Below are 144,179 nucleotides of genomic sequence, written 5' to 3'. Positions count from 1 at the left end.
TGAGGATGTTCTTCGGACTTTATGTACATTTCTCGCTTAGGGCTCTGTTGCTTTGTTTTCTTTGCAGCTTTACAGGTGTATGCATTGCCTTCAGCGCAATAACCACGACTGTTGGTAATTAGCGTTGCATCCTTCTCTTCTCGCCTGTCCTGCTTTATGCAAGTTCAAACTTTGCGAAAAGACGAGGACAAAGACATCACGTGCAAGGAGGAACTGCGCTGGATATATACGCACACCGCTGGTGCGGTATGCATATATATTTGTCCTCGTCTTCCCACGCTGTTTATATTTTCAGGGACTCACCCAACTTGCCCAAACTAAAGAACTTCTGTTTATCCTACTGCTTTTTTTAGGACCCTAACACCCTTTATAAGTGGCACACGGTTGGGGCAAGCGCTGCAGTAATGGCCCAGTCGGTAGGACGTCTAACTCTGCTGCGGGAGGTGCGGGGTTCAATTTTGGAAGGCTGTAAAGGGAAACATGTGATCAATTTCAAACCAATAAAGCAGAGGGGTGACGGGAAAGAAATCGAGAAAGATCACCTTACCACTTTTCGTTCAAGTGTGCTGCCCGAGACACCCAAGGCAGGCCGTGTAAAGATCCGGGTCAGACCATAGGTCCCAAACCATGTGCGATGCTTTAAATGCCAGTGATTTGGCCAGAGTTCACACAACTGCCCAGGTCGCCCAACAAACGCGAAATTCAGGGTTCGGGAACACTCCTCTGAAAACTCTCTCAATTGGGTGAGCTGTGATGGGGAGCATGCCACATACTCGCGGTGATGCCCATCATGGAAAAGAGAAAAAGAAAGTATGATGATCAAAGTAAAGGAAAACCTTAATTCAGGGAAGCACGCAGGTCGGTTTTGTACCTGCAGAAGAACAGCTTTGCCGATGTGGCCCGCCAGGGGGCAGCTGCACTAAGGGTTCTGGCAGCTGTCCGCTCCACACGCAGTGAGCCGCCCGTGACGTCATTCGCGCCCTTGGCGGCTGCAGCTAGCGCTCCTCCTCCAACCCAGCCAAAGATAATAATAATATTTGGGGTTTTACGTGCCAAAACCAGTTTCTGATTATGAGGCACGCCGTAGTGGAGGACTCCGGAAATTTTGACCACCTGGGGTTCTTTAACGTGCACCTAAATCTAAGCACACGGGTGCTTTCGCATTTCGCCCCCATCGAAATGCGGCCGCCGTGGCCGGGATTCGATCCCGCGACCTCGTGCTCAGCAGCCCAACACCACAGCCACTGAGCAACCACGGCGAGTCCAGCCTTCACATCAGTCCAGTCCAGGCCTTCACATCAAACACAGCGCTAGCAAGAGGCTATGGACACAAAGGCTACCCAGATGCCGCCGACAGCGCCTAAGGAGCGTCGAGAATCTTTAGACTGTTGAAAAAGAGAGATACCCTGTATCGCAGTGCCCACGAAGGGCTCTGTGAGCGAACTTTCCTTCGAAATCACACGGCGCAAAACTCTTCTTAATATGGGCACCCAAATAATGCGATGGAACGTTATAGGTCACTTTCACAATCTTAATGACGTTAAAGGGCTTCCTAAAAAAATTAAAAGAATTACTCCCAGGGTGCTGTGTGTTCAAGAAACTGACCTCAAACATACGCAAAGAAATTCTCTTCCACAGTATGCTATTGTTCATGAAGACCATGATGACGCCACTGTGTCATCTGATGATGTGGTTATCGTAGTTGACAGAGGTGTCGCCTGCGGGGAACTAGAAAAGTCCGTACGCCCCAAGAACCAGTTGCGGTCCGAGGGTTCTTGTTTCACAAGGTAGGCACTATCAGCTATATATACACCCCTCCCAATTATCAACTTAAGACGAATTTCAGTACAACATAGATGAACTTGCGGTGCCATACATTGTCAGAGGTGTAAACGCGCATCACATGTTGCGGGGAGACTGTTGTTGCGACGGGAGGGGCCGCCTAATTGAAAAGATTCTCTTTTCCTAAGAAACATGTATACTGATGAGATAGAGCCGACGTACTGAAGTGTGCCCATATTACATACCCCTTCATAGATTTATGCGTGGTGTAGAATACACTATAATACCGTACACTTAGTGGTCCGTTCTCAAGAACCCCCTTGGGAGCAACCACTTCTCAATTATGCTAAGCTTAACAAAATAAAATACATGCTCGCCACACGTTCCCCGTTGGAAGGTTGACTCAGCTAATTGGGAACTTTTCCGAGAGCTGACATATTTAAGTCGGGATGATACTGCCTCTTTTAATATAGACGATGCTGTGGCGTATATAACAGGCCTTATAATTTAGGCTGCAACAAAATGCATCCATCAAACTAACGGATGGCGAATTAGCGTCCTAGCGCATGATGGAATAAAGAGTGTAAAAAAGCTCGGGAAAACAAAAACAATGCTTGGGGACGACTTCGCTGCTCTCCAGCTGCCGGAAACATTATTAGTCTTAAACAAATAAAGTCCCAGGGTAAAAGAACACGTCAAAATTCTAAAAGTTAGTTGGAAAAGTACATGTTTGTTTAAAAATTTCAATCGAAGGATAAGAAAGTTAGGAATAGGTTAAATACATTAGTAGGCAAGCAGACACATCCCCTGCCCTTAGTAGGTAGCCAAGCTGATTGCCTGGAAGATCAGGCGAATTGTCTAGGCGAACACTTTTAATATGTCTCGAGTGTATCGCACTATACAGAAACTTTCCTGAGGTTCAAAGAACGCGAAGACCAGTAGCCCTTTAACCGCAAAGGTTCATCGAGTGATGCTCACAATCTTCCATTTAGCTTAGCTCAACTTAAGGGGTCAATCACTAGTTGCAACAACTCGGCGACAAGTAGTGATCACATTATGTATGAAATGATCAGCTACAACCTGAAGCACAGGAAACACTCCTGTCTCTTTTCAATGTCATATGGGCAGCTGGGTATATTCCACCCTGGTGGAAAGAAAGCCATAGTAATCCTGATACTTAAAGAACATTAAGCAAAGGCCCATACAAGCTGTCTGTACAAACTGCACGAAAAAATGATGAACTAGCTCTTAATCTGTTTCTTAGAAAACGCATAATACTAGACCCATTCCAGTGCGGCTTGCCAGAAGCTAGGTCGAAAATAGACAACCTTGTTCGAATCGAAGCAAACAACAGACATGAATTCTTAGGGTACGTAGTTTTTACTTTCGGTATTTAGAGATTTATAGAAAGCATATGACTTCCCTCGCCTTTCATTACGCACCAGCCTGTTCTTCTCCGACCCTAGTGAGTGAAAGCGACTGTGAGCTACATAAACATAAAGTCCGCTGAGAAAAGAAGTTGCTTCCCTAAGGAAGACAAGTCTCTGTGTCAAAACGTTCGCCCCAGAACATTCATTGTTCAAGCCATATTGACCCCAGCAAATATTGTGTGTCACTTAAAGTCGAAAACGCAGTTTGTTCCGATAAAGGTTAATTTAGGTATGATAGAGCTCAGCATGAGAGGTAGCTGCGTCAAGACTCCACGAAGAAAGCCTCCCCTATTGTGAAAACATGAACTGTTAGAGCTTACTACGTAGTAAGTACTCCTGCTGCGACCAATAAGGCACCCGGATATATCAGATCGCGACGCACGATACACTTGCAGTTTAAACGTCCCGGGCTTAATCTTAAAGCTTGGCAAAAATTTTTGTTTTTGCTCTGGTGTTTATCCGAGTGCATTGAATTTGCAGCCTAAATATTTTACGAACCAGGCGCCCCCGTGTCACCCTTGCCGGTGGTCCAGCTTCGCAAAACACCAGCTCATCTCCAAAGCATCAACACAGTTTCAAAACTGCAACGTCTTTTACCCTTTGAGGGGGCTTTTTAATCAGTTCCGCGTGGTTTTTAATATGCTTCTTCACAATGACAAAAAATTGCCTGTCAAATTCCCTTGCTTTTTTAAAGGCTTCTTCACCTTCAAAACGGAGTTCCCTATCATAGTTCCTAACATTGAAAAAGAACTGCGACAGGTTTCGCTTTTGAGACAGAGCAAGAGGTAATGACTATAACAAGAAAAGCAGTACTTTCTATGATTGTTACATTTACTCAAGCATCTGACAATCCATTTACGTCTACAACGTGTTGTCTATGTACTAGAGCGCTTATTTGGTGACAGTCCCAGTGACAAGTATTTCAGGCCTCCATGAGTCCTAACCACATAAAACTTCCGGTGGCACCTAGTGTTTTCACGGATTATTGATGCTTCCAGTATCGGCCTATCGTGTGTCATACTTCTAATGAAGCTGCAGAAATATCTTACTGCGTCCATGTCTTACACGTGAAAACTTCAATTCACTAAATACATTCTAGATGACGCAATAATACCGCGCCAAAACAAACAAGCTGCGTGAAGACGTCTAGCACCTGGTTTTAATGCTACCAGTATTTGTACCTTGTTATCGCAAGCGGCATTGGATGAAAGGTTTATGCAAATAAGTTTTTGTTAGTTCATTACAGCAGCAACGTAGCTGAACATACAAAAACAGTATCGGCATTTTAGCTGTCATTCATAACGCAAGAGCTCCAGAAACGTCATTTGATGTCTTCCGCAAACACACGCAGAGTAAAGCATATAATTGTTTCGCTGCACATACTCCACATTTTTCTTTCACTGCAGCCAAGCCACTGCGGTGCAGTATTGCCGTGGTGCTGGTAGGTTTCACCATATCTGGCTTATTTCGCTGCCATATACATACACTTTTTCCGCAATAAACAATTTACAAAAGAAAATCTTAGTTTATATTGTAGTCACAAGCGTCGGGAGTCCGACGCGTTCATACTTATTAATGTCTATGACTAGAAACGAAACGCGGATCTCAAAAGGACAGACATAAGGGCGGAGGAAAGGATAGGACAGTGCTAAGCTTGCCCTTTTGTCTGTCATTCTGTCCGCCTTCTATTCCGTTCTTTTTCATTCCAGGTATGTAGTGTAGTGCATGAAACATCTGGCCCGCTGCCGTAAAGTAAATCAGTCAATTCAAATTGTTTTAATGAAATAATTATTGTAGGAAAAATTATGCGATAATCGTTGAGTGATCGCTGTGATTGCTATTAGTTTCTAAATTGAGCGATAGCACTCATTTTTATAGGCTGCCTTCCATAGAAGAAAAATCAGAGGCAACTTGACTGTACGACTGTAACTGTCGTGAACATTCCTATCTACCTTGTCCTCAAGTATTGAATGCCGGCACGGCCTTCGTTAACCCTTTACTATTTCATTCTTGCCCTCTCTCTCCCTTCTAGATCCTTGCCTCAGTTTGAGAACCTGCATATCTCTTCCGTTTGATTTTACTTTTACAACTTGTCATGACGAAACGTCATGCTTGTTGTGACACAGCATACATGAAGCTCCCAAGTGTTCGTAGCTGTACTGTGACCTCATTTTTCTGACGCAATAAATAGACCTACTCCCCGCAAGGGCGTCCCTGTGAGCTGGCGTTTGGTATTTTGCGACACCACATACCCGAGCACAGGAGGGTTGGACCATCCCGCGTGTAGCCGTGGGCGGCTTAGCCGTGTCTGGGGAAAGGGGATCCTGGGGGTTGAGCAGATGCGGGGTGTTTGGACCGTTAAGGCCCCTCGGTGGAGGCAACACACCTCATTGGCCTCGGCTTCACATAGACGTCACCTCCAGATTGACCCGCCTGGAGGAAATCGGCAGTCGCCTTTTCCTGTCCTCTCCAGTCTTCTTTCTCTCTAACTTTTAATCTTTTCTGTCCTCACTTCACTTCTCACTTCCGAGTTTCGGGGCGGCAAGGGTTAACCTTGTCTGGCTAACCAGTTTTGGTTATGCTGTATTTGGTTATAGCAGCGATGTACGGCTGGCATAGGCAGGAATTCCCTTGAAGGAACTTCTGTCACGTCCACCTGTTGGGCTCCATGGTGGGTGGTTGGCATCGCTGCCGAAAACCTCATCAATACTTAGGGAGAATGCTTTTCCTAAACTCCCTCATCGCCCTCAGAAACGAGGGCGCACCGTAGATGTATTTAATTTTTTTCAGACGCCAAGTCCGCAACTTTCCTCCTTTCCATGTAATTCACTAGGAAAAACCCGACATAGCAGTGCAAACCATTTCACCGTTCATGGTTTCAAAGTTTTTGACTGATGTTTTTGGTCCAGGTTATAAGGCGACAGGGATGCCAAGCGGTGATCTCCTCTTGCAGCTCCGCGATGAGAAGCAATGTGACAAACAGTCGAAAATAGTCTCAGTTGGGGAGCACCAAGTAACCATAACTCCGCACAGTACTATGAATACCAGCTGTGGCATAGTCTTGGAGCTGTCTGAAGTGCAGCTCCTGGAAGGCTTTAGTGAGCAGATCATCCTCAACATTAAATGAATTAAGATGAGGTGTGACAATAAAAAAATCCAGACCAAGCACCTGATACTTACTTTGGGCAGAAGTGTTCTGCCCAAGTACATCGAGGGCCAGGTACATAAAGTTTCGCGTTGGGACATGCGTGCCAAATCCCCTGCGATGTTTCATATGACAGCGTTTCGGTCACAGTTCAAAGAGCTGCCCAGGCCGCCAAGCCTGTGCGAAATGCAGTGCCCATGAAGATACCTCTGCATATTGTGAGAACCCTCTCCACTGTGTAAACTGTGGTGGGGAGCGCACTGCATACTCGCCAGCGTGCCTATCTTGAAAAAAAGAAGGAAATTGTAAAAATCAAAGAGGCACGAAGGCGGTTATTCTACATTCACCAAAGAACACATATGCCGATGTGATACGTCAGGGGGCAGTGACACAGCGGCTTCCGGCAGCCCCGCAGGGGCGTCTGCGTAAGCAGGCGTTTGGTGTGTTGCGACACCACGTACCCGAGCACACGAGGGTTGGACCCTCCCGCGTGTAGCCGTGCGCGGCTTAGCCGTGTCCGGGGAAAAGGGGATCCTGGGGGTTGAGCCAATGCCGGGTGTTTGGACCTTTACGGCCCCTCGGCGGCGGCAACACACCCCTTTGGCCTCGGCTTCAAGTAGACGGCACCCCCGGACTGACCCACCCAGGGGAAATCGGCAGTCGCCTCTTCCTATCTCTTCCTCTCGAATCTTCGTCTTTATCTCCTACTTTTACATCTTTCCTGTCTTCTCTTCACTTCTAATTACTTCCGTATTTCTTGGCGGCAAGGGTTAACCGTGTGTAATATATCCTGACTTGGGTATATATATTAGGTTATAGCGGCGATGCATGGCTGGCGTCTGCAGGTTCTCTTCCAACCTTGTAGCGTCCCCTTGTTGGGCTCGGTGGTGGGTGGCCAGCATCGCCGCCGAATTTTCCAGTGTTTACATGGCAAACGCTTTTCCCCCCCTCCAAGATCGCCCTCCAAAACGAGGGCGCACCGAAGCAACATTTCAGTTCCTATTAAAACCAAACTATGACACCTTCCCAAAGTTCCATGTCCTTCACAGTGAAGGCAACACAACTATTAGAAAACTATCACCTTTCATAGTATCCAAATGCCTATCAAACGCGATCGGATCAGGCTACAATGCATCAAAGATGGCAAGTGGAGACCTCCTCCTCGAACTGACAAAGAAAGAACAAGTCGAAAAAATCAGTGAACTCAAAAGCATCGGTGACACTAATGTCACAATTTCCCCACATCGCTCGCTCAACACCAGCAGAGGAGTAATATCAGAAGAAGATTTCATGAACCTCAGTGACGAAGAGCTCCTTGAGGGATTCCAGGAGCAACATGTAATCAAGGTACAAAGGATAACACTTCGACGAAACGACCAACAGATCCCCACAAAACACGTAATACTTACATTTGGCTCCAGTACTGTGCCAAGTTCACTCGACGCAGGCTACCTGAAAATCAACGTCCGACCATACATACCGAACCCGAGGCGGTGCTTCAAGTGCCAAAGGTTCGGACATGCATCACAATCGTGCAGAGGAAAGGAGACATGTGCAAAGTGTAGCGCCAACGACCATCCATCTGACAACTGCAATGCTCCCGCACAATGTGTCAATTGCAAGGGCGACCATCCAGCTTACTCGTGGAGCTGCCCTTGCTGGAAAAGAGAAAAAGAAATAATTGCAATAACTGTAAAGGAAAAGATTTCATTTCATGAAGCGAGGAAAAGGTTAGCGCACTTACCTCAAGTAAGCTATGCCAGTGTGACGCGGCAGGGGGCAGCGCCACACCGGTCTCAGGAATCTACAGGGTCCACTTCCGGTACTCCTGTAGAAACCCCAACCGCCCCCTTGGTGGCTGCAGCCAGTGCTGCTCCACCAGCAACGAATACGGGCCCGCAGACAACAGTGCCGCAGGGCCCGAAGTTGAAGCGTACAGTCGCGATCAATTTGAAGGTGATCGCTCGAGCTGCGACCGGCGGGCCTTCCAAGCAGCATAGCGGCTATTTCGGAACTGCGAAGATAAAAATTGCGCTATCTTCTTCCCCTTTTACGCTCGTCCAGGCTGCAACCGTCACCCCCAAGACTAACTCGTCACATTTTTGTGCATGTTATCCTTTCATGGCAATGATGTGTGTGCGTCCCTGGCGCATGCATATATTGGCTAACAATGACGCCTCTTTGCAATAGCTGATAAGGCAGTCGAAATGAATTCGCAGGTTATCTCCTGAAGGGTGACGAAAAGCTGCGAGCTGCCAGACGGGAGTGACAGCTGCTCAGCGAACAGCAAAAGAGAGAGAGGGAAGCTATCTGATGGTTCCCTCTTGACTGACGGTGATGACGTAACGTGGCGCTGCTCCTACTTTCGGTCGCCGCTCGAGCGATCGCCTTCAAATTGATCGCGACTGTACCCCACGGCCCGAGACGCGCGTCTCGGCGCCTGGCTCTCGATCGTCCAGTGCCTCGGAAAAGGCGATGGACGTCGATCCAAAAATCCCGGCGTCATTGACGCCAAAAGACCCGCGCTCCTTGGAGCGCACACAGAAGGAGAAACATATTTTAACTTCTGTGAGAAAGGGAAAGGTAACCTGAGCGGTTACCGCCCTTCATAAGAGTAACCAGGTTTTAAATAGATGCCACCTACGATTTGTAAGCTCACACACATAAGTATTTTTTCCCGATTGCAATAAGATGGCTTTTATCATTCATTGGAACTGCAGAGGTCTAATTCACAATCTAGGTGACATCAAAGATATCATAAATAAGTTATCACCAGTGGCATTCTGCCTTCAAGAAACGTATCTAGGACCAAAGCATACAAATTTCCTTAAAGGCTTTACAGTTATAAGAAATGACCGCGAACACTCCAGTCGTCTATCAGGAGGTGTCGCTATTGTCGTTCAAGGCGGCACCCCTACACGGAACGTTTCATTAAATACTCCGCACGAGGCAGTAGCTGTCACCGTTTTGTCATTTAAGACTGTAACCATCTGTTCATTATACATTCCTCCCCATAGCCATTTCACAACTCGAGATTTGGAAGATTTAATTGACCAGCTGCCGGAGCCTTTTGTTTTAGTTGGTGATTTTAATGCTCACTGCACTCTTTGGGGTAGCGATAAGAATGACCAAAGAGGACAACTTATCGAAGATTTTATTTTGACTAATAACATCTGTCTTTTAAATTCAGGTGCGCCAACTCATTTTTCACCCAGTTCACGTACTTTTAGCTGCATTGATTCAGCATTCTGCTCTCCCGACATTTTTACCGATTTTAAATGGGATGTACTGAAGAAATCATATGGCAGTGATCATCTACCTGCTATAATCAACCTCACATCAACACTACCCATTATATCTCACAAACCCCGCCATTGGAAACTACAAATGGCAGACTGGTCTGTTTTCAGAGAAAGTGTCAGGCTGGAGGAGCTTACTTTAACAGATTTAAGCATTGACGAAATTAATGAACAATTTACTAACTGTATTATTTCTGCAGCCGAAAAGGCCATTCCGCAATCTTCTGGCGTTGTTTCGAAAAAGCTTAATCCTTGGTGGACACATGAATGCATCATAGCAAAAAAGCAGCAAAATAAGGCCTGGGGAATCTTACGCAGGTACCCAACACATAACAACCTTCTAAATTTTAAACAAGCCAAAGCGAAAGCTCGATATATCCGGAGACAGGCAGAAAAATGTTCTTGGCAAAAATATGTATCTACGATTAATAGCACCGTTACATCCAAAAGGATGTGGGACCAGGTCAGAAAGTTTAAGGGGGACTACTCACCATACACGATACCCATACTTACACCTTCAGGCACTCAGACAACACTACAAGAACAAGCGAATATACTTGGGGAACATTTCTATAACATCTCTAGCTCGGCTAATTATTCAAACAGGTTCTTAAAATACAAACTGTCGGCAGAAAAAGAGAAGCTACCAACTGCGTGTATGTCAAGGGACGAAAACAACGCTCCATTTACGCTACAAGAGCTTAACAGGGTTCTCTCTGCTGGCAAGAAAACTGCAGTAGGTCCTGACCGGATTCATTATTCCATGCTTGCACACCTGTCCCCAGCATCCGTAAATGCTCTCCTTAAATTTTTTAACAAAGTATTTGAATCTGGAAGCATGCCAACAAGTTGGAAAAACGCAATAGTTGTGCCTTTTTTAAAAACAGGTAAATCCCCCACATCCCCAAGTAGCTTTCAACCCATTGCCCTCACAAGCTGTTTGGCGAAATCATACGAAAGTGTCGTAAATGCGAGATTAACTTTCACGCTTGATACACGTAACTCCATCGATTTTCACCAGTGCGGCTATAAAAAAAAGGGTGTTCAACGACAGACCACCTTGTCCGACTTGAACACGAAATACCCCGCAGGGGCGTCTGCGTCAGCAGGCGTTTGGTGTGTTGCGGCACCACGTACCCGAGCACACGAGGGTTGGACCCTCCCGCGTGTAACCGTGCGCGGCTTAGCCGTGTCTGGGGAAAGGGGGATCCTGGGGGTTGAGCCGATGCCGGGTGTTTGGACCTTTAAGGCCCCCCGGCGGAGGCAACACACCTCTTCGGCCTCTGCTTCACATAGACGGCACCCCCGGACTGACCCACCCGGGGGAAATCGGTAGTTGCCTTTTCCTTTCTCTCTCTCCCTGAAATATTCGTCTTTCTCTCCCACTTTTACATCTTTCCTGTCTTCTCCTCACTTCTCATTACTTCCTTTCTTCACGGCGGCAAGGGTGAACCTTGTGTATCTGCCCTCCCTTGGGTAAAATATATTAGGTTATAGTGGCAATGTACGGTTGGCGCTTGCAGCCTTACGCGTTAAGACCTGCAGCGTCCCCATGTTGGGCTCCGTGGTGGGTGGCCGCCATTGCTGCCGAAAACGAACCGAAATACCATGGGAACACCCGCATTTCCCCGCCTACTTGATCGTCACCCTCAGAAGAGGGGACGCACCGAAGACTTCAGCACATGTTTGACCCGCATAAAAGAGAACTACCCGAAGTACCATGTTGTCCATAGTGAAAATCCTGAGAAGCAAGCCAGATTCATTTCGCCTTTCACCGTAGCAAAATCTTTGACCGAAGCCTTAGGGTCAGGTTATAAGGTAACGAAAATGGCTAGCGGCGACCTTCTCCTTGAGATCCCTCAGAAACATCAGTACGAGAAGCTTGGCAGTCTCGTGACATTTGGTAACATTCCTATTTCTGTTACACAACACCGAACAATGAATAGCTCACGGGGAGTCGTGTCAGAGGCAGACCTCCTAGACTTGACAGAAACTGAACTCCTGGAAGGGTGGAGAGAACAAAATGTTACTGACGTAAAACGTATTACAATTAGACGAGACAACAAGGACATCCCCACTAAACATCTTATCCTAACATTTTCATCCAGCGTGCTGCCAGACACCATTGAAACAGGATACATCAGGTTAAATGTTCGACCATTCATCCCCAACCCTAGACGGTGTTTCAAATGTCAGAGGTTCGGCCATGGCTCGCAGAGCTGCCGTGGTCAAATAACTTGTGCAAAGTGTGGAGTCCAGGGCCACCCCTCAGATAACTGCAGTGGCACACCTCACTGTGTGAACTGCAGTGGTGACCATGCAGCTTACTCACGCTCCTTTCCGAACTGGAAGAAAGAAAAAGATATAATCACCCTTAAAATCAAGGAAAACATTTCGTTTAAGGAAGCCCGTAAACGGTGCTCACCTTTCCACAGCACACCTTATGCTGATGCGGCGCGTCGGGGGGCAGCGTCGCAGCGGCCATTGCCAAGTACCCAGCCCGCGTACAGCGAGCAGGTACCTTTGGCTCCTGCCCCCAGGGTGGAAGTAGGTAAGCCTACTCCATCCAACCAGCAACCAGGCCAGGCTACCCTTGGGTTGCCGGCCCCACAAGAGTCATCTGCGGCAACCTGCGCTACGCGCAGCGATCCCGCAGGGCCGATAGCGGCCACGAAGGTAGGCGCAGCCGAGGCTGCCTCGACCTCCCCGGCCCCTCCCAGCGCTGGCAACAGCCGGCGCAGCCAAATTCCACAGGGAGCCCCATCGACCTCCGGGCTGGTGGGCGCAGGGGTCTTGCCCTCCAAGGCGGGACCCTCACTGGTAATTTCCCGCTCGCAAGAGCACGTGTCCGGCGCCTCACAAGAGGCAATGGACACAACACCTATACCTACGGCGCAGCAAGCGCCTAAGGAGCGGCGAGGCTCCCTCGAGCGCTCCAAAAAAGGCAAAACCCCGGTTACAGGGCCTCGTAAGAGCTCTGTAATCTAATTCAACATTTCTGTTTCCGTATACACAGCACCAATTTACATTAAACATGGATACACAAATCATACAATGGAACGTCAGAGGTCTCCTTAGAAACCTTGATGATGTGCAGGAAATCATCCACCAACACAATCCAAAAGGGCTGTGTTTACAGGAAACACATTTAAAACACAAACACACAAACTTTCTCTGTACTTATGTTACGTTTCGTAAAGATCGCGATGATGCCGTCGCATCATCGGGTGGTGTTGCGATTCTCACTCATAAAAGTATAGCATGTCAACCTTTACAGCTTCGAACGCCCCTTGAAGCAGTGGCGGTGCGAGTTGTTCTTCTAAACAAACTCATCACTATTTGCTCGCTTTATGTACCCCCACATTACAAATTAACTAAACATGAATTTCAGTCCTTTATAGATGAATTGCCAGAACCCTATGTTGTTCTTGGCGACTTCAATGCACACAGCGACCTGTGGGGCGACCCTCGTATAGATGCGCGAGGTCGTCTTATTGAACAGTTTCTTTTCTCTTCTGGTGCTTGTCTTCTGAATAAGAAGGAAGCGACATACTATTCTCTTGCAAACAGAACATTTTCTTCAATAGATCTTAGCCTAATCTCCCCGTCACTACTGTCTGAAGTTGAATGGGAAGTTAACGACAATCCTTACGGGAGCGACCACTTCCCTATACTACTAAGAACATATAAAGAAAACGAATGTCTACCGCAGGCTCCCAGGTGGAAAATCGATACAGCCGACTGGGAGAAATTCCGAACTCTCACCAGGATCTCATGGAATGACATGTCCTCTTTAGAAATTGATGCTGCCGTTCGGTATCTTACAGCCTTCATTATAGATGCCGCATCTAAATGCATATCTGAAGTGAGCGGTTTCGCATGCAAACGGCGCGTCCCGTGGTGGAACGACGAATGTAGGACCGCCCGTAAGAAACAAAACAAAGCGTGGGGGTTGCTACGCGCCTCTCCCACTGCGGAGAATCTTATTAATTTTAAAAAAGCAAAATCCGAAGGAAGGAGAACGCGCCGACAGGCCAGAAGAGAGAGTTGGCAGAAGTTTTTATCGGGTATCAACTCTTATACAGAGGAGGGGAAAGTCTGGAACAGGGTTAACAGGATAAAAGAACGACAAACTTATTCACTCCCCCTGGTAAACACTCAAGGCGATACCCTGCTTGAACAAGCAGACTCACTTGCGGAGCACTTTCAGAGCGTGTCAAGTTCAAACAATTACTCAAAACCCTTTCTCAAATATAAACAAATAGAAGAACGCAAGCCACTCATAAGAAAGTGTCGGCAGAATGAACCGTACAACCGCCCCTTTAGTATTGCAGAGTTGAGAGCTGCCTTGAGCGCATGCAAGAGCTCTGCACCGGGATCTGACAGAATCATGTATGAAATGCTGAAAAACTTACACAATGACACGCAACTGACACTACTTACACTTTTCAACACTATCTGGGACGCAGGGTACCTTCCGACCGCATGGAAAGAAGCCATTGTGGTCCCTGTTTTAAAACAAGGCAAAGATCCTTCCTCAGTGGCAAGCTACCGCCCGATAGCCCTCACAAGTTGCATGTGTAAGGTACTTGAAAAAATGATAAATCGACGACTCATCCATTTCCTTGAACAGAACAAAATGCTTGATCCCTATCAGTGTGGTTTCCGAGAAGGGCGCTCCACAACCGACCATCTTGTACGTATTGAAGGAAATATCCGGGACGCATTTATACATAAACAGTTCTTCCTCTCGATATTTCTCGATATGGAAAAGGCGTATGACACAACGTGGCGATACGGGATCTTGCGAGACTTATCGGAAATGGGCATTCATGGTAATATGCTAAACATAATAAAAAACTACTTGTCCAATCGTACCTTCCGGGTGAAAGTCGGCAATGTGCTGTCACGTCCTTTTACACAAGAAACTGGTGTACCCCAGGGAGGCGTGCTCAGTTGCACACTTTTTATTGTTAAAATGACAACGCTTCGGGCTTCCTTACCACCAGCCATTTTGTATTCCGTCTATGTGGACGACATTCAAATAGGCTTCAAATCCTGTAACCTCACAGTATGCGAGAGACAGGTACAGCATGGTTTGAACAAGGTGTCACGGTGGGCAGAGGAAAATGGTTTTAAAATCAATCCTCAAAAGAGTTCTTGTGTGCTGTTTACAAGGAAGAGAGGCCTTGTTCCGTATCCTTGCTTACAAATGTGTGGACAACAGATACCTGTAAAAAAGAGCACAAATTTCTAGGTGTTATACTTGACAATAGACTCACTTTCGTCCCACACATTAAACAACTCAAAGAAAAGTGTCTCAAAACAATGAACTTAATGAAACTTCTATCCCAGACTACGTGGGGTAGTGACAGGAAGTGCCTAATGAATCTGTATAAGAGCCTCATCCGGTCACGATTAGATTATGGTGCCGTGGTATATAACTCTGCCGCCCCGAGTGCGCTAAAGATGCTAGACGCTGTTCACCATCTAGGTATCCGCTTAGCCACGGGCGCTTTCAGAACAAGCCCAATTGAAAGCTTATATGCCGAATCCAATGATTGGTCTCTCCACCTACAGAGATCATACATCAGCGTTACATATTTCCTTAAAGTACGCTCCAATCCTGAACATCCATGTTTTGATACCGTCACCGATATGACGTGCGCTACACTTTTCAGCAACCGTCCCTCCATAAGAAAGCCTTTTTCGCTGCGTGTGAAGCAGCTTAGCAATGAAATGCATGTCCCACTCCTCGAGCATCGCTTAATGCACACAATCAAGCTCTTACCTCCCTGGGAGTGGCAGGTGATACAATGTGACATATCCTTTATAAAAGTTACAAAGCACGCTCCTGAGGCCGAAATCAGAATGCATTTCCGGGAACTTCAGTACAAACACTCCTGCGCAGATTTCTACACAGACGCTTCGAAGTCAAATGGCGGGGTATCCTATGCAGCAGTCGGCCCATCCTTCTCGGAATCCGATGTACTGCATCCGGAAACAAGCATCTTTACGGCCGAGGCCTACGCATTACTCTCTGCCGTGAAGCATATAAGAAGATCAAAACTTTCAAAAGCAGCGATCTATACAGACTCTCTAAGCGTCGTGAAGGCCTTAAAGTCACTCTACAAACATAAAAATCCCGTATTCAATGAACTGTATTCGGCATTATGTCAAGCGTACTCATCTAACCAGAATATCATAATATGCTGGGTCCCTGGCCATAGGGGAATCGAAGGTAACGTTCTCGCGGACGAGATGGCCACGTCAATCACATCGCAAGCTGTTAACCCTACCGCTGATGTGCCTGTCACAGACCTGAGGCCTTTCGTACGAAATAAACTGCGAAGTCACTGGCAGTGCACGTGGGACGCGCAAACAAATAACAAACTGCACGTTATAAAGCCCCGGTTAGGTTTTTGGCCCTCCCCAACAAAATCTCGGCGAACAGAAGTCCTATTCTGTCGCCTCAGAATAGGACACACATTTGGGACCCACAACTTTTTACTGACGGGAAACGATCCTCCAACCTGTGGTAGATGCGGTGAGAGGCTGACCGTCCTCCATGTCCTCTTGGAGTGTCGGAAAGCCGAACCTGAAAGAAAGAAACATTTTCCGCTAGCATACCGTTATTACATCCCTCTGCACCCGGCTATGTTTCTTGGTCATGAACCGCTTTTTAACACCAAGGCAGTCCTCGACTTCTTAAAAGATGTAGTTCTACACGTCATAAGCCCATTAAATTCGTAGAGCATCCTCGCTCCAGAGGATGCTGCTGCGATAATTGTTTTAAATAGCACATGCCTCCAGGCCCTTGTGTTTCAAGGGCTCTAAGGAGGCATTAGTGCTCTAGCATATTTTATATAACCTGATATATCTTTAGACATCATATCATTCTTTTTAATTGTCTTATTGTTCATAGTGCACTTCATAAGCCATCGCCATAATCTTATTATACAGATTTTACGCACTTTAGCGCTACAATTTTTAAGGCCCCTCTACAGCCACGGCACACCAACTTCATAGTACTCATGATTTCACTGCAAACAAATTAACACGGACATGGCGCTCTTTGGCCATATCTGGCCCTTGCGCCACTAAACCACACACATCATCATCATTGAACACGATATACGTGAAGCATTTCTACAAAAACAGCACTGCCTGGCAGTGTTCTTCGACCTTGAAAAAGCGTACGACACCACGTGGAGATTTGGTATCTTACGTGATCTCGCCGCGTTAGGAATCCGTGGCAAAATGCTAAACTGTCTCGCTGATTTTATGTCCAACAGAACTTTCCAAATCCGTCTAGGCACTGTGCTCTCGCGCACATTTATCCAAGAAAACGGCGTGCCACAAGGTTGCGTACTTAGCACAACACTCTTTATAGTAAAAATGAACTCTGTCAACAAAGTTATTCCCACCTCCGTTATGCACTCCATATATGTCGATGATCTGCAAATAGCATGCCGCGCCTCAAACTTACGAACATGTGAAAGACAGCTCCAGATAACAATAAATAAACTAATGGAATGGGCTGAGCAAAATGGCTTCCGCTTCTCTACTCAGAAAACTGTTACAGTGCTTTTTTCGCAAAAACGAGGGTTGTACTTAGACCCGGATGTAAAATTGAATGATCTCGCGCTGCCGGTAAAACAAGAATATAAATTCTTGGGAGTAATTTTTGACAAAAAACTAAACTTCCTATCCCACATTAAAACACTAAAGATTAAGGCAAATAAAGCATTGAATATCCTGATAGTTTTATCTCATAAGCACTGGGGTTCCGACCGAACGTGTCTTTTACGTATTTACCGCTCTCTTGTTCGCAGCCTTTTAGACTACGGCTCTATTGTTTACGGCTCAGCCAGACAGTCCTACATCCAACGACTTGATCCAGTACATAACCTTGGATTGCGACTGGCAAGTGGTGCCTACAAAACTTCACCTATTCAAAGTTTATATGTTGAGTGTAATGAACCCTCCTTACACCAGCGCAGAGCATTACTCACTTTTTCCTACGTACTAAGAATTCAGTCGTCACCACAACACATATGCTACAACATCCTCACACAATGCAACTCACGCCTACACTATACAAATAAACCGAACATGATCAAACCGCTTGTCCTGCGATATGAGGAATATGTCCGGGATTATGACATTCCTTGCGAAGTCCTTGAGGTTGCCAGAAAGCCACAGCGTTTGCCCCCATGGTACGATTTTGAACCGTGATGTGACTGGACATTGACACATTTAAAGAAGAAAGACACCCCACGCGAACACATTACACAAGAATTCCGTGAACTTCAGGACAAATATCAAAATAACGTGCAATATTACACTGATGGCTCCAAAACGAAAGAACACGTGGGTGTGGGGGTCATAACGGAAAATTGGGAAAAAAGTATCCGATTGCCACAACACGCCTCCGTTTTCACGGCCGAAGTTTTCGCTATATGGGTTGTTGTGAAAAAAATTATCGCTGATAAACACACAAATGCAGTCATATACACAGATTCTTTAAGCACACTGAAGGCACTACATCTGAAATCTGAGTGTGAACCCCTGATTGGAGACATTTTAAACATGGTGGCTTTTAGCGAATACGGGAGGACAATTCGTTTCTGCTGGGTCCCAAGCCACGTTGGGATACCGGGTAACGAAGCAGCTGATACATATGCATTGATGGCAGCACACAAAGACATTACAAACACAACACTCCCATATAAAGATAGCATCCGCGCAATTAAAAAAGCCTTAACGGTAAAATGGCAACGCGAATGGGACCGCTGTTCCGACAACAAGCTACATCTCACGAAACCCATAGTTGGGGAGTGGAAGTCATGCTATCATCAGGAGCGGTTCATCGAAGTAGTTTTATGCCGACTGCGCATTGGACACACACACATCACACACAATTACTTACTTAGGAAAGAAGACACACCAACATGCGAGAAATGTCAACAGCCACTAACAGTTATACACATATTACTCACATGTACGCAGATTGAAACACACAGACGAGCACTTTTGCACAAATTATATCAACTACACATACCATTACACCCTGCTCTAATTTTAGGCGATGATCCACTAGTCCCATTAGGTGACGTGCGTAAATTTTTAGACGACACTGGATTTTTTTTACATAACATATAGATTATTAACATAGTCTTTCACTTTATAAACTGTATTTTAGAACACCTCGTGTTTGGCGCAGCATCCCCGCAGGGGCGTCTGCGTGAGCAGGCGTTTGGTGTGTTGCGACACCACGTACCCGAGCACACGAGGGTTGGACCCTCCCGCGTGTAGCCGTGCGCGGCTTAGCCGTGTCTGGGGAAAAGGGGATCCTGGAGGTTGAGCCGATGCCGGGTGTTTGGACCTTTAAGGCCCCCCGGCGGAGGCAACACACCTCTTTGGCCTCTGCTTCACATAGTCGGCACCCCCGGACTGACCCGCCCGGGGGAAATCGGTAGTTGCCTTTTCCTGTCTCTCACTCTCCCTCCAACCTTCGTCTTTCCCTTACTTTCCATCTTTCCTGTCTTCTCCTAACTTCCAATTTTCCAGGCAGCAAGGGTTAACCTTGTGTGAGTAACCAACCTAGGTTATCTCATATCTGGTTATAGTGATAACGTACAGCTGGCGTTTGCAGGACTTGTTCTTACAGTCCCTGTAGCGCCCCCTTGTAGGACTCCACGGTGGGTGGCTGGCGTTATTGCCGAAAATTCAATCCCTTTATGGCAACCTCTTTCCCTCCGCTTCCTGATCGCCCTCAGAAAAGAGGGCGCACCAATGATGTATTCCAGTTTTTTGGCCAGCAAAAAGAATCCTTCCCTCGTTTTCACGTGATCCACTCTGAAAAACCAGCTAAGCAAGTGCGAACAATCTCCCCGTTCCTTGTATCTAAGTCTCTTACCGAAGTTTTTGGTCCAGGATATAAGGTGTCGAGGATGACTAGCGGAGACCTCCTCTTGGAGCTCCGCGATCAGAAGCAATTTGAGAAACTGCCTCAGCTAGTATCATTTGGGGAGACCGAAGTAGTAGTAACCCCGCACCGCACGATGAATACCTCCCGCGGCGTTGTCTCGGACGATGATTTGCTGGAGCTCACTGAGGCTGAGCTCTTGGAGGGCTTCAGCGAACAGAATGTCATAAATGTCAAAAGAATCAAGATAAGGCGAGACGGTTAAGAAATTCCGACCAAACACCTAATACTCACCTTCAATTCAAGTGTCCTGCCCGAGTCAGTCGAGGCAGGGTACATCAAGCTTCGTGTAAGACAGTATGTGCCAAATCCGTTGAGATGTTTCAAATGCCAACATTTTGGCCACAGCTCGCAGAGCTGCCGAGGCCGCCAAACATGTGCCAAATGCAGTGCCCTTGAACACGCCACTGAAGCATGTAAGAACTCTCTACACTGTGTAAACTGTGATGGGGATCACGCCGCGTACTCGCGGTCGTGCCCCTCCTGGAAGAAGGAAAAAGAAATTGTAACCATAAAAGTAGAAGAGAATATATCGTTCAAAGAGGCACGAAGGCGGGTAGCATACCTGCCAAAGAAAAGCTTTGCCGAAGTGGCGCGTCAGGGGGCAGCGTCACAACGGCCTCCGGCGGCTGTCCGACCCACAAGCAGTGAGTCGGCAGTCACGCCATCTGCCCCCGCGGCGGTTGCAGCTAGCGCTGCTCCGTCAACCGAGGAGAAGAGACCATCCACCCCGAAGGTGGGTGCAGCCGAGGCTGCCCCAACCTCCGAGGCCCCTTCCAGCGCTGGCAACGGCCAGCGCAGCCAAATCCCTCAGGGAGCCCCATCGACCTCCGGGCTGGTGGGCGCAGGGGTCTTGCCCTCCAAGGCGGGACTCCCTCTGAAAACCTCTCGCTCGCAAGAGCTCTTGTCCGGCGTCACACACGAGGCAATGGACACTACACCTGTCCCCAAGGCGCACCAAACGCCTAAGGAGCGTCGAGAATCGCTTGAACGCTTCAAAAAGAACAAAACACCTATTACGGGGCCCCGAAAGGGCTCTGTAATCTAAGGCATCTATCCGTTTCCGCACACACAGCACTAATTTACATTAAATATGGATACACAAATCATACAATGGAACGTCAGAGGTCTCCTTAGAAACCTTGATGATTTGCAAGAACTCATCCACAAACATAATCCAAAAGTGCTGTGTTTACAGGAAACACACTTAAAATCAAAATACACAAACTTTCTTCGACAATATGTTACTGTTCGGAAAGATCGCGATGATGCTGTCGCATCATCGGGCGGTGTCGCAATTATAATTCAAAAAAGCGTAGCCTGCCAACGTTTACGGCTACGAACGGCCCTTGAGGCAGTGGCGGTTCGAGCTGTTTTCCTTAATAAGCTCGTCACCATTTGCTCGCTTTACGTACCCCCACACTACAAATTAAACAAACATGAATTTCAGTCATTTATAGACGAATTGCCAGAACCTTATGTTGTTCTTGGCGATTTCAATGCGCACAGCTGCCTGTGGGGCGACTCTCGTACAGATGCGAGAGGTCGTCTTGTTGAACAGTTCCTTTTCTCTTCCGGAGCGTGCCTTCTCAATAAGAAAGAACCCACATATTACTCTCTTGCAAACCGATCCTTTTCGTCAATAGATCTTACTATAGTCTCCCCGTCTGTACTGCCTGAACTTGAATGGGAAGTTACCGACAACACTTACGGTAGCGACCACTTCCCTATACTGCTAAGATCACATAAAGAAAACGAATATCCACCACACGCTCCTAGGTGGAAGACTGAGACAGCTGATTGGGAGAAATTTCGATCTCTAACTAGTATCCCATGGGCTGACCTGTCTTCGTTAGGAATTGACGCTGCAGTCGAGTTTTTTACAGTATTCATAATAGATGTCGCATTTAAATGCATATCAGAAGTAAAAGGCTTGGCCTGCAAACGGCGTGTCCCATGGTGGAACGACGATTGTAGGATCGCTCGCAAAAAACAGAACAGGGCGTGGGGGTTGCTACGCGCTTCTCCCACTGCAGAGAATCTAGTCAACTTTAAAAAAGTAAAATCCGAAGGTAGGCGAACCGGCCGACAGGCCAGACGAGAAAGTTGGCAGAAGTTTCTATCGAGTATTAACTCGTTCAGAGATGAGGCGAAAGCCTGGAACAGGGTCAATAGGATAAGAGGGCGACAAGCACATGCACTCCCTTTGGTAAACACAGAAGGCGATACCCTACAAGATCAGGCGGACTCACTTGGGGAGCACTTTGAGACCGTGTCAAGTGCCAACCATTACTCGCAATCCTTTCTGAAATATAAACAAATAGAAGAAAGTAAACCACTCATGAGAAAATGTCAACAGAATGAACCATACAACTGTCCTTTTAGCATTGCCGAGTTGAGCGCTGCCTTGAGCGCATGCAAGAGCTCTGCACCGGGATCTGACAGAATCATGTATGAAATGATCAAAAACTTACACAATGACACGCAGGTTACACTACTCACACTTTTCAACACCATTTGGGATGCAGGGTACCTTCCAACCGCGTGGAAGGAAGCCATTGTAATCCCTCCTCAGTGGCAAGTTACCGCCCGATAGCCCTGACAAGTTGCCTTTGTAAGGTATTCGAAAAAATGATTAATCGGCGACTCGTTCATTTCCTTGAACAGAGCAAATTGCTTGATCCTTATCAGTGTGGCTTCCGAGAAGGGCGCTCCACAACTGACCATCTCGTACGTGTAGAAGCAACTATCCGAGACGCATTTGTTCACAAAGAGTTTTTCTTATCCATATTCCTTGATATGGAGAAGGCGTACGATACGACGTGGCGTTACGGAATCCTAAGAGACTTGTCAGAAATGGGCATCCATGGTAATATGCTAAACCTAATAGAAAGCTATCTGTCCAGTCGTACCTTCCGGGTAAAAGTAGGAAATGTACTTTCGCGTCCTTTTACGCAAGAAACGGGTGTACCGCAAGGAGGCGTGCTCAGCTGCACACTCTTCATCGTGAAGATGAACACGCTTCGCGCTTCATTACCACCGGCAATCTTTTATTCTGTCTACGTGGACGACATACAAATAGCTTTCAAATCCTATAACCTCGCAGTGTGCGAGAGACAGGTACAGCACGGCCTGAACAAAGTCTCAATGTGGGCAGACAAGAATGGATTCAAGATCAATCCTAACAAAAGCTCTTGTGTTCTTTTTACAAGAAAGAGAGGCCTGGTTCCGGATCCTTCCTTAGAACTGTGTGGACAACGAATACCTACCAGCAAACAGCACAAATTCCTAGGTATCATACTTGACCACAGACTCACTTTCATTCCGCACATTAAATATCTGAAAGAAAAATGTCTAAAAACAATGAACTTAATGAAACTTCTATCCCAGACTACATGGGGTAGTGATAGGAAGTGTTTAATGAACCTATACAAGAGCCTAATTCGGTCTCGATTGGATTATGGTGCCGTTGTGTATAACTCTGCCGCCCCGAGCGCACTAAAGATCCTAGATCCTGTCCACCATCTAGGAATCCGACTGGCCACTGGCGCTTTCAGAACGAGTCCCATACAAAGTCTTTATGTAGAATCAAATGAATGGTCTCTCCACCTACAGAGATCATACATTAGCTTTACATATTTTTTTAAAGTACGCTCTAATCCTGAACATCCATGTTTTGATACCGTTACTGATATGACGTGCGCTACACTTTTCAGCAATCGTCCCTCCATAAGACAGCCTTTCTCGCTGCGTGTGAAGGAGCTTAGCGATGAAATGCATGTCCCACTCCTCGAGCATCGCTTAATGCACCTAACCAAGCTCTTACCTCCTTGGGAGTGGCAGGTAATACAATGTGACATATCCTTTATAAAAGTTACAAAGCACGCTCCTGAGGCCGAAATCCGAATGCATTTCCTAGAACTCCAGCACAAGCACTCCTGCGCAGAGTTCTACACAGACGCTTCGAAGTCAAATGCCGGGGTATCCTATGCAGCCGTCGGCCCATCGTTTTCGGAATCCGATGTACTGCATCCGGAAACAAGTATTTTTACGGCCGAGGCCTACGCATTACTCTCTGCTGTAAAGCACATAAGAAAATCGAAACTTCCAAAAGCAGCGATCTATACAGACTCTCTCAGCGTCGTGAAGGCCTTAATGTCACTCAGCAAACATAAAAATCCCGTATTTAATGAACTATATTCGGTCTTGTGCAAAGCGTACTCATCTAACCAGAATATCATAATATGCTGGGTCCCTGGCCATAGGGGAATCGAAGGTAACGTTCTGGCGGACGAGATGGCCACGTCAATCACATTGCAAGCTGTTAACCCTACCGCTGCGGTGCCTGTCACAGATCTGAGGCCTTTCTTGCGAAGGACGCTGCGAGATCACTGGCAACACATGTGGGATGCGGAAACGGATAATAAGCTCCACCTGATAAAACCACAGTTAGGATTCTGGCCCTCTACTACAAAATCGCCCCGAACAGATGTCCTATTCTGTCGTCTCAGAATAGGACACACGTTTGGCACCCATAATTTTCTACTCACCGGAAGTGAGCCTCCAACTTGTGGTAGATGCGGGGAGAGGCTGACCGTACTCCACGTCCTCCTGGAGTGTCGGGAAGCCGAATCTGAGAGAAAGAGATATTTTTCCTTAGCATAACGCCGACACATCCCTCTTCTTCCTCTAATGTTTCTCGGTCCAGAACCGCTTTTTACTACAAACAGTGTCCTAGGTTTCCTCAGAGATGTCGTCTTACACGTTATTAGTCCCATGAATTCGTAGCGCCTCCTCTCTCGAGAGGATTCCACTGCGATAATTGTTTTGCGTAGCACATGCCTCCAGGCCCTTGTGCTTCAAGGGCTCTAAGGAGGCAGTAGTGCTCTGGCATTTCTTAAAATCGTGATATATTTTTCCTATCGTATCATTCTTTTTATATGCATCTAAATTTTCATAGTACAAGTCATACGTCATCGCCATAATTTTATCATACAGATTTTACGCACTTTAGAGCGTATATTTTAAGGCCTCTTTACAGCCACCTCACACCAACTTCATAGCAATCATAATTACACCGCAAACTCATTACCACTGACATGGCGCTCTTTGGCCACACCTGGCCCTTGCGCCATAAAACTCCACACATCATCATTGGCGCAGCATAGCCTTAGCCGCTTTTGCGCCATTAAACCCACATTTAACTAACTAACTAACACGCCCCGCCGTTCCCGTTGGCAGTAAAATCTGTTGCGGAAAACCTCGGAGTACTTTTCACAGATCTACAGGAAAATGACAATGCTGAACCTATACTGCCTTGGGAGCAATGTACAGTTACCTGTGACTTGTCCTTTAGAGAAATGAACAAAAAGAGTTGTCCAAGTGCCCTCATCCAGCAACATTTCTTCGCCCTTGAAGACAAGTATAGATCGATGGCATTTTTCACTGATGCGTCGAAGTCGGCAACTTCGGTATCATGTGCAGCGCATGGCCCAAACTTCTCCAACACTAAAACCTTACATAACCATAGCAGCATTTTTACAGCCGAAGCGTACGGTATCCTGATCACTGTTGAATACATAGTGCAGCACAAGATACAAAAGTTCATAATATACACAGATTCCTTAAGCGTTGTCACAGCCCTGTCCTGTGGCAAAGCAAGCCGAAACCCTGTATTAAACATGCTCCTTAAACACATTCATGTAGCATATAAACACAACCTTGCTCTTGTTGTATGCTGGCTGCCAGGACACTCTGGCATAGCAGGCAATGAAATGGCAGACAAAAATGCTGGACAAGCGGCTCATCGGAATATTATTGATGTGAGCTGGGTACCTGGTCTAGATATGAAACCTGCGGTACGAAAGGTGCTTCATAACCATTGGCAAGATGAGTCGGACACGCAAGTGTAAAATAAGCTGCACCTGCTTAAACCGCGATTAACCAAACCTTTCCCACTGAAGCTTGATAGGCACACCGAAGTCACCCTAGCACGACTCAAAATAGGACACACTTATGGCACACTGGCACACACAAACACCTCTTGACTGCAACTGACCCACCGACGTGCACACGCTGCGGTGAGAACTTAACCGTCCTACATGTCCTCATTCAATGTCCCGAACTTCACCGAGAGCGAGTAGCTCTCCCCCCCCCCCCATTTTAAGGAACTCTACACACACCCTATACCACCTCATCCCTCGATGTTCTTATCAGAGGAGGCTCTTTTTAACTTTAAAAGAGTGCTTAATTATCTTGCTCAAGCTAACTTTCTGGGTACCATCTCATTCCATGCTAATCATCAGATTGTGCCTCACAGGAGAAGTACAATCTGATGCACAAAAGTATGTCTGAGCTCTCTTGCACTTCTTGCATGAGCAAGAATTGTATAGCAAGGGACTCGGTCAATCCGCAACAATTTACCATGTGTGCCTGTAACCAATGCATTTAAGACTTTGTATTTCTCTTCATAATTTTAGAATTCATTCACTAGTGTTTATAGATTTGTCTTACGTGTAGGCCTCTATACAGCCTCTACATTAAGTCGTAGCACTAAACCCACAATTTTACTATCCAAAAACACATGTCCTGGCGCTCTTTAGCCTTAGATGCCCTTGCGCCATTAAACATCGATCATCATCATCATCGTGATGGCGATGGTCATTGTTCCATAGAGTGGTGCATAGCCATAACAGGATATTTGCCTAAAGCTGGGCCATACAAGAAAAAAGGCAGGACGCAGAAGAAGCTTAAATATTAAATATTAAAGCAATAATGTTAAATAATATACACAGAATGTTAGAGCTACTATAAAGTTAGAACAACTAATATGCAAAGACCACTAAGCTTTTCCCGCGTACGCACTTATCCGCACTTTCTTGTCTATACATATTTTGAATAATCCTATTTAGTGCGAAAGCATTATATGCCACAATGCGCGAAATACCGGCGTTGTCCGCTGTGGTGGCGTGACCGAAATATGGTGCCAAATATGGCCGACGTCGCGAAGAGTAAAATCCCTTTAAAATTCTCGGATTGACGACAAATTTGTCAGGCATATTTCTGTCGACAATATCAAATGACATATATTCAGTAGAAAATTTGGTACATTTCGGTCTGGGTAGGAATCGAACCCGCGCCTCCGGGGCGCAAGTCTAGCACGCTTCCCAATACCACGGTGGCTCCATAGTTACGGTCGACTGAAGTTGTGCCTAGAGCGTGCGTCGTTGCACGCGTCACGTCGCTGCCTCCCACGTGTTACTTGGTCTTCGGATTTCATCAGCGCTATGTCTACTGCAATGTACTCTCAACGCCAAATCACGAGTGCATAAAATGTGAGGTGCCTAGTGTGTGCGTCATTACGCACGTCACCTGGCTGCCTCCTGCGCGTCACTTGCTCTTAGAATTTCATCGGTGCTCTTGCTACTGAGATGCGCGCCGAAGCGTCAACCTCAGCGGCAGCTGTGAATGTGCTGCAAAATGGTAGAAATTTTCCCGCCCTGTGACCAGCGCATACGCAAACACACACAATGATTCAGCAGAAACAGCTTTCATGCATGCCGAAACCAACAATCGAATACATTTCACTAAGCGATTATAAGCTTTCGCATTCCCACACGTATTTAGTCTTAAGAGTCTCTTGTGAATTCTTTTATCCATCGAACCACTTGCGTGTTGAGCGCATCAACGCGACAGAAACGTCACAGAGACCGTCCCCGTGATTAGCGCGTCACCTTTCATTGCCTGCGACCGATCGAGTCCTATTATCTTTCACACACGTCAGCACGTGGCCTTTATAGGTCGTCTTAGGGCAGTGTCTGCGGCCATTTAGGAAGAACCTGACCTCAGTTGACTTTCGAGAGTCTATTGCACTTGCTACTGCGCGAGCTCTTCCGGGCCATCCAAGGCGTTGTCCTCCTAGACGACAATGGTGGGTACTAAAGAATGGTGTGTTTTTAAGCGGCAAAATCACGACCCGATTATGAGGCAAACCGTAGTGGAGGACTCCTGGTTAACTTTGACCATCCGGCGTTCATTAGCGTGCACCAAATGCACGGTACATGGGCTTCTTTCGATTTGGTCCCCACGTAAATGCGGCCGCCAAAGCCAAGATTCAATTCCGCGACAACGTGCTTAGCAGCGCAATGTCATAGCCACTAAGCCGCCACGGCGGGGGATGGCGCAAACCAACTCGGTATGTTCATAGCGCGGTTTGTAGCTACGTATGAACGTTCCCTTCGGGTAAATGGCAGATGCGGACGCTGCTTTCAAAAGGCGTCCAAGTTCACATTACAGCATTGTTACACTTGGTTGTCCTGCTGTGCAATGAGGAAAGGACGTAAGAAAAGCAGTCGAACTCGTGATGAAAACCTCAATCTAAATTTGTCAAAACTGCAAAAACCAACCTACAACAGCGCAGTAGCCTAAGGGACATGACATCAGACACAGAGTAGGCTAGAACAACTAAGGTTGCCGTAGGTACAAGAAACAAACAGTTCAACAAAGCTCACGGTACGGCAGATGGGAGACGAGAGCTTGCCGAAGTGAGGTGCGATGACATCACGACGCAGAACATGCTCGATGTTCGACGGGGAGGAGCAGATGGCTCTTGACAAAGCGGGGACGACCACTCAGCAGTTAGCCTGCATCTGAGCCGCAGTGCCTGTTGTATGAATCCCTATCCTACCCATCGGACTGCTTGCGCGCGAACTGGAGTGCTGGGCGATTATGCGGCCATTAGCCACACCATTAACGGTGCTTCGCCGAACAGCTGACCGAGGAAACGCCTCGCCCGAGATCCCCAATGCTCACGGCAATGGGTTGCACAGCAGGCCAAGCCGTGCTCCGAGATGCAGTACTAGTGCTGGCGAATGCCTTCGCCAAGGGCAACTGTCGAGCAGGCAGCTCCATGGGCGGCCGCGTTCCGTGTAGCCTTGATAGCCGGCATCCGACAATCCCACACTTCGACCTGCTGTCTTCTGTCTCTCGCAGACAAGGCACGTGTTTCGCCACAAAGCATTTCGCCACGTGCTCACCATAGGTGGCCCAATAGTGGCGCGGCGTATCTTCGGAATAACAAGGGGTCATCGCGGTTTCGGTGAGATTACGCATATGTGTGTTCAATGGCGAAAGAACCCGTGCGCACTTCGTCATCGTTGGCATCGTTTTCATTCACTCAGCATGGTATAAAAGTCGAAGGCATGCATGCCACGTGATCCGCTCGCGGACGAAGCGTTTTCTGTGTTGCTGTTTGTGTATTTATTTATATTTACGTATTTATTTATGTATTTATTCCTTTAATTATTTTCCTTTTATGATTAATAATGTTGTTGTTGCCACCACCACCTTGTTGGTGTTCGTGTCTATTTCTTCATATTGATCTTAAATTATTAAAACATAGCCAACATGTCACGCGCCACCTATCGACATTGCAGCAAAGCCATATCCGCCATCTTGGTTACAAGCAGGCAAAATAAAACTGCTCGCTCGTTGGCAAAACTGCAAACATAGGAGCCACTTTCATTCTTTTCTGGTGTGTCCTGCCTCTGTTGTTCGTTGCTATAAACGAATCAAGGGGTTCGTGGCAAAGCCGGGAACAGGCTAGACTTATTAAATAATTTTTCCCCGCCACGGGCGAAATGAGAAAATCAGGGAATAAAATCAAGCGTGGCCGACACAACCTTCGTTGTGGACAGGGTAGTGCTGCTGGCACGTAATAGTAATATTTACCTTCAACTTTGGTCGTCGAAAAATGAAAAATGGGCGAGTTGGTAGTGAAGCATGGCTTAATTCAAAGCGCGAACTACTAGGACAAGCTAAGGCACAACAAAAGACAGGACACGGCGCTTCTTGTAACTGAAAGTTTATTCGAAAAGTTACAGACTTTAAAGAACCCGACACGTCTTATGTAGCCAAATGTCTTCAAAACCCGCCGTGGTTGCTCAGTGGCTATGGTGTTGGGCTGCTCAGCACGAGGTCGCGGGATCGAATCCCGGCCACGGCGGCCGCATTTCGATGGGGGCGAAATGCGAAAACACCCGTGTGCTTAGATTTAGGTGCACGTTAAAGAACCCCAGGTGGTCAAAATTTCCGGAGTCCTCCACTACGGCGTGCCTCATAATCAGAAAGTGGTTTTGGCACGTAAAACCCCAAATATTATTATTAAATGTCTTCAAACGTCATAAGAAGAGCAAGAGAAAACAAAACGCTGAATATTAATCGGTGTCAGCACGCCAACAAGCTACCACGTGTTAAGTCGCATATAGAAAAGATATTTCAATGTCATGACGCGTTATAGAAGCATGACTGACACATCCTGCTCCTTTTTCTTTATTTCATGTGCTTGTACAACTTCTCTTGTTGGATATGGGCGCTTAAAAGGACTGTTGTATATTAAAACTGAGGTGTGCATTTATCTTGTGAATTACAGACTCTTACGTGCATTTTAAGATGTGTGTGCACAATCCCGTTTCTGGAATTCGAATGTTCCTTCAGCCTAGCGTCAAGACATCGGCAAGTTTAGCCCACATATGTCTTCCCGCACGAGAAAGGCACAGGATATAACACTGAAGTTGAGCACGAACCAAAATTATATGTACCGCACCATGTGCGCATGCGTAGGCGCGCGAGCGCGAACTTTGGCGTGATGGCAAGCGTACGTGTTCTTTAAGTACGCGTTTTTAAGTACGTATTTTTAAAGTGCGGACCAATACAACCTGTAGCGCAGTTCACAGTCCGACGCGCTTCGGGCTCCTCCAACGCGAGCGCTGTCACGATTGTGACTTCGCCTTTAGCACGGGGAGATGCACTATATCACGCTCGCGTCGTTAGAATTTCGATGCGTCGGGGGCTGCATAGAATTGGACCGGCAGTCGCTCGCTAGTGGTCTTCACATTGCAATGCCGCGCCCGAAGAAATTGCTTACCTTGAGGAGAGGAAGAACGAACGTGCAGAAAGTTCTAGGCGTCTCTACGCACGCACTAAAAAAATTGAAGGCGATTGAACCTTTATATCTTTCCTCGATGAAACGTCGTCTCTCCAGCACCGCTCTCGTAATAAATTGCAGGATTCACACACCCCATTTTTCTCCCCAGCTCGCCCAGGAAGCACGGCGGTCACATTTCGATGGGGGCGAAATGCGAGAACATCCGTGTGCTCAGATTTAGGGGCACGTTAAGGAACCCCAGGTGGTCTAAATTTGCAGGGTCTCCCACTACGGCGTGCCTCATAATGAGGAAGTCATTTCGGCACTTAATACCTCAGAATTTAATTTTTTGATTTTTTTCGCCCAGGAAGACCGCTATCTTTTCATCGACTTGGAATGCTCTTTTTTTTGTTTGCGCCTACTATGTACGGAAAATGAAAAACAGCATTAAATACGACAATGAAGGTGCGCAGCAATGGATACGTCGTTGCACCCTTACCGCGTGCCGCCCGCTGTAGCGATGTTATTGCTTAAGATGCTTGTATTTGTGCATATGCCTGTTCTTGCTGTATAGCATGAAACTTCATCAACTGTCGATCATGTAAATCATCAATTCTTGCTCCTGTGTAGGAAGGTGTTCTTTTCTGCTTCCTCCTGACAAAACTAGCGGTGAAAATTGATTAGTGAGGTAAAGAATTTGACCATGACGCCAGAAATTGGACTTCGCCGAACCACTTTAGTTTCAATTTATGCAGGCCGGTCAGTGGAGTGTACATTGGTATTGGAATATCCAAGAGCAGGCTCCAGAGTATAGAACTGTAGGGAGATGGCGCCGTATATCGCATGTACTTAAGTTGGCATAGTATGACAAGAGTGTACGATAAACATAAATGATAGCTCATGACATGAGTGCCATGACATGCCTGTCTTGTAGGTTATAAAACAGCCGCCTAGGTCTTGGTGCTTTCATGGTCGTTTCTTTACCTTGGTAGGTTCTCCGCACAATATTTCGCATAACATCGACTCCACAGGGCGTGGGATCTGCCGGCTTTTTTATGTAAATCAAGAATAATAAAGGCCAAGTATTTAGCCCTGAGGCAGTGCTTTGCAAGTTGTAATGAATTCGAAATGCTTCGATAAATGTAAATGACTTCTTATCTGTTTGATCATCATCAGCTTATTTTTATGTCCACTGCGGTATGGGTGACTCTTCCTGCGACCTCTAATTACCCCTGCCTAGCGCTAGCTGATTACAATTTGCACCTGCAAACTTCCTAGTAGCACCACACCACCTCGTTTTCTGCCGTCCTCGACTGCGCTTCCCTTTTCTTGGCACCCTTTTTATAACACTAATGGTCCACCGGTTAGCCACCCTATGGGCTACTTGGCCGGCCCAGCTGCATTTCTTGCTCTTAATGTCAATTAGAATATGGGCTATCCTCGTTTGCTCTCTGATCCACGCCGCTCTGTTCTTGTCTCACAAAGTTACGCCTAACAGTTTACAGCGTCAGCTGTTGTGCGCTCATTCCAATACCCGTTTCGGTTGTGTATGCCGCGGCCACCACCTCCGCCTGGAATGAGAAAAAATGCCCAGTTCCCTCCGGGATTGAATCCCGGCCGTGAGAGTCAGCTTCTCTAGCACTGAGCCACGCCAGCGCTTGATAGCATTCGGGGGTGGCGCTGCAGCGCTCGGAGTGAACGGACGCATTTCATATGCTCTCCGTTTTTTTTTTTCGGGCAATTTCTCTTTTTACCGGCCACTTACTTTCACTTTTGTTGCCGTGGACTTGCTACCACCGCTTCGGACCCGGTGTTGCGCTTTCCATACCAAGGCAAGCAAGTTTTCATGTTTTTTCGACCTTTTTCTTTTGGCCAAACCTGCTGCGGCAGCTAAGCCTAAGAGCTGCCACGACCTCGACGCGTTCGCGCGCAGCTGCGGTGGTGACGCCGCACCCTGCCGTGCCCAACGCCGCATGGAAGATGCCTTACACCGTAGAAGGCTCCGATGTCACCGCCGAGGAGTTATCCGACGGCACATGGACGGCGTTCGAGATGCAACGCCGCTACCGACGCCCATCTCCGCCTGAACAACAACCTGCCGGAGCCCAGACGCCGGCCACGACGCTGTCTGCCCCGAATGCACGGCAACGCGGCCGCCCTCCACCGCCGACCAGGAAGCGCCCGCTTCCCCGCCTGCCCTCGGACGACCTCAAGATAGTCCTTCGCCCGCAGGGCACACTCAACCTCCACACCGTCGGCCCCGCCCGGTTGGCTGTTGCCATTTACGCAGCAGCCAACGTTGACCAACGCCTGACAGTTACTGCCGACCAGGTTAGAATCCACCCTACTAACAACACAGTGACAGTGAGCACGCCTGACAGTGCTCGTGCAGTGTCTTACGCCAAGGTCCGCGCCATCACCATCGACACCACAGAAGTCCCGGTTGCCGCCTACGCCCCAGCCCCAGACAACTCCGTGCGGGGGATTCTGTACCGGGCTTACAGCTATGAAAGCGACGCCGAAATCTTCGCCGAGCTTCGGGCTCGCAATCCCGACATCGCTATCGTTGCTGTGCGGCGTATGGGCCAGACACGACACTTTGTCGTCACGTTTGCCAACACCAAGCTGCCCCGATACATGCGGTATTTGGGCTTCGCTTTCGAGGTCTTCCCTTACAAGGGGCGCCCGGAGGCTTGTTTCAACTGTCGCAAGCTAGGTCACAGAACAGATGTGTGCCCACAACCGCGCCAACCCACTTGCCGCCGCTGCGGTGTGGCCCACGAACCTCAACCAGTCGGCCAACCACCCACTTGTCAAGCCACGTGCATCGTATGCAAAGGCCCACATCCCACTGGCAGTAGAAGCTGTAAATACCGTTTCGTGCCAACCAGCCGAGCTAAATCTTCCAAATCCTCCACGGACACTGAAACTGACCCCGGCACCTTGTCACGTGGCCATCAGTCTCGCTCTCTGAGCCGCGACCGCCAACAACGACCCCCAGGAAATGACGCTTTCCCACCACTGCGAAGCAGCGGCTCCAGTCACAACAGCCCTAGCCGCTCCCCATCGCACTCTCGGAACTTCCGGGCAACCTCCCAGGACGGGCCGGATACCAAGTCCACCAAACAGGTCGCGTGGAAGAGCCCTCCACCAGCCACAAGCCAAGTGCCCAACCCCCAGGTAAGGGAACTGGCAGAAATTGTTAAGCAACTACAGCTACAGTTAGCACAGGCAAATGCTAAAATTCATAGCCTTGAGTCTGCACAGGCGCACCCACAACCGCGGCCGCAGCAGTTGTCTCGCGCTCCCACCTCCGACCCCACCAATGACCCCTACATGGACACCGACCAGCCCAAGTGTAATACGCGCAAGGCACCTCCCCCCTCCTCTACCTCTGACCTTGACGCAAAATTCGAAACTTTTGACGCCCGCTTATCTAAAATAGAGGACGTCCTAAAACGGCTGACCCCCACTATCGACCAGCTCATTGAAGGATGCACTAAAATGGCAACCAATATTCACACCCTAACCACACGCCTCGACCGCCTCACGGGCCCTCCGCAAACTGACGCCCTCACTACATCAAAGCCCACTCAGTCGCCTGGTGCGCTTCCCTCTACCGAGAGTGCAGCCGCGCGTGCGTCTGCTGGCGGTATTATCAAAACCGACGTAGCGTTTCCGCAGCGTCCCGAACCTTACAGGAAACGCGATGGCTAGCGCGCCCATCACAGTATGGCAGTGGAACTGCAGGGGCTTCAAGGCAAAGCGGAGAGCCTTGGAGTATACCCTGCAGGCCCAGCCATTTACACCCCACATTATAGCCCTCCAGGAAACATACACCGACACAAAACTCGCCAGCTATACCGCTTACAACCAATCGGTGGCGCCGGATCTCCGCCCGAGCACCGCCATCCTTGTACACCGCAACCTCACCGCCAATCAACTCGATCTTGACTACTCCGAAGTCCCACACACTTTCGTGCAGGTCCTTCCAAACAGCCGAACCGAATCCCCACTCAACATCTTAAACGTGTACAGCCCCCCAAGTGACAAGAGCACTCATGTAGCCACTCTCCTCCGCAAGGCGTGTGCGATCGCGCGGAACGAGATGCTACTTATAGTGGGTGACTTTAACGCACCACACGCCGAGTGGGGCTACCCCAGCAGAGCCTGCGGTCGTAAAGGAGCCAAGGTTTGGGACACTGCCCAGACACTGGCTCTGACGCTCCTCCTCGACCCCGAACGGCCCACCCGTTTCGGTAACAGCATCACGAAAGACAGCTGCCCCGACCTCACTTTCGCCCGCAACATCCCAGATGCGCGCTGGGACAATCTCGGTATGAACATAGGTAGCGATCACTGTGTTCTCAGCACTACCTTCACAGCCACACACAGCAAGGGCCCCCGCCGCACATTCAAACACACCAACTGGGACGCTTTCCGGTACGTACGAACTCAGCGTCCGCAAAGCCCCATAGACGACCTCGACGCATGGACAGATACTCTGCTCCGCGACGCAGCCAACGCCACCTCCACAGTCACCCAGGAGGAGGGTGGCCCCACCCCAGATGCTAAACTCATGCATATGTGGGAGGCCCAGCGCAGCCTCCACGCTCGCTGGCTCCGACGCAAACACAACCACCCTCTCAAGCTTCGCTTCGCTCGCCTCGAACAAGAGATCGAAGCCTACTCCGCCAAACTTAGTCAGGAACAATGGTATCAGACTTGCGACCGACTCGATGGGCAGTTGGGATGCAAGAACACATGGTTTCTGCTCAAGCACTTGCTTGATCCGACCCACACCAAGTCAGCATCACACAAGAATCTCAACCGCGTCATACACGCGTTTCCAGGCACGAACCAGGAACTCCTCGCTACCTTGAAAGACAAATACATAAACACCTCCACCGACATTCCCACCCCCTTAAATTACAAAGGCTCCCAGAACCCAGACATGGACAGAGACATCATGGCGTCGGAAGTCCGCGCTGCTCTCAACCGCATCAAGACCACCGCGGCCGCCGGCGATGACCATATTACCAACAAAATGCTCCGCAACCTGGACGACCAGTCGGTCGCAGCACTTGCGGACCTTTTCAACCACCACTGGCATGAAGGTCGCCTTCCAGACTCCTGGAAGCATGCCAAGGTAATCTTCATACCCAAACCAGGCAAACGACTCGATCTGGGCGACCTGCGGCCCATCTCGCTCACGTCTTGCCTGGGGAAGGTTATGGAGCACGTAGTTCTGAACAGACTCCACACTCACGCAGACAAGGAGAATCTCCTCCCCCCCACGATGTTTGGGTTCCGGGCTGGACTCTCTGCCCAAGACATCATGTGGCAGATACAACACGACATACTCGACCCGGGTCCCATCCGGGCGACACGCACCATTCTCGGCCTCGACGTCAGTAAAGCGTTCGACAACGTGTCGCACGCTTCTATACTGACCAACCTCTCGCAGATGAATGTAGGCACTCGCACCTACAACTACATTGCCAACTTTCTTTACAACCGCACTGCTGAACTCCACATTGGAGACTTCTGCAGTGACAAAGTCACCATGGGCACCCGGGGAACACCACAGGGAGCTGTTTTGTCCCCGTTCCTATTCAACATTACTATGCGGGGCCTTCCCACACTTCTCGACACCATACCCCACATTAAGCATTCAATATACGCCGACGATATTACCCTCTGGACAAACACTGGCTCGGACGGGGAGATACAAGATTCACTTCAACAGGCAATCGACACCGTCCACACTTACGTACAGGCAAACGGTCTCATTTGTTCGCCCACGAAGTCTGAACTGTTAGTTATACGAGACAGACGTGTTCGCCGACCCGTCACCGACCCTCAAGAGCCAATCACGCTTCAAATTGCCACCCACCCCATAGACCCCGTACAGACCATCCGCGTGTTAGGCATGCTGGTTCAGAACAACACGCAGAACTCGGACGCCATCCAACGCCTCCGAACCACAGCCCACCAAATCAACGGCCTAATCCACCGCATTGCCACTCGCCGCAGGGGAATGCGGGAGACCGACCTCTGCCGCCTCACACAAGCCTACCTCATTAGTAGGATTGTCTACACATACTCTTATTACCACCTCCGCCGCAAAGACGAAGAAGCGGTAAATAGCATCATCCGCTCGGCGTACAAGGCGGCAATGGGACTGCCCCAGTCCGCCAGCACACAGCGTCTCCTTCAGCTTGGAGTATACAACACACTCACAGAGCTGATAGAGGCACACAAGACTGCACAGGTACACCGTCTTTCTCACACCGAACACGGTCGTTACATTCTTAATCTTCTTAATATCAACCCTACAGGTGACATCCACCCCACTGCTCCCCTCCCGACTGGAGTCTTCAGTAGGCTAGTCATCAGACCCATGGCCAAGAATATGCTACCCGGCCGTCACGATAGGCGCCGCCAACTGAAGGCTACACCGCCGACGAACATGCCATGTACGTGGACGCGGCGAAATGCGACTGTAACACATACGTAGCCTGCGTAGCGGCGCCAACCACCACTCTCATCAGTGCCGCTACAGTGTGCACACACTCCTCCACCGCTGCCGAAGAGGTTGCGATCGCGCTAGCCATCGCGGATCCCCGCACAAGCACGGTTCTCAGTGACTCTAAACAAGCCATCCAAAATTTCTCAAAAAACTCACTCTGTCTCCCCGCCGCACACGTCCTCCGCGGTTGCACTCTCGACAGAACTATAAGCTTAGTGTGGGTACCTGCTCACGCGGGGAACTCTGGGAACGAAGGGGTCGACCGTTTAGCCCGAGGCCTAACTAACCGGGAGGCCGGCCCCTCGAACCCAGATGCGCTCGCAGAGGCCCCCAAATCCTATGCCGAAATTACAAACTTCTATAAGGAGACGAGACGCGTGTACCCGCCTCCCCACCCCGACCTCGAACGAGCGCAAGCTACCATGCTTCGCAGACTGCAGACCGATTCAATACTCAGTCAATCTAGACTTTATTTGATCACTGGAGGGGATTACGACCCCGTCTGCACTAAGTGCGACCATGGAGTGTTCGCCACTCGGGCACACATTCTCTGGGGATGCGAGGGTAACCCTCCCCCACGATCATTACTGCCAGTTCCCTCCGAGGAGGGTTGGAACCAGCTGCTGACGAGAGCAGACAAGAAAACGCAACTCGCACTCGTCTCGTGGGCCCTGGACGTCGCCCCCACCTGGGAGCCACACTAGGCCTACCTGCCCTAACTTCCTACCCTGCAGTGGTAAAATAAAGTTGTTTCTCTCTCTCTCTCTCTTCATAGCATTCCGCGAAAAAAGCGTCCTATAAACGCGTCCTAGCGCGTTAGGAGACACGCTATGTCACATCCGCGCCACGTAGCGTCCATGCGTGCACATTTTGCATCGCAGTTTCGTGTTAGTACACCAGGTAGAATGCCATGTAACAGATGCCCAGGTAGCGGTATAGGGCAGTTCGGAAGGTTTAAAGAAGAAGTTTAAAGGCCAACCGCAATGAAATTTTACTTGGGGTAAATTCGTAGCTATTAAATGGCGCCTATGCAGACGACGCATGCACCTGACGGCAAAGCGGTAGCGATGCGGATATGGCAAATATTGAAGAACCGTACGCAACTGTTGATCTCTTAATTGTGCCATGTTGCGCCTAGGCTGCCAGTCGCATTGCTCGCTCATCATTTGCTAATTGATGGGCGTCTCTCTTGGCATGCGTTCTCCCTGTTTCGCCCGTGATTTGAGCTGTTGCATGAATGTCCATGCTTTGAGTTGTCGTCGGTCGCTCGAGTACGTACTCGAGCACAAACAATGACTCTGCATTACACAACCCTGAGTAGAGGAAGGCCGAACACTTCTTTCCTGCCCCACCTTTCAGAGCGAAAGCGTGCACCGCGGCGGAGCAGGCAAGTGCGACGCGGACCAGCCAAAGGGCACAAAGCATGTAAAGTGCAGTTGACGAAGCTGGGGCGATATTCTCGAGCGATCATTTCGGGTAGTGCACCATCCTAAGGATATTTCGTGCGTCTCTACATCGTGCGCGTCGAAGCAGACGAACGACGTCCTTGCTGACACAGCAGGAACCGCATGCTAGCTGCTTTTCTTACGAAGGAGACTGCGACGCAGCGGCCATGGTGTAGATTTGGCGGCAAGCCATGCAGAAATGCAATGCCGCCAGAGCGAAATGCGCGAAGATTTATCACGGCCGCTGTCTGTCTGGTGTGTGTCTGGCCGTGAATATACGCTAAGCACCGAACCCCACTAGCTCGGCCATTCCAAGCCTCAACTGCTTGTCATCCTTTTCTATAGATGGCGGTAGTTGCCTGATCGATCTTATCCGTCGATGAGTCCAGGCGCTTCCAGCGTGCCAAGCAGCGGCCGGTGAATTCGGATACATCATGTCTGAGATGCTAAGATATGCTAAGATCGCGAAAATTGCACCCTGCACTTTAAACGTGACCCGGAGCGCCGTGGCGACCACTTGTTGCCGCAGCGCCAGCGGACAAGTGCGCGGCGAGCGAGTGCTTCTTTGTTTCTCGAAGGTGCAAACGCAACACGCTCGCTTCGCTGATCCCAAACAGCATGCTTCTGGTCAGCCGAGCTAGCGCGCGATGCATCCTGTTCCAGCTTCCCCGGCGTGCGATAGGACATGTTCTATTCCCGCGCCAGCCACACTAGATTGTAGAGCGTCCAATTTTCGCCGATGTACCATAACCCCAATGCTAAGCTAGACAACCAGATGAAGAAAACCGGCTGGACTCGGGGAATACATTGCATTAAAAGAGCTTTTTACGTGCTCAAAAAATTTCATTGCAGTTGGCGTTTAAGGCGAGGTATACCAGAATGATAGAAAATATATTATGTACTTGATTAAATCAAGCTGGCTGGGTGACTATGCCGCCGCCGTGTTTCAAAGGGAATGCCAATAAATCATCATCATCATTATCATCATTATCGTATTGTGCCACTTGCCTTGCAATGCGAGATACGCGCTGCGTAGCGTCTATACGTGCGCTCTTTGCATTTCAGTTGCATCTTATAACACCAGCAGGCACCTCATGTAGCAATTGCATAGGTAGCGTGCAAGGAAGATAGGGAAGTCTTGAGAAAGAAAAAGAAGATTCTACAGATGTATAAATATTGATGTATTGGAAAACATGTGTGGTATACCTAATTAATTCAAGGAGGCTGGGTGACTGTTTTACATCGTCCCGTTTCAAAGGGAATGGCATTAAATAATTATCATCATCATTAGCATCGTATCGTGCCATTTGACACGCTATCTGACGGACCCGCCGCGTAGCATCGATACGCACAAAGTTTGCATTCATTGTAGTTCCGTTACATTCCACCAGGCGTCCTGAGATGTAGCACTTGCATGCAGCACGGAAATGCTCTATGTAACTGGACCTGGGTAACTCAAAAGTATTTGTCCCCACCCGGTTTCGAAGAGGATGGCAATAAACCATTATTATCATCAACGCCATCAACAGCAACGAACCATGCCACGGGTCAGGAGATGTGACCTGTGCTCCACGTTGTCTGGATATCTGTGCTTACTCTTCGTTACACTTTATGACGCGTTCTCGCAAGGCACGAATCGCTGCTCAAGAAACGAATAGTAGATCCGCGCGCACGCCTTCGACCAAGCAACATTTGACTCAGCAGACCGCTGTGCAGAGAGCAGGACAAGCCGCATCTCGCCGTCGATGCCGGGTTGACAGTTGAGAACTCTCTCGTGAAAACGACGTGAAGAGATTTCGCCGCGAAGACACTAGTGCGGGGTGCCGGAAATGGAGCTCTTATGGATCCGCTCCTCCAGCTTACGCGTGACTGTGTTGCGTGTGCCACGCAGGCATGGGACTTTTTTTCTGTGTCATTTATACAGAATTCTGAATATACTGGTTTACACAATGCAGCCTTATCGCCTGCTCTACATGATCTCCTATAGAATTGAACCAGCCGATCACCTGCCGAGCGACCACAGTCTACCGGTGTCGTTGAAGAGGTCAAACCGCCGTAAGCAGCAAAACGACCCACCGAAAAAATTTCTTTTGTGTGACCTGCCCCCGAAGACATTTTTTTATATTCCATATGTCAAGTGCGGCACCTGTTTTTTTTTCCTGCCGAAATGTACTCCTGTGACCGTTTGTCCACTGTTTCGCTAGTCGTTGGTCTACAAGGAATATAAAGGAACATTTATCAGAACTTGGGCTGCACAATCGTTTGCGGTGTCTCAGCGGCGTCCAATGGAAGGGATCCTCGTCGCGTTTCTTCTGTACACCACCGTCATCTGTAACTACTTTCTCTTCTACATATTTATTTTGTCTAACCAGTGCAAAGAGGCAGACAATGAGCCATCCTGCAAAATACGTGCTTTTTTCGCTCAGTTTTGTCCTAGTGTTTTCTTCACCCATCTTTTCTGTTCGCCCGCTCACATGACAGCGGATTACGTAGGTGCTTTCTTCGATGCTTCGAGATGTTCTTGTTTGCTTTGGTTCTAAAGGTGTCGATAAAAAGCACTGAGAAATTTGGTCCCTGACTGCAGCTCATACGGGTGAAACTGGCTATTGAGAGACCTCTGGTGGATGGCTACGCTGTCGCAGTTTGCCATAGGCAGCAGGAAAGTTCGGACACAAAATCGTGATAGGTCGCACTGATTCAGCGCGAAAACAGCGAAAAGTGTCCGCGCGACCGTTAAAGATGTCCGCATGCCGGGTGCGTAAAGGAAGTCTGCAGCATTCCTTTCACGTAACTCATAAAACTACCATGAAGTTGATGCCAGTGCGTAGACACGGAGCAGGAGCAGGATGCGATCTGTCCTGCTTGTTGGCGTTGCAGCCTTTTTAAGGTATTGACCGCGGCATGTAGAGCTTAGGACGCCAAAGCACCCAGTGTCTGTGTCAAACTTGAGTTTTTTTCCTTACGCAAAGCACCCTGAATCATCTGTGCTGCAGTGTAGGGAGCTTCTTTCGGTGGCGGGTAAATTTATGCTACGATCAAGTGGCGACTTCCTGAGCAAATTCCCTGAGGCGATTGTATTGCCGGAGCTGAGCAACGCAGCGCATCGAAGATAACTATATCGGAGGTCGGAATAGACGGTGATGTTTGGTCTTCAGCTATGAAATCAGATTAAAGGGACGGGTTCGGTATGTCTTGTGTAAAAGGCAGTCTACGCTGGTGAGTCCCCGAGCTTATACATACATAAAGGTCTGCATTGCATTAGCGGGGGGAGGGGAGAGGCAGCATGACTTGAAAGTTTGCTGAATAACGATGGTTGCCAAAAATAGATTCCAAACATTTACTAGTTTGTCGACGCAGCAGCTGGACCGACGTAGGCAGCAAGCTCAAACGGGAAACTCATGTCTGCGTTGTCTTTTATAGTGCCTCGACTGAAGCCGATGAGGTCATTTTGTCAGCCCGCACATCCATTGGCTCAAGGATAAGTGAGCATAGAGGCGTGCCTATGAGAAATCAATTCTGGTACTGTCAGTGAGGAATGTGTGGTTTCAGATACCAATGCAGACTTCGAAACCTGCAGCCAGAAAAAAAGCTTGCGCTTGGGAACTTGAGCAACACAGCGTGCATCTACATCTGTTGAGTATCTGATTTTCACAGTTGAAGCGGAAATATGGGGCTGGCCTTGGCAGAGGCGAGTTTTTCTAAAACAGCAGTCAGCAGAGAGCGGCTGAGCAGTCCAGCCATGACCGGTGCACGTATGATTCTTACTTGTTTCATGCTTCGGTAACGCCTTGAAGCCTACCCTTGACAAACTATCTTTGACGAAACTTAACAGCTACCCAAGCCATCGGTGGCCTGCAGGCACCGTGCAGGACGTCTCAAAACTCATCGAATCCCGGCAGTACCGCATCAGGCAGCAGCGGCAGCTCACTGGGCTCGATGACGGACGTTAGAGCTTGAGGGGACATTGAAGACGCTCTGGCGTTGCTGAGACGGCCCGAGCAACTTCAGCTACGCTTTCCGCTGGGAATCCGGCCGAAAAGTCGTGCATGGCATTCTCGCACACACACTAGTGCTATCTATGGACGCGAGATCCATGAATGGAGTGCGCAGCACTTTTTCAAGCGGGCGCCGCAACAGCTGATGAGGTGGCGCAGTGGCGTTGCGCGACTGCCCAAGCACAGCCGTAAAGGCCAGATAACCATAATTGCTCAACTATGCCTTTCTAAATAAGCAGAGTTTCTTTCTCACTTACCCTTCCTCATTCTTTCTTTCCCGGTATTCACATGCCGGACACTTCTTTGGTTGCTTTTTGAAGTGCAGGAATATTTTTGTTGGTTAGTCTTAGTATGCCATTTTAATTTGCTATCGAATGTACTCAGCGGAACATAACAGATAAAGATAATTAAAACTGGGAATGTTTTACTTGGAGCTATATTTCTGTAATTGTCAGATGAAATTTATTTAGACAGAACCAATTTCTCTTTGCTCTGAAAAGTTCCTAACTCCCCCCCCCCCCCCCCCGCTTCCTTTGACGTTCCCGATGACACTAATCTGACTAAGAATTAATATTGCAAGCATGCCTAACTAGGCGGAAACATTTTAGAGACATCATTACACCATGGAGGAAGTACCGGAAGCGGTACTTTAGGGTGACTTCCTAGAAAGCTTCGCTCTATGAATTGAAAGTTGGACACAAACTGAAATATTTTTCTTCTAACCTGCATTCAGCTATTACCAGCCAGGCAACTGTTCAACATGGTACTGTAGTCTACCCTGAAGTTTATGAAGAGCGGGGAGAAGATTCCGAAAAATTCTTATCAATTCATGAAGGCTACACTTTACGCTTAAGAAAAGCATCAGTGCTTGCTCCTAGAGTATTCCATCGAGATGAAACTGAAGATGGCGCTATCGATAGATACGTAAGTAAATTAACTCTGTATTTTATATATTTGTTAGTTTTCGAGAAAGATACAGAAAGAACGATTGTAGTTGGCATTCCTGATATTTCTACACTTGAATTATTTCTAGGTCGACGGAAATTCCTATGAGAAGCACCTGTATACAGACACGGCAAACCAAGCTTCTTTGCTCGTTAAGCCCCAAGCTAATGGAAATTATTACGAAATAGTAAGTGCGCTATATATATTTTAGCACTTTTACATGCAAGTTGTTTACCATTTCCATCATCTTCTGACTTCTGTCGTAATAGATGGGCCTGATAAATTTCACACATATAATCCACCCTCTCACAAGCATGGAGAGGTCTTTGTCAGGGAGAGCAGCACATCGGATATCAAAGATCGCACTGGAAGATGGAATTTATGGCGTCGATGAAATAGCCGGTGAGTTTCTTCAGACAGTACCTTAGGCAGCATACTTAGCATTGCTTCGGTTCTGAAGTCATTTGCTGTGACAGCGGCATTTACGCGCAGTGAAAGTCGGCATCTTGTTTTGTTTGCTTGTTTGCTTGTTTCTTTGTTTGTTCCTATAATAATTGTGATCAACCACTACGGGGAAATAGTCAAAAAGCCAGTGATTATACGGTGCTTATCTCTGGGCTGGGAAAGGAGGACGTGCAGAAACAATGAAAAAAGTGAAAACATAAAAAACGTGCAGTAACTTATCTGAGAGTTCTCTAAGTATTCGTAAGCTTTGTACGACTTGTTCATCTCCACACAACCCGGTGTCATTATCATTGCTATGAAACTGGATCTGGCCAGTACAAACGACAGTGCTGCGGCGACACCCACCGCTACGAACGGCGGTGCAAGGACCATTAATGACGCAAGCAAAGAACTGCAGGTGTGGCTCCAGGTGCGCTGATGACGTTCCGATCATTATAAGCTGTTATCGCTCTTAGGCGCCTTACCCGTCCACGTAGAACCATTATCAACCTTTGACCAAACGTACTCAGGCGGTGGCTTCGTATGGCACCACCGTACGGGTCCTACCTTGGAAGCGATATGCGATGCTGACGAAGAATGCTGACTGCTGATAGCTGCGCTAGCTGCGTTCTCGCCGCATACTTAGCGTAGAGGAGAGAGTGTGAGTGCTGTGTTGGGGGGCTACTTCGTGAGTGCTGTGTTATCGCCGCTTGGTTGGCGTTGAAGGGAGAGGCAGCACGAAGGAGAATTCTCTCGCTGCTGAGGGCGCTATCTTGAAAGCGGTCGTCTTACGGGACGGACAATTTTCTCGCTAGCCAAGCATAGAAATGTTTCCCCAATTAAAATCAACGAAAGATTGGTTTAAATGGCAGCGATTCAGTGATATTATAGAAAGTGTTGTTTAAAGAAGATATTTGCGACTTTAACTTCTTGGTAATGAACTCTACTTCTTGCATGGTATCGTAATGCATTTTGTTGAATTCGATATACACGCACAGACGTTTCCTTTCTTAGGCTCCCTAAACTTCAGTAGACTAGATTAGCATGAGGTATAGCGACAGTGAGCCATTCCGACGAGCAGCCCCCGCAGGGGCGTCTGCGTCAGCAGGCGTTTGGTGCGTTGCGACACCACGTACCCGAGCACACGAGGGTTGGATCCTCCCGCGTGTAGCCGTGCGCGGCTTAGCCGTGTCCGGGGAAAGGGGGATCCTGGGGGTTGAGCCGATGCCGGGTGTTCGGACCTTTAAGGCCGCCCGGCGGAGGCAACACACATTTTTGGCCTCTGCTTCACGTAGATGGCACCTCCAGATTGACCCATCTGGAGGAAATCGGCAGTCACCTTTTCCTGTCCTCCTCCGCAAACTTCGCCTTTGTCTCTCACTTTTAATTTTTCCTGTCTTCTCTCCACTTCTTCTCATTTCCTAGTTTCCCGGCGGCAAGGGTTAACCTTGTGTGGCTAGCCAGTCATGGTTATGCAGCATTTATAGTTATTATAGCAGCGATGTATGGCTGGCGTCGGCGGGGCTTCGCTTGCAGGAACTTCTGTCATGTCACCTTCTTGGGCTCCACGGTGGGTGGTTGGCATCGCTGCCGAAAACCTCATCTATACTTATGGAGAATGCTTTTCCTCAAATGCCTGATCGTCCTCAGACGCGAGGGCGCATCGAAGATGTTTTCCAGTTTTTCGGCCGCCAAAACGCTTCCTTTCCCTGTTCCCATGTCATTCATTCTGAAAAAGCCGACAAATCAGTGCAAACAACTTCACCATTCCTTGTCTCGAAGTCCCTTGCCGAGGTCACTTGTGCAAGTTATAAACCATCGACAACGGCAAGCGGTGATCTCCTCTTCGAGCTCCGCGACCAGAAACGCTATGAAAAATGGCCCAATCTAGTGTCATTTGGGGATGCCCAAGTAACAGTAACCCCGCCCCGTACTATGAATACCTCCCATGGCGTTGTCTCAGATGATGATCTGTAGGAGCTCACTGAAGCTGAACACCTGGAGGGCTTCAATGGGCGCAACGTCATCACCATTAAATGAATTAAGATGAGGCGTGATAGCAAGGAAATCCAGACCAAGAACCTGATACGTACATTCGGTTCCACTGTTCTGCCCGAGTCTATCGAGGCCGGGATACATCAAGCTCCGGATTAGGTCATACGTACCAAATCCTCTCAAATGTTTCGAATGCCAGGGTTACGGCTACACTTCACAGAGCTGCCGAGGCCGCCAAACTTTCGCGAAATGCAGTGCCAATGAACATACCTCTGAATCTTGCGAGAACACTCTCCACTGTGTAAAATGTGATGGAGAGCACACTGAATACTCGCGGTCGTGCCCATCACGGAAAAAAGGAAAAGGAAATAGTAACAATTGAAGGAAAAGATAACTTTCAAGGAAGCACGTAGGCGGGTATCCTACCTGCCCGAGAACATCTTTGCCGATGGGACGTGCCAGGGGGTGCCGGCACAACGGCTTTTGGCGGCTGTTCGGCCCACACGCAATGAGCCGGAGGTGACGCCATCCGGCCTTCTGGCGGCTACAGTCAGCGGTGTTCTGCCACCTCAGAAAAAGGGACCATCGACTTCCGGGCCGGTGGCCGCAAAGGTCTCGTCCGACATGTTGAGGCCTTCACGTCAAACGCCGCGCTCGGAAGAGCGTGTGTCCAGTGCCTCGCAGGAAACGATGGACACATAATCTAGCCAGATGGCGCCGGCAGCGCCTAAGGAACGGCGAGACTATCGCGATTGGTCTAAAAAAAGACAAACCTCACGTCACGGTGCCTGGAGAGGACCCATGAGCTAATCCCATTTTCTTACACATGCAGCGCAAAACACATTTATCACCATGGAGACCCAAGTAATACAATGGAATGTTAGAGGACTTTATAACCTAGACGACATTACAGAACATCTACACAAGCATAATACAAAGTAATTGTGTGTTAAAGAGACACATCATAGCTTTCTTGAACGATGTAGACTTGCAAGTTTTTAGCCCCATAAATTCATACCACATCCTCTTTTTAGAGGATGCCGCTGTGATGGTTGTCTTGCAGAGCACGTGCCTGCAGGCCCTTGCGTCCCAAGGGCTTTGCTAAGGCAGTAGTGCTTATTGCAAAACCTTATCTGCGAGATATGTCACTATCTGATAATTATCATTCGTGTTCATTGTACAGCCCATTAATCATTGGCGTAATTTTATTTTCTATATGTTTTATGCACTTTAGAGCAACTGTTTTAGTCCCATATACAGCCACCGTAACATCTGCCCTTCGTTAATCATAGCTCCATTGCGAACACATTAGCATTGGCCTGGCACTCTTTGGCCACACTTGGCCATTGCACCACAAAACATCACATTCATTCATTCAAAGAGGCACATCTGAAACCTACTGACGTAAGCTTTCTTCGTCAGTACACCATCTACCGTAGAGATGGCAACGAGGCGAACACCTCGTCTGGCGGTGTAGTAATAGTGCCGACAAGTCTGTAGCTAGTCATCATGTCGCCCCTTTAGGCAATGTCAGTTCGGGCAATTCTTTTTATTAAACTAATCACTGTATCTTGCATACACATACCCCAAATTACCGTCTCGGAAAAAGCGAGTTTTATAACCTAATCAATAAACTCCCGGACCCCTACATACTCCTAGGCGACTTTCATGCCCACAACGCCATGTGGGGAGAATCGCGATGCGACGCGAGAGGTCATCTTATTGATTTTTTTTAACTCCGATGCGCGCCTCTTCAATAAGCCGGACCAACGTATTCTAATATTCAGCATAATTAATATTCATCAGTAGACCTATCGATTGGCACTGCTTCAATTTTCTCTGACTTGCAATGGCATGTAACCAAAAATTCTTATGGAAACGACCACTTCCCTGTAATTTTAGATTTATTACTTATAGACGAACGTCCTCCACATGCCCCCCCGTGGAAACTAGCCTCCGCTGAATAAAATCGTTTTAAGGAATCCACTTATCACGACATCTTATCAGCGATTTTAGCATAAATGAAGCAGTAGCGTATTTTATTTGTTTTATACTGGACGCAGCTAAAAAAATTTCCACAAACACAAGGTCTCTCATATAGAAGACGGGTCCTCTGGTCGAATGAGCAGCGCAGACTAGCACGAAGGAAACAAAGCGAAGCGTGGAGTTTGCTGCGTCCCGCCCCGACTACAGAAAATCTCATGGAATTTAAACTGGTAAAATCACAGGGTAGGAGCACGCGGAGACAGGCAAGGAGGGCTAGCTCGGAGAGATTTGTCTCGGGTATCACATCTTACACTCAAGGGTCTAAAGTATGGAATAGCCTTCGAAAGCTAAAGCGGCAGCAATTCAACCATTCCCCTTAGTTGACAACCAAGGGAAGAGCAAGCCAATGCTCTGGGCGAACACTTCGAGCATTTATCAAGCCCCACACATTACACAAAATCATTCCTTAAATATAAACAAGTAGCTTAACTGGTCACTGGATCGTAAGTGCCGTCCAAATGAACCGTACAATCATCCTTTTAATATTGCCGATCTCAAAGCTGCCTTGAGCACATGCAGAAGCTTTGCACCGGGAGCTCATAGAATCATGTATGACATGCTTAAAATCTTACACACCGATGATACTTCTGGCACTTTTCAACTCTATCTGGGCTACCGGATACTTCCCATCCTAATGGAAGGAAGCTATTGTTATTCATGTCTTGAAGCTGACCTTTCCTTAGCTGCAATTTATCGGCCCATGGTTCTTACAAGTTGCCTGTGTAAGCTTTAAAAAATGGTCAATCATCCACTCATACATTTGCTTGAACTGAACAATATGGTTGATTCCTATTTGTGTGGGTTCACAGAAGGGTGGCCTACAACGGATCATCTTGTGCCCATTGAAGGACATATCCCTGATGGACATAAACAGTTTTTCTCGAAAAAGAGAGGTATACTGCCTGAACTGCGCTACGCCTAGTGCTTGGAAGATGATAGATCCCGTTCACCACTTGGGTGTACGCCTATCTACAGGTGTTTTCAAGACTAGTCCCGTAGAAAGCCTGTGTGTGCAATCTATGGTATGGTCACTACATCTGCAAAGGACATATCTAAGTTTTCCGTACGCTTTCAAGGTCAAATCAAATGTGGAGCATCTATATCACTCTTCTATATGTGAAATGTCAACTGCTCGGCTATTTCGTAACCGCCCAGCTATTCAGGCTCTATCGAACCTTCGTTTGATAGCACTGGCCGATGAAACAGGTGTCTTAGTCCCAGATAATGTCCTCATGGCACCCACTCGCATGCGCCCACCATAGGAATGGCAGACCATTGAATGCAATGTCTCTTTCGTAAAAATTTCTAAGAGTGCACCAGAAGCACATATACAATTCCATTTTCGTGAACTTCAGGAGAAGTACTCCTGCACAGAATACTATACAGATGCTTCCAAGTCTTCTACTGGTGTTTCTTGCGCAGCTTTCCGACTTTCATTTTCAACATCCGGATCGCTAAACCCACACACAAGTATCTTTACAGCGAAAGCGTGCGCTAGGCCCTCGGTTATTCAATACTTCAGGCTCACAAATCTCACTAGGGCGATTGGGTTTACAGAGTCATTCCGTGTAGTCAGAGCCCTAATCGGTCTGCGAAAGCATAAGAACTCCGTTTTCCGTGAGCTGTACAGTTTGCTATGCTCCGCATATATTTGCAATCAAGTGATTATCATAAGCTGTATAACTGGCCACAAAGGTATCAAAGGCAATGTAGCTGCTGATGAAAACGCTACGCCAGTAATTTCTGGCGATACAGATCCCATATTCCCATCCCTGCTTCAGACCTAAAGATTTTTCTATAGCGTATGCAGAGGAAGCATTGTCAAGGACTGCATAATACCGATGTATTGAATAAGCTACACACAAAAAACTAAAACTAGGGAACTGGATAAGTGAGACAACTGCATAGTACAAGGAAATACTTGTTTGCCGATTAAGAATAGGACACACAGTACTAACTCTTACCTCTTGACTGGCAGCGATCCTGCGACTTGTAGTAAGTACGGCGATAATCTCACTGCTCTGCATGTTCTAATTCAATGACCTTCAATAGAAGCAAAGAGGAAAAAGTACTTTCCTTCTGCATATCGCAGGGACATACCTCTGCAGCCGGCATTTTTTCTTATCAATGAACCGCTTTTTAATCTGCAAATCATCTTAGAATTTTTAGCTGAAGCAGACACTCTGAAAATCATTTGGTCAGGAAATTTTAGCACGTTATTACAGCCCCTGTATGCAAGAGCTCTTTTGAAGCTCTTCTGTGACTCTTATTTTTTGTTGCATCATGTTTTTAACGAAACCCTTTTGCCATAACCCACATCACTAACTTATCAGTGTCATTATTTTAGTACCTATATGTTTTACGCAAATTACAGCCCGTTTTTAGGCCATTTTAAAGCCATGTGACATCCACCATTAGGGATTCATTGTACGTACCATCCGCCACACATCGTTAACCTTACCATATGCCATGGCGCTCTTTTGTCCTAACTGGCCCTTGCGTCTTAGGACATCACACATCACCAAAAGCAGTTGTTGCAGACTATCTGTAATAGCACATCTTCCCATTCGTGTTTCCATGGGCTGACAATTTTATCACGGACAGTGATTGCTTTGTAAATATTATTTTGTCATTTCTTTGAGACCTGTTGGCAAAAGACACGAAAGCAAGAAAGTGTTTCTTGACGCCGCGCAATAGCATAGTGCTGGTCATGGCAAGGTCCTTGGTTTGACTCCCGTGTTCGATAACCTTATTCTTCATTCTTTTAACACGAAAGTGCTTTATGCCAGGGTCCACGATCAACTTCCCATAAACGATGTGAAGTCGGCGCGAACTAGTAAAATAAGCTCTCTTAACGGGGATGGCGCCACCATGTCGGAGTGGTGAAGCGAAGTACTGTAGCTGCATACTAATGAGCGCGGACAGTGAGCGCTTCCATAGTCTCAGCGCAGCTGAGGCAGCCTGGTGCAGGCGGTGTAGGCCTGCTGCTAAGATGATGATGAAGTTTTCGTCCATAGTTCGTATTTCGCGTTCGATTAGACTGTGACGTCTCGTCGCCTAGGAAGTATAGCTTCATCATGCATCAGCGGTGCTTACATGCCGCCTACTGCTTCACTTGTGATGATCACAACTAAAAAAACTCAGTGTCTTCCTTTCTGTGGAGAAGGATGACCAACGAAGCTGTGTATCTTACTGGCGAACTGCACCACCGCCACCAGTCAGCCCGGCATTGCACTATCTTCGGGCTTAGCCCACCTATTGGCAGTGCTTAACGACGTACTTCACCTCCGCCGCGGGTTGGCACGGCATTGCACTCTCTTCGGGATCGGCCCAGGTGTAGGGAGTTTTGCCTACACACCGTCACAATCCTGGGGGAACTAGTTTTAACAGCTTCGCTGTATAATTGGTTACGTCATTGTGTTTTTCAATTAATCAAATAATGCCGACGGCGAACGCGGGAGCAGGGGCATGAGCACGTTCGCGCGGTAGCGCCGATGGGCGCCAGCGAGCCAGCTCTGAAAGAACAGGACGACGCTGGAGCAAACCAAAATTATGATAGTTTCGTGTTTGCACACAGACACGATCCTGGGTGAAGTACCGCTTAACAGCTTCGCTGTAAAAACTGCTGCGCTCAGTGGCGCCGAAAGGCAAAGACGTTGACGGGCGAATCTTTCTTTGATCCGCGATAAACACTCAGGCGTGAAGCAGAACGCCTTCGCGCATTCGAGGCGCACGCTGCCAACCCTGTCACTCGCATTCCTGAAGCTGAGCGCGTCGCCACTTGCAGCCCAAGACGCTGTGGAGCCACACGAAAATGCTCGTACCTTCGCCGAAGCGGCTCGGAAGCCGGACGCCGCTTGCCAACATGACGCCGCGCGCCAGGCAAACCAGCAAGACGGTCGCCGACCCTCAAATTGTACGCCTTTCGCTGCAGTGGGCCGTCAGTTCAGGAAGCAAACATGCTACAGCTTCTGTTAAGACACGTTTCGTCTTTGTGTTCTACCGATTCCTATGAAAGAGGGATTAACCATTTATTTTCAGAATGTTGCTGCATAGTACAATTGCCTCTGTGTTTGCACTTCTTCAGGTGTGCGGAGCTATATATCTGTTTTCACACCTGTTGCCGACGACCTGGCATTGACAGTAGTGGCGCTGGCAAATTAGTGAGACCATAAAGCACAACGTGTAGCCGCAAACCTTATGCTGCGTGCGCCCAATTGACACGGGTCCCAATTGCTTACTAGCGCAGCTCTGTGCATGTAACTTGCAATAGAATAAAGAATGGCCTCCTTCATTTTAGCCATTTAGGCTGTTATGACAGGGCCTCTCGCCGTTGTGGCTGCCTAAAGAGGACGCAGTTTCGACCGGTAGGCGAGGCTCTGATTGCGATAGCAAATTAGTAGATAGCTGTACGAGATAAGGATAGTAGTTTTATCGGCCGTGTAAACTTGTAAACATTCGCTTACTAGGTTAACAAGCACGGTGTCTCGCGCTCCTAGGTAAAGATAAACAGTTCGCTCGATGACCGCGGAAACGCGCTGTCAAAACGCCGGAGTCCGCAATCACGGCAGCAGAGGCGAGCGAATTGACCTTCGTGCGTCTCTCGCTCTAACGCGAACGAAACGTCGAAAGCACAGTGCATACGAAGCTAGCGGTACTACGCGCACTCGACAAACATTGCAGCTTGCTTTGAAGATGAGGGCCGCGTGAGCGCGCACTTTCGCCACGTCGCAGACCGCTTTGAAAATAGGGTGCCCGCACGGCCGCGCCGTAAGCAGCAGCAGCCTAGGGTGCTCGATGTAGCGCGCCGCCACACAGGGTGGTGGCACTATTTGGCCTGCGCCGCGCCGCCATTTTGTTCCTCTGTCGCCATATTGGTGCCAGTCGCTTTCTGCGGCCGTTCCTTCCAAGGTTGGTAAAGCAGCATTGTTGGGGAGTTTGCGAAGCTGCTGTGTTGTGCGCCGGGTGCTCGCCGATTGAACTGTGTTCCGTCGCAAAAACCAGCATGCCAGGGTGTTTTGTACCGCTGTGTGTGCCGGCTTGACAACGAAAGACATGCACAGTTTTCGCTTTCCGCGGGATAAGGAATGGAGAAAAGTATGGGAGGCGAAAGTGAGGCGCAAAGACTGGAGTGCGCATGATAACTCGAACATGTGCGAGGTAAGCCATAACATCTATGCTGCTTTTTATAAGAGTAGTTGCACCTGTCCGCTTTTAGGTACCAGGGGCCGAATCTTCTAACTGTTCGGAATACGAACCGTTCACTTCGCTGTTTACGCCACTAAATGTGCCATTCCCAAGCCGGTGGTGGAAGAAGGGAAGGACGCGACCAATAGATGAGAAGGTGCCACCTCTGAAGTCTACGTCATTATATGACGAGCTAATCGATAATAATAATATTTGAGGTTTTACGTGCCAAAACCACTTGCTCATTATGAGGCACGCCGTAGCGGAAAACTCCGGAAATTTTGACCACCTGGGGTTCTTTAACGTGCACCTAAATCTAAGCACACGGGTCTTTTCGCATTTCGCCCCCATCGAAATGCGGCCGCCGTGGCCGGGATTCGATCCCGCGACCTCGTGCTCAGCAGCCCAACACCATAGCCACTGAGCAACCACGGCGGGTGACGAGCTAATCGAGAAATTGCAGAATGTTTCTGCTTGCTAAATAAATGTAAAATATAAATTAAATATTATACGCCAAGTTCTGAAGTACAAACGTGTGGTGCCGGACGTTTACACAATGCAGAAGTAATTTATTAATTTCATTATTTTTCATTCTCAGCCGACAGGCGGTATCGCATGCGTAAATGAGCTGGCAGAGCGCAGCGCTATGTCGTCTGCTACCAGGGACTTGCACGATGCACGCAACAGGAACGCACTGCCAGCACTTCTTAAGTAGTAAGCGTGACAAACCGTGAACTGGTTCTTAGGGACACCTTTACCAACCGACTATATCAATTTTCCTTCTTTTTTCGCCCTTTGTCATCGACTTCGACATGACTTGCTAGCCGCCACGCTGCCGCTATCCCTGCGATCTGCCCCACGGCGCATCGCGTGATAGAAGCAATACAACTTGAAATCAAACATCACGATATACGGGCCCTGCATTGCGTGCGCGAAGTAAAATTGAGGAGCGTGGTGTTGACGGTGCGCGCTGTGCTGTGAAATTGTGGAACAAAGTGCGGCACTCCAAAACTAGAGAAAAAAATGTAGCCAAATAAGAGATCTCCACAATATCTTCCCGTCCTGACTGTATAGTTTTATCAGCGGAACTGAGAAAGCGCTGAACCAGCCTAGGTTGAACCCTTCTGATTGCTGAACGGCGATCTGCGAGCTATTCACGCTGGCGATTAACACTGAGAATTCGATCTTGCCATGCAAACAGCTCCTTGGTATTGGCTTTGAAGCGGAGGTCACGGTAAAGCTGACCCAGCCCTTCTACAGGCCAACACAGCGAGAGCAACCTTGCGGACAGTGTCGGCAGCAGAGATCTAGGCCATTCCGATGAATGCTTCGTGTCCGACCGAACTCTGGGAGCTACGGGCCGGTTGCGATGAACCACAGCGCGCAATATTCCTTCCTCTGCGTGGAATGACCACTGGTACGCTTGCACCAGAGTCTCCTTCATTTGATAGCGTAGCCTGCGAAAGGTCTACTTCGAAAGCCGGCAAGGGCGGTGCAACTCGTTATCCGTCATTTCTTCGAACGCGTATCGCACTTCCAGCCATGGTCGCCAAGCAGACGACGAAGGCAAGTAATAGCCTCCGAAGGAACCAGCGCACGCGCGCGTGACCGGCGCGCGCGGCCAGGGTCACAAGCCAGCAGCCAAGCCACAGCAACGGAACCCAAAGCCGACTACCCCTTCGCTGGTTCTGCTCTTAGCCAAAGACCGGTTCGCTTTGCAAACGATTGACAGATGCATGACATGATCGTAATTTGCGGTGCCGCTCCGCTGTCTCTGACAACCTCTGACGCAAGCAAACTTTTCACCAATCAGATGAGGCCAAGTGAACCGGTTTCATTCCGAACCATTATAAATTTCGACCCCAGCATTCTGTGGTTAGAATAATGCCGCAAAGCTTGTTTGATCTTTCATAAAACGGCCGGCACGCCGCATTATCAGGTTTTCTGTGATGCGAGAGGCGAACATGGAGATTTATCTCGATTGATCCGAGCCCCGCGCGACTATGTCTGGCTCCAGAATTTTGTCGTTGTCTTTAGTATGTTATCTCGAAGTTTCCTTACCGGCTTTAAATTGAGCTCGCCCGAAAGTGCGGGCATTCTGTTTAATTGAAAATGGCGTATGTGAATTAGCATTAACGGTTACAAATTATATTTTTGCAAGTTACCGAAAGGTGTTCCTTTATAAAGCAGTCAATCTAGTCATGTAAAGCATCGGTTTGAGCATTCCAGTTGGCCACCGCGGACCTAGCTGCACAGTAGTCATTTCCTCTGAGACCTATGCATGCAAGCAACGCTATTTTATTGCTTTGTGCAAGAAGCGCTTAGGATTGCGAGTAAATGTGCAAGACCTTTATACATCGGAATTTGCTGGCACAAGCGCATGCTAAACAAGAATATGGGCCCACGCTCCACTGTCCGCCGTGTCTGCGCTCGCTCCAATATGGCGGTCACGAAGGCAATGGCTCCACCCTGTACGGCAGCGCGCTACATCGGGGCACCCTAAAGCCGCCGGAGAAGGACGCCCCCTCCTTCGCCTGGCACGCGACAGAAGGGGGCCCACTTTTCCGCCCGCCTTCCTCACTTGCATAACGAGATTGAGCCGCGTTCGCCGGATCACCGTCGCAAGCTTTCCCTCGCCCATATAGCACACGGCGCGAGGCGACGATTTCATCACCCTTGGACTTCATACGGAACCTGACGCCGACGGCGACGGCAGAAATGCGCCTGGAATGTCCATATAATTGCTATCGCAATGAAAAACCAAACAAGACAGCCGTCCACAGGAAGACCCAAACTTGAAATCATGAGCAACAGCCGAACAAGTAACGCCGCTTTAAGCAAACGTTTGACAAGGGCACTTGTCATTGTCAGGGCAGGCACTCACAGTCGCTGTCATGACGAAGACAACTGCCTGTGTCGAAACGGTGGATTAAAGCGAAATTCCTTGCTTGAATGCTGCTCACCATGCCTCAAAAATGATAGTGCCACTCAATCTTGGAATCTGAATAATGTGAAGCTTCTTCGAGTTAGTGACGTAGTTGCAGTGACTGATTGCAAGTGCATGACCGCGTCACTCTTAGCCGTTAGCTCTATGTAGTACAGCGACAAAGGCCATGTACTTGCTGCCGAGGGAAGATTGTGTATGTCACGTGAATGGTGTACGCACCGGGAACAGTTCGACGCACTTTCAATGAAGACAAGACCTTCATATCCGTTGTGCTGGACTTCTATTCTGAAAGACTGCCCAAAAATGTAGTTTAAATGGACATGTCGACAAAACCGGCTTTTTGCCAGACGCATAAGGCCACATAAGGCTCGTAAACAAATGGTCGAGAGTAATGTGTGAGGGCACACCGAGGTCGTGTTTAAGCAACGATTACTCGATTCAGACGTGTCGATATGTAGCAAGTAATTTTCCAGTTGAACATCTATAGTGTCATTAAACCAGCTTATGTGTGGCATATGTGTTTAGCCACTGCAGCCTAGTCAAAGTGACTTCTGTTTCCCCGTTCATATCGATACAGAGAGTAACCTATCACGCTAGTACGCCATCAATTACAAATTTACAACTGCCTTTCTTAGGCACATGATTTACCTTAATTCGACTTATTTTGAGATAAACACGCTCATTCATCTCATGATTACTCTAATCCTATATATGGACCTCTTCTTGCGACTTAGCCAAATACTTCAACTTAGAAAGGTGTTGCTTTATCTAAATTATCGGAAGCAGGTCCAAGCAAACGCTCACTAGACGTACACCCGTGAGCAAAAGTATACGGACCACAGGAGCGCGTGCCAAACTGCATCGACGCGCCGTCTACCGACGCGGCGCCTGCTGTCGAGAGGGCTGCTAGAGCAGCGGTGCGCATGCGCGTCCCATCATATCAGTTGGCCTGACATGTAGCTTTGCCTGACGTCGCTGCGGTGCTCGTAGACTAAACGTCCACTGGGCGTCGTTGTCGCTGCTCCGTCGCATCTGGGCCATTGTTTTACGCAGCGGCTGCGGCTGGGCTGGCACGCGCGTCCGCCGCGCTTCGCTTTCATTCTTTCTTCGGGCGAATTATCGCACGCCGCACTGCCTTCTCTGACGCCTTTAGATTACTCGCACAAAGTGGCCTTCTGCGGCTTTGTTTTGTGTTGTCTCGAACTGTTCCAATGCTTGCTGCCGCAGGTAGAAGCAAGCTTTTGCAATCGGTGTCCGCCGTCGCGTTAATAAGTAGAACTGAGCTGCAGGGGCTACTATGCTCCGCAAGCAGCAGGATGCTAAAAGGAGAAATTAGCGGAACCATACTGCCTTTATTTCTTCAAACCCTTCAACAAGGCTTGAAGAAGAAATGCGCGCGAGGGTGCCACTACAGACAGCAGCGACAACGCTGACTCATGCGCGAGAATATAAAATCAGGTGCAGCTGTGCGGTGCACGGTGCCGTGAAGTTCCAATTACGGTTGCCTCCTTGCGAATCGGGTCGAGGTTACGGACCTGAATCACTGGTCGGGATCTCGTCATGGCATCGCGTTACGAGCGGATACCACGGCACCTTCGAGGCGTCATCGCCGCCTATGGAAAATTGACAGCGTAGTGAAATCATGGATACACTTGTGAAAATTATAATCTACGAAAATAACAGCAACACATTGGCTCGTCCTTAGTGCCCTCAAGACCACAGTCTGTCGATGGTCACCCCGACCAGTGATGCAGGTCCGTAACCTCGACCCGATTCGCAAGGAGGCAATCGTAATTGGAACTTCACGGCAGCGTGCACCGCACAGCTGCACCTGATTTTATATTCTCGCGCATGTGTCAGCGTTGTCGCTGCTGTCTGTAGTGGCACCCTCGCGTGCATTTCTTGTTCAAGCCTTGTTGAAGGGTTTGAAGAAATAAAGGCAGTATGGTTCCGCTAAGTTCTCCTTTTAGCATCCTGCTGCTTGCGGAGCATAGTAGCCCTTGCAGCTCAGTTCTACTTATTAACGCGACGGTGGACACCGATTGCAAAACCTTGCTTCTACCTGCGGCAGCAAGCATTGGAACAGTTCGAGATAACACAAAGCCGCAGAAGGCCACTTTGTGCGAGTCATCTAAAGGCGTCAGAGGAGGCAGTGCGGCGTGCGATAATTCCCCCAAACAAAGAATGAACGCGAAGCGCGGCGGACGCGCGTGCCAGCCCAGCCGCAGCCGCTGTGTAAAACAATGGCCAAGATGCGACAGAGCAGAGACAACGATGTCCAGTGGACGTTTAGTCTACGAGCACCACAGCGACGCCAGGCAAAGCTACATGTCAGGCCAGCAGATATGATGGGACGCGCATGCGCACCGCTGCTCTAGCGGCCCTCTCGACAGCAGGCGCCGCGTCGGTAGACGGCGCGTCGATGCAGTTTGGCACGCGCTCCCGTGGTCCGTATATTTTTGCTCACGGGTGTACATCGAGGAGAGAATCGGTCAGGAGCAAAAAAGCTAACGCACACGAGTATTTCTCAAATGCAGTCCTTTGCTGATATTGATATCTCACAGAAGTCACTTAAATATGCAGAAGTGTATAACATTAAGAAGAAGCTATCTGCCGATTGGCCTGGGGCCCGCCTGCTTAACCAAAGCTAATCAAAATTATCAGACCCACTGTGGTTGGTCAGTGACTATGGCTTTGGGCTACTGAGCACGAGGTAGCGGGATCGAATCCTGGCCATGACGGCCGCATTTCGATGAGCGCGAAATACGAAAACACCCGTGTACGTATATTTAGGTGCACGTTAAAGAACCCCAGGTGGACAAAATTTCCGGAGTCCTCCACTACGGTGTGCCTCATAATCAGAAAGTGGTTTGGCACGTAAAACCCCATAATTTAATTGTTTAATTATCAGCTTTAAGATGTCCTAAGTAACGTTTACCACTTCATTTGGCATACACAAGTGTGCTTGGTTTCTGCAGTTTTGTTTCGATTCGTTTTCAAATCTTCCAGAGGCGAGTAGTATTGAAATTTCCCACAGCACACATAAGTCGGACCTTAAAGATACACCATGAGAACTGGTGTGCATTAGTTCTTCAGAGTGGGCTTGGTAATGCTGTAAATATGAGGCTAAGGTTCCCTGGAGGCTATATAATGTGGCAGTTGTGCGCGAAAGCTGTAGACCTCACCGATGGTTTGGTGACAACTTCGAAGGTCTTCCATCCGTGACCCATTATGCTCTTTTCCATATCCTTGCAGACAGAAAGGTATACGCTAAAGCAAGGGCTACTGAAAGAAAGGCGACTAAGAAAGGTCAGTTTTTCTGATTGTGTCATTCCAACATCAACCCAAAATAATTCCAACTTTTCTTTCTCCAACGCTAGGAGATCCACCACAGAACTTCACCTTGGAGTTATTTCTTGTGAGCGACGTCGAGCACACAAACCATTTCGAGACAGAAGAAGAGCATTTAAATTACCTAACATTGCTTCTGCTATCGGTAAGTAAAATCATACCTAATTCATGCTTTCGGTGTTCTGATGCTCCATAAATTAATATAGTGGGTCATGGGATCCATGTGGAAAAATATCACAGGGTCTCTTAAGATCTCTCTTAAGAGGTGAACGGCAAAATCCCACTCTTCCTCCTCTTATGATCTGCCTTTTTTTCTTTGCCTCTTCTCTTTCTCTTCTTTCTTTTAGTCATTACTGCTCATTACTAAGCATTATTAGTCATCCTTAATCAATGGTAATCGTTACAATTCGTCGTTAGACATACTGGTACTTTCATAGTCATTAGTAGTCATTACAAGTCATGTCAGTCATTACTAGCCATCACTATTAATTACTAAGCATTTTAGTCATTTCTAATGAATTGTAGTCGTGACAAGTTGTCGTTAGACTTGTTGGTCCTTTCGTAGTCATTGCTAGTCATTACAAGTAATTTCAGTCATTATTAGTCATTACTGCTCACTGCTAAGCATTTTAGTCATTTCGAATCAATTGTAGTCACTACAAGCCGTCGTTAGAGACGTTGCCCATATCCTAGTCATCCGTAGTCATTACAAGTAATTTCAATCATTATTAGTCGAGCACACAAAGCATTTCCAGAAAGTCGAAGAGTATTTCGATTATCTAACATTGCTTCTGGTATCGGTAAGTAAAATCATACCTAATTCATGTTTTCGCTGTTCTGATGCTCCATAAGTTAATATAGTTAGCCATCGAATTCATGTGGAAAAGATTACAGGGTCTCTTAATATCTTTCTTAAGAGGTGAACGGCAAAAGCCTAGTCTTCCTCCACTTATCGTTCGCCTCTTTCTCTTTGCCTCTTCTCTTGCTCTTCTTTATTTTGGTAATTACTGCTGACTACTACGCATTTTTAGTCATTTATAATCAATTGTAGTCGTTACACCCCGCAAGGGCGTCTGCGTCAGCAGGCGCTTGGTGTGTTGCGCCACTACATACCCGAGCACACGAGGGTTGGACCCTCCCGACTGAAGCCATGCGTGGCTTAGCTGTGTCCAGGGGAAAGGGGATCCTGGGGCTTGAGCCGATGCCGGGCGTTTGGACCTTTAGGGCCCCTCGGCGGCGGCAACACACCCCTTTGGCCTCGGCTTCACGTATACGGCACCCACGGACTGGCCCAACCGAGGGAAACCGGTAGTGGCCTTTTCCTGTCTCTCTCTCCCTCGAACCTTCGTCTTTCTCTCACTTTCCATCTTTCCTGTCTCCTACTCATTTCTTTATTTCTTCCAATCTTCCAGGCAGCAAGGGTTAACCTTGCGTTAGTAGCCAACCCAGGTTATGTCGTATTTGGTCATAGTGGCTGTGTACAGATGGCGTTGACAAGCCTTGTTTATACACAAGTCCTGTCATGTCCCCTTGTTGGACTCTGTGGTGGGCGGCTGTCACCGCTGCCAAAATTCCGTGTTACAAATGGCTAGCTCTATCCCCACCCCCCACCCTGATCACCGTCAGAAACAAGGGCGCACCGAAGATGTTTTTAAATTTTCTGGCAACCGATTACAAAGCTTTCTCCGATTCCACGTCATCCATTCTGACAAAGCTGAAAAGGCTATGAGAATGATTTCCCTTTTCCTAGTGTCAAGATGTCTTACCGACGCACTTGGCGCAGGCTACGTGGCAGGCTAGTAGATATATCATTTTGGGACTCCGCGATGCGAAAGAATAGGAAAGGCTTCCTAACCTAGCTACATTTGGAGGAATTCCAGTCGCAATACCTCGCACCGTACTATGAACACCAGCGGTGGTGTTGTCTCTGATGATGATCTAATGGAGCTGACAGAACCTGAACTGGTGGAAGACTAGAGCGAGCAGAATGTTACTAATGTTAAGCGAATTATGCAAAGACTTGATGGTAAGGAAATCAGAACAAAGCATTTAATACTGACATTTGGCTCAAACATCCTACCTGAGATAATCGAGGCAGGCTTTGTAAAGCTATGTGTCAGACCCTATGTCCCAAAGCCCCTTCGATGTTTTAAATGCCAGCTTTTCGGCCACAGATCCCAGAACTGCCGAGGCCGACAGACATGTGCTAAATGTAGTGCCGGAGACCATGCTTCTGAAACTTGCAAAAGCGTAACACACTGTGGTAACTGTGATGGCACGCCTGCCGCACAGTCGCGCTTGTGCCGGTCATTAAAAAAGAAAAAGAATTTGTGGTCATAAAAGTCAAAGAGAAGATTTCATTCAAAGAATCACGCAGGCGGATTTATACCTGCCCTAGAACAGCATTACCGATGTGGCGCGTCAGGGGGCAGCGTAACAACGGCCCCCAGCGGCTGTTCGCCCCACAGCAGTAAGGCAGCAGTGCGGCCACGCAGTCAAACCCGATGTCATCCTGTTGCAAGAAAGTGTAATACTCACTGCCACATTGTCCGGATACCAGTGGTTATCCAGACCCTCAGGAGGACGCGTTACCGCCACGCTGGTCTCTAACAAGGTCTCGTATCTAGCGCACGACCTCAACGGGCCCGAAATTGAACATGTCATGGTAGAGATTCTCCCCGGCAACATGTGTCGACGATGCGTTTACATCCTCCGCGTGTACAGTAGCCCCCGTAGCCACAGACAACGGTTCAAACGCCTGTTCCAGAAAGCCATCCACCTCTCCTGCTACGACTCACTAGTGATCGCAGGGGACTTTAACAGCCGCCGCTTACCGTATCGAGCCTGTGGCTACGCGTACAACACCCTCAAGGGTAGCTCTGGCAGAACATGAACGACACGGACCTTACCCTCATTAAGGACAAGGATTTTCCCACCCCCAACGGCACGTCCACGCAAACAGACATCTACCCGCAGCTCTGGTTCGTCAAAACATCGCTGACGCCCACTGGTCCAACCTTGCGGCAGATCTCGGTAGCGACCACTCCCTACTGGCCCTACACTTCCCAACCGTCGGCAGGAAGACCAAGTCGTACACGGGGGTGGATATGGACCTCTTCCGTAAGACTCGTGCAGAACGACTCCCTTCCGACGGTGCCCCGAACCTTCTGACGTAGACGGCTCAGCTCAAAGCCGACGTCGCTAAGGCAACCAAAACCATGAATACGTATTTGCCGACTGAGAAGAAGCACAGTCGCCTAGCTTACCTACTCGAGGCCGAGTAGTTCCTTCTGGCCCGCTCAATAGGCCAGCGCCTCAATCGCAGGCTCCGCAAACGCATAACGGAGTTAAACAAGAGCATAGCGGATCACTGCGACACTCTTTCCAAACAGCAGTGGGACGAGATCTGTAACTCGTCGATGGCCAGCTCCGTAACGGTAAGACGTGGAACCTCCTTAAGCACCTGCTAGACGACATCAACGCCCGTACTAACCAGCGCCATTTGCTCGCGCAGATAGTTCATCAACCCAAATGGAACGCACCACCGAAAAACGTCACCAAGACCCTCATACAGAAATATCTAACGCTTTCCATGGCTCCGTTGAGTCCTAATACCCAATACACCGGTCCCGACAACACTCTCCTCGATGCCAATTTTTCCACCGAAGTGGTACGCCGGGCTCTCCACGTACTCCATGGTCGCTCCAGCCCCGGTACCGATGGCATTACCAACAAGCTCCTTCGCAACCTCGATGACCCCTCCTTCATTTAACTCACAGACACCATCAACTAAGTGTGGAAGAAACGCACGCTACCCGACGCCTGGAAACTCACCCACGCTGCTTTCATTCCCAAACCGGGCAAGACGCCTAGCCTAGATCATCCCCGCCCCATCTCGCTCACGTCATGCGTGGGTAAGGTGGCCGGAGACGCTGTCCTCAACACGATCAGTCGATACTTTGAGGACTACGAATGCCTTCCGCATCCCATGATCGGCCTCCGACCCGGGTTATCGGCAGAAGACGCCATGTTACTACTAAAGCGTGAGATTCTTGACGGAGGAAACACACGGGACACCCACGCCATACTCGGCCTCAATTTGGAGGAGGTCTTTGATAACACCACATACTCGTCCAGCTTGAAGGTGATCACAGACCTTGTGCTCGGCCATCAGTTCTATGACTTTGTCCGCTCATCATTACCCAGCGCAAGGCCGTCCTACGCGTAAGAGACCTTGTGTCGGAAGCAGTCGAGCTAGGACAGCGTGACAGCCCTCCCCGGGATCAGTCCTCCCACTGACGCTTTTCCATCTCGTGATGATCGGGCTTTTCGAATGAGTCTCGAAGATTCACGGGTTAAACCACACCAATTACGCCGACGACATAACCATTTGGTGCTTCGCAGGGTCGGATGGCTTCATTGAATCCGCCCTGCAGGAGGCCGTCGAAACTGGCAAAAAAACAGCGCCCGGTGCGGACAGAGTACACTACACAATTCTAGCACACCTAAGACCTTGCTCCGCTTTTTCAACATAATCTGGGAAACATGAAAAATGCCGAATGAGTGGAAAAACGCCATTATAATCCCTTTCTTCAAAGCTGGAAAGCATCCTGCAACAGCTACCAGCTACCGATCTATAGCACTCACAAGCTGTCTTGCCAAGTCCTATTAATCCATCATAAACATAAGATTGGCATACGTCCTTGAAACTGAGAACCTGTTCAATAAACATCAGTGTTGGTACAAGAAAGGCTGCTCAACAACAGATCATCTAGTTGGGCTAGAACAAGAGATACGTGTGGCCTTTCTACACAAGCAATACTGTCTCACGGTTTTCTTTGATGTGGAGAAGGCGTACAAGACAACATGCAGGATTGGTATATTAAGGGACATAGCGAATTTAGGGATCCGCGGTAGAATGCTTCAATGTCTAGCTGATTTCATGTCCGATCGAACATTCCAAGTGTGTTTAGGAACGGTGCCGTCCCGCGTATTTATTCAAGAAAACGGTGTACCTCAGGGATGCGTATTAAGCTCAACATTGTTTTTGGTGAAAATAAACTCGCTCAATAATGTAATTCCATCCTCTGCAATCCATTCACTATATGTGGATGATCTACAAATTTCATCTCGTGCATCGAACATGGCAACCTGCGAACGACAAATTCAAATTACATTAAACAAACTAACGCAGTAGGCATTTGAAAACGGCTTTCGCTTCTCAAGTGAAAAAACGATTAGTGTTGTTTTTGCACAAAAAAGAGGCCTACAACCAGATCCCATCCTTAAACTACAGGAAGCCACACTACCGGTAAAACAAGAACACAAGTTTCTGGGTGTTCTGTTTGATAAAAAGTTGAACTTTCTCGCGCACGTAAATAGTATTAAAATCAAATCGAACAATGCACTTCTCATTCTCAAAATCCGCTCCCGGAAATGCTGGGGCTCTGACCGTAAATGCCTGCTACTCATTTACCGCACTTTGGTGCGTAGCATATTAGACTACGGCAGCATCGTATATGGGTCAGCCAGACTATCTTACGTCCGATGACTTGATCCAGTTCATAACCTATGACTACGACTGGCATGCGGTGCTTACCGAACATCACCTATCCAGAGCTTACTGTTGAATGTAATGAGTCTCCTTACAGCATCGCAGAGCGCTATTAACTTTTTCCTACGTACTCAGAATCCGACCCTCACCACAAAAGATATGCTACAACATCGTCACACAGTGCAGCTCACGCTTACATTGCACAAATAAACCAAACATGATTAGGCAGCTTATCCTGCGATACGAGGAATACTGTCGGCATTATGACATCCCTCGGGAAGTCCTCCAGGTTGCGAGAAAGCCAGAACGTTTGCCCCCGTGGTGTGATTTCACACCGCACTGTGACTGGACACTAACACATTTAAAAAAAGAAACACCACATGAGCACATTATACAAGAATTCCGCGCTCTTCAAGACAAGTATAAAAATTACATGGAATTTTATACTGATGGCTCTAAAACGAAAAAACACGTGGTGTGGGGGCCGTAACCGAAAATTGGGAAACAAGTATTCGATTACCTCAGCATGCCTCTGTTTACACAGCCGAAGTGTACGCAATTTGGATGGTAGATCAAAACATCATCGTTGACAAACTTGAAAGTACTGTCATATACACAGAGTCATTAAGCGTACTGAAGGCTCTACACATGAAATCCCAAAGTGAACCCTTGTTGGGCGATATATTAAACGCATTGTCGTCAAACGAATAGGGCAGATCAATTAGGTATTGCTGGGGATCAAGCCATATTGGGATACTGGGTAACGAAGCAGCGGATAGATGCGCATCAATGGCAGCGTGCAAAAACACTCAAAATGCAGCACTTCCATATAAAGACAGTATCAGTGCGATTCGGAAAGCCTTGACGTCTAAATAGCAACGCGATTGGGACAATTGTTTAAGCGACAAGCTACATCTTCTTAAACCTGTAATTGGCGAGTGGACATCATGCAGTCCCCAGCAACGGTTCTACGAAGTGATCTTGTCGACTTCGAGTAGGACACACACATCAGACTCACAATTTCCTTCTCCGATAAGAAAACCCGCCAACTTGCGCAAAATGCCATGAACATATTACAGTCATGCACATCTTAATAACATGTCCACACATCGACACATTGAGATGGAGGTTTTTACACAGCCTGTGTAATTTGTACACTCCATTACACCCTGCCCTATTACTAGCAGATGACCCCCTAGTGCCATTCACTAACCTGTTCGACTTTTTAGAGAAAACTGGCTATTTACACCAACTATAATGTAACTCAGGTTTGTTTACTTGCTCTAACGTTCCGTTTTATTTTGCCTTGTGACTGGCGCAGCATGGCCTTAGTTGCTTTTGTGCCATTAAACCCAAACTAACAAACATAAGGCCCCTCGGCGGACGCCAGACAGCCCTGTGGCCTCGGCTTCACGGCACCCCCGGACTGACCCACCTGGGGGAAATCAGTAGTTGCCTTTTACAATCCTCTACAATCTTCGTCTTTCTCTCTTACTTTCAATCTTTCCTGTCTTTTACTCACTTTTATTTACTTCTGATATTCCCGGCAGCAAGGGTTAACCTTGTGTAGTGCAACAAACCTTGGTGTATCACACTTCTTTATAGTAGTAACGTACAGCTGGCGCTTGCAGGACTTGTTTTACACTTCCTACGACGTCCCTTCGTATGGCACAATGGTGGGTACCTGCCGTTGCCGAAAAGTGAAGATTCTTTATCGACAGTTATTTTCCGAAACTTGCTGATCGCCCTTGCAAACGAGAGCGTACCAAAGTACTTCAATTTTTTTTCCATAACCGAGAGAATTTACCCAGGTATTATGTGGTGCACTCTGTAAAACCACCCCGCAGGGGCGTCTGCGTCAGCAGGCGTTTGGTGTGTTGCGACACCACGTACCCGAGCACACGAGGGTTGGACCCTCCCGCGTGTAGCCGTGCGCGGCTTAGCCGTGTCTGGGGAAAGGGGGATCCTGGGGGTTGAGCCGATGCTGGGTGTCTGGACCTTTAAGGCCCCCCGGCGGACGCAACACACCCCTTTGGCCTCTGCTTCACATAGACGGCCCCCCCGGACTGACCCACCCGGGGGAAATCGGTAGTTGCCTTTTCCTGTCTCTCTCTCCCTCCAGCCTTCGTCTTTCTCTCACTTTTCATCTTTCCTGTCTTCTCCTTCCTTCCGCTTACTTCCATAGTTTCCAGGCAGCAAGGGTTAACCTTGTGTGATTAACCAACCTAGGTTATTTCATATTTGGTTATAGTGATGACGTACAGCTGGCGTTTACAGGACCTGTTCTTACAGTCTCTGTAGCGTCCCCTTGTAGGACTCCATGGTGGGTGGCTGGCGTTATTGCCGAAATTTCAATTCCTTTATGGCAACATCCTTCCCTCCACTTCCTGATCGCCCTCAGAAAAGAGGGCGCACCGATGATGTATTCCAGTTTTTTGGTCGACAAAAAGAATCCTTCCCTCGTTTTCATGTGATCCACACAGAAAAACCAGCGAAACAAGTCCGAACGATCTCCCCGTTCCTGGTATCTAAGACCCTTACCGAAGTTTTTGGCCCAGGTTATAAGGCGTCGAGGATGGCCAGCGGTGACCTCCTCTTGGAGCTCCGCGATCAGAAACAATTTGAGAAACTGCCTAAACTAGTATCATTTGGAGAGACCCATGTAGTAGTAACCCCGCACCGCACGATGAATACCAGCCGAGGCGTTGTCTCGGACGATGATTTGCTGGAGCTCACTGAGGCTGAACTCTTGGAGGGCTTCAGCGAACAAAATGTCATAAATGTCAAAAGAATCAAGATTAGGCGAGATGGAAAAGAAATCCAAACAAAACACCTGATACTCACTTTTAGCTCAAGTGTCCTCCCCGAGTCCATCGAGGCCGGTTACATCAAACTTCGTGTTAGGCCGTACGTGCCCAATCCCCTCAGATGTTTTAAGTGCCAAAGGTTCGGCCACAGTTCACAGAACTGTCGAGGCCGGCTGACATGTGCCAAGTGTAGTGACACTGAACATTCCTCTGAAACATGCCAGAAGACTCCACACTGTGTCAACTGTGATGGCGAGCACGCCGCATACTCGCGCGCCTGCCCGTCCTGGAAAAGAGAAAAAGAGATTGTGACAATCAAAGTCAAAGAAAACATATCTTTCAAGGAGGCACGTAGGCGGGTGTCATACCTGTCAAAGAGTAGCTTTGCCGATGTGGCGCGTAAGGGGGCAGCGCCACAACGGCCTCCAGCGGCTGCCCGACCCACAGGCAGTGAGTCGGCAGTTACGCCATCTGCCCCCGCGGCGGTTGCAGCTAGCGCTGCTCCGTCTGCCCAGCAGACGGGGCCATCGACCCCGAAGGTGGACGCAGCCGAGGCTGCCCCAGCCTCCGAGGCCCCTTCCAGCGCTGGCAACGGCCAGCGCAGCCAAATCCCTCTGGGAGCCCCATCGACCTCCGGGCTGGTGGGCGCAGGGGTCTTGCCCTCCAAGGCGGGACTCCCTCTGAAAACTTCCCGCTCGCAAGAGCACGTGTCCGGCGCCTCACAAGAGGCAATGGACACCACACCTATCCTCAAGGCGCACCAGGCGCCTAAGGAGCGTCGAGAATCGCTCGAACGCTTCAAAAAGAACAAAACACCTATTACAGGGCCTCGAAAGGGCTCTGTAATCTAAGGCATCTTTCCGTTTCCGTAGACACAGCACTAATTTACATTAAATATGGATACACAAATCATACAATGGAACGTCAGAGGTCTCCTTAGAAACCTTGATGACGTACAAGAGCTCATACACAAACACAATCCAAAAGTGCTGTGTTTACAGGAAACACACCTAAAATCAAAACACACAAACTTTCTCCGACAGTATATAACTTTTCGCAAAGATCGCGATGATGCTATCGCATCATCGGGAGGTGTAGCTATAGTTATCCACAAAAGCATTGCGTGTCAACATTTACAGCTCCAAACGCCTCTTGAAGCAGTGGCAGTCCGAGCTGTCCTCCTAAACAAACTCATCACCATTAGCTCGCTTTACGTACCCCCACACTACAAATTAAACAAACATGAATTCCAGTCATTTATAGACGAATTGCCAGAACCTTATGTTGTTCTTGGCGATTTCAATGCGCACAGCTGCCTGTGGGGCGACTCTCGTACAGACGCGCGAGGTCGTCTCGTTGAACAGTTCCTTTTCTCTTCTGGTGCTTGTCTTCTGAATAAGAAGGAAGCGACATACTATTCTCTCGCAAACAAAACATTTTCTTCAATAGATCTTAGCCTAGTCTCCCCGTCACTACTGTCTGAACTTGAATGGGAAGTAAACGACAATCCTTACGGAAGCGACCACTTCCCTATACTTCTAAGAAAATATAAAGAACGCGAATGTCTACCACACGCTCCCAGGTGGAAAATCGATACAGCCGACTGGGAGAAATTCCGAACTCTCACCAGGATCTCATGGGATGACATGTCCTCTTTAGAAATTGATGCTGCCGTTCAGTATTTTACAGCCTTCATTATAGGTGCCGCGTCTAAATGCATATCTGGAGTAAGTGGTTTCGCATGCAAACGGCGCGTCCCATGGTGGAACGACGAGTGTAGGACCGCCCGTAAGAAACAAAACAAAGCGTGGGGGTTGCTACGCACCTCTCCCACTGCGGAGAATCTTATTAACTTTAAAAAAGCAAAATCTGAAGGAAGGAGAACGCGCCGACAGGCCAGAAGAGAGAGCTGGCAGAAGTTTTTATCGGGTATCAACTCTTATACTGAGGAGGGGAAAGTCTGGAACAGGGTTAACAGGATAAAAGGACGACAAACTTATTCACTCCCTCTAGTAAATACACAGGGCGGTACACTGAAAGATCAGGCCGACTCACTTGGGGAGCACTTTGAGAGTGTATCAAGCTCAAAACATTATTCGCAATCCTTCCTAAAATATAAACAAATAGAAGAATGCAAGCCACTCGTCAATAAATGCCGACAGAATGAACCGTACAATTGCCCTTTTAGTGCTGCTGAGTTGAAAGCTGCCTTGAGCGCATGCAAGAGCTCTGCACCGGGATCCGATAGAATAATGTATGAAATGCTCAAAAACTTACACAATGACACGCAAGTAACACTACTTACACTTTTCAACACTATCTGGGACGCAGGGTACCTTCCAACGGCATGGAAAGAAGCCATTGTGGTCCCTGTTTTGAAAGAAGGGAAAGACCCTTCTTCAGTGGCAAGTTACCGCCCGATAGCCCTCACAAGCTGCATGTGTAAGGTATTTGAAAAAATGATAAATCGGCGACTCATCCATTTTCTTGAACAAAACAAAATGCTTGATCCCTTTCAGTGTGGCTTCCGAGAAGGGCGCTGCACAACCGACCATCTTGTACGTATTGAAGGACATATTCGTGACGCGCTTGTACACAAACAGTTCTTCGTATCGATATTCCTCGATATGGAGAAGGCGTACGATACGACCTGGCGCTACGGAATCTTGAGAGATTTGTCAGAAATGGGCATTCATGGTAAAATGCTAAACGTAATAAAAAGCTACTTGTCCAGTCGTACCTTCCGGGTGAAAGTCGGCAATGTGCTGTCACGTCCTTTTATACAAGAAACTGGTGTACCCCAGGGAGGCGTGCTCAGTTGCACACTTTTTATTGTTAAAATGACAACGCTTCGTGCGTCCTTACCACCAGCCATCTTGTATTCCGTCTATGTGGACGACATTCAAATAGGCTTCAAATCCTGTAACCTCGCAGTATGCGAGAGACAGGTACAGCATGGCTTGAACAAGGTGTCAGGGTGGGCAGAGAAAAATGGTTTTAAAATCAATCCTCAAAAAAGTTCTTGTGTGCTGTTTACAAGGAAGAGAGGCCTAGTTCCGGATCCTTGCTTACAAATGTGTGGACAACAGATTCCTGTAAACAAAGAGCACAAATTTCTAGGTATTATACTCGACAATAGACTCACTTTCGTCCCACACATTAAACAACTCAAAGAAAAGTGTCTGAAAACAATGAACCTAATGAAACTTCTATCCCAGACTACGTGGGGTAGTGACAGGAAGTGCCTAATGAATCTGTATAAGAGCCTCATCCGGTCACGATTAGATTATGGTGCCGTGGTATATAACTCTGCCGCCCCAAGCGCGCTAAAGATGCTAGACCCGGTTCACCATCTAGGCATCCGTTTAGCCACGGGCGCTTTCAGAACAAGCCCAATTGAAAGCTTATATGCCGAATCGAATGAATGGTCTCTCCACCTACAGAGATCATACAACAGCTTTATATATTTCCTCAAAGTACGCTCTAATCCTGAACATCCATGTTTTGATACCGTTACCGATATGACGTGCGCTACACTTTTCAGCAACCGTCCCTCCATAAGACACCCTTTTTCGCTGCGTGTGAAGGAGCTTAGCAATGAAATGCATGTCCCACTCCTCGAGCATCGCCTAATGCACACAATCAAGCTCTTACCTCCCTGGGAGTGGCAGGTGATACAATGTGACATATCCTTTATAAAAGTTACAAAGCACGCTCCTGAGGCTGAAATCAGAATGCATTTCCTAGAACTACAGCACAAGCACTCCTGTGCAGATTTCTACACAGACGCTTCGAAGTCAAATGCCGGGGTATCCTATGCAGCAGTCGGCCCATCCTTCTCGCAATCCGACGTACTGCATCCCGAAACAAGCATCTTTACGGCCGAGGCCTACGCATTACTCTCTGCCGTGAAACATATAAGAAGATCAAAACTTTCAAAAGCAGCGATCTATACAGACTCCCTAAGCGTCGTGAAGGCCTTGATGTCAGTCTATACACACAAAAATCCTGTACTTAGTGAACTCTACACCGTCTTGTGTAAAGCGTACATATCTAACCAGCGTATCATTATATGCTGGGTGCCTGGCCACAGGAGCATTGAGGGTAACGTTCTGGCGGACGAGATGGCCACGTCAATCGCATCGCAAACTGTTAACCCTACCGCTGCGGTGCCTGTCACAGATCTGAGGCCTTTCTTGCGAAGGAGATTGCGGGACCACTGGCAACGCATGTGGGACGCGGAAACGAATAATAAGCTCCACCTGATAAAACCACAGTTAGGATTCTGGCCCTCTACTACAAAATCGCGCCGAACAGATGTCCTATTCTGTCGGCTCAGAATAGGACACACGTTTGGCACCCATAATTTTCTACTAACCGGAAGTGTGCCTCCAACCTGTGGTAGATGCGGGGAGAGGCTGACTGTGCTCCACGTCCTTCTGGAATGTCGCGAAGCCGAATCTGAAAGAACGAAACATTTTTCCTTAGCTTACAGACAGCACATCCCTCTCCATCCAGTAATGTTCCTCGGTCCAGAACCGCTTTTTAACACAGACACAGTCCTAGGTTTTCTGAGAGATGTGGTCCTACATGTTATTAACCCCATGCATTCCTAGCGCTTCCTCTCTTTAGAGGACGCCGCTGGGATAGTTGTACGGTATAGCACATGCCTCCAGACCCTTGTGTTTCAAGGGCTCCAAGGAGGCAGTAGTGCTCTGGCATTTCTTATAATCGTGATATATTTTACTTATCGTATCATTCTTTTTATGTGCATCTAAATTTTCATAGAACAAGTCATACGTCATCGCCATAATTTTATCATACAGATTTTACGCACTTTAGCGCGTATATTTTAAGGCCTCTTTACAGCCACCTCACACCAACTTCATAGCAATCATAATTACACCGCAAACTCATTACCACAGACATGGCGCTCTTTGGCCACACCTGGCCCTTGCGCCATAAAACTCCACACATCATCATCATCTGTAAAACCAGAATAGGGTGTGACAGTCATCTCACTTTCCCTTGTTGCGAAATGTCTCACTGATGCCGTAGGCCCAGATTCAAAGCAACTTATTTGGCTAGGGGTGACCTTCTCTCGGAACTGAATGATAAGAAGCAATATGAAAACCCCAGAACCTTGTCTCTTTCGGGAACATTCCACTTAGCATGACCCCGCATCGAACTATGAACATCGGGCAAAAAAGGTATGTTCCACATCTGCAAGTTATGGCTCTGAGTAGCGCTGGCTAACACTCCGGGGTCTACATATATTAATAAACAAATACTCATGGTCATGATTATATGGTCATAACAAAACTCGAGCCCCTGGGTTGCTATACTTCTCCCGTTCACATACATGTATACGATCTCATTTAGCTCCACCCATCTTTTTATAAATTGACTGTTGCCCTTAGTACCATTCTAACAATTGAGAAAAATTATTTGATGAGGCAGCAGATTACTTCCACGAGAAATTAAGATGAGTAATGAAGTAAATAACATTATGATCCTTATTAAATTTTTATTTAATAACTTTACGTCTCATATATCAGTCTGTTACTTGTGAGTTTGCAAGGCATATCGATTTGGAACAAATTCTTAGAATGGCACCAGTTTCGAGATATGCGCCCTCATGGTTGCGGTAATATTGCGTTCCATTTACTTCTTTCAGAAAACACTGTCTTCTGCATTGAAGTACAAAAGTCTCTGGAGCGACAATGCATTTCATTGGACCCCTTGAACATTTTCTCGGAACGGGTTATCTGTAATTGTTTTAGTCCCACACCTTTCACGTATTTGTTATTTTCTCTCGGCAGATTCTTGCATAGAGCTTGTGAGGGTACGAAGGACACAAAGCTCACGCCCACTGTGCTGCTTCGGCGACTAATAGGACTATTTCACTTGCCTGTAACCCCGGATGAATGTAGGTCCGCTGACCAAAATTGCTGGACACAAAAGCAGATTGCCGCGAAGTTGCAGCTAGGTGTAACCTCTTGCGATACATTCGGCTTATTCCTACCGCACTCTTTCTCGGATTGCAACAATATGGAATTTGGTCATGATCGCTGCCATAAGAACACGTCCCAGTCGTGTGTGCAGGGACCCAACAGGGCAGTCGGAGGCAATAAAAGGAGACACGTCAGCGCATCTGCTGTTGTAAACGATCTACAACAGGTGCCTAGGCGTCGGTGCACCCACCTGTTAGCGTCGCGCAAGATGCCACGTCAGCGGCGGAAGCTGCAGGAGTCACGTGGCCTGAACTCCGCCAGATCTCAGTCGCAGGCCAACGTCGAAGGAGACGAAGCACCGAGCGGTTTGAGCTCTAGCCCCATGCTCAATAAGAACGAGCCGAATGTGCTTCGAACGCTTGATTTTGGCCAGTAGAATGTAACTTTAGCCACCAGAGCACTCTGGAGCGCTCCAGAAGGACAAGCCGAATGTACCAGTAAGCAGCGAAGGGGACATATAAGAGAAAAGGGGATAGTTAAGAGAAAAGGGGAAGCAACAAAAATACACGCAGACAAAGCAGACAATTAAATCAAAACAAACACTCTGCCGGCCACAATTATGAAGTCTCGTCACAGGCCCTTTTTTCTACGTCATTTTTTTTTTCATGCTTCATAGGATGTCATTCTACGCAGATAAATAAGCCTAGTTGAATAATCCGTAGATGAATAATCCGACAGGTTGCGCCATCCGGCGGACGAATTGCATCTGCTGCATCTGCGAAGCATGCGATGGCGCAGCCTGTCGGATCAGCACCTCGGCTCCCGTTCGCAAAATCTCTGTTCTAAGCCGAAAGCAGTTTCTGCTTCAATCTACAAAATACAGGCACGCACCGCTGTTTAAGTACATCTCAAACACCTTAGACTACAGTATGCTACCCTGTGAGCAATCTTTGCTCTCGATTAGACCAGTAGTTTGTGGACAGGAATTTTCGAAAGTCCGACGGCCAAATACGGAAGACTCTGTATATAGACAGGTATATCAGGTTGAACATGAAGCGCAGAAGCAGAACATGGACATAGAACAAAACATAAAAGAAGACGGTGAAACTTTCAATTATGTTTTCCGAAACTTACACGAAACTATCTCCGCTTGAATGCAGACTTTCGCATATATTACTGCGAAAACCATAAAACAATGTACAACTTAGCTTCTGGACGGTAGCACACAAAGCATACTGCCTAACAAAATATCAAAGCTGGGGTTAACGAACAAAACAGATTTTTCTTCTTGTACTTGGTTGCTTGTGTTTTTGCTGTTATTTTCGACTGGGTGAAGTTATGTGGCCAAAAATATTGTTGCAATAACGCTTAACACTGATTTCATGACCACAGGTCAGCCTCCGACTGCGACAGCTGCGCCCTCCCGGCTCGATAGCTGTAACAGGATTTTTAAGGCTTAAAGATGTAAGTATCACCGCCATCTCATGGCTCTATTGCTCAAGGGAAACTCACCTTACCACTAAGCTTCTACAAAAGTTAGCTCCGCACACAACCAAAAGTTAGAACATTCAGTGCAGCTAAAGTAACCGGAATTTGAAAGTACCGCGGCACTTTTTGCATCCATACCACCAATTGGCCAATCACCATCGCGCGATCGATTCCCGCCATAAATGGTCCATGCCGCGGTGAATCGGAAGCGTAGACGAAGCAATCACTCGCAATCGCCGTATACGCCAGCGATAGGCGTGTAGGTGCTTTCTGTTTTTTTTTTTTCAGGAAACAAATTTTCTAACACTCCCAAATGCGCGTTAGAGACGCTCCAGAGATGCGCTTTTACGAGCAACGACCGCGAGGAGTACGCGAAAGAACTAGGAGTACAGACGTTTGGGCTAGTTCATTTCATACAGCTACCGGGACCATAGTGGTCAGGTGACGAGGAAAAGAAGAACAAGGGCGTCCTTGTGCTTTTTTCTTCTCCGCGTCACATAAGCACGGAGTTCCAAATAACAGGAAAGAACTTTCACTGCGAAACTGCTCATACGAGTACAAGCACTCGAAAACGTTATCACCTAGTATTTAGTTTCCCGAAAAGGCTATGTCACTCACAAGTTCAAGATGTGATCAAATCAGTCATATTGTAAGGGCGACATGCATGAAAAGTTTAAATCGTGCGTGTCATCTAGAGAATAAATTAAAACTTCTAAACCTTCACTTTCAGCCCGTTTAAGGCCCTTATAAGACATGCTTAAAAAGTTACCCAACTTTTCTGCGAGAATAAAATACGGCAGACATTTCACATTTACACGAAGTAGAGGCCACTCTTTCTGTGCCGCATACAGAAATGAAGTCGAGCCAGTTTCGGGCCGGCATAAGAAATGCTTAAAAATTATCCCACTTTCCTGCGAGTATTAAATACTGCAGGCACTTCATATTTACACCGAGTAGAACCGTTAGATATGTGTGGTCAAAACACTAACTTTATAGCCGTATATCAAATTGTATGCGTTATCCCTGGCAAGTAATGTTTGCGCCGGTTTTCTCAGTGACCCATGGGATGCACAGTGTTTAAACTTTGCTGAAATATTAAGCATGATGTGAGTGACGAACGGTAAATGTTTAAACTGTGTATGAAAATACCGCCTTTGTACAAAGCAACTTTTCAAGCATTCAAAAGTGTCATACCTCTGTTATGTGCCATTTTTCCAAAAGTCATAAAATAATGCAAGACACCAACTTCAAAATCAGTGCACATAATAGAATTGCTAAGGTGAGCGGTCGGTGAATTTTTCCTCTTACAGTCCTAATTGGAAGTTTTGCAAATAATTACTAAACTCAGTTTTTTTCTATTCTCTTGCGTCGTAAGTGGTTCGTAGTTGGTTTTTTTCGACGTCATCAACGGAAAAATTCAGGCACAGTGTTTGTATTCGGTGAAAATAAGGGACACGTCATGGGTAACGAGCACTCTAAATTGCAAGAGTGAGATTTAATTGCGCCTTTTGCAATAAATTACGTTTCGAAATGCTCCGCAGCGTCAATGTGCCCTTTGTGATTGACCACAGCATGGATTACATCACACCACTTTTTGGCGCTTTGTGGCCTTTTGTGGCCCTTGCGCCATTAAACCCCATGAATAAACATCGTAATCTTAGCGTTTAATAAGTGTGTGGAGTCATTACGGCGTTATCAGTAAATTCCGCATGCTAGCAATCCGGAGTATTTAGGTGTGGTTTATGAAGAACTGCCGAATTTTCGCAGTTGCCCTGGCAGAACTGGGAACCCAGCCGAAATCTAATTTAGCAGAAAAAAGGACGAAAGAAGGGTGGAAGAGGCAGGCCGTGGCCAATTTCTTGGGAAATTAAAATGCGCATTCTTCCTTGAGGCTTTCTTTTGTTCTTTAAGAATTGCTTGAAAGCATCATATGCGGCCAGGGTTCCAAACAGGCCAATCATGTACAGGTGACATTTGAAAATGTGTGACTTAATTACAGACAACTTAAATTGTTATGTCAATGGTTCAAAAGAAACAGCTTCACTGGAAATTTGGTTGTGATTCTCTGAGGTCGCAAAAGTACGATATATATTTTTTTTATTCGTAAGGCGTGCAAAAACGACAGTGTCCTGTGCATGGGTACACGTGAGGAACCCCAGGAGATAATAATTAATCCTGAGTCTCCCACTATGGCGTGCCTCATAATCACATGCTTGTTTTCGCACGTAAAACACCAGAATTTAATCTTTACGTACCTAAGGCATACCTATAGATAAGGATACCAAATGGAAAGAACAAGAGCGAACGCCGTGTGATGTGGCTGCACGGATTAAAGTGGGACAAGTTCGCTCACGCCTATGATATTTGATTTGAAGAGGCAAGCGTTTCCACACATAAACGTTTAAAATTATCATTGCGTGACAAGTTCAGCACCGCTTCGGCGAAATGCTCGCATCATTCGTGGCAAGACACAACTATGACGCGTTTTTCACAGTCGGTTTCCCGTTGGTGGTTTGTTGTTTAATGCTGCTGAAAATAAAGCGAGCGTTGCCGTCATACTCCTGATAGTCTTGCAGAATTACACAGTTTTCCAATACTGCAGCCGCGCGGGCTACTTCGATCCTTGTTAAAGTCGATTTGGAACAACTTATTCGGGCGCTTGTAAACTAGAATCAGAGCCGCTGTATACACAATTCGCAGCAGCACTTGAATCATAGTCAGCTAACTATGCCTATCCGCAAGGGTATCGGGTTCATCTGACGTCTTAAGTTCCAATAACCCGGCGATGAGCGTTTCGATATTCTGAGAGCATGTAATTTAAATCGCAAGTAGCTAAGCGAGTCAAGACTTCGCGTGTGAATGTCGTAGGGTAAATGCGGAAAACATTCATTCTTCACTGCAGTAAGTTTTGAAAACGGGGAAGGAAGTACAGTAGACTTGCGCAACCTTGCGGAATGGCAACCCAAATTTCAGCGAAGCCGTTAATTTGTAGCTGCAGCAATAAGAGTTTGAGTAGCCGTTAATTAAATCGCATATATACTTCAAAACTTAACCTATATCGGATTCTGCTGTCTGAAACCTTGCTAGCATATAACGTTTTTCAGCCCTCGGTAAAAATGTTAGGATCGGTAATTCATCCACACACAGTTAGCTTCGCCACAACATGGGTATTAGCTCAACTACCGCAAAATGGACTGGTGTGTTCACGGAAGGTGGCAAGTACGACAGCATGTGAGTTCGAGCGCCGGTCTCGTTGCCCATCTTGATTCATCCAGTTTGGCTGCCGGTTTACGATTCTACTTACTGATAGAACTTTTGAACATGCATTGCAGACACAGAATCTCACCTTGTGAATAAGAAATGGTGAAATCCATCGATTTACGAACATACAAGCTGCAAGACGCGAGCTAATCAGCTGAACTCGGCCCACCGGAGAGACGCGTTCCACCAACTCTAACAATAGCACATCGCAGCCTGCGCGTGCTTTGACGTTTGTGGCACTTTTCAGGTTCCAGTTGCTTGTAAGTGATGCCTCTACTACCAGGACGCCAGCGTCGCTCAGCAATAATATTCTAAATTCCCACGATGAGGCAAACAGTGGCGTAAAGAGGCATAAACAACCAGTAAAAACTCTATCTAAATACCTTGACGAGCAGCGCAAGAAAACACGGATAAAGAAGACATAAATGCGCTGCTCGTCAAGGTTTTAGCTATAAACCAACTGGCCCAAACATAGGTTTTGTTGCAACAAATCCTAACCGACTGAAAGCAAAATAAACGTGCACCGCATGCCTGATTCGTACCACGGAAACCACGTTTGTCTCATGTGCGATTTGAATGTCCAATTATCCGAAGCATACACTTGGTTACGAAATAAACGTACCCACCGGGTTACCAGAAATCTGGGAAGGGAAAAACATTGACATCCACCTGAGAGCAGTGCATAGCTACTTAAGAAAGGACACACTTTTCTTTCGTCAATTGAAAATATTTCTATGAATCCATGTCGGTTTCTTTGCACCGTCGTGCTACTACCAAATGTCAGACAATATGTTTCGTTCAAGAAACGTCCGCTGCCCTAACTTTTGCAGAACTGATTTATGATGACCAGCAAACTCGTATGATTTTGCGCATGGTTATGTGAGTGTGTGGTGTAGACAGAAACAGTGGTACAACTTTTAGGTCATTTGGAGACGTGCTGTTACAAGCTCTAAGTGGTACCTTAGAAATTTTTAAAACTCGAACATGGTAAGTGACCTAGTAGTTTCTATGTAAATTGCTTTCATGTCGTAAAAAAATTTAGAACAACATGTAAATTTAGACAGTTTCTATAGACTCGCGACTTTTCAAAATCGCTGTTTATTGGGCGCATATTTCGGGGACACGAAATACAGCATTCGCTCATGTTCGGTGCGGGGCTCGGTGCGTGGAGCCTCCAGAGCAACATTTTTAATGTTGTTACACCGACAGTTATTTACGAAAAACTTATCTTTAGTGCAGGAAAAGCCCTCCAGTTTCCAGTTCCTTGCCGGAAAATTCGGTTATCGTGAACGCACCTAAATACTCTTTATTACAGCAATTATTTGCAGATTTTCAACGAGATAACATGCTTATCACAGACGAATCTCATGTTCTAACCGTAATGCCATCAACATTAAACCGACGAAACCGCTGTATTTCCAGATAGCTTAAGCATGCAGGTAAGAAAATAGAAACTCTTCGCTTCTCTGTATGCGACAAATGCAGCGCACATTTCGCTTCCGATGTTCAAACCCTAGTTCGCCTCACATTCATTCTTTTTCACACTGGATAGGAAAGGAAAGAAAGAAGCTATATTGAGTTGAGAAATCCCTTTGAGATCTATGGCACGCGGACGCAGTATAAGCTGCAAGAACAACAACGATATAACGAGGAAATGCGTTCAGCAGACGGAATTCTCTTGTTTACTGCGTAAGTATGCCAAGCTTTATAATGAAAGAGGGCGAACATATGAGCGTAGCAGTGGTTGGTGACAGATAGAAATCGCCGTATCAAGAGGCTAAAGAGATCATTTCGTGTTAGTCAGTATTGGAACCACAGTATACGTGCTCAGAAGCTGCGGCTAACGAGTTTTTCAAGCTCACTAGGTTTGTTTGTCATCACCGGGTGATCACACATTCGCCCTGTTGTTCGAAATTTATTGTTGAAAATTTAAGCACCAGGACCTATATGAATATTTTAAAAAATAAGCCCGAAGCGCAAATTGTATCTTGGTATTTCAAGTTCAAATCGATGCCTTTAAGCACCTACCACCGACAGTGACCGCCATATACGGGCACAGGGTGGACGCCGTAAGACGACAGCGAGGTGCTACGGCGTGCGGGTGAACGGCGCCGCGAGCGGCAGAAGTCAGAGCACTGGCATGTGAAGCAGACCACGGGACGAAGCCACCTACGGTGCTTCCAGTGATTTCGTACTGCGGGTACCGCACCGGAACACGCATTTTCGTGTGTCTGCTTTTGAGCAACATTGCCAATTGTACGAGGCGGGCCACATTCATGGCACCAGGTAATAGATAAATTAGAAAATTAGTGCGAATTGCGATGCATATTCACCCCGCGAACAGCGCTGACCGCGGCAAGCTAAAACGTAGAACTCCAGCAGTTATATTCCAATTTGCTGTTCACGCTTTTATTGCTGCGTGTTTAATCATGTAGATAGGAGAAGAGTAAAAAAAAATTATGGACAAAGAAAGGAGACATGCGGCTCCCTTTTTTTCTTCTTCGTTGCTGATTGCGCATGTGTCAATAAGTTCTCGTTGTCTGTACGTTGTAATTATGTCTACCTTTGCAATGCTTTGCCATTATTAATGTCTTAGCAATTAGCCCAATCTTCAGTGATGGCTCATTTTACATAGCTTATAGCAAAGAGAGCCGTCGGTGACGACAAGTGTGAACACAGCGGTGTGTTTACGCTCGCTGTTGACGCACAGCAAACAGTCAAGTGCCAGACGGAAGGAAGCAAAACAATATTCTAAAGGTAGGACTAATACACTTACAAGACGGGAAAATGACGTCTACAAATCTGAGTGTTCGCCTTGGCAGCCCAAGGTCCGGAGCCACCGTTACAACTGCGAAGGCGAAGACAAGCAGTTCACATGGGTCACGAAGCTCTTGCTTTTGAACGGCTCTTTTATTAACGTTAGAACAACTAGGCCATAGCAAATCAGCGTCAGAAATTTAAAACATGCTCAGGGATTGAGACGCAGTACTCGGAGCTCGCGGTTGCCGCCGTTCCCTTTCTCTATATTTTGGGGGGGGGGGGCGTAGGGGGGCACAGGTGAGCTCTAGGTGATAGTCTTGACAAATGTAGCCAAAATGCGTTAAAAGGTTCTCACTTTCACTGAATACCACGATGCATCAGCTCGATGTCCCGAGCTCTTTCAGTCGGTACGAAAAGTGCCGGCGACCATGCGCTTTCAGTACAGCGTTTTTATTGCTGAGCACTGAATGTAATGTTCCCTACAGATTGAGCGCATCCAGTCACTCCGCCATTCCATCTGGTTAGGTCACGATGAAAAATGATTGAAGTGAATAGCCTAACCAGCTTCCACCATGGGCGCTATAACGTAAAACTATTACAAAGTTTTCTATTCCAATTCTGCAATCAACCCTCCGCGATTGATCGAAAACAGTTTTGGACCACCCCACTTCACCTGTCTGTCACGTGACGTCACGAAAAACGCGATAGCTTCCCATCTGATATGACCTGTACAGGCTGATTATGCATAATTTGACCGAAAGAAATGGCGATTTCTGATTCGACGCCTTTTCGCCATTAGCCCCCCGTCTATTGGTCAAAAGTTTTCGGGCTGCACCCACTTCACCTGCCTGTATTCAAGGCCAGTAAGAAGTCAAATACCATAGCTGTGTGGCTCCCGACATTGGATATGTCAAGCGTTTGCAAACGCTTCAGTGTCTCTCGATCACAAGCGAAGTCACGGTGCCGGTTCAGGTGTACCTGGCAGAGGGCTCGGACTTATAGCGCTGTGTAGCTGACAACGTTGGCGAGGAGCAGACTGCTGTCCAGCATGAGCTCTACGGTCCCACCTATTGTGTCATTCAAGCGCGTTACGTGTGAAAAGGGCGGTCTTGCATCGTCGCGCTGCAAGGCCCACCAACTCTCCCAGCATGCCTGTAGTACTATGGCTGCATTCTATGACACATGCGTCAATCCTGTTCGTTTACAATGCCAGATGAAGCAGGTGCCCCCCGGTACAGTGCCTTACTGATGTGGACTCTGCAAGACCGACGACCAGGAGATCACCTCTCCAAATTGTTTCACAAAGCAAAAGGCCATTCAGAAGGCTCATCGTGGGAATAAGAAGCAATGGCCTCAACATGCTGCCACACAACCAGTGCAGACATCTAACAAGTTTGCGGCGCTCCAGTGGGATGACGACGACTGTCCAGAGCTTTGCGAGTCCGGCCCTCCCGACCCCTTTCCCAACAGACTTACAGCAGAAGCAGAGCACGCCGGTACATCCGTGTGATGATATATATGGCAGCAGTTGACAATCAAATTGCCCGCCTTTTAGCGGAGGTTTGCAAGCTCCGACAGCCCCCTCTAGCCTACAGATAGCATATTCCTTTGCATCCGGGTATGTTCCTTGGCGCTGACCCATATTTTAAGAGAAAATCAGTTTTTACCTTTTTACAGGATGTTGACTCATCGCAAATACTAGGCCCGCAAGTTTCGTTGCACGGCCCCTTGCCAGAGGCTCCTGCTGTGAAAGCAGCGCTTTGTATAGCACTTGCCTTCGGACCCTCTCCCTTAGGGACCTCGTAGAGGCAGTAGTGCTACTTGTATATATACGTTTTCAGTAATTCAATCCTTCATAGTAAATATTTTAGGTTCACGCCACACCTCACAAGCGATTCTCATTATTTTAACATGTTTATATCTTGCTTCTGGTCTTAGGCCTCTATACAGCCACCTTATCCATTCTTGTTATCTTCATCACCGAGTACGCCACACCATTGCTTGGCGCTCCTTGGCCATGACTGCCCCTTGCGCCACAAAACTCTACACATCATCATCATCACCTGACCATAAATGTCTGCTACGCACCTACCGCACTTTGGTACGTAGCATATTAGACTATGGTAGCATCATGTATGGTTCAGCCAGACAGCCTTATGTCCGACGACTTCATCCAGTTTATAACCTGGGACTACGACTAGTAAGTGGTGCTTACAGAACATCACCTGACCAGAGCTTACATGTTGAATGTAATTAGCCTCCTTTACAAGATCCCAGAGTGCTACTAACTATTTCCTACATACTCATAATCCAGTCCTCACTACAGCACATACGCTACAACATCGCCACACAGCGCAACTTACGATTAAACAATACAAATCAACCGAACATGATTGTACCTTTTCTTCTGCGATAGGAGGAAGACTGTTCTGATTATGACATTCCTGATGAACTCCTTCAGGTTGCTAAACGGCCACAACGACAACTCCCGTGGTGCGAAATCATGCAGTTATGGGATTGGGCATTGCTACCTATAAAGAAAAATTACACTCCCCACGAAAACATGATACACGAATTCCGCGATCTTGAAGAGAAATATCAAGATTGCATGGAATATTACACTGATGGCTTGAAAACAAAAGAATGTGTGGGTGTAGTGAGCGTAACAAAGAACTGGGAAAGAAGTATTCGACTGCCATAGTATGCCTCTGTCTACACAGCCGAAGTCTACGTAATATGGACTGTGGAGTAAAAAGATCTTCGCTGAAAAACACTAAAACACAATGATAAACACTGATTCATTAGGCGCGCTGAATGCTATTCATATGAAATCCGAATGTCAACCACTGTTAGGGGACATTTTAAACATAGTAACAACGAACAAATACAGCAGATCAATTAGGTCTTCCTGGGAATGTTGGCATACTGGTTATTGAAGCATCGGATAGATGTGCATCAATGGGGGCGCACAAATACATAACAAATACAACGATTCGATACAAGGATAGTATCCGTGCATTAGGAAGGCCTTGATGTCAAAATGGCAACAAGAATCGGACTATTGTATAAGCAACAAACTGCATCGTACTAAACCCGTAATTGGCGAGTGGAAGTCATGCTCTCAACAGCAACGGTTCTATGAGGTGATCCTGTGTCGACTTTGGATTGGACATACACAGCTAACACACAATTTTCTCCTCCGAAAAGAAAACCTACCGACTTGCGAAAAAGGCAATGAACCTCTTACAGTAATACATATCCTCATGACATGTGCGCACTTGGAAAGGCAGAGACGGATGCTTTTACACAACGTGTATAATTATACATTTACACCCTGTCCTATAACTGACAGATGACCGGCTAGAACCTTATACTAAAATGTTTGACTTTTTAGAGACAAATGGTTAGTCACATAAACTATAATGCAAGGCAGGTTTACCTGCTTTAACATTGTGTTGCGTTGCGGACTTGTGACTGGTGCAGCATGGCGTGAGTAGCCTTTGTACCATTAAGCCCCAACTAACTATCTTTTCATGTTAATCTGCTAAGAAAAGATTCAAGTGGTCAAACCCTAAATTTCTTACTCCGTCGACGAGAAAGTTGATCCTAGTCGTCAGTTTTTCAAATCAGCAATGCGAATAAAGGGAAAATCAGACATCCACCCAATCGTAGCAATTGCTTCAAAGGAAAGCCATACGGGTTCCTCGAAAGAAAAGCCTCATAGTTGAAGAAAAATTCGTCCTGGTCCGGGACTCAAACCCGGGACCACCGCCTTTCCGGGGCAGCCACTCTACCATCTGAGCTAACCAGGCGGCTAGCAGATGGCAGGGCAAAGTCGAATTTGTCGACAACACGAAGCAAAGGCAAGAGTTTGACGTAGTAGTTCTGCGGAAACCCGCAAGGTGGAGAGAAGTAATGAATAAAGGGAAAATCAGACATCCACCCGTTCGTAGCAATTGTTACAAAGGGAACCCATACGGGTTCCTCGAAAGAAAAGCCTCATAGTTGAAGAAAAATTCGTCCTGGTCCGGGACTCGAACCCGGGACCACCGCCACAAATTGCTACAAAGGAAACCCGTATGGGTTTCCTTTGTAGCAATTGCTACGAACGGGTGGATGTCTGATTTTCCCGTTATTCATTACTTCTCTCCACCTTGCGGGTTTCCGCAGAACTATTACGTCAAATCACCAATGCATTCCACAGAAACGCTATAAAACCGTTTCATTCTGGCTGCAGAGACGATTATGACATTGCGAGCCTTCAAGTTCTTCGCGTTCCTAACACCCATTTCAGCAAATATATCCTAATGAAAGTGGAGCATGTCGCAGTCGCTACAGGCGTGACCGAACTTATTACACGACTAACCTTCTATCTAAATGTTATCATTGTCAACCTTCATATGCTAAAAGCTTAGTCAATGTGACTTATGCTGAGATATTCTTTATGATTTGACGTTTCTGGAAAAACACTGTGTATATTTCTGTTTTGAAAGGAGTTTCTGAGTTGCAAAACATGTTGCCAAAGCGTATGCTTTCACCTGGAAAGCTGATGTTATTTCGCATAGAAATGGTAGTAGCTCGTATAAAATGACAGACAAATTTAAAGCACTTTGGACTATTCACTCTTAATCTGTCTCTGATAAACCGAATGAGTATGAATAAAAAACAGATATACATTTCACCTTTAATTACAGTGGTAATGAAATTTTCTTAAATACCAATTATCACTGCTTCTTTTTAAAGTGCCAACCTGTTCTCGCATGCGTCCTTCTAGAAATTGCTTCAGGATTTGTTTGGCTGGCCTTGCAATAAATTGTCATCATGTAAATTATTGTGATACTCTCCAAGCAACACATTTGGCCTAATATCGCATAGAGCAAAAGCCTATGAATAATCAACACACCATAAATGATTGCATTCTCATGAAGTTCATTGGCCTGATTCTTATCTTCTGGTTCTAGGAGAGGTATTAAGAAAAATTCTGAAGACACAAATAAGGATTTCCTAGGTAAGTGTGATATTAAGCTTATAGTTCTGACGGCTAACACTTTTCTGCGAACATTTCCGAACATGAACTACGCAAGCGCTGTGGGCTGTTTCACCTGTATCGGAACTCTACCATTCTTGCACTTTGGCTCATTTCATAGGATCATCGAAAGATAGCGATCACTCGCCAATACTTTCCATACTAAAAGTGCGCAAGGAAGCATTGAAAGGAAGATTGAAAAAATGAAACAACATTAAAGTTTGTGAACGTTGCCCGTTATAGTTAACTTGAAAGGCAGAACAGGATTATTGCTGAAGAAGAGCTATAGCCTTATAAAACATGAGTAAAGATAAGACTACGTTTAGTTGACCAACCAAACTATAACTATTTGAAATAATGAGCAGCAGCACTGTGAAGATCACATATGCGAGTGAATAAATCAGGAGGCAAGGCTCTTCTAATTATCTTCCGCCCTCTTATAATTATAAACTTGCCCAACATATTTGGTTTATGGCGATAAGCAAGTGTATCAAGTGAAGGCTGTTGCAGTGCTGAAAATGTTGGCTGAATCTTTGCTGACGTTACCATAAGTACCACGCCGTGCTTCTTGCTGCAAAGACACTCCTATACAGTTCGTGCTCTGAAAGTAATTATTCGACTTCCTTATTTTATTAGATAGGCCACAGTTGACATATGTTCTGACGGCTAAAATACGATGGCAGGCTAGTTGATTGAAATCATGGTAGGATGTGCAAGCGCGACTGAATAAAACAGAAACACAAAGACAGGAACAGGCACGCAGAGACAACGCTTAAATATGTGATGAAATCGCCTACAGAGACTTCATGCGTCAACAATGAAGGGGACAACACTCCAGGGAACGGGCTTAGGGCTTTTGAGACCCCCGAGTCAAAGCAACCTAATTTATTATCCAAAATAATTAAAAAATCGTCAACAAACATGAGCACTTTCACGACATCATCGCGCTGTCTCTGTCTGTTTCTTTCAACGTCACCTTTCAGTGGCGCTTACACATTCTATCATATGTTCTGATGTTGTTCCGTAGATATGTTTAGTTTGATGCTGTGTGTTCGAAGAACAACTGGCAACAGTTACAACGCTTACTGCAAGTTCTAGAAACCTTGATGATTTTAACTTCTGATTTCAATATACCACGCGACTTTTCATCTAAAAGTGCGTACTCCTTTTATGCAACTAGCTTAGATATTGCTACAACTACGTATGTAATAAATTTTCCAGCAGTTGAAAGAGTAACTGTCATGAAATAGTTCCGGTTTCCTACGTAATACATACTATGTGTGCCCGTAAGCGTTCGCTCAAAAATCTAAAAATCTGCTCCCCTGAAGAAAGAAAGCATGGAGTGACATCATTTTTTTTTATTCTTGATGCGTAAATGTTCCCGGCCAGAACATCAAATAAGTTTCTCATTTGGCTATTTTTCTTCACCTCCTATCTTTGTTCGTCGCTCTTCTCCTGCTTTTCTGGTGCAAAGCGCATTCATACCTGCGCTCAAAAAACAATTTCAGTTGTTAGTTCAGCGCTGTGGGTTTTCTTGCCCATGGCTACAATGCGCTCGGAAAATATCGATTATGCAGAGCCAGTCAGCTCAGCGCTTAACCTTGCTTTCCAATTTGCTCTGTTTGTTTGTTCATTTGTTCTAAGACTCATATAGGCACGATTTCGCTATTCACTCAGTTAAAAATATTATAATAATTATAACCTGCCTGATATTGCGTCCCTTGCAACAGTGGTGCCACTACAGATGCCGTAGTGGTGAAGCCTAGACACACTAGCTGCGGTTATTTATAGCGCACTGAATGCTCGCTGCAAGCACATAGTTGCCTTGCAGGCACAAAGGAGTGTGGCTGTCGTGACTTGAAATAGAACATGCCGCTTCGTACTAGGTGGCGAACCGCTAGAGTTCTTAAGAACTTCGATTGGTACTCCTAAAGCATTTGTTTTATTTACATGCAGGATTTGCTTACGTGGGAGGCGCTTGCTCTGCTTTACACAAGGCTCTAGTTGTAAAAGACATGCCAGGAACATTTTCTGGAACGCACACTGGCGCTCATGAAGTTGGACACTTGTAAGTATGCTAAACATTACTCCACCATTTGATTGAGTGTTTCGGGACCCCAGCAGTAGCTAATCAAGAAGGAGTCAACAGCATGAAAGGGTGTGTGTGTATATATATATATATATATATATATATATATATATATATATATATATATATATATATATATATATATATATATTAGGTTACAGTGAGAACCTACTAATGGCGTACGCAGAATAGAATATCTCTGACTCTGTGACGTACGCAAGTTGGGCTCCGAGGTGATCGGCGGGCATTCCTACCAAATACAGTAATGCTACATATGGCTTCTAGTTTCCCTCCAACCCTGATCGCTCCCCGATGAGGGGCGCACCAATGAAACCTTCGACTTTCTCATGAAACCCAAATAAATATTTCCCACGTAGCGTGTAATATATAGTCCACATGAAACCAAGACAGTCCGTACAATACCCTCATTTGTTGTCGGGAAATGTCTCACAGAAGCAATCAGCTCTGATTACAAATTAACTAAGATGGGAAGCGGCGACCTTCTTCTGGAAGTGTGTGGCTAGCTTCAATACAGCGAACTGAAAAAACTTGTTGCCTTTGGAAACATTCCTGTCTCTGTGAGCCCCCGCCGGTCAATGAACACTGTGCGTGGTGTCATTTCTGATGACGACCTCCTTGTACTCACAAAAAACGACCTTTTGGATGGATCGCAAGACCAAAACGTGGTAGAGGTGCAACGAATTAAGTTAAGGCACCATTACAAGGAAGTCCCAATAAAGCACGTAATAATTACGTTTGCAACAAGTCAACTGCCTGATCAAATAGATAAAAAAATTGTGGGGTTTTACGTGCCAAAACCACTTTCTGATTATGAGGCACGACGTATTGGAGGACTCCGGAAATTTTGACTACCTGGGGTTCTTTAACGTGTACCTAAATCTAAGTACACGGGTGTTTTCGCATTTCGCCCCCATCGAAATGCGGCCGCCGCGGCCGGCATTCGATCCCGTGACCTCGTGCTCAGCAGCCCAACACCATAGCCACTGAACAACCATCGCGGGTCTGATCACATAGATACCGAATATTGTAAACTTCGCGTACGGCCGTATATTCCCAATTCGCGCCGATGCTTCAAGTGTCAGCGTTTCGGGCATGAGTCTTAGAGCTGCCGAGGGCTACTAGGTCATTTTTTGCCGCCCTAGGGTAGACCATACATATCGCACACACTCTTGTCTAGTGACCGGTAGCGAAGCTGCAATCTGCTGTAAATGTGGCGAGACACTGACCGTCCTCCACATCCTGCCGCATTGTCGGGAAGCGAAATCTCAAAGGATAAAGCACTTCCCTCTAGCCTGGCGACAGCATATTCCTTTACATCCGGGTATGTTCCTTGGTGCTGACTCGCTTTTTAACAGAAAATCAGTTTTCAACTTTTTACAAGATGTTGACGCATTATGAATACTAAGCCCACAAGTTTCGGAGCACGGCCTCTCGCCAGAGGCTCCTGCTGCGAAATCAGCGCTTTGTATGCCACTTGCCTCCAGGCTTTTTCACTTAGGATTTCGTACAGGCAGTAGGGCTACTGGTATATATACATTTTTGGTATTTCAATTTTTCATAGTATATTTTTTAGGTTCACATCACACCTCAAACGCCATGGTCATTATTTTAACATGGTCACATCTTGCTTCTGGTCTTAGGCCTCTATACAGCCACGTTATAGCGTCATAGACAACCACCTTACCCATTTTTGTTATCATCATCACCGAGTACACAACACCATTGCTTGGCGCTCTTTGGCCGTGAATGGCCCTTGCGCCACGAGACCTTACACATCATCATCATCAACCCGTTTTTGCTAACAAAACTAAACAAAGATTTGTTAATGCTGGAACTATTTTGCAAGGCAGATCTTGCACCCGGTCATACTTCATGATTTTCTATAATTGTTCTCAAAGCAAGGAAATCTTCTCTTTCAGTCTTGGCTCCCCTCACGATGGTGAAGGCGAATCGAAAGTATGCAGAGCGGGTGATGGATACCTAATGAATTCACGCGGTACAGGAGGACAACTTCACAAGTTCTCCATCTGTAGCGTGAACGCCATAAGAGAATTCCTGCGGTAAGTTTTCTGAGAGAATAATGGTCATGGTAGCCTACAGCAAAAACATCACAAACTTGATTTTTTCCATAGAATCGTGCTGCTTCGCAATTTGATTTGATGCATAGGAAGATTTGTCAGGAGAATATTTTGAGTAACAATAACTGTGAGCCTCTCTAACTCTGAAATTTGGTGACAAAACTAGAATATCGCTAAGTGTTTATGAAGGCCATTGTTCGGGAAAAGATATTGCTCACAGAAATACTTCAAGCCAGATGCCACAAGCTTTCAAATATTTTGCCACCCCTATGCTCAAAATAATATTTCAATGCGTGTGCATGCTGTATGTCGCACATGCACGAGGGGCACCAGCACACTCCTCCCTACCCGGCAATGATGCCGCCCACACCGCCGCTCGAGGACTCGCCAACCGAGCACCCGGACGGCTCACGCTAGGATCAGAGAGGGATCGCATGGTCAGTTACCAGGAAATAACTCAGCACTACAGGTTAGCCAGGGCAGTGTACCTGCTAGCACATAAATCGCTCAACAAGCGACAAGAATTAGCTTGGAGACGAGTTCAGACGAACACCTACCCCACCTCGTAGCCTATCGCTACTACTAGCCGGACCAATACCCAAATACATGTAACCATAGTAAGAAAAAAGCGGATCTGTTCCCTATTATGTGGTCGTTCCCAAGCGGAAAATCACACAAATCCCGAAATAAGTAATACTGAGCTGTGGGAGGCCGTGTTGCTCAGCTCCGACCCTAACCTGCAGCCCAAGGTCATCAAAAGAGCTGAATGAGCAGCCCGGGCCCAGGGGCTCGTGGCTGCCTAACAACAAGGTCGTCCGTCAATACCTTGTTTTCAAATAAAGTCTTTACTCACTCACTCACTCAATGCGTGTGCGCCATATCACGATATACTCAACCGAAAGCAAGGCCGGCCACACCAACACAATTCTACCTAAATCGATTGCTCAGGAACCTTGGTAAAAAATTGGCGCCGAAGCCATTGCGTTGATTGTGGATGTAAGCGAATAGCCTAACGCTTCTATAGAAGGTTATTCGTTTGATAAAAGGAATGTTTGGCGATAAGGTGTATGTTTGTAGCAGTGAAAATAGCTAGGTCGGGCAGATTGTTCTAACAGCTGATTTTATACAGAATGGAATGTTTAATCAACACATCTGTAATTGTAGTATAGGTGTCTATACATTACAAGCTTAGGCGACAGATCTTTATTATCTCTAGCGGTGTAATTGCCGGCTTGCAAGGCGACTGCCAACCTCATCTTCTGGTACCTCCACGGGGTCCGAGAGCAGCGGGAGAAGAGCATAGACGAGCGCTTTCCGAGTGCTCCACCACAGCATGTAATCCCTCAGATGGCGCAAAACTTTCACTCCACAGCAAGAGCTTTTTGGAAGCTATATTAGATGGCGTTCAGCAATGAAAGCGTCCCGTAGATGACGCACTAGCTTATTTTACCGCTTGATTTTTCTGCTGCGTCAGTAATACATACCTTAAACAAGAGGTCATTCAAGTGGAAGACGAGATCCTTGGTGGAACAACGACTACAGAAAAACTTGAAAGTTGCAAAACAAAGCATGGGACATTCTGCGCCGATACCCAACTGCAGAGAAACTTCTTGAATTTAAACAGACCAAATCGCAGGGAAGGCGGACGCAACAGCGGGCTACGAGAGCAAGCTGGGAGAGGTTTCGTATACCCAAGAAACAAGTGTGGAATCCACCAGAAATGCTAAACGGGCAGTAGCGGCATCCGCTGTCCTTATTACATGATAAGAGAATGAGGTCGAAAGACCAGGCAGACGCTCTTGGTAAACAGTTTGAGTCAGGCACGTACGTAGGATTTTTTTTCAGGGGGGGGGGTCAACCCAAGGTAACTTTTCTATGCACATGAGGTGGACGGTACTTTTACTAGTACAAATGTGAATAATGCCCACCATTTGCCATAAAGACTCGTAAAGCCGCAAAAGAGGATTGAAATAACGTGTATCTCACAGGTACGCCTGTTAGATACACCTCTTCTTTGCTTGGCAAACAAAGGACCACATCAAATGGACTCGCGCATGAAAGATGCGCGGGACGAAACTTGCCAAGAACAAGTTAACAAGCGAAAGTGCAAAATGAAGATTTCAAGTAAAGTTTTTTTGAATTAGCCCTGGAATAATTTGAGAGAAATGTATATTTGCAAAACAGTCACAGTTATTTTGCATCCCTCGTTTGCTGATCTGCCAAGTAGCAAAACCGACTCGTCTCGTTATCTGGGAAGTTGCGTAACGATGCGTGGTCACCAGTCCCGTACAACGGCGTAGAGCGCAGGACGCTGCCGTTCTAGACGTACTGCACCCACCGCGGAAGGTTAGAACCCCCCCCCCCCCCGTTAGCACAACAGGCAGCAGGAAAGTGAACACGTCAGGTAGCTTGATTGATAACTGTAGGAACGTAACTCAAAACACACGGAATTATTCTCCAGTTCCGGCGGCGTTTTCTCTACTTCCTTTTTAAATAAAAATATGTTGATCCATAAATATTTGCACAAACAGTTCTTGCTTTTCCTCCCTGTTTGGCTGTCGCCTTGGCTTTCTCGCTTAGTAGATCGCTTAATTTCTCATATCCTTGTGACTCTTGTTTCCATTTGCCAATTTTGCCCGGAAAGTGCTGCACAATAAGAGAAAAACCACACGTAGTAATGGGTGCCAGGCATATTGCTTATGCGTTTAAGGGTTATTGCAGGGTCTGATGATGGACGCTGTTTCGCAACATATTATTTTCCACTTTATCTAACCCATATCGAAGATATATGGTTCCGAAGATCTGCCAGCGTCGCGGCGAGCCGTCACTCGAGGAAATAATGAAGCAAAAAGGAAAAGTTAAACGCAAATGGCGCTTTTTTCCTGCCACAACTCGTTCCATTAGCATACACACCAGCTCACTATGAACCAAATCCCTTTCCTGGCCCCTGGATTAGTATAAACAAAGAAGATTGAACTAACGAAGCAACAGGGATGCGCGTGATCGTTGAATCGATGGTGACATAAAAATTGTGTTGGGCATCATAAATAACAAAAATATTATAATTATAATATAACGTTTTATAATATTTATAATTATAATATATATATATATATATATATATATATATATATATATATATATATATATATATTTGAAATGGGGTTTATTGTAGCTCGTTCGAGGGATCGCAGGTAGCTCTAGATCACGAGTCCTAGCGCTTCGCATCAACAACCCGCGCTCGTGTCTCGCGCCGCAGCGGTGGCAGTCCGCACAGTGCCACATGCATATTACCCACTACAACGACAGTGCCACTTGCATATTACCCACTACAACTTCCCCCGGGGCGAAGAGGAGCCATCCTGGCGACCTAAGGCGATGATACGATAAGAGGGTCGTGGTGCGGCTTCAGGCGGCTGACGTGGACAGTCTCGCGGCCACGGCGGCGTTTGTCCGGAGATGGCGTCACCGGTTCGACCACATAATTCACAGGCGAAGTACACGCGACGATCCGGTACGGACCTTGATATTTTGGAGCAAGCTTTGGGCTAAGGCCTGGAGCTTGGAAGGGCAGCCGAAGCCAGACGTGAGAGTCCACGGCGAAGGACTGTGTGGGCTGATCGTTGTCGTGGCGATCTTTGTGGATTCCTTGGGTATCCGACGTGAACGAGCGAGCCAGTTGGCGGCACTCTTCAGCATGGCGAGCAACTTCGGAAAGAGGGGTGAATTCAGAGGCATCCGGGTGATATGGTAGTACGGTGTCGAGGGTAGTGGATGGTTCACGGCCATAAAGAAGGAAAAATGGTGAGAAACCTGTGGTAGCCTGAACGGCGGTGTTGTATGCGTACGTCACAAAAGGGAGGACATCGTCCCAATTGGAATGATCCGACGCAACATACATGGTGAGCATGTCCCCAAGGGTGCGGTTGAATCGTTCCGTTAGACCGTTAGTTTGTGGGTGATACGCCGTAGTGGTGCGGTGAATAGTGCGGCACGCGGCGAGGAGCTCATTAATAACTTCGGACAAGAAGACATGGCCTCGGTCACTGAGCAGTTCTCGCGGTGCGCCGTGCCGTAAGACGAAATGCCGTAAGATGAATGCGGCGACGTCGCGAGCAGCAGCCGAAGCAAGTGCAGCAGTTTCAGCATATCTTGTCAGGTGGTCTAGTGCGACAATTATCCAACGATTGCCGGTAGCACTGCATGGAAGAGGCCCATAAAGGTCGATGCCAACCCGATCAAAAGGACGTGCAGGACAAGGTAAAGGTTGCAGAGGGCCTGTCGTATGAGAAGATGTCTTGCGTCGCTGACAGGCTGCACATGACCGAATGTATTTGCGGACATAAGAATACATGCCGCGCCAGTAGTACCGCTGGCGGAGCCGCTCGTAGGTTTTCAGGACGCCAGCATGAGCTTGTTGTGGGTCTGCATGGAAATACGTGCATACGTCGGAACGCAAATGGCGAGGGATGACTAGCAGCCATGTGCGACCGTCGGGCTGATAGTTTCGGCGGTACAAGATGGCGTCCCGTAGCACGAAGTGGGTGGCTTGGCGACGAATGGCTCGAGGGCATGTAGACGTTGAAGAACTGCTAAGAATGTCAATAAGAGACACAATCCACGGATCTTTTCTCTGTTCAGACGGCATGTCACTAATGGCAAGCGTAGCAACCGGGCACTCTATGGGTGAAGGTGGCCTTCCGTCGGATCGCATGGGCGCACGGGAGAGCGCATCTGCATCAGAATGTTGGCGCCCGGATCGATAAATGACGCGAATGTCAAATTCTTGGATCCGAAGAGCCCAACGTCCAAAACGCCCCGACGGGTCTTTCAGTGACGCAAGCCAGCAGAGCGCGTGGTGGTCTGTCACAACGTCGAACGGACGGCCATACAAGTAAGGGCGAAATTTGTTTAAGGCCCAAACTATAGCTAAACATTCTTTTTCCGTGACAGAATAATTGGATTCTGCCTTCGTGAGAGCACGACTCGCATATGCAACCACATATTCTGGAAAGCCAGGCTTCCGTTGTGCAAGGACGGCCCCAAGACCAACGCCGCTGGCGTCGGTATGAACTTCAGTCGGTGCACTCGGGTCGTAGTGGCGTAGAACAGGCGGTGAGGTAAGCCGACGGCGCAAAGTGGTGAAGGCTTGGTCACATGCCGGAGTCCAGTCGCGAAGGTCACCAGAGCCAGCCAGGAGCTTCGTCAGGGGAGCGATGATGCAGGCAAAATTGCGCACAAAGCGGCGAAAATAAGAGCAAAGACCGACGAAACTGCGGAGCTCTTTCACTGTAGTCGGCCGCGGAAATTCTGCGACAGCACGAAGTTTGTCAGGGTCGGGAAGGACGCCGTCTTTGGACACGACATGGCCAAGTATGGTCAGCTGGCGGGCTCCGAAGCGGCACTTTTTCAAGTTAAGTTGAAGGCCGGCGGTGGTAAGGCAAGTAAGGACTTCGCGTAGACGAGAGAGGTGAGTGGTGAAATCAGGGGAGAAAACTACCACGTCGTCTAAATAACACAAACACGTCTTCCATTTGAGGCCTCGTAGAAGATTGTCCATCATCCTTTCGAATGTCGCGGGTGCATTGCAGAGGCCGAATGGCATTACTGTAAACTCATACAGGCCATCAGGCGTAATAAAAGATGTCTTCGAGCGGTCGGATTCAGCCACTGGCACTTGCCAATAGCCCGATCGCAAGTCCAAAGAAGAAAAGAATTCGGCACCATGAAGACAATCCAGGGCGTCATCTATGCGCGGTAGAGGATAGACATCTTTTCGTGTAATCTTGTTGAGGCGACGATAGTCCACACAGAAACGAATCGAGCCATCTTTTTTCTTAATGAGTACTACAGGAGATGACCAAGGACTGCAGGATGGCTTGATAACGCCACGTTCAAGCATGTCTGCAACTTGCTCGGCGATGACACGACGCTCGGTGGATGACACGCGGTACGGACGCTGGCGTAATGGTGCGTGGTGTCCCGTATCAATGTGGTGAGAGACGGTACTGGTGCGGCCTAATGATGCTTGGTTGCAGTCAAAAGAGGCGTGAAAATCATTTAAAAGAGTAATAAGCCGCTCACGTTGTGTCGGCTCGAGGTCATCGGCAATAGAGCGACAAAAAACATCCGGTGGTACTCGGTTAGATGGCACATGGGGTGCCAGTGCTGTTACGTTGGCAGTATCCACGTCGTCGGGAACAGGGAAATGCACAATAACGTCAGCGTCCACAGTCTGGATGGTACCAATAGTCTCGCCACAGTGCAAAGCCAAAGTGTACGAATTTGGGTTAGAAATCAGTATTGCTGCAGCCCCATGGTGAATTGTGAGGAGGGCGAAAGGCAACAATATAGGGAGGCGGCGAATGAAGACGGCAGCGGGTGAAAACATGACCGTCGCTTCGGCAAGCGATGCGCATGAAAGAGGGACAAATACCGCGCTGTGAGGGGGAAGGTCAGTATCTGAAGCTACACAGATCCTGGTAACATCATGAACTTGAAAGTCGTGAGACGGCAAATCGCACAGAACGGAGAACTGAACCTCAGCACGTGCACAGTCAATGACGGCGTGATGGCGCGACAGAAAATCCCAACCGAGAATCACATCGTGGGAGCAACAAGTTAGCACAAAGAAATCAATCGAATACAAAATGTCTCGAATCAACACCCTGGCAGTGCACATAGCGACAGGCTGAACTTGTTGTGCACTGGCTGTTCTAAGCAATAATACCGAAGGCATCATGGCCACTTTCCGTAATGCACGGCAAAGTTTCTCACTAATCACAGATACAGCAGCACCTGTATCGACGAGCGCAAGACATTTGATGCCATCAACAGCCACTTCAATAACGTTAGCGGGGGAAAAACGAGGACTTTGATGTTCCGACGATGACGCAGTTCGTGCCTCAGGAACTGCGGAAATCAGTTTTTCGCCTCAGTAGTACTGGCACTGGGCCTACGACGCATGGGTGAGAGTGAGCGCCGACGAGGGGAAGGCGAGCGACGAGTATTGTAGAGCTGTGACTGCGGTGCTGGTATGTCATCAGCAGCGTAGACTTCCGATGGTGGTCGCTGAGGCATACGGTATGGTCGGAAGCCGGAGCTGGGTGGTCGCGCGGTGCCCACGAAGGCCGGCAAGCGCCGGCGGCAGAAGCGCGCTACATGTCCCGGTGTACCGCAGGCATAGCATATTGGGCGGTTGTCAGGAGTGCGCCAAGGATTTGTGCCTTGCTGCTGTGCGCTGAAAAAGGGAGCGACCTGCTGGCGAGGCGAGGGCGGATGAGAGAACACCGGCTGGGGAGGCGCTGAAGGCGGAGGCGAGAATCCCGGCAGACGAGGCGCCCGTGCAGCGGCTTCAGCATACGTCAGAGGCGCGGCCACGAGAGCCGGCTGACACGGAGGTGGAAGAGCTTCGGTCACTTGCTCTTGAATTACCTGTCGGATCGCTGGAGCCAAATATTGAGAAGGCTTCTCCGTGGTCGGCAAAATCGAGAGCTGTCGCGCGACCTCCCCGCGCACAAATTCTTTTATTTGCGTCAGCAAAGTTGTGTGGTTGTCGCCAATAACCAATGCTGCTAACGAATCTTCCGTAGGTGGTGGGCGCCGAGCTAAGATGCGTTGTTTCCGTAGCTCGTCAAAACTTTGGCACAAGTTGATAACTTCGGCCACGGTACGCGGATCCTTCGCTAGCAACATTTGAAATGCGTCCTCATCAATGCCTTTCATACTGTGTTTTATCTTGTCCTGTTCCGCCATTGACGGATTCACGCGCTTACACAGGTCAATGACATCTTCGATGTAACTTGTGAACGTTTCACCGTGATGTTGCGCGCGCCCCCGTAAGCGTTGTTCTGCGCGAAGCTTGCGCACAGCGGGGCGCCCGAACACTTCTGTGAAACTTGTCTTGAATCTGCTCCACGTTGTGAAATCGTGTTCGTGGTTTCGGAACCAGAGGTTCGCGACGCCGGTTAAGTAAAACAGCACATTGTGCAACTTCGTGACGTCGTCCCACTTGTTATGCTGGCTCACCCTTTCGTAAGATGACAACCAATCCTCCACGTCATGATCATCGGTGCCGCTAAAGATGGCAGGATCACGCTGGCGCAATGCACCGGAAACGATGACCGTCGGAGGCTGTGGTGCATCTTCCTGGGTGGTTTCGTCAGGCATGGTCGCAGCAGTCGGTAGCGTCCGGCTTCGGAGTTCCAGTTTTCGAGGTTACCCCGCACCTCCACCAAATGAAATGGGGTTTATTGTAGCTCGTTCGAGGGATCGCAGGTAGCTCTAGATCACGAGTCCTAGCGCTTCGCATCAACAACCCGCGCTCGTGTCTCGCGCCGCAGCGGTGGCAGTCCGCACAGTGCCACATGCATATTACCCACTACAACGACAGTGCCACTTGCATATTACCCACTACAATATATATATATATATATATATATATATATATATATATATATATATATATATATATATATATAATATGTATATTGACACAAGATGATTTCAAGTTACGTCCGCCAGCCGCTTCCTGCGACCGTCCAGCTGCTTAACTGCTACCCGCGAAAGCTAGCGGCAGTGAAGCGCGCAACACGGGCTCGCAAGGCACGCGCAATCGGAGCAACGTGCTATGAGCGCGGGACACGAGGGAAGAAGTGTGCGGGACTGCGGCGAAAGAGAATGTGGACGTTTTAGCGAGGCTCTCGCTTAGCTGTTTGTTGGGCACAAGTTCGCCCAACGTAAAGTTATTAAAGTAGCGTCACTCAACTGTGCGTTACAATGCATATATTATAATAGATGGTGACAACTGAATTCATCTTGAGTTAATCGCGCGGGCACCGAATCGATGACAAAACTGGCCTCCACTCCCCAGGAGATGCCGATAACTACTGCCATCCAAAAGGAGTGAAAAAATTGACAACTATTCCACTCAGTGAAGATGGAGTGGCAGCGACAGCTGACGACAGTCAAAAGCTCTCAAACGAAAAGTAAAGTGTTTCACATACGCTGCGGTTCGGCCTGAATATACTGCAATATCGGGCCGACCCGAGGCGGAGGTGAAGCAGGCGTGAAGCACCCCGCATACGTGGATCCATCCCGAAGGTAGTGCAATGCCGGGCCGACCCGCGATGGAGGTGAAGCACGCATTAAGAACTCCCCATACGTCGACCAAGCTCGAAGATATTGCAACACCGGGCCCACCCGCGGCGGCGGTGAAGCAGGCGTTAAGCGCTCCCCTCACGTAGGTCCATCTCGAAGGTAGTGCGATGCCGGGCCGACCCGCGGTGGAGGTGAAGCAGACGTTAAGCACTTCCCATATGTGGGCCCATCCCGAAGATTCTGAAGGGCGCATTATAGGTTCCCGAGTCCACAGGGGTATCTGCCATTGATCTTGGACTCTTTTTGCACTGTCAACAGGATCGGCCCACATGATCATTTTTTTTCTGTTCTGTTCTGTTTTTCTGTTCTGGACGCCGAAGTACGGAAGTTAGTCATACACTGCTTTCGCTGTAAAAGGCAGCAAAATGCTGACCGCCGAATAGATTGGTTTGTCGAAGTTTTAGGAATCTGTGTGAGGAGTGGTGTCGGGCGAATAGAGGGAGGGGGGAGGTATGCCACATAACATTGGGGGGGGGGCGTGGCCCGGGCCCCCCCGGGCCCCCCTTGGGTACGTACCTGGTCTGAGTATGTATCTAGCTCCGCGTCCTACTCACATATATTCCTTAAATACTGTAACGCGGCGAAGAGGAGTAGAGAGAAGAAGAGGAGGACGACGAGCTGAGTAGCAGACAAGGCAAGATTTCGGTGGCGACATCGTAGCGACCTCTCATCCAACCCGGTCTTCATCTGTAAATAAACATCGATCATCCGTAACAGTTTTTGATAGAAGGTGCTGGGTATCCCCGACCACCACGCAACACGGTCGACACGGTTCTCCAACCTCCTGATCGGCGTCGAAGCCGCAGGGTCACTGGATTGCCCCCATCACTTCCGGTGTTTGAGATGTTCCACACCGAAGGCAACACGCGCACCGAACCAGCAGCACCTTCGACCCAAACGATGGTTAACGCGTGGCTGCGCCAACACCTGGTAGAGCTTCACACGTCCGGAGGGAAGCCCGGGGAGGACGTCGAAGAATGGCTTAGCCACTACGAGTAGGTCAGTAAAGCACTATTGGTGGGACAGCGTAACGCGACTCTCAAACGTAATCTTGTTTCTGAAGGACACAGTGCATGTGCGGTTCGATAACCACGAGAAACCTCTCACAACGTGGGATCGCTTCACGTCCATAATCCAGGACCGTTTCGGGGATTCTGTCGCAAAGAAGAAGCAGGCAGAGCAAACGCTCCTTCAAAATGCTCAAGTACCGGGCCAGACGTGCAAGACCTACATCGAAAACGTACTCAATCTATGCAGAACGGCCAATCATCGTATGTCAGAGGAGGAGAAAGTTGGTCATGTCTTCAGGGGAATCGCGGAGGACCTTTTTACAACTTCCTCATTGGTAAAGAGCACCTTAGCTCAGTCACCGACGTAATACGTCAGTGCCCTACCTTTTAGGCTCTCAAACTGCGCCGCATAACCCCGAAGCTTGGCCGGCTAGCAAAGGTAACAACTGTTGCAAGGATTGAAGACGACATCCCATCAGTCGATCTCGCGACGACCATCAGACAGATTGTTAGAGAGGAGGTATATCGTTGCCCGGAATTGAACTCTGAGTTCTGTGATGGTCAACATCCGTACAATCTGCCACCAGCTCCCCTTTCCATCGCTGCAACCACTGTCAAGGAGTACCACTCGAGAAGGCCATTGAGAACGCAACAGAGCTATCATCGGGAAACCGGGAACGAGCGTGCTGAGGGATATGCCCGTTGTTCAACAACGGCCTACTTGGAGCCATGGACATGCCCATCCTACCCGAATGTTAGCTGTGAGCCGCCCGTTTGTTATAGCTGCAGTGTCACAGGGCACATCTCTCGATTCTGTCAGCAACGTCATTGGGCACCGATGTGGTACGGGTCACAGCCAACGTCCTATGGCACCGAACGTAGTAACTTCGATCATTCCTGGCCTCCACGCTCCCCTCCTTCATCGACAACCTTCACCGTCAACAGTCCATGACGGAATCACCTAAGCGACTCACCCGTTTCATACCGCAGTCTCACTTCATCGTCTTCTCGTCTTCTTCTTACCAAAAAGTGGTGTACAGCTTTACCTTTTCATTCTTAAAATGAAACGTTCCTGTATGCCAGAAAGTAGGTATTATTCTGCATATGTCGATGACGTGCAGATTTGATTTAAATCACGTATTATCGCAGTCTTCTACTCTGGTCAGCTTGCACTAAACAGTCTCAAGATGGACAAATGAGAACAGTGGTACGCTGAATCCCCAGAAGAGCTTCTCTGTCCTCTTTAAAAGGCAGAGGGAGAACTGAGTGTCCAGCTGCAGGATCGGCGCTTACCTTTCGGCACGCAGCACAAATTTCTAGGTGTCATACTGCACCTGGAACTTATATTCATTTAACGTATGAAGTACCTGAAAGCCAAATGTTTAAAAACATTGAACACTCTTTAAATTCTCGCCCATACAATATGCGGCAGTGATATGGGTTGCTAATAAATGTGTACAACAGCTTCGTGTGGTCACGTCGGTATTATGATTCCTCAGTGTATCACTCTGCCGATTCGAGTGCATTGAAGATTTTAGTTCTCATTTGTCTTTTCGGTATTCGCCTGGCCACAGGCGCCTTCAAAGCAAGTCATATAGAAATTTGGAACGTAAAATTCAATGAGTGATCACTCCACCTGCAAAGAACATATAAAATCTTCACATATTCTCTCAAAGTGCACTCTAATCCTGAGCACCAGTGGTATAAAACCACTAACGATTCGACGTCGGCCACATTATTTCAAAATCGATATTCAATGAGAGAATCTTTCTCCGCACATGTGAAGAAGCTGAGCGAAGAAATGGATGTCCCACGTCATGCACATCTACACATGGCTCCAACAAGGCTGTTACCACCATAGCTGTTGAAGCTATGCGACTCGTCATTTGTCGAACTCACAAAGCATGCTCCTGAGTACGGATTCGTATCCACTTTCTGGAACTTCAGTCGAGGTACTCCTGTCCTGAGTTTTATACCGACGCATCAAAGTCACATAATGGAATATCTTAGGCGGCATTCGGACCATCCTTGTCAGAATGCGATGGCCTGCACGCAGAGACAAGCATCTCTAGGGCAGAGGCTTACGCATTACTCTCGGCTGTAAAGCACACAAACACAATAAAACTACAAACCTGTTATATTTTCAGACTCTCTAAGCACAGTAAGAGCTTTAATGTCTCTACGGAAACGTAATAATCCTGTACTCATCGACCCCTTATCATGTCCTTGTATTCTTCATTTATTTATTTATTTATTTATTTATTTATTTATTTATTTATTTATTTATTTATTTATTTAGCATACTCCCAAGGCCCGCGGGCAATAAAGAAAGGTGTGGCAAATAACAGATTGCACTGTAACATAAATACCAGATTGAACAGTAAATTACTATACAGTTATAGCAAGCCAAGAAAAGATGCTGACAAAAGATTTAATGAATGGCAGTCTTGAAGCTGTCGGTGTCAGTTATAGCGGCAATGGAAATGGGAAGGTGGCTGTATTCTTTGCTAGTCTTCGGAATGAAAAATTCGCTGTAGATATTAGTCCGGCAAGATGACACACCTACTTTGTAGTTTTGGTCTGAACGCGATAATATCTGGACGGGAGCGGAAAAAAGAACGTCTTTTAAAATCTGATTCTAATGATGGGTTTTCTGGAACAATGAAAGGCGAAAGCATTACGGCGCAAAGATAAGCCAGGTAAGGCAAGTATTGCGCTCATTGATTATCCGCTGCTATACCGAAAGTAATTTCACCGAATGAAACGAACCGCGCGAATTTGGACAGACTAAATAATTCCTGAAGGTGTACTGCATTTGGGGTCCCAGATAGCGCATGTGTAACCTAATTTAGACCGAACAAGCATCTAATATAGGTGAAGTTTTACTGACGGTGGTGATGGGAAAAATTACGTCGTAAGTAATCCAACGTGTCGTTTGCGTTGTTAGTAACATAGTCAACATGTGTGAAAATCGGCACTGATGTGTATGCCTCGGTAATTATAAGAAGTAGGATCTAGTAGGCTACCATCAAGAAAATATGCGCTGTTAATTGTGTGACCTCGTCGAGATATTCGCTTGCTTTTACACTTATTGTTTAGCCGCATCATCCATTTCTTGCGCCATGAGTACAAATGGTTGGGATCATCTTGAAGTTTCTGCTAATCAGAGGGTTGGCCTAGCTTTTTATAGAGGACGCAATCGTCGCCAAAAAAGTTATATTGATGAAAACGTGGTACAGTCAGAAAGGTCGTTAATGTAAATGAGACAGAGCTAGGGCACAGAAGCATAGTGGGCAATATGTTTGAAGACAAACTTGTTTCATCCATAAAAACGGGATCTTGTAGCTCTAGCATAGCTATCTCTCTCAGACTTGAAGCCTTTCTTGCGCGAGAAGCTGAGAAACGTTTGGCAATTTATCTGTGATGTTGAAAGCTCGAACAAACTTCCTTTAATTAAGTCGTACCTACGAAATGGGCCTTCGGTAGCAAAAGCGCGGCAAACTGATGTCATGTTCAGTCCACCGGGAATAGGACACGCATATGGTATCCATTCTTCCCTGCTGACTAGTAGTGAACCTCCCCTCTCTTGTAGATATAGCGAGAGGCTGACCGTCCTCCGCGCCTTGGGGAGAAGTCGGAAAGCAAAGGCTGAACGAAAAATACAACTTCGTCTAGCACAACAAGACCACATTCCTGTTTATCCGGTCTTGTTTCTAGCAGCAGAACCATTTTTGGCTATATACCAGTTTTAAGCTTTTTACAAGATCCTAATTTATTGCGCGTTATAAGCCAACAAGATTTTTAGCAACTCCTCTCACCGGAGGTTGCTGCTGTGATTGTAGCCACTTCTATGGAACATGCCGCCAGACCCTTGCGCTTAAGGGCCCTGGTGACATAGTAGGGCTAATTGTAGCGACATATTTTAGTATATCAGCTCTTCGGAACACATCGTATCTTCATTAGACATCTCATGTATCACTGTCCAGTTCTAATACTCAGTTATTTGTGCACTTCTCAAACAATGCTTTTAGGCCGGTTCCCTCCACCTCTCAATATTCTTAGTTCGTATACCAATGACAGCCTATTGTCATGGCCTTGGCGGTCATCAGCCGTATCTGGCCTTTCCGTCAATAAACTCCAATAATCACCATCATCAAAGCGTCCCGCCACTTGGTTGGGGAGGTGCTGGGTCCGGGCAGTGCTGGAAGAGAGCACGTAGTGGAAAAGATGCGCCGTTATGGGTTGTAACGCTTCATTTGCGTCCAAAAGCCATTGAACACAACAATTCTTTGAGAACTCGCAACTTTTAATGTTCAATTACTTCACTTTGAGGTGTGTCTGGTGATATGGAAACTATTCATGAACTCAAAACTGTGTTCTACACAGTTTTCAGTTCATGTTCGAGTACACAGTTTACGCCCGCCAGCCCCAGCTCAGAAAGGCAGCAGCTAAACAAATGGAGCAAAAGCATTCGTACAATATATTGCATAAAATACAAAGAAATTAAAGCATTTCTAACCGGAAAGCAAGAAAGGAACGTAACGTCAGAGAAGGCATTTAAAACACCATATTACGTGTAGCTTTCTTTGATAAAAGATGCAAGCTCTTGTCCTTCTACAAAGGCTTATTTATTATGTTGCGTAGATAATGCTGCTATAGTTGCATGTCCTAATTAGTATGTGGCTGACAAATAATTTAATGTGTATGCCTCACAAGTAAAAATAGTCATCTACCCGATTGTCATCCACATGAAAGGAATCCACGGAAGTATTGTGACCTTAATAGAAAGCTGTTTGTCTAATCGTACCTTCCGCATGGAAATGGGCAATGTATCGTCGCGTCTATTTATACAGGGAAGTGGTGTACCCCAAGAAGGCGCACTGAGCTGCAAGCTCTTTACCGTGAAGCTGAACACGTTGTGTCCTTCTTTACTATCAGCTATTTTTTAATGCGTCTACGCACTCGACATTCAAATAGGTTTCAAATACTGCAACCTTGAAGTGTGTACCTTTTTAGCCTATACGCGTACGGGTATATGAACCAGCAAAAACCTATGTGCCTTTACGCAGGTCAGAAAATTCAAGTTGCCTCAAATCGAACAAAAACTATCACAAGGCTTTCTTGCCCAACAAGACTGAAGGTATTATCGACGGCGAGAAGTACTGCAAAACTTACTTCCTCCAGTACAAGAGCGTGTCTCTAAAAGAGGTAAATATTATAAGTATTTGGTACGGGAGCTGATATTTGATGATGAGAATAAGACTCCGGCATTTTATTTAGCACTTCAAACTTAAGAGGAAGCTCTAGCGCGGGCCGAACTCTGACACCGCCTATTCAAATACGCGTAAAACGCAGAAACGCTTTTCTCAGATAACCGTTTGGCCGCTTTCAATAGAATTTGCTGCATTTGAAAGAAACCGTTGAATTCTAGGTAGTGATGGATGCGGAATTTCGCTTTACGGCTGTAATTTTTAATAAGAGTGCTAACCATTGAAGTTTGACAACAGAAGCACGAAGTTTACACATTCGTAAACCAAGAAGAGATATCGCACTTCATTTAACTACATCCGTTATAGCATCCAAGACGGACATTCTTTTATATATCAATTTATATCTTACGTGAATTGGTTACATTGTATAGAAGGGTTTTGTAGAACTTTTGCTCCCATATTAATGGTCTATGTGACAGCCATGTGTAATACATCAATTTTGCCTGCTTTGAACGTGAAATTAGTAGGACTTTACTGAATTGTGGCATAGTTTTTCCATGCTGAGTTAGTTTTATAAACATGATAGTCTCATATTCTGAAACTTTGTGAATTTCAACCATTTTCAAGAAAACATTAATGGCCGATATCGAAATTTCATTAGTAGCAGCAACCCCGCAGGGGCGTCTGTGAGGCGTTTGGTGCGTTGCGACGCCACGTACTCAAGCACATCACGATTAGGCGCTCCCGCGTGTAGCCGTGCGCGGCTTTGCCGTGTCTGAAGGGGGATCCTGAGGGTTGATCCGATGCCGGGTGTTTAGAACCTTAAGGCCCCCCGGTGGAGGCAACTCACCTCCTCGGCCTCTGCTTCACATAGACGGCACCTCCAGACTGACCCACCTGGAGTCAATCGGCAGTCGCCTTTTCCTCTGCTTCTCTTCTATCTTCGTCTTTCTTCTTCACTTTTAAGCTTTACAGTCCTCTTTTCTCTTCCATTTATTTCCAACATTCCTGGCTGCAAGCGTTAACCTTGCGTGTCATGACCACCCATCGCTATACATATTTGGTTATAGCGGGAACACACAGCTGGCGTTTGTGGGACCTGTGTTTACAGGTCCAACAGCGTCGCCTTGTTAGGCTCCATGGTGGGTGGCTCGCGTTCCTGCTGAAAAGATATTATTTTTATCGCTTGCTCTATCCCTGCGTTACCCGATCGCGCCCAGAAAAATGGTGTACCAAAGAAGCCTTTCAGTTTATTGGTCACCATAAAGAAAGCTTTCCCCACTACCACGTCATACACAGCTTAAAACCAGAAAAGACAGTCAGAGCCATCTCTCCCTTTCTCGATTCAAAGTGTCTCACAGACACAATGGGAGCTTGCTACAAAGCTACGAAATTGGCTAGTGGCGACCTTTTTGAACTCTGAGATGGGAAACAACAAGAGAAAGGGCAGAACCTAGTATTAATTGAAGACTTTCCTATCACTGTGACACCACACAGCGCTATGAACGCCAATCGTGGTGTAATTTCGCATGATAATTTGATGGAGCTGAGTGAGAGTGAACTCTTAGAGCGCTGGAGAATTAAGATGAAGCGTGAGGGAAAATAACTTCTGGCCAAGCTTCTCAATCTAACCTTTATCTCAGATGTACTGCCCGAGACTATCGAGGCAGGCTACGTAAAGATCCGAGTCGGGCCGTATATCCCCAGTACGTTGCGATGTTTCAAATGCGAGAGGTTTGACCATAACTCATACAGCTGTCGAGGTAGGCTGACTTGCGCCAGATGCAGCGATTCTGAACACATGTCTGAATCATGCGATAATACTCCACATTGCGCATAGTGAGACGGGTGAGCACGCCGCATACTCGTGGTCCTGGAGAAAGAAAAACTTACAATCAAAGTGAAGGAGAATATATCGTTCAAAGATGCATGAAGGCGCGTATCGTCACTGCGAAAGAACAGCTTTGCCGAACTGGCGCGTCAGAGGCAGTGCCACAACAGCTTCCGGCGGCTGTCTGGGCCGCACGCAGTGAGCCGGCGGCGACGCGTTCCGCCCCCCCCCCACACCCCGGCGGTTGGAGCCAGTGCTGCACCGCCATCCCAGGAGGCATCCCTTTCCGGGTTGGTGTCTTCCAGGCGAAGCCTTCATGGGGAAAATAATGCTCGAAAGAGCGAGTGTCCAGCACCACGGAAGAAGCGATGGACATGTCTTCTAGCGAGACGGCGCGGTAAGCGCCTAAGGAGCGGCGGAAGTCTCTCGACCGCTCTAGAAAAGAGAAACTGCGCATCACAGGCCCCGAGAAAGGATCTAAGTCAAACTGTATTTCCTGCACTACACACATAGCATACATCTCTTTTACAATTTGGAGACACAAATATTGCAGTGGAATATAAGTGGACTCATACGCAATCTCGATGATGTTGATGAACTTCACAAACCAAGTCCAAAAGGCCCCGCGGACAAACTTTTTCAGACACTAGGCCATTTTCCGAAAAGACTGCGACGATACTCTCACCTCGGCTTTAATAGGAGATAGAAATGTTGCCTGCAAGCAAATACAACTTCGAATGTCCCTTGAAACAGTTGCCGTCCAAGCTCTTCTTTTCAATAAGCTGGTAACTATTACTTCTCTTTACATCCCTCCCAGCAATCAATTTCGCAGAGCACAATTTCAGTACCTTATCGACGAACTTCCTGAACATTAGATACTAGTAGGAGATCTATATGCTATACCACTGTGTGGCGAGACTAACGTTGAGATGCCAGGGGCCGCCTATTACAGAATTTCCTTTTTCCACAAGTACATGCCACCTTAATAAAAAAGAGCAAACATTCTATTGCGTCACACACAAAACTTTATCATTGATAGACATAAGTATAGCGTAAGGCACACTCATGGGGGAGGGGGGCCGCCCCTCGAGTAGATCGTCATTAAGAACCCTCACAAGAATGATCACTTTCCGGTTGTTGTAACGCTAACGAAACCACATCAATGCTGCTCACAAGTTCCGAGATGGAAAGTCGATTAAAGTAACTGGACACGGTTTTGCGAACTTGCGCAATTGTCTTCGGATGATGTCCGTGCGCTAGGTATTGATGTTGCAGTGGCATGCATACCTAACAACATATATTATTGATGCGGCATCAATAATATACATCTCACAAACGAAACGCGCGTCTTCTAAATGACACATTCCCAGGTTGGATGAGGAATCTAAGGAAGCACGTAAAAACTAAAACAAAGCCTGGTGTCTCCTTCGTAGCTCCCCAACAGCAGAAAACCTCAACTTCAAGTATATTAGGTCGCAAGGAAGGCGTGCGCCATGGTCTGCTGAGACAGCTGGCTAAAATATATTCCGAACATAATTCCTAGACTCAACAAAGAAAAGTTTGGAATGGGGTAACGGTGTTACTACGCCGCACGTCTTACCATTTACCGTTGGGGGATGATCAGGCAATAGCCTTGAGGACCAAGCCAATGCCATTGGGAAACATTTTGGGCATGTGTAGGGTTTAGATAACCAATTTATCTCAAATGATTCTCAAAAACAAAGCAATCGCAGAAAGTAAGCCACTGAAGTGGAAATGTAGTAAAAATGAACCTCATAACTTTCCTTTTAATATTGCCGAGCTCAGAGCTTCTTTGAACAGTTGTGAGGAGTCTGCTCCAGGAGCTGACAGGATAACGTAAATAATGATAAAATAGCTTCATCATGACACACAACTAGCACTGCTATCTCTTTACAATAGTAAGTGGGCAGCAGAATACCTCGCATTGGCGTGAAAAGACGCTATTTTAGTGTCTGAACTCAGAGGTTCAGAGGTCCTCAGAGGTTCAGTTGTTGGAGGCTGAGATCTTTTCGAAAGTCTCGAACCAGGTTTCCGGATCCTCCGACGAAGCTCCACGGAAGTTAGGAGGCTCTCGCGGTTGTTGAAACACAATGGGCGACGCTGGCGCTGCCGTTGTGGTCGTTGACTTCGTCACAATCTTGCTGATTAATCACAGGCAAATATCGGTGCTCCGGGGGCAGTCCTTGCAGCTTGCGGCTAGCTCGCTGGTCCTTGGCGATAGTGGTGTTGTCTTCCTGGTTCGGGCTTGGATCACGACTTTGCAGAGGCGTTAGGCACGCGAACGCACTAGCACCTAGCACCTACGCCAGATGTCACATAGTAGTGACGGTGAATAATACAGCGGTAAAACTGTGAATAAGCAAACAAACTTTTTATTTGGTGAACTTGTGCCCACAAAAGCAAGTTATACAAAACACAGCCATAGCGGCGAACTCGGTCGGCAATCGTTGTATAGCTCGCCTGCCGGTCAAGTGCGTCTTTCATACACGAGCCATCGAACGTTTCAGACTAATTGCTGGAGCCCGCGTGTCTTCCAGAAAGTACTACACCATTTGCGTCGCACCTACATGCGATTACATTACACAAGGTTCGGTGACAACAGACAGTGGATAGAACCATCGGTAACATTTCAGAAACTTCCGATACATGCAGCCGCGTCCCGCGCTGAGCGATAACATTTGGGAGACGGTGAAAAGTGCTCACCCGAAAAAGATAAACAAGTTCACGAGTCAATACGTAGTTGACTTGACTAACAGAGTTTAGATTATGTAACCTCGCGATATGTGAAATACAAGTGCAGCTTGGCCTGAATAAGGTGTCGAAGTGGGCCAACGAAAATTGCGTTAGGTTAAATCCTGGCAAAAGTTCATGCAACCTTTTCTCAAGAAAAAGAGGCTTGATTCCAGAACCCGACATTTTCCTAGATGGATACCACGTAAATGTGAACACAGAACGAAACTTTTTAGGCATAATTTTCTACGCAAAACTCACATTCTTATATATTATAAAGCATATTAAGAGAAAATGTTTAAACGCCACGAACATTCTAAAAATATTGTCGCGCACAACATGGGGTAGTGTTCGTAAGTGTCCAACAAACCTCGTCAAAATTTACTAAGTGTGTCATTCCCGCAGTTGAAAAGGCCATTCCTCAATCTTCTGGCAGTGTTCGGAAAAAGCTGAATCCTTGGTGGACAGATGAGCGCACCGAAGCAAAAAACCAACAAAATAAGGCCTGGGGAATATAACGTAGATACCGAACACATAACAACTTTCTGAATTTCAAACAAGCCAAAGCAAAAGCTCAATAATTTCGGAGATAGGCGGAAAAATTGTCTTGGCAAAAATACGTACCCACAGTTAATAGTACCATCAGATCCAAAATGATGGGGGAACAGGTCAGGAAGTTTAGGGGGACTACGCATCATACACAATACCCTTATTTACACCTTCGGGCACTCAGACAACACTACACGAAGAAGAGAATATACCTGGGGAGCATTTTTATAACGTCACTAGCTCGGCTAATTATTCAAACACGTTCATAAAATGCCAACTGTTAGCAGAAAAGCAGAAACTATCAACTGCATGTACGTCAAAGGAAGAATACAACGCTCCATTCACTTTACAGGAGCTTAACAGGGTACTCTGTGTTTGCAAAAAAACTGCGGTAGGTCCTGACCCGATTCATTATTCCATGCTTTCACACCTGTCCCAATCATCCGTAGATGCTCTCGTTAAATTTCTCAACAAAGTATTTGAATATAGAATCATGCCAAAAGGTTGGGAAAACGTAATAGTCATGCCTGTTTTAAAAACAGGTAAATCCCCCACATCCCCAAGAGCTTTCGACCCACTGCCCTGGCAAGCTCTTCGGCTAAATCGTATGAAAGTGTCGTAAATGCTAGATTAACATTCGCTCTTGACATACGGAACTTAATTGATTTTCGTCAGTGCGGGTATAAAGAAAGGTGTTCAAGGACTGACCACGTCGTCCGACTTGAGCATGAAATACGTGAAGCGTTCTTACACAAACAGCATTGCCTGGCAGTGTTCTTCAATCTTTCACAGCGTATGACACCACTTGGAGATTTGGAATCTTACGTGACCTCGCTGCTTCATAATCCGTAGCAAAACGCTAAACTGTCCCGCTGACTTTACGCCCAACAGAATATTCCCAATCTGCCTAGGCGCTGTGCTCACACGCATATTTATCCAGGAAAATGGCGTACCACAAGGTTGCATACTTAGCACAACACTCTTTATACTAAAAATGAACTCTATTGACAAAGTCATTCTCCACTCTGGTATGCACTCCCTATACGTCGATGATCAGCAAATAGCGTGCCGCGCCTCAAACTTACCAACACGTGAAAGGCAGCTCCAAATCGCAATAAATAAAATAATAGAATGCGCCAAGAAAAATGGCTTCCGCTTCTCTACTCAAAAAACTGTTACAGTGCTATTCTCGGAAAAACGAGGATTGTAATCAGACCCTATTTTAAAACTGAATGATGTCCCGCTGCCAGTAAGACAAGAATATAAATTATTGGGAGAAATCTGTGACAAAAATCTAAACTTCCTAGCTCACATTAAAACACTAAAGATTAAAGCGAATAAAGCGTTGAATATCCTCAAAGTTTTATCTGATAAGCACTATGGTTCCGACCGAACGTGTATTTTACGTATTTAGCGGTTTTTTGTGCGTAGCCTTTTAGATTATGGCTCCGTGATTTATGGCTCAGCCAGACAGTCGTACATCTGACGAATTGATGCAGTGCATAACCTTGTACTGAGACTAGCAAGTGGTGCCTACAGAACATCACCTGTTCCGAGTTTATACGTTGAGTGTAATGAACCCTCTTTGCAGCAGCGGAGAGCGTTACTCACTTTTCCGTACGTAGTCAGAATTCAGTCATCACTGCAACACGTATGCTACAACGTCCTCACACGGTGGTGCAACTCACGCTTACACTACACAAATAAACCGAGCATGATTAGGCCGCTTGTCCTGCGATATGAGGATTATTGTTGGGATTATGACATTCCTGATGAAGCCCTCCAGACTGCCAAAAAACCACAACTGTTGCTCCCGTGGCACGATTTCACACAGTTATGTGACGGTCATTAACACATGTAAAGAAAAGAAACACCCCACACGAACACATTCCACAAGAATTCCGTGCTCTTCAGGACAAATATCAAAATAACATGAAATATTACACTGATGGCTCTAAAACACAAGAACATGTGGGTGTGGTGCCCGTAACGGAAAATTTGGAAACAAGTATTCGATTAACACAGTATGTCTCTGTTCTCACGACTGAAGTTTACGCTATATGGGTTGTTGTTAAAAAGATTATCACTGAAAAACACCAAAAATGCAGTCAAGTACACTGATTCCTTATGCACACTGAAGGCTTTACATCTGAAATCTGAGTGGGAACCACTGATAGGAGACATTTTAAACATGGTGGCGCTTAACAAATGGGGGAGGTCAGTTTGTTTCTGCCGGGTCCCAAGCCATGTTGGGATACCGGGTAACGAAGCAGTTGATAGGTGTGCATCGATGGCAGCGTACAAAGGCATAACAGACACAATACTTTCATATAAAGATAGTGTCCGTGCGATTAGGAAAGACTTCACGTCAAAATGGCAACCCGCATGGGACCGTTGTGCCGACAACAAGCTATATCTCACTAAAACCATACTTGGTGAATGGGAGTCATGTTATTACCAGGAGCGGCTCTTCGAAGTAGTGTTAGCAAGACTACGCATTGGGCGCACACACCTCACACACAATTATTTACTTACGAAACAAGACACACCAACATGTGAGAAATGCCAAGAAACCCTAACAATTCTGCATATATTACTGACATTACACGTATTTAAACACACAGACGAAACCTTTTGCACAACTTATATCAACTACGCATACCTTTATACCCTGCTTTAATTTTAGGAGATGATCCACTAGTCCAATTACCTGAGGTGCGCAAATTTCAAGACGGCACTGGCTTTTTACATAAAATGTACATTATAAACACAGGCTTTTCCTTCCTAAATTGGATTTTAAAACACCTCGTATGCTCAGCATAGTCTTAGCCGCTTTTACGCCACCAAACCACATTTAACTAACTAGCTTACACGATTACATTACTGTGCCATAGCGTGCCAATTTGTTACTCCAAGCGCCTTAAGAACTAGATCATGTTCACCACACAGGCATCCGACTTGCCACAGACGCCTACAGGACAAGTCCTGTGGCAAGCCTCTATGTAGAGGCGAACGAGTGGTCGCTCCATTCGTTCATACTTAAGCTTCACTTATTTTCTGAAAGTGAATGTGATTTCAGAACATCCCGCTTATCGAACCGTAAACGATTCGATATCGGCAATGCTGTTTCGTAATCAACCTGTAACCTAGAGAACCATTTTCTCTGTGCGTAAGCAAACTTTCTGAGGAAACGGGTGTTCCTCAGAATCCCTGTCATACCGTTGTCCTCAACCCATCATCATAAAGTTCATAGTGGTCATCCCATCATCATCACGCTGTCCAGGTACTCTCGAAAGCTTTTCAGAAATGTTACACAGTCCTCATACCGTCGTCATCATATCGCTTTTGTCGTTCCATCTATATCATTCCTTCCTCATTTCGCTGCAATCATGTTGGTGCCATTCAGTCGCGATTATGCCGCCGTTGTCGTGCCGACGTCATCGCTGCGTCGCCGTCTTACAGGTATAGCCGTCTTCACAAACGCTTTGTTATGCCATTGTCGTGAAGCCGTTGTGGTCGTCTCATGATCATCATTTCCCCTTTATCACCTTATTCTATTCACCCCTTCATCGTCCCTGGATTGTTGTGATTGAGTTGTTGTCATCCCATTGTCGTCACGCTGCCGGCCTTCCGCTGTCATTGGTGCATCGTCATTAATGTAGAAACGTCATCCAATTGTCACCATGCTAACGCAGTCATACCCCCTTCGTTGTTCAATCGACGTCATTCTTTTTTGCGTGGTCACCGTGCGTCATCACCATGCGTCGTCACCATGCAGTCATGATCATCGACGACCCTGGCGAACGTCATAGCAACCTGGGCCGATCCCGAGGACAGCTTATGCCGCATATAGCCTAAGCATCGAAAATTTGAAGTTGACCAGTACGGATTTTACATAAAAGTGCTTTCAAGAAATATCCTGTGTCGCTATATTGCTCGAATCTCCTTAACGTGGACAGTCATCGTGAGATGGGTGAATTACGAGCGAATTGCTCCTCAATGAAAAAGACAAGGCAAGACGTTACTTTTCTAAGAACATTCATTTCTCCAAAGCTTTCACGTTTCTGCTTCAGCTGAATACATAGCCACAGACACGCGCTGCGCTAGCTCAGTTGCTATGCCGTTGTACTGCTCTGCTCACGGTCGCGAAATCAGCCTCGGCTGGGGAATAGTTCTGCCAAGCAGATGAATACAAACGCGAACATTGGTCCAAACGGCCCACTCTTGAAACCAGCTAGCTGCTTATTTCGGGTGATTGAATCCAGGTGGCCTCTTAAAATGATATCGAAACCCTATGGTAATAATGATGGTTTGTTGTCGTGCGGCCAGGCCAAACTAATAATGTTGTTTAACCAAGCAGCACACTTTGTATAAAAGCTCGCAAGAACCGGAAAGGTAAATGTGGCGTTCCTCTTTCAGTGGAAATTGAGAGATCCTCTGCTGTAAGGACTTTCCTAAACGTTGCACCAAGCAGCGAGTTTTGTTCTCTGTTCATTCGTTATTCGTAGGCAAATGTCCATAGGGCATTTCTGTATATTGGGTAAATGAGAGACGATAAGGCATTGTCCAAATTCAATGCGTAGAACCAGCGATCAAAATTTAAGCAGTGGGAAAAAATTAAAAATGACAAATGTTAGAATGTGGTGCTCGTACAGCCCTTTAATAACACAAACTACAACGTACCCATGTCTGAGTTTTTAAACACATGACTCCCATACAGCATTGTGACGAACGTGTAATATTAGGTAGATACAAATGCTTCTTTAGCTTTTAACATTCATTACTGATGCACGGAAATATATAGGTTTCAAACAGTTCACGCGCTACAGTGAAACTTGCGATATTTTTTTAACTATTTTTTGGTCCGAGTACATATGTCGATATTTTTGGCTAAGTACGCTGATCAATGCCCAGGATAAAAGGATGGCTCCAGCATCACGCTAAAAACCAACTGCTAACAGAGACGATAGCGGCACTTCTGTAAAGTGACCTTGAACTATTACGAACACTGGGAAAACAAAAGTTATTCATATTTCGAAATATAGAATATCACATGTTAGGACATGAGGCAGGCCACTTGTAAAAAACATAAAAGTTATTTGGCCTTACTTCGCACGCGAACATCTTTTTTCCTTGTCGTCATCCGCATGAAATGTTGAAACGTAGGAAAACAGGGTAACTCGATGTAGACTTACGGTAACACTAACACTGCGACAACCCAAGTTTGTGTCTGTGCAGTGTCCTTTGTAATGCAGTGTAGTGTATCCTTGTAATGTTTCTTCCTAATGCGTCGTATTTGTGCACCAGCATCTCATATCATATTTAGAAAAGTTAGAAACAGCGCAAAAAAGACACAGACAAAGGGCAGAGAAGGCAGAGCGGGCAAGCGATTTGTTATTGACATTATACCATGTCAATAAAGAAAAAGAAAGAAGCGCTTATTTACAGAACAAGAGATTCATTCAGGAAAACAATTCATTATGAAGTGTTGATGCGCCGGTGAGGCAACGTACTGAACATGACAGCAGAACGCATGTTAGTTCAAGTTCTAAAAACCAAATAAAACATCGCTAAAGGAAAAAAATCTAGAACCCCAGAAAACAACGAATCAGGTAACTATCATCTGGTGGATTAATCTAAATATGCTAGTTAGCTTTCCTTGAAATCTACTCAGTATTCCCTGCCACAACTTAGGCTTACCGCTTTATGTGACACGCTTCTATTATTGCCCCCTCGCTTGGTTTAGGTGGAGGAACAAAAATCAATTCGAACTACAAACACACGCATGCACACGCCTACAAAATTTTAAAAAACGCGCACACATGGACATTAAGGCATTTCACAGAGGCGTTTTCATTTTATTCTGAAGACACACAAAAAAACAAGAACATTCTCACCAGTGCAAAGGAATAAACTTTTACCGTATCCTCTAATTTTGTTGTTGTTGTTGATCATAGTCTCTTAGGCGGTAGCTTTACTTCAAGAGGTCCTATCCAAATACATGTGAAAAGAAAAATTCTTCATCTCGGCAAATTACACAATGACTTTTAGATGCCACAAATCCCATCAAAGTACATTTTGAAGCATAATGACAAAAGAGAGTAAAGTTGAGATAAGGTGACCAATTGTGTTGTCTAAAACAAAGCAAAAACACCGAGGACTCACGACTACAACTCTGAATCTCAGCAATGAGAAATTACATCGCAATTTGATAACTGCACCTTCGGAAACGTATTTACGAGGGCGAAATTAATGCATTATGCACCACTCTACATATATACACCTAATATTGCGAGTCCATTTCTTCAGGAACTTTTTTAAGCGTTGAAACTATTTCACGCAAGCTGTAAACCTTTATGTCATTTTTGCGCTTTCTATTCTCTAACATGTGCTCTTTACGGAACGGCAATATCTGTATTTGGTTCAGTTACCGACTCATAAAACTGGAGTTCGAGTTTTTTTAGGTTTTTAATTTTCTGCTTTTCTCATTGAAACGTGTAGGTCCGAGTGAAACTTTGAATTCTTTATATCAGTAAATTGAACTTTTTATTTATATGTAACAAGTTCGATTCAAATTCCTTCAGTGGTCGATGGATGAGAGAATTCTTGCGTTTCACGTGTATACGAATACGGAAATTGGAGTTGGACACGGCTATAGCTTCCTCATATAAGACCTTTCAGAAGTTGCCTATATACTGCAAGATTTAATTACACGTCTACGGAAAGTTTTACCGAAATAAATACAAGAAATTCAGTATCATGTTGCCACGCCGACAGGAGGCAAGCGTGACTCCCAATCGCAAAAGTCTCTCCCTTCCTCTCAACCAGCGTCCGCAAGCGGCCTTTCTTCCCTGCCATATTCATATACTTCATCCTCGCGACAGCGTTACGTTCACATGCTGAGCCTCACCTCCTTTATTTTACATTCTGATTCTTTTTTTTTGCTGCATGGCGCACTCTTAGCGGTGGCATTACACATTCTGCATTGGGTGGGCCATGGAAGTTACACGCTATGGTCGGTAACGTTGCAGCAAGTGCGGCTTGCGAAGAGCCATTCGGGCGTTACTATCTGGCTAGAAGCGAGACTTCCGCGAGAGCAAGGGCGGCGCTGGCTTTTGCTTGAAATCTCGGCTGTTTTAGCTCCGTGTATCGCTTTAATAATCACCAGAAAGAAGCGGTAGCACGTGATCTGTGCACCACGCTTGTTTGTTCGCATAGCTCAAACTTAAGAAAGTGCCACTTTACGGCGACAAGCGCTAATGACAGATGCACTAAGACAAGTGCTCAGCGGATCCGTCACCTGTGCGTACGTCTGTGTGTGTGCGCGCTTGTGTGTGGGGGGGGGGGGGTGCGTTTTGGTCCCCGAAAAATAACCATGGTCTAAACGTCCCACCATCTTTCTCTTATGCAGACAATAGAAAACTGCATCTTTCGCTGCGAATTAAGAGATTCCTCAAAAAAAGGACTCCTCAAATGGACGGTGGATATATTTGCGCCGGATGGGACGACTTGCGATGTGAAAAACCCCAGAAAGGTAACAGCCTTATAGCATGCTACTCTGAGTACCTAACGCGCTTTTTCATCTCTGACAATTAGTGTGATCCCGTGCATTTACCTCAAGGAAGTGTGTAACGGCCACTATTTCTTCAACAAAAAGCCTTCGCTTATGACCGGCCGGCTGTACGAACGACTGATGCCCCCGCAGGGGCGTCTGCGTGAGCAGGCGTTTGGTGTGTTGCGACACCACATACCCGAGCACACGAGGGTTGGACCCTCCCGCATGTAGCAGTGCGCGGCTTAGCCGTGTCTGGGGAAAGGGGGATCATGGGGGTTGAGCTGCTGCTGGGTGTTTGGACCTTTAAGGCCCCCCGGCGGAGGCAACACACCCCTTTGGCCTCTGCTTCACATAGACGGCACCCCGGACTGACCCACCCGGGGGAAATCGGCAGTCGCCTTTTCCTGTCCTCCTCTCCAATCATCGACTTTCTCTCTCGCCCTTTTCATCTTTCCTGTCTTCTCTTCACTTCTGCTCACTTCCTACTTACCCTGCGGCAAGGGTTAACCTTGTGTGGCTGGCCAGCCTTGGCTATGCTGTATTTGGTTATAGCAGCGATGCACAGCTGGCGTTGGCAGGGTTTCCCTTGCAGGGACCTCTGTCACGTCCCCCTGTTGGGCTCCATGGTGGGTGGTTGGCATCACGGCCGAAAACCCAACTATACTTATGGAAAATGCTTTTCCGAAACTACCTGATCGCCCTCAGAAACGAGGGCGCACCGAAGATCTCTTTCAGTTTTTCGGACGACAAGTCCAGAACCTTCCTCGATTCCATGTGATTCACTCAGAAAAGCCAGACAAACTAGTGCGTAACATTTCACCATTTCTTGTTTCGAAGTCTTTAACTGAAGTTTTTGGAACAGGATATAAGGCGTCGAGAATGACAACTGGTGATCTTCTCTTGGAGCTCCACGATCAGAAGCAGTACGAGAAACTGCCGAAACTTGTCTCATTTGGCGAGACCCAAATAACAGTAACACCGCACCGTACCATGAACACCACCCGCGGCGTTGTCTCGGACGATGATATGCTAGAGCTCACTGAAGCTGAACTCTTGGAGGGCTTCAGTGAACAGAATGTCATAAATGTTAAGCGAATTAAGATGAGGCGAGATAGTAAAGAGAGCAAGACGAAACACCTGATATTCACTTTCGGTTCAAGTGTCCGCCCCGAGTCCATCGAGGCCGGTTATATCAAACTTCGTGTTAGGTCATACGTGCCCACTCATCTTAGATGCTTTAAGTGCCAAAGGTTCGGCCACAGTTCACAGAACTGTCGAGGCCGGCTGACATGTGCCAAGTCCAGTGACAATGAACATTCCTCCGAAACATGCCAGAACACTCCACATTGTGTGAACTGTGATGGCGAGCATGCCGCATGCTCGCCGTCCTGCCCGTCCTGGAAAAGGGAAAAGGAGATTGTGACAATCAAAGTCAAAGAAAACATATCTTTCAAAGAGGCACGTAGGCGGGTGTCATACCTGTCTAAGAGCAGCTTTGCCGATGTGGCGCGTAAGGGGCCAGCGTCGCAACGGCATCCGGTGGCTGTCCGACCCACAGGCAGTGAGTCGGCAGTTACGCCATCTGCCCCCGCGGCGGTTGCAGCTAGCGCTGCTCCGTCAACACAGCAGAGGGGACCATCGACCCCGAAGGTGGGCGCAGCCGAGGCTGCCCCAACCTCCCTGGCCCGTTCCAGCGATGGCAACAGCCGGCGCACCCAAATTCCGCAGGGTGCCCCATCGACCTCCGGGCTGGTGGGCGCAGGGGTCTTGCCCTCCAAGGCAGGACTCTCTCTTGTAACTTCTCGCTCTCAAGGGCACGTGTCCGCCGCCTCACAAGAGGCAATGGACACTACACCTGTCCTCAAGGCGCACCGAACGCCTAAGGAGTGGCGAGGCTCCCTCGAGCGCTCCAGAAAGGGCAGAACCCCCGTTACGGGGCCTCGAAAGAGCTCTGTAACCTAAGACATCACTTCCGTTTCCGTACACACAGCACCAATTTACTCTAAACATGGATACACAAATTATTCAATGGAACGTCAGAGGTCTTCTTAGAAACCTGGATGACGTACAAGAACCCATACACAAACACAATCCAAAAGTGCTGTGTTTACAGGAAACACACCTAAAATCAAAACACATAAATTTTCTCCGACAGTATATAACTTCTCGCAAAGATCGCGATGATGCTATCGCATCATCGGGAGGTGTAGCTATTGTTATCCACAAATCATCGCGTGTCAACATTTACAGCTCCAAACGCCTCTTGAAGCAGTAGCGGTTCGAGCTGTTCTCCTAAACACACCCATCACCATTAGCTCGCTTTACATACCCCCCCCCCCATTACAAATAAAACAAACATGATTTTCCCCGCAGGGGCGTCTGCGTAAGCAGGCGTTTGGTGTGTTGCGACACCACGTACCCGAGCACACGAGGGTTGGACCCTCCCGCGTGTAGCCGTGCGCGGCTTAGCCGTGTCTGGGGAAAAGGGGATCCTGGAGGTTGAGCCAATGCCGGGCGTTTGGACCTTTAGGGCCCCCCGGCGGAGGCAACACGCCTCTTCGGCCTCGGCTTCACATAGACGGCACCTCCAGACTGACCCGCCTGGAGGAAATCGGCAGTCGCCTTTTCCTGTCCTCCTCTCCAATCTTCGTCTTTCTCTCCCACTTTTACATCTTTCCTGTCTTCTCGTCACTTCTTATTACTTCCTTTCTTCACGGCGGCAAGGGTTAACCTTGTGTATCTGCCCTCCCTTGGGTAAAATATATTAGGTTATAGTGGCAATGTACGGTTGGCGCTTGCAGCCTTACGCGTTAAGACCTGCAGCGTCCCCATGTTGGGCTCCGTGGTGGGTGACCGCCATTGCTGCCGAAAACGAATCGAAATACCATGGGAACACCCGCATTTCCCCGCCTACTTGATCGTCACCCTCAGAAGAGGGGACGCACCGAAGACTTCAGCACATGTTTGACCCGCATAAAAGAGAACTACCCGAAGTACCATGTTGTCCATAGTGAAAATCCTGAAAAGCAAGCCAGATTCATTTCGCCATTCACCATAGCAAAATCTTTGACCGAAGCCTTAGGGTCAGGTTATAAGGTAACGAAAATGGCTAGCGGGGACCTTCTCCTTGAGATCCCTCAGAAACATCAGTACGAGAAGCTTGGCAGTCTTGTGACATTTGGTAACATACCAATTTCTATTTCACAACACCGAACAATGAACAGCTCACGGGGAGTCGTGTCAGAGGCAGACCTCCTAAACTTGACAGAAACTGAACTCCTGGAAGGCTGGAAAGAACAAAATGTTACTGACGTAAAACGTATTATAATCAGACGAGACAACAAGGACATCCCCACTAAACATCTTATCCTAACATTTTCATCCAGCGTGCTGCCAGACACCATTGAAACAGGATACATCAGGTTAAATGTACGACCATTTATCCCCAACCCTAGACGATGTTTCAAATGTCAGAGGTTTGGCCATGGCTCGCAGAGCTGCCGTGGTCAAATAACTTGTGCAAAGTGTGGAGTCCAGGGCCACCCCTCAGACAACTGCAGTGGCACACCTCACTGTGTGAACTGCAGTGGTGACCATGCAGCTTACTCACGCTCCTGTCCGAACTGGAAGAAAGAAAAAGATATAATCACCCTTAAAGTCAAGGAAAACATTTCGTTTAAGGAAGCTCGTAAACGGTGCTCACCTTTTCACAGCACACCTTATGCTGATGCGGCGCGTCGGGGGGCAGCGTCGCAGCGGCCAATGCCAAGTACCCAGCCCGCGTGCAGCGAGCAGGTACCTTTGGCTCCTGCCCCCAGGGTGGAAGTAGGTAAGCCTACTCCATCCAACCAGCAACCAGGCCAGGCTACCCTTGGGTTACCGGCCCCACAAGAGTCATCTGCGGCAACCTGCGCTACGCGCAGCGATCCCGCAGGGCCGATAGCGGCCACGAAGGTAGGCGCGGCCGAGGCTGCCTCGACCTCCCCGGCCCCTCCCAGCGCTGGCAACAGCCGGCGCAGCCAAATTCCACAGGGAGCCCCATCGACCTCCGGGCTGGTGGGCGCAGGGGTCCTGCCCTCCAAGGCGGGACCCTCACTGGTAATTTCCCGCTCGCAAGAGCACGTGTCCGGCGCCTCACAAGAGGCAATGGACACAACACCTATCCCCACGGCGCACCAAGCGCCTAAGGAGCGGCGAGGCTCCCTCGAGCGCTCCAAAAAAGGCAAAACCCCGGTTACAGGGCCTCGCAAGAGCTCTGTAATCTAATTCAACATTTCTGTTTCCGTATACACAGCACCAATTTACATTAAATATGGATACACAAATCATACAATGGAACGTCAGAGGTCTTTTTAGAAACCTTGATGATGTGCAGGAAATCATCCACCAACACAATCCAAAAGTGCTGTGTTTACAGGAAACACATTTAAAACACAAACACACAAACTTTCTCTGTACTTATGTTACGTTTCGTAAAGATCGCGATGATGCCGTCGCATCATCGGGTGGTGTTGCGATTCTCACTCATAAAAGTATAGCATGTCAACATTTACAGCTACGAACGCCTCTTGAAGCAGTGGCGGTGCGAGCTGTTCTGCTAAACAAACTCATCACTATATGCTCGCTTTATATACCCCCACATCACAAATTAACTAAACATGAATTTCAATCCTTTATAGATGAATTGCCAGAACCTTATCTGGTTCTTGGCGACTTCAATGCACACAACTACCTGTGGGGCGACCCTCGTATAGATGCGCGAGGACGTCTTGTTGAACAGTTCCTTTTCTCTTCTGGTGCTTGTCTACTGAATAAGAAGGAAGCGACATACTATTCTCTTGCAAACAGAACATTTTCTTCAATAGATCTTAGCCTAGTCTCTCCGTCACTACTGTCTGAACTTGAATGGGAAGTAAACGACAATCCTTACGGAAGCGACCACTTCCCTATACTACTAAGAACATATAAAGAAAAGGAATGTCTACCACAGGCTCCCAGGTGGAAAATAGATACAGCCGACTGGGAGAAATTCAGAACTCTCACCAGGATCTCATGGAATGACATGGCCTCTTTAGAAATTGATGCTGCCGTTCAATATTTTACAGCCTTCATTATAGATGCCGCATCAAAATGCATATCCGAAGTAAGTGGTTTCGCATGCAAACGGCGCGTCCCGTGGTGGAACGACGAGTGTAGGACCGCCCGTAAGAAACAAAACAAAGCGTGGGGGTTGCTACGTGCCTCTCCCACTGCGGAGAATCTTATTAACTTTAAGAAAGCAAAATCTGAAGGAAGGAGAACGCGCCGACAGGCCAGAAGAGAGAGCTGGCAGAAGTTTTTATCGGGTATCAACTCTTATACAGAGGAGGGGAAAGTCTGGAACAGGGTTAACAGGATAAAAGGACGACAAACTTATTCACTCCCCCTGGTAAACACTCAAGGCGATACCCTGCTTGAACAAGCAGACTCACTTGGGGAGCACTTTCAGAGCGTGTCAAGTTCCAACAATTACTCAAAACCCTTTCTCAAATATAAACAAATAGAAGAACGCAAGCCACTCACAAGAAAGAGTCGGCAGAATGAACCGTACAACCGCCCCTTTAGTATTGCAGAGTTGAGAGCTGCCTTGAGCGCATGCAAGAGCTCTGCACCGGGATCTGACAGAATCATGTATGAAATGCTGAAAAACTTACACAATGACACGCAACTGACACTACTTACACTTTTCAACACTATCTGGGACGCAGGGTACCTTCCGACCGCATGGAAAGAAGCCATTGTGGTCCCTGTTTTAAAACAAGGGAAAGACCCTTCATCAGTGGCAAGCTACCGCCCGATAGCCCTCACAAGCTGCATGTGTAAGGTATTTGAAAAAATGATAAATCAGCGACTGATCCATTTCCTTGAACAGAACAAAATGCTTGATCCCTATCAGTGTGGTTTCCGAGAAGGGTGCTCCACAACCGACCATCTTGTACGTATTGAAGGAAATATCCGGGACGCATTTATACATAAGCAGTTCTTCCTCTCGATATTTCTCGATATGGAAAAGGCGTATGACACCACGTGGCGATACGGGATCTTGCGAGACTTATCGGAAATGGGCATTCATGGTAATATCCTAAACCTCATAGAAAGCTATTTGTCCAATCGCACATTCCGTGTAAAAGTCGGCAATGTGCTGTCACGTCCTTTTACACAAGAAACTGGTGTACCCCAGGGAGGTGTGCTCAGTTGCACACTTTTTATTGTTAAAATGACAACGCTTCGAGCTTCCTTACCACCAGCCATTTTGTATTCCGTCTATGTGGACGACATTCAAATAGGCTTCAAATCCTGTAACCTCACAGTATGCGAGAGACGGGTACAGCATGGTTTGAACAAGGTGTCACGGTGGGCAGAGGAAAATGGTTTTAAAATCAATCCTCAAAAGAGCTCTTGTGTGCTGTTTACCAGAAAGAGAGGCCTTGTTCCGGATCCTTGCTTACAAATGTGTGGACAACAGATACCTGTAAACAAAGAGCACAAATTTCTAGGTGTTATACTTGACAATAGACTCACTTTCGTCCCACACATTAAACAACTCAAAGAAAAGTGTCTGAAAACAATGAACTTAATGAAACTTCTATCCCAGACTACGTGGGGTAGTGACAGGAAGTGCCTAATGAATCTGTATAAGAGCCTCATCCGGTCACGATTAGATTATGGTGCCGTGGTATACAACTCTGCCGCCCCGAGTGCGCTAAAGATGCTAGACGCTGTTCACCATCTAGGTATTCGCTTAGCCACGGGCGCTTTCAGAACAAGCCCAATTGAAAGCTTATATGCCGAATCCAATGAATGGTCTCTCCACCTACAGAGATCATACATCAGCGTTACATATTTCCTTAAAGTACGCTCCAATCCTGAACATCCATGTTTTGATACCGTTACCGATATGACGTGCACTACACTTTTCAGCAACCGTCCCTCCATAAGACAGCCTTTTTCGCTGCGTGTGAAGCAGCTTAGCAATGAAATGCATGTCCCACTCCTCGAGCATCGCTTAATGCACACAATCAAGCTCTTACCTCCCTGGGAGTGGCAGGTGATACAATGTGACATATCCTTTATAAAAGTTACAAAGCACGCTCCTGAGGCCGAAATCAGAATGCATTTCCGGGAACTTCAGTACAAACACTCCTGCGCTGATTTCTACACAGACGCTTCGAAGTCAAATGCCCGGGTATCCTATGCAGCAGTCGGCCCATCCTTTTCGGAATCCGATGTACTGCATCCTGAAACAAGCATCTTTACGGCCGAGGCCTACGCATTACTCTCTGCCGTGAAGCATATAAGAAGATCAAAACTTTCAAAAGCAGCGATCTATACAGACTCTCTAAGCGTCGTGAAGGCCTTAAAGTCACTCTACAAACATAAAAATCCCGTATTCAATGAACTGTATTCTGCATTATGTGAAGCGTACTCATCTAACCAGAATATCATAATATGCTGGGTCCCTGGCCATAGGGGAATCGAAGGTAACGTTCTCGCGGACGAGATGGCCACGTCAATCACATCGCAAGCTGCTAACCCTACCGCTGATGTGCCTGTCACAGACCTGAGGCCTTTCGTACGAAATAAACTGCGAAGTCACTGGCAGTGCACGTGGGACGCGCAAACAAATAACAAACTGCACGTTATAAAGCCCCGGTTAGGTTTTTGGCCCTCCCCAACAAAATCTCGGCGAACAGAAGTCCTATTCTGTCGCCTCAGAATAGGACACACATTTGGGACCCACAACTTTTTACTCACGGGAAACGATCCTCCAACCTGTGGTAGATGCGGTGAGAGGCTGACCGTCCTCCATGTCCTCTTGGAGTGTCGGAAAGCCGAACCTGAAAGAAAGAAACATTTTCCGCTAGCATACCGTTATTACATCCCTCTGCACACGGCTATGTTTCTTGGTCATGAACCGCTTTTTAACACCAAGGCAGTCCTCGACTTCTTAAAAGATGTAGTTCTACACGTCATAAGCCCATTAAATTCGTAGAGCATCCTCGCTCCAGAGGATGCCGCTGCGATAATTGTTTTAAATAGCACATGCCTCCAGGCCCTTGTGTTTCAAGGGCTCTAAGGAGGCATTAGTGCTCTAGCATATCTTATATAACCTGATATATCTTTAGCCATCATATCATTCTTTTTAATTGTCTTATTGTTCATAGTACACTTCATAAGCCATCGCCATAATCTTATTATACAGATTTTACGCACTTTAGCGCTACAATTTTTAAGGCCCCTCTACAGCCACGGCACACCAACTTCATAGTACTCATGATTTCACTGCAAACAAATTAACACGGACATGGCGCTCTTTGGCCACATCTGGCCCTTGCGCCACTAAACCACACACATCATCATCATCAAACATGATTTTCAGTCCTATATAAATCAATTGCCAGAACCTTATGTTGTTCTTCGCGATTTCAATGCGGACAGCTCGCTGTGGGGCGACTCTCGTATAGATGTGCGAGGTCGTCTTGTTGAACAGTTTTTTTTTTCTCTTCTGGTGCGTGCCTTCTGAATAAGAAGAAACCCACATATTACTGTCTTGCAAACAAAACTTTTTCTTCATCTGATCTCAGCATAGTTTCCCCGTCCATACCGCCTGAACTCGAATGGGAAGTTACGAACAATCCTTACGGAAGCGACCACTTCCCCATACTATTAAGAACACTTAAAGAAAACGAATATCCACCACAGGCCCCCAGGTGGAAGATTGACACAGCAGACTGGGAGAAGTTCCGAAACTTACCTAGTATATCATGGGATGACATGTCCTCGCTAGGTATTGATGCGGCTGTGGAGTATTTTACAGCCTTAATAATAGATGCCGCATCTAAATCCATACGTGAAGTAAGTGGCTCGGCATGCAAACGGCGTGTCCCGTGGTGGAACGATGAATGTAGAATCGCACGTAGGAATCAGAAAAAAGCGTGGGGGTTGCTACGCGCTTCGCCCACTGCAGAGAATCTTGTCAACTTCAAAAAAGTAAAGTCGCAAGGCAGGAGAACCCGCCGAAAAGCCAGAAGAGAAAATTGGCACAAGTTTTATCGAGTATTAACTCGTTTATAGATGAGGCGAAAGTCTGGAACCACGTCTGAAACACACAGGGTGATACGCTGCAAGATCAGGCACTCACTTGGCGAGCACTTTGAGAGCGTGTCAAGTTCAAAACATTATTCGAAATCCTTTCTGAAATTTAAACAAATCGAAGAATGTAAGCCACTCAAAAGAAAATGTCTACAGAATGAATCGTACAACTGCCCTTTCAGTATAGCCGAGTTCAGAGCTCCCTTGAGCTCATGCAAGAGCTCTGCACCGGGATCTGACAGAATCATGTATGAAATTATCAAAAACCTACACAATGACACCCAAGTTACGCTACTCACAATTTTCAACACCATTTGGGCTGTAGGATACCTTCCAACTGCATGGAAAGAAGCCATTGTGGTTCCTCTTTTGAAACAAGGCAAAGATCCTTCCTCAGTGGTAAGTTACCGCCCGATCGCCCTCACAAGTTGCCTTTGCAAGGTATTTGAAAAAATGATTAATCGGCGACTCATCCATTTCCTTGAAATGAGCAAAATGCTTGATCCTTATCAGTGCGGCTTCCGAGAAGGGTGCTCCACAACCGATCATCTCGTACGTCTTGAAGGAAATATCCGGGACGCATTTATACATAAACAGTTCTTCCTATCAATATTTCTCGATATCAAAAAGGTGTATGATACAACGTGGCGTTTCGGAATCTTAAGAGACTTGTTAGAAATAGGCATCCATGGTAATATGCTAAACCTCATAAAAAGCTATCTGTCTAGTCGTACCTCCCGGGTAAAAGTCGGTAATGTACGTTCGCGTCATTTTACGCAAGAAACGGGTGTGCCCCAAGGAGGCGTGCTCAGCTGCACACTCTTCGTCGTGAAGATGAACACGCTTCGCGCTTCATTACCACCGGCAATCTTTTATTCTGTCTACGTGGACGACATACAAATAGCTTTCGAATCCTGTAACCTCGCAGTGTGCGAGAGACAGGTACAGCATGGCCTGAACAAAGCGTCGATGTGGGCAGACAAGAATGGATTTAAGATCAATCCTAACAAAAGCTCTTGCGTTCTTTTTACAAGAAAGAGAGGAATGATCCCAGATCCTTGCTTAGAACTGGGTGGACAACAAATACCTGTAAACAAAGAGCACAAATTTCTAGGTGTTATACTGGACTCACTCACTATCGGCCCCCACATTAAACATCTTAAAGGAAACTGTCTAAAAACAATGAACATAATGAAACTTCTATCCCAGACTACGTGGGGTAGTGACAGGAAGTGTATATTGAAACTCTATAAAAGCCTCATTCGATCACGATTAGACTATGGTGCCGTGATTTATCACTCTGCCGCCCCGAGCGCACTAAAGATGCTAGACCCAGTCCACCATCTAGGAATCCGACTGGCCACTGGCACTTTCAGAACAAGTTCCATACAAAGTTTATATGCAGAATCAAATGAGTGGTCACTTCATCTGCAGAGAACATACATCAGCCAAACATATTTTCTGAAAGTCCACTCTAATCCTGAACATCCGTGTTTTAACACCGTTAACCATATCACATATGCTACACTGTTTCGTGATCGTCCCTCCGTAAGGCAGCCTCTCTCGCTGCGTGTGAGGGAGCTTAGTGATGAAATGCATGTCCCACTCCTCGAGCTTCGCCTAATGCATCCAGCCAAGCTGTTACCACCTTGGGAGTGGCAGCCCATACAATGCGATATATCTTTTGTGCAAGTCACAAAGCATGCTCCAGAGATTGAAATACAAATGCATTCCGGGAACTCCAGTGCAAGTATGCCTGCACCGAGTTCTACACAGACGCATCGAAATCACGCGAGGGGGTGTACTATGCAGCCGTCGGTCCATCCTTCTCGGAATCCGATGTACTGCATCCGGAAACTAGTATCTTTACGGCTGAGGCCTACGCACTATTGTCGGCTGTAAAGCATATCAGGAAATCACAACTCCAGAAATCAGTTATATATACGGACTCCCTTAGTGTTGTGAAGGCCTTGATGTCATTCTGTAACCACAAAAATCCGGTAATTGATGAACTCTATTCCATTCTGTGTAAAGCGTATATAGGAAACCTGCATGTCACCTTATGCTGGGTGCCAGGTCATAGGGGCATCGAAGGCAATGTTCTGGCGGACCAGATGGCCACGTCAGTTGCATCGCATTCTGTTAATCCCACCGCCGCAGTCCCTGTCACAGCTCTGAAGCCCTTCTTACGGAGGAAACTACGGAACCACTGGCAACGCCTATGGGACGCGGAAACAAATAGTAAGCTCCACGTGATGAAGCCACAATTAGGATTCTGGCCTTCCGTAACAAAATCACGCCAAACAGATGTCCTATTCTGTCGTCTAAGAATGGGACACACATTTGGCACACATAACATTTTACTCACCGGAAACGAGCCTCCAACCTGTGGTAGATGCGGGGAGAGGCTGACCGTCCTCCACGTCCTTCTGGAGTGTCGGAAAGCCGAATCTCAAAGAAAGAAACAATTTCCCTTAGCATACCGGCAGCACATCCCCCTTCATCCAGTAGTGTTACTCGGCCCAGAACCGCTGTTTGACACCAACGCAGTCCTGGGCTTCCTGAAAGATGTTGTATTACATGTTATTAGCCCCACACACTCGTAGCGTCTCCTCTCTTTAGAGGATGCCGCTGCGATAGCTGTTTCATATAGCACATGCCTCTAGGCCCTTGTGTTTCAAGGGCTCTGGCGAGGAAGTGGTGCTACAGGTAATTTTACCATCCAATATATTTTCTGTATTGCATCACTCTTTGACGATGGATTTTATTGCACATGGAACACGTCATTTGTCATCGACATAACCTTATTACAGAGAGATTTTACGCACTCTAGAGCGACTATTTTTAAGGCCCCTATACAGCCACTTTACATTAACCACATAGAATTCATAACTACATTGCGAACTTATCACCACTGCCTTGGCGCTCTTTGGCCACACTTGGCCCTTGCGCCAATAAACACTACATATCATCATCACAGTCCTAGGTTTCCTCAGAGATGTGGTCTTACATGTTATTAGTCCCATGCATTCGTAGCGCCTCCTCTCTCCAGAGGATGCCACTGCGATAATTGCTTTGCATAGCACGTGCCTCCCGACCCTTGTGTGTTTCAAGGGCTCTAAGGAGGCAGTAGTGCTCTAGCATTTCCTTTAATCTGATATATTTAACCTATCGTATCATTCTTTTTAAATGCATCTAAATGTTCATAAAACAAGTCATACGTCATCGCCATAATTTTATTATACAGATTTTACGCACTTTAGAGCGTATATTTTAAGGCGCCTTTAGAGCCACGTCACACCAACTTCATAGTAATCATAATCACATCGCAAGCTCATTACCACAGACATGGCGCTCTTTGGCCATACCTGGCCCTTGCGCCATAAAACCCCATACATCATCATCATCAACGACTGATGCGTTACATTGACTCAACTTTTACGCCAAAGAACCTGGTAGGACAGAATCAATACCATAACGAAATTTCAGATCTACAATCACCGTCATTCCCTCGATTTTTCGCAAATATTTATAGGCCGGCAAACTAAGAAGCATTTAATGTCATCCTATCAAAATAAGAGCAGCCAGAGCCACTGCATCTCCTACACATCACGCAACATCAGAGCAAAATGTCCAATACATCACGTAGTTTTTTATGTTGAAGGTTACAGCAAAACTAAAGCAGCAGGACAGTTTTTATAACTACAGACCAGAGGCCGTATTTACAAAGGTTTTCATTCGTAAGTGCGCGTTCACTAAGAGAATGTCCAGCATCGAGATTTGGTCGAATCATCTCTTACGAACAATTTCGCCCTTAACAGACCCTGTGACGCTGTTTTCGGATCGCTATATTTGCTATAGATTTATTTTCAGCGTGTAATTATACAAACAGTAAACCTAATTACGAAAATTGACCCACACAAACACAAGTCATTGTCAGTGAAAATTCAAAATACAAGCAAATGGATAGCTACCCCTAACTCGAATGTTCGCGGCCTCAAAGTGCATCTTTCACTTTCCCAATACCCCGCAGGGGCGTCTGCGTCAGCAGGCGTTTCGTGTGTTGCGACACCACGTACCCGAGCACACGAGGGTTGGACCCTCCCGCGCGTAGCCGTGCGCGGCTAAGCCATGTCTGGCAAAAGGGGGATCCTGGTGGTTGAGCCGATGCTGGGTTTTTCGACCTTCAAGGCCCCCGGCGGAGGCAACCCACCTCTTCGGCCTCTGCTTCACATTGGCGGCACCTCCAGGCTGACTCACCTGGAGCAAATCGGCAGTCGCTTTTTCCTGTCTCTCTCATCTCAAATCTTCGTCTCTCTCTCTCTCTCTCTCTCTCTCCAACTTTTTAGCCTTCCCTGTCTCCTTCTCTCTTCACCTTACTTCCTTTCTCCTTCGCGTGAAGGGTTAACCCTGTGTGGCTATCGAGCCTTGGGTACACCACATTTGGTTATAGTGATGGCAGTAAGACTGGCTTCGTGCAGACTTGTATGGAAGCTCTGCCGCGTCCCCTCGTTCGGCTCTGTGGTGGGTGGTCGGCGCTGTTGCCGAATTTCTTATGTTTATTGATTTATTTGTAGAGGTCACAAAGCAGGCTCCTGAGCTCGAAATCACTATGTATTTCTGTGAACTTCAGTCGAAGTACTCCTTCTCCGAATTCTACACTGACGCGCCAAAATCAGATACTGCCATATGTTACGCTGCTGTTGGGCCCTCTTTTTCTGAATCTGACGTGTTCAATCCCTTAACAGGTATCTTCACTGCAGAAGCCTATGCAGTACTGTCTGCAGTAAAGCATATAAAAAAACTAAAATTTGACAGAACAATCATATTCAGAGACTCGTTAAGCCCTGTAAAAGCACGCATATCTCTACAAAAGTACACAAATCATTTCTTCACTGAACTCTACTCACTCTTATGCAACATCTATTTATCGCATAGACATGTAGTATATGCCGGATTCCTGGCAATAGAGGAATGGAAGGTAATGAGCTTGGCAACGAAATCGCCAAATAAATAGCATCGCGAGGTATTCGTTCTGTTGCTGTCCATGCCACAGACATCTAGCCTTTCCTACGAAACAAACTGCGAAGCCGCTGCCAACGCTTGTGGGACGCTTCCCATAATTAAACAGAAGTTAGGTTTCTGGCACGTAACTATGAAAACACGAACAGATGTCCTATTCACTGCACTCAGAATAGTACACACATTTGGCATTCATAACTTTCTCTTGACTGGTAACGAGTTTCCGACCTGTGGTAGTTGTGGTTACAGGCTGATCGTCCTCCACGTCTTCCTGGAGTGTCGGAAAGCCGAAAAAACACTTTCCTCTTGCATACCGCTATTGTGTCCCTCTTCATCAAGCTATGTTCCTTGGTGAAGAACCGCTTTTTAAGACCAAAACAGTTCTCGCTTTCTCCAATGATGCTCTGCTACTTGTTATAAGCCTATTAAATTTGTAGCGCATCTTCTTTCCAGAGGATGCCGCTATGATAGTTGTTTTCTATAGCACATGCCTCCAGGCCCTTGTGTTTCAAAGGCTCTAGTGAGGCACTAATGATCTAGCCAATTTTAGCGTCTCACATGTTTTGTATATTGCATCGTTATTTCGCAATGCATCTTAATGCTCATGGTACACATGAATATAATACGTAGATTTTACAGCTAACACATACCACGTAGATAACACGTAACCTTATAAAACGTGGCTTTTGTGCAATTTACAGCAACAATTTTAGGCCGCTTTATAGCCACGTCACATCAACTTCACAGAACTCATCAGCCCACTGCGAACTCATTAACACTAACATGGCGCTCATTGCCCATACCTGGTCCCTGCGCCATTAAACATGACACATTCATTCATTCATTTATTTATTCATTCATGCATTCATTCATTGCATTTCGCTTTACGTAGATATCAACTTGAGTTGCTTCTGGTTAACGTTTCTTGGAAAGAACAGCACAGATCAGCTGTCATAATTTTACAAATAGATCTTTTTGACATGACATGTTCTTTTTTTTCAGAAATGTACGCACGGCTTGTGCATGCAAGCAAGGCAATAAATAAAAAAGTTTCCCTGCATCAGTTACCTCTCGTGTCAGGAAATTCATTCTTGCTTCTAGCGAGCTCGACGGAAATGAGCTTATAATGCGATAGCAATTTAGTGCGAAAGCACTCCTAGCCTACCAAACTGGATTTCGCTTCTGTCTGTTTGAAGCCTCTTCCTACAGCACGGGGCGTTCGCGAGAAACGTGCGAAGAAGCTATGCCCGCGCGAAATTACACGCTTCGCCTCCATTCTCCTTGGACGAACACACGCGCGCCGCCGCACGTGACCTTGATGGAAATCTACCCTGATGGCTTTAAAACGTGTACACGTGTCGCAGCACTCAATCACTCCTGCCTTACGCCTCCCTTGCGCGCAATGACGCCCTCGTGCGTAGCAGGCTTTAGCTCGTACGTGGTTCTCCAAAGCTTTAAGCGCAACAAGTTACAGCACAGAGGCAACGCTACGGCTACGACGCAGTGGAAGAGTTCCATGACCACATCTTCCAAAATGCTGATCTCGTCGGAAGGCATCGAAACCAAGCCCAATTTAAGGGCGTCGGAATCGGTTACGCGTTCTGTTATGTACGCGCGACGCCGCATGATAGAGGCGGCGCCAACAGCGTCTGTGTCTGCACGGTGGATCACGTGATGCGCGGAGGCTATAGAAGAGGCGTTCACTGAATAAAGGAGCCTCTCCTCGATCACCCGAAAGACAGCATCCTGACTGCGTTCTTGGGACACGGGGTCTCATCGCGACATTAAGGACCACAAAATGGTATTTGTGCAAGTCTGCAACCTTCCTCTTCCTGTGTCCACCGAGTAACCCTGTGTGCATTATGCAACCCAGTGTGCATGCCTATGCGTATCATGTGTGCAATAAAGCAAGTTTAAGAACGACATCTGCAAAGCATTTAATTGGCAACCGGTCAAGCAGCGGCCTAGGAATGCCTTACTTCGTCTAGGAAAATCTGCTCTCGCACGATATTCTCTGGCTCGCACTACCAAACCATCTTTAATTTTTTAGGGCACTTAACGTACTTTAAGGGGGCTATCTATGTATGTTTGTATCTATCTAACCATTTTCATGCCTACCTTGGTCACTAAGTAGTCCATGGTACAATGGGTAGCACATCGTACTACTTTGCTGAGAGAACAGGGTTCGAAACCAGCCATTTTACTAATTTGGTGGCTGAGTGTGTGGCCATCTGTACATATGTGCCGCTATTCAACAAACCGCTTTCACGCCGACGTTTTTTACGCGGTCACTGTAGACGCGGGACCGGGTAAGTAGCGCTTCTCAGTGAAACTCTGACACCGGCTTGGAACCTGAGTAGGTGCCACTTGGTCAGTGCTGGTCATCCATGAACCTCTTTCATGCCAACTTGAGCAACTGCGTATGCGCCAGTAGGCGTCTACCGCCCTTCAAAGAACGTCTTTGACGGCAACTTTGGTTATTCGTATGTGCCACGGGGAGTGTGCCACTCTAATGTAACAAAAAAGATCCTTTCAATTGATACGATGCTCAGCGGAAGCGTGCCGATGTCACAAGGCTTTCTCAATTACAGCAACAAGACGCATTAGCACTGCCTATGCGCCGCTTTCAACGAACGCCTTTCACGGCACGAAAGCACTGCGTATGTGCCACTCTTAAAGGAACCTTTTGCCAACTTGGGTTCCTCAGTATGAGCCACAAAATTCGCGGCAAGCGAGATCACTGTCCTCTGAAACGAACAAAGACTATATATAACTTTAAGCCGTTCCCGGTTTAAGCCAAAACCGCTACCGTTGACGACGACCTCCACCGCCGTCTCCGCCGCCGGTGTGAGTTGCGGTGTTCGGTAGCCGTAGCAGCTATCGCCGGCGATGAGAAAAACAATACCCAGTTCCCGCCGGAATCGAGCCCGAGCCCGCTGCGCGGGAGCCAGCTGCTCTACCACTAAGCCACCGCCAGCGCTTTTCTTTCCTTTAATACTTGGGAGCAGAAGCTTCAGCAAAATAAGAAGAACAAAGTGCTACAGAAATTTAAGGTGATTGAAAGCACATTCAAGAGACAGGCAAGCACATGCAAGCGTCCAATCAAGGCATTCAGTCCGGCGCTGTTTCTCCAGCCGCGTATACACTACTAACGTATAGGCAGCAGATACAGGAAAACACGACCGATTGCTTCGCGATGGTTCAGGGTGCCTGTCACACATTCTACTGCGCCAAAAGCTGTGTAGGCCAAGTACCAAAACGTGTCATATGGTGGACCCCAGGCATCTTTAAAAGGTAGGAAACAAATTTTCTTTGGTGTGAACCTAAACCTTTTTTAAATGCTCTTTGGAGAATGTTCCAGAAGAACACGGCATCCCTACAATCTACAAAACAGTGATCAATTGTTTCAGTATGTGGACACAAGCAGAAATTTCTTCAAATTAAATTGAATTATGGGGTTTTACGTGCCAAAACAACTTTCTGTTTATGAGGCACGCCGTAGTGGAGGACTCCAAAAATTTCGCCCACCTGGGGTTCTTTAACGCGCACCTAAATCTAAGTACACGGGTGTTCCCGCAATTCGCCCCGATAGAAATGCGGCCGCTATGGCCGGAAATTTCTTGACCACAGCACGGAACAGCCCCTTTTTTTTCTAATCATATTTTTACAGAAAGGATTGCCGAATGTAACTTAAAGAAAAAGGTTTTGATCTCTGGAGGAGTGATCCTTCGACGGACACGATTAAGTACATCTAGTTAATAACGTACCAAATAAGGCACACGATAATGGGAAACACTTGAGAGTGGATATTGGGCATAGTTCACCTTCTTGTTAGGGAACTTGCCTCCCCGTTATTCTTATTTCATCATGTAAACTGTCCATAACGATGTTACAGCTTTGATCAGTCAATTACCTTCCAGAAATAGTTGCGTCGTCAACTGTCACAGATGCACCACCGGTTCCCTGCGGCTTCCTCAAGGAGGTTGTTGAAAGCTTTCACTTTCTTAAGACTCGCTTTAGTGCAGATTATATTTTCATTGCCTCCCGCAAAGGGAGAGATATGCTTAGTTACAGAAGGGCAGAGAAACCGGCCAGAGAAATTTCTGCTGCACTCATGGAAACATTCTTTCCTGAACCACGCCAGCGATAGCTTGTAGCGGGAAAATGCGCCATAAACGCGTCAATACGCCCTTGCATTGTAGTTGCATTTCATTACACCAGGTAACACGTCATGTAGCAGATGCACAGGTAGCGGTACGAGGTAGTTAGAGAAGGTTTGAGGAAGAAAATGAAGTTTAAGGAGATTTGTACAAAAATACTACAAAAATATATGTTGTGTAACTGAATAAATCTAGCTGGCTAGGTGACTGTGTCACCGCCGCGTTTCAAAGGGGATGCGCATAAATCATCATCACCATGTACATGCACCAAGACTAGTTGCATTATATCGTGCCACTTGTCTTGCGATGTGAAATGTGCGTCGCACGGCGTCTATACGCGTGCCCTTTGGGTTACAGTTGCATATTATTACACCAGGTGGCACGCAATGTAGCAGTTGCATATGTAGCGGTAGAAGATAGCAAAAGAAGTCTTGAGGAACAAAATGACGATTGAGGAGGTGTACAAATATTGCTGTAATTAAAAACGTGTGTGATGTACCTGATTAAATAAAGCAGGCTACGTGACTGTTTGTTGCCGCTTTGTTGCAGACGGGTTGCCAATAAGTCGTCACCTTCATTAGGATCGTACCGTGCCATTCCTCACACGGTGCGAGTTGCATGCAGCTAGCCTCGCTACGTGCACACTTTGTAGTGGAGTAGGATATTATTACACCAACTGCCACACCATGAAGCATTTGCATAGGTGGACGTACAAGGTAGAGAAGATTCGAGGAAGAAAAATAAGATTAAGGATGTGTATAGGAAGATGCCAGGATTAAAAGCAGGATACTGTACCACATTACTTCGATCAGGCTAGGTGGCTGTTTGTTACCGCCCCATTTCAATCTGAGTGCCTATAAATCACCATGATTATTAGCGTCATATCGTGCCATTGTACAAGCGCGCGGCGTAGCGTCGATACGTTCAAAGTTTGCATTGCAGTTGCGTTAGGTTCGACCAGCTGTACCGACATGTAGCAATGGCACATAGCGGTTGCATGCTGCATGTAGCTGGACCTGGCTAACTCAAGCAGACTAGGTTACTATTTGTCACAACTGCGTTTCGAAGGGGATGCCAATAAACGATCATTATCATCAACAACACTATTGTATCGTGCCATGAGTCAAGGAATGTGACATATGCGTCACAATCTGGATACCTGTGTTTACTCTTCGATACAAGTTATGGCGCCTCCTCGCCAGGTACGAACAGCTGCTGAAGAAGCGCATCGTAGAGCTACTCGCACGGCTACAACCAGGCAACGTCGGGCTCAGCAGACCGCTGTGCAGACAGGAGCACAAGTCGTAGCTTGCCGTTGATGCCGTATCGACAGTTAAGTTCGTTCTCGTGAAAACGATGCAAACGTACTTCGCCGTGAGGACCCTGTAGTGCGTGGTGCCGAAAAGACAGCTCCTATGGAGCCACTCCCCCAACTTAGGCTGTAACTCTGCTGCGTGTGCGGCTCAGGCCTGTGACTTTTTTTGTTTTTCTCCCATTTTTCCACATTTTCTGTCTTTCATTCACTTTTCCCCACTTCCGCATTTCAGGGCTAGGGTTAACCTTGTGTGTTATATCCAGCCTTGGGTATGCTATACGATATATAACTTGGAGGACGCTTAAGGTACACTATTAAGAGTGGAACGCTATATCATTCCAAGATCCCTGACTGCTTCTTACGTGTCCTGGCAACTGCAGCTTATGTAACCGTAATTGTTTGCCGAGAAATGCTGGGGGCAAACACTATGCACGAAGCCGAGAGGCCTCTTGCGTGGGCCAATCCCCGAGGTAGTGCCCAGCCGCACCAAAAAAAATACACAGTTTTCAAGTTTCTCTTATTGTTTCGCACTTCTAATATTACAATCTGAGAAGATTTAACAAAAAATTCATGCGCTGTCAGCGTTGTGTCTCATGAAATTTGTTGTGGGCTGTCTTTCTCAAATTACCGACGAATCACTTTGCCAAGAATGTAAGACAAGGTATGAGCCACTTTAGTGACAGAATGGCATGGCAATATAAGCCGCCTACACCGCCTGTCATATAGAAAAGCGTGGCATGCGTGTACATATACCTAAATATTTACGGCAATTTTGCTCCCGGACGACTCCGCTGACCCCGGATTATCTGCCACGCGGTAAAAAAAGACCTATCAACTGCGCTTTCTTTAAAATTATATGTTCCCATTTGAAGCATGTGGCATATGGTAGCAGAGGCCACTTTTAAAGGGCGCAATGAGAACAGTAAAATAAGCTACCAAATCGTCTCGCATGCCAAATGGCAAAATACTATCCACGTGCACACATTTATAAGCTTATGGGTCGAATGACCTTAACCTAAATATCATCATTAAACTTCAAAAGTTTCATCAACGCGCCTCAGACTTATCCGGCTTCTCGCCCTGCCAAAGGTTTCCACTTACGAAAGCAACGGTTGGGACATTGTTCTGCCGATGTTTGATCTGCGCAGAAACCGTGACGATTGCAAGAGCCCTGCCCGAGTGCAGGTGTTTATGATATATTTAGCCCGAAAGGTCGATTTATTTTATTTACAGTACACCCTGCAGCGCCGAAGCATTATAGCAGGGGAGTGGGTACAACATGAACTGACTAGCACGAGAATATAATCACACAAAAGGGAGGGATGACAAAGGAGCAATGCATCAAGATAAAAATAAGCACATGAAAAAAAGTACATGAAAAACAGTACAAGAAAAAAGTTCATTCAGCCTGCAGTCATTGGTTTGGAAGACGATTGCAATTACAAATCATTGATTATAGTCTTAAAAATGCATCACTAGGAGCACTCACAACTTCAACTGGCAACTTATTCCATTCAGAAATACTGCGGGGAAAAAAGAAAACTTCATATAGTTCGTTTTGCAGGAAATTTCACGTATTTTGAAACTGCGGTCTCTTCTGTTTGAGATATAGTGGGGTGCTTTAAGGTATTTTAGCTTGTCAGTGCCTGTCGCGTCAGTGTATATTGCGTGCAGAAGTTTCAGTCGGTGCTTCTGGCGTCTTATCTGTACCGGCTCTAGTCCGATGTGTTTCTTTATTGCTGTTATGCTTGCGTGTCTGGAGTATTGCCTTGATATAAAACTGGCAGCGCGGTTTTGTATGCCTTCCAACTTATCAATCAGGTACCGCTGGTGGGGATCCCACAAGGCGGTGGCATAATCTAATTGCGGCCTTACCAGCGACTTATATCCTATGGTTTTAAGAATCTGAGGGGCAGTTCTAAGGGTTCATATAAGTAGGCTAAGCATTTTCCCGGCTTTCCTGACGGTCATATCATTATGGCTGGAAAAGGACAGATCAGCAGTTAGATGAACACCTAAGTATATAATAGGCTTACCATTGTTTGTCCCTAATTCTGCGGAAAAAATGCTATAGAAGCATACTCAGGCGCTCCTCTTAATAAAATCACTCACAAGTGATATTTACCCGTTTTATGTCTACGCAGCGGGTCTTCGTAAACAAGGCTGCTCTTTAGCTAACTTTTCTTCTGAGAAAACTAATAGATAAGGCGTGGTGGTGGTTATGTAAGCGCTTTTTATTAAAATAGTGGCCCTACCAAACCAGAGGCCAAATAGACTAATATGCAAGCCAATATAGGCCAAAATGTTGGCTTTCGCCTTGTTGCGTGGTCGAAAATACTATTGGCTCATTCATGTGCATGAAAAACAGGGCACACAAATGGTCAAGTTCCGTGCAGTATTGTTACACTTGTGACGGAACGATCACTGCGCAAGTTACGAAATCAGCACCCGCACCGGTTCGTTTTCGGCTCACCTTTCCTTCGTATGCAAAACGTAGCTTTTGTAATGGTTGACTTCCGTGATCTTTGCGTCTGAAAAGTGTACCGGTCAGATCCAAAATTAAGACGCCGATCGAAAGGCCGTAAACCGCGATGTTGTCCCAGGGCCGCAGCGTAGGCAGCCACGACCCACATTAACACGTGGTTTACGGCAGCAAAACGATATCACAAACAACCGAACTTGCTGGGCACGAAGTCTTCTATTTTAAGTCATTATCCGATGCTGCTCTTCAAGCGTGGTAGGAAACGTGAAGTGAACGCGCAGAACAAAACCACAAGCTTCTCAACACAAACACAAACACATCGCAGGACTGCTGCATGAGCATCTTGCTCTTCGCTGGCTGTTGGTGCAGCGAACGACGGCAATGCGCTGTTGTACATTCTGCTTCTGTTGTGCACTCTACTTCTGTTGTGCATTCTACTTCTATTGTACATTCTACTTCTGTTGTGCATTCTACTTCTCAGCATATACGACAAAGAAACAGCTCCACAGATGCGGTAAGAAGAGGTCCAAAAAAACCACAACAAGCGAAGACGCACAGCGAGAGTACAGCCATTTTCTCCCATCTCCCGCGGTCCCCGCCAGGAGGCAGCACCTGGAATATCACAAAAAAATAGGAAAGCGGAAGCTTCGCTACGCACGCGTATATGACAAAAAATGGCGAAGCCCTGGCCGCGCATGCTCAGAAGCTATGATGACATTCTGGCTTCCTGAGGTAAGTGGCGCCAAGTGGTGACAGCGCTTTGGACAGTCCCGATCTTGACATACATGTGCACCAAGCGGGTACAGTATAAAGTAAAAGCAGGTAACAATAATATTCTAGTACAGATATCAAATAAATGTTGATCAGCTGGCTACAAAATGCGATAAGCACAAAGCCGGTGGTCTCCTAGTCTTGCGTGGTCTTGCATAAGAGCGGAATAATGTGTCTAACAAAACCAACCGAAGTCGACCACAGCCAACGATGAGACAGAGCGATGTTATTAACAAATACTTTAGGAAACAGCGCAAATAACGGGAGACAGAACAGGAGGCATACGACACACCGTCTGGTCATGGTTATATTGCGCTCAGTTTTACACAGACAATATTAAGTGAAGGCGTCCCGTCCTTCACTTAATATCGTCTGTGTAAAACTAAGCGCAATATAACCATGAACGCTCACCAACTAGCCCCCTTCATTGCTTTACTAAACACCGTCTGTGTCGTGTGCGTCTTCTTCCGTGTCCCGTTATTCGCGCTGTTTGCTAGAGTATGTGTTCGTACCAACAAGCCCGGATAGCCACTATTCTCAATTGAGTTATTAATAAATTTGCAAGCATGGGATTGGCTCAGATGGCGCAAGACATGAGTGACAGGGCAGGCGTTCGTGTCCTCGCGGACTTACTAGTGAGCAAAAATAGAATATTTGTCTGGACAAAGTATCTGTTCTTATTGAGATGTAGGAGCATAGAAAGGCAGTGATGTGACTCAGTGTTGACATAGGAGCTTTTCCATTGCACTAGACAAGGATGGAGATATATGAACACCTGATTGATTACTTAAAGAGTTAAAAAGGTGCATTGTTAACCTGCCCCCACCTACAGCGTTTTGCTGGTGCTCACTGGATATATATATGTGGATATATATGTATATATATGTACAAACGTTGTATGCACGCTGAATACAATGCCTAGCAAAGCGCTTTATTTGGCAATACATAATGAGTGCCAATGCTTTCGCAGAGAAGGACATTCCTGTTCTGCGTATTCAAACAAATCACGACATAACACCTATAGATGCGACTTTGTTTTTCTTCCGTTGTTTTTTAAGGAGACTATAACTTTTCGTTTGAGCCTTTATTAAAGCACCCAAGGAACATAACACGGATGAGTTCCCAAACAGAGATTTCTTGCCAGTGTTAATTAAATACAAAGGGGAAACTAATAGCTTTCTTTCCTGGTCACCCACATCATTGCCTGTGTTGGTGTTTACTGGAAATAAATTCAAATTCAAACTCAGATTCGATGAAAATTTTTGTTGCGTTGAGCCTGAACGTGAGAGCACTTAATGACAAAACTAAGCTCCGGTGCCGGAGCTGGGATGATTTACGTTTTATTCCTCGATTAATTCTGCGCTTTTACACGCCAAAACGACGACTTGGTCACGAGGCATGCTATATTGGGCACTCCGGATTAATTTGGACAACAAGAAACCTTTAACACATGCTCCCAATGCATGAGACGCAGGCATTTTTGCATTTCGCCCCAATGGAAATGCAGTCGCCACCGGGATTTGACACCGCGACCTCGTGCTTTGCAGCAAAACAGTATGCTGTATTCCTAGCAGACAGACCATTTTAATCATCCCACGCAAGGGAATCTGCGTTTGGTGTGTTGCGACACCACGCCCTCGAGCACACGAGCGTTGGACCCTCCCGCGTGCAGCCGGGCGAGGCTTATCCCTGTCTGAAGAAAGGGGGATCATGGGGGTTGAGCTGATGGGGCTGTTTGGACCTCTAAGGCCCCCCGGCGGAGGCACCACACACCTCTTCGGCCTCGGCTTTACAGAGACGGCACCTGAAAATTCACCCGCCTGGAGGAAATCGGCAATCGCCTTTTCCTGTCCTCCTCTCCAATCTTCGTCTTTCTCTCTCACATTTAATCTTTCCTGTCCACTCTTCACTTCTCACTTCCCAGTTTCCCGGTGGCAAGCGTTAACCTTGTGTGGCTAGCCAGTCTTGGTTATGCTCTATTTGGTTAGAGCAGCGATGTACGCCTGGCGTAGGCAGGACTTCCCTTGCCGGCACTTCTGCCACGTCCTGCTGTCGGCCTCCATGGTGGGTTGTTGGTGTCGCTGCCGAAAATCCCGTCTGTACTTATGGGGAATGCTTTCCCTAAACATTCCCTAAACGATGGCGAACCAATGTCTTCCAGTTTTTCGGACGCCAAATCCAGAAATTCCCCCGTTTCCATGTATTTCATTCTGAAAAACCAGGCACACCAGTGTGAGCCGCTTCCCCGTTCCTTGTTTCAAAGACTCTTACCGAAGTTTTTGCTCCATGTTATAAGGCGTCGAACATGGGAAGTGGTGATCTCCTCGTGGAGCTCCGCTATCAGAAGCAATACGAGAAACTGCCGAAACTACTGTCATTTAGGGAGACCCAAGTAACAGTAACCCCACACCGTGCAATGAATACAACCCGAGGCCTAGTCTCAGATGATCTGCTGGAGCTTACTGAAGCTGAACTCCTGGAGGCTTTCAGTCAGCAGAAAGTCATCAGCGTTAAACGAATAAAGATGAGTCGTGACAGCAAAACAATTCAGACCAAGCACCTGATACTGAAATCCGGTTGAATTGTTCTACCCGATAAATATATTGAGGCCGCGTACATCAAGTTCCATGTTAGGCCACACGTGCCAAATCCCCTCAGATCTTTCAAATGCCAGCGTTTAGGTCCCAGTTCACACAGCTGCAGAGGCCGCCAAACCTGTACGAACCGCAGTGTCCA

The 144,179-nt window shown here is 47.0% G+C and overlaps 1 protein-coding gene across 1 annotated transcript; it reads left to right on the top strand.

Annotated features, from left to right (window-relative positions):
* Nucleotides 1-40,744: 40,744 nt before the first annotated feature.
* Nucleotides 40,745-133,778, top strand: LOC142563074 (venom metalloproteinase antarease-like TtrivMP_A). The gene is made up of 14 exons (XM_075673591.1): nucleotides 40,745-40,879; nucleotides 43,277-43,467; nucleotides 43,577-43,675; nucleotides 43,758-43,890; nucleotides 59,363-59,416; nucleotides 59,488-59,603; nucleotides 75,166-75,237; nucleotides 80,075-80,211; nucleotides 86,244-86,290; nucleotides 88,265-88,376; nucleotides 90,338-90,478; nucleotides 105,735-105,873; nucleotides 118,418-118,540; nucleotides 133,718-133,778. The coding sequence occupies exons 1-14, from the start codon at nucleotides 40,834-40,836 to the stop codon at nucleotides 133,754-133,756; spliced, it is 1,449 nt and encodes a 482-aa protein (XP_075529706.1). The 5' UTR covers nucleotides 40,745-40,833; the 3' UTR covers nucleotides 133,757-133,778.
* The last annotated feature ends 10,401 nt before the right edge of the window (nucleotides 133,779-144,179 follow it).

This window comes from Dermacentor variabilis, chromosome 11 (assembly GCF_050947875.1).
Source record: "Dermacentor variabilis isolate Ectoservices chromosome 11, ASM5094787v1, whole genome shotgun sequence".
Classification (NCBI taxonomy): Eukaryota; Metazoa; Arthropoda; class Arachnida; order Ixodida; family Ixodidae; genus Dermacentor; species Dermacentor variabilis.
Note: the sequence above shows the minus strand (reverse complement) of the source record. Positions and strands in the feature narration are given on the sequence as shown.

What these genes read in the sequence shown, in the direction of transcription:
- LOC142563074 (XM_075673591.1), top strand. Translation starts at nt 40,834, where the DNA reads ATGGAAGGGATCCTCGTCGCGTTTCTTCTGTACACCACCGTCATCT. An exon ending in CACAAATAAGGATTTCCTAG is followed by an intron (nt 86,291 to 88,264) that starts GTAAGTGTGATA and finishes ATTTACATGCAG; the next exon opens with GATTTGCTTACGTGGGAGGC. An exon ending in GCTCATGAAGTTGGACACTT is followed by an intron (nt 88,377 to 90,337) that starts GTAAGTATGCTA and finishes CTTCTCTTTCAG; the next exon opens with TCTTGGCTCCCCTCACGATG.